At 39.0% G+C, this 142,896-nt stretch overlaps 12 protein-coding genes and 4 pseudogenes across 16 annotated transcripts; 7 read left to right on the forward strand and 9 right to left on the reverse strand.

The window, feature by feature from the left end:
- The first annotated feature begins 1,592 nt into the window (after window positions 1–1,592).
- On the forward strand, window positions 1,593–11,646 carry LOC112164150 (annotated as a pseudogene).
- A 20,997-nt stretch (window positions 11,647–32,643) lies between these two features.
- On the forward strand, window positions 32,644–36,155 carry LOC112164151. Its single transcript, XM_024300386.2, has 4 exons — window positions 32,644–32,779; window positions 33,561–34,707; window positions 34,857–35,084; window positions 35,429–36,155. The coding sequence occupies exons 2-4, from the start codon at window positions 33,565–33,567 to the stop codon at window positions 36,149–36,151; spliced, it is 2,094 nt and encodes a 697-aa protein (XP_024156154.2). The 5' UTR covers window positions 32,644–32,779; window positions 33,561–33,564; the 3' UTR covers window positions 36,152–36,155.
- LOC112202522 lies at window positions 36,155–38,009 on the forward strand. The gene is made up of 6 exons (XM_024343532.2): window positions 36,155–36,413; window positions 36,491–36,581; window positions 36,731–36,814; window positions 36,917–37,213; window positions 37,304–37,554; window positions 37,717–38,009. Exons 1-6 carry the CDS (start codon window positions 36,397–36,399, stop codon window positions 37,901–37,903), a joined length of 927 nt encoding a protein of 308 aa, XP_024199300.1. The 5' UTR covers window positions 36,155–36,396; the 3' UTR covers window positions 37,904–38,009.
- A 450-nt stretch (window positions 38,010–38,459) lies between these two features.
- Window positions 38,460–41,847, reverse strand: LOC112164152. Its single transcript, XM_024300387.2, has 2 exons — window positions 39,896–41,847; window positions 38,460–39,564 (listed from the first exon to the last, which is right to left on the reverse strand). The coding sequence occupies exons 1-2, from the start codon at window positions 40,971–40,973 to the stop codon at window positions 38,510–38,512; spliced, it is 2,133 nt and encodes a 710-aa protein (XP_024156155.1). The 5' UTR covers window positions 40,974–41,847; the 3' UTR covers window positions 38,460–38,509.
- A 769-nt stretch (window positions 41,848–42,616) lies between these two features.
- LOC112168413 (nardilysin-like) lies at window positions 42,617–46,918 on the reverse strand. Of its 4 annotated transcripts, none has more exons than XR_005799652.1 (7): window positions 44,799–45,082; window positions 44,126–44,201; window positions 43,890–44,033; window positions 43,685–43,773; window positions 43,393–43,543; window positions 42,882–42,985; window positions 42,617–42,755 (listed from the first exon to the last, which is right to left on the reverse strand). XR_005799652.1 is itself a non-coding variant. In XM_040506150.1 (6 exons), the coding sequence occupies exons 3-6, from the start codon at window positions 43,989–43,991 to the stop codon at window positions 42,744–42,746; spliced, it is 354 nt and encodes a 117-aa protein (XP_040362084.1). In that variant the 5' UTR covers window positions 43,992–44,033; window positions 44,126–44,201; window positions 44,799–45,082; the 3' UTR covers window positions 42,628–42,743. The 4 variants fall into 4 exon arrangements, 1 of the variants encoding a protein (XP_040362084.1); XR_005799651.1 differs by having other exon boundaries at window positions 42,620–42,755; window positions 42,850–42,985; XM_040506150.1 differs by lacking the exon at window positions 42,882–42,985 and having other exon boundaries at window positions 42,628–42,755.
- A 1,748-nt stretch (window positions 46,919–48,666) lies between these two features.
- On the reverse strand, window positions 48,667–54,231 carry LOC112164153 (annotated as a pseudogene).
- Window positions 49,858–52,147, reverse strand: LOC112168414 (nardilysin-like). The gene is made up of 4 exons (XM_024305539.2): window positions 51,692–52,147; window positions 51,344–51,494; window positions 50,812–50,933; window positions 49,858–50,704 (listed from the first exon to the last, which is right to left on the reverse strand). The coding sequence occupies exons 2-4, from the start codon at window positions 51,365–51,367 to the stop codon at window positions 50,458–50,460; spliced, it is 393 nt and encodes a 130-aa protein (XP_024161307.1). The 5' UTR covers window positions 51,368–51,494; window positions 51,692–52,147; the 3' UTR covers window positions 49,858–50,457.
- A 2,280-nt stretch (window positions 54,232–56,511) lies between the features above and the next one.
- Window positions 56,512–58,391, reverse strand: LOC121049345 (annotated as a pseudogene).
- A 14-nt stretch (window positions 58,392–58,405) lies between these two features.
- On the reverse strand, window positions 58,406–59,815 carry LOC112164154 (putative pentatricopeptide repeat-containing protein At1g12700, mitochondrial). The gene has a single exon (XM_040505997.1). The coding sequence runs from the start codon at window positions 59,813–59,815 to the stop codon at window positions 58,406–58,408; it is 1,410 nt and encodes a 469-aa protein (XP_040361931.1).
- Window positions 59,816–60,406: 591 nt separating this feature from the next.
- LOC112168412 (nardilysin-like) lies at window positions 60,407–68,768 on the reverse strand. Of its 2 annotated transcripts, none has more exons than XM_024305534.2 (19): window positions 68,428–68,768; window positions 67,769–67,844; window positions 67,622–67,668; window positions 67,051–67,163; window positions 66,493–66,566; window positions 66,255–66,350; window positions 66,048–66,167; window positions 64,976–65,209; window positions 64,557–64,690; window positions 64,186–64,342; window positions 63,934–64,086; window positions 63,338–63,711; window positions 62,762–62,911; window positions 62,459–62,641; window positions 62,068–62,271; window positions 61,861–61,967; window positions 61,567–61,720; window positions 61,030–61,151; window positions 60,407–60,910 (listed from the first exon to the last, which is right to left on the reverse strand). In XM_024305534.2, exons 1-19 carry the CDS (start codon window positions 68,635–68,637, stop codon window positions 60,664–60,666), a joined length of 2,955 nt encoding a protein of 984 aa, XP_024161302.1. In that variant the 5' UTR covers window positions 68,638–68,768; the 3' UTR covers window positions 60,407–60,663. The 2 variants fall into 2 exon arrangements, with proteins under 2 accessions (XP_024161302.1, XP_040362083.1); XM_040506149.1 differs by having other exon boundaries at window positions 67,051–67,155; window positions 68,428–68,694.
- An 8,104-nt stretch (window positions 68,769–76,872) lies between these two features.
- Window positions 76,873–88,574, reverse strand: LOC112164155 (annotated as a pseudogene).
- A 23,065-nt stretch (window positions 88,575–111,639) lies between these two features.
- Window positions 111,640–114,120, forward strand: LOC121049286. Its single transcript, XM_040505998.1, has one exon. The coding sequence runs from the start codon at window positions 111,640–111,642 to the stop codon at window positions 114,118–114,120; it is 2,481 nt and encodes an 826-aa protein (XP_040361932.1).
- Window positions 114,121–114,599: 479 nt separating this feature from the next.
- Window positions 114,600–118,186, forward strand: LOC112164156. Its single transcript, XM_040505999.1, has 9 exons — window positions 114,600–115,052; window positions 115,289–115,873; window positions 116,010–116,222; window positions 116,338–116,430; window positions 116,522–116,635; window positions 116,730–116,828; window positions 116,892–117,362; window positions 117,488–117,784; window positions 117,872–118,186. Exons 1-9 carry the CDS (start codon window positions 114,600–114,602, stop codon window positions 118,184–118,186), a joined length of 2,640 nt encoding a protein of 879 aa, XP_040361933.1.
- Window positions 118,187–118,201: 15 nt separating this feature from the next.
- LOC121049287 lies at window positions 118,202–122,806 on the forward strand. Its single transcript, XM_040506000.1, has 5 exons — window positions 118,202–118,422; window positions 118,522–118,629; window positions 118,765–118,834; window positions 118,943–119,041; window positions 122,627–122,806. Exons 1-5 carry the CDS (start codon window positions 118,280–118,282, stop codon window positions 122,804–122,806), a joined length of 600 nt encoding a protein of 199 aa, XP_040361934.1. The 5' UTR covers window positions 118,202–118,279.
- A 3,254-nt stretch (window positions 122,807–126,060) lies between these two features.
- LOC112164157 (receptor-like protein 2) lies at window positions 126,061–128,310 on the reverse strand. The gene has a single exon (XM_024300390.1). It carries the CDS (start codon window positions 128,308–128,310, stop codon window positions 126,061–126,063), a length of 2,250 nt encoding a protein of 749 aa, XP_024156158.1.
- An 11,774-nt stretch (window positions 128,311–140,084) lies between these two features.
- LOC112164158 lies at window positions 140,085–140,825 on the forward strand. The gene is made up of 2 exons (XM_024300391.1): window positions 140,085–140,525; window positions 140,568–140,825. Exons 1-2 carry the CDS (start codon window positions 140,085–140,087, stop codon window positions 140,823–140,825), a joined length of 699 nt encoding a protein of 232 aa, XP_024156159.1.
- The last annotated feature ends 2,071 nt before the right edge of the window (window positions 140,826–142,896 follow it).

A 142,896-nucleotide genomic window follows, 5' to 3' on the forward strand; every position in this document is an offset into this window, starting at 1 on the left:
CTTCGCAGTGAACTTGTTAGCTAGACATAGCTCTGCGCCAACACGCCGCCATTGGATTGGTGTAAAGACAATCTTTCGATACCTAAGAGGTACGATTGATATGGGCCTATTCTATCCCTACAGAGAGAAAACAAATGACAAAATTTCGGGATCAGACCCCAAAAGGCAAAAAGTCACCGTCCAAGAGTTGACCGCCGGCCATGTTGCCGCCGCTGTCCATGGTGGCCGGCGTCTCCCTACTCCCCTCCATCAAAACAACAATGATGTTTTGATGGGTTTTGCTGATGCAGGGTACCTCTCTGAACCTCACAAAGGTCGCTCCCAAAAGGGTTATGTGTTTACCATGGGAAGCACTGCGATATCCTGGAGGTCTACAAAACAGACTCTTGTTGCTACTTCTTCAAATCATGCAGAGATTATTGCTCTACATGAAGCCGTGCGTGAATGTATATGGCTAAGGTCTGTAATTAGACATATTCGAGGAAGTTGTGGTTTGAAGTCTACTACAGATGAACCTACATGCATTTATGAGGATAATGCAGCTTGTATTGAGCAAATGAAGTTAGGTTTCATCAAAGGCAAAAACACCAAGCATATATCGACTAAGTTCTTCTATAATCGGCAACAACAATCACAATCACTTTCTAAAAATCGACTTAGTGTGCCTTATCAAACTAGGAGTAGTAATAGGAGAGAAGGTTCTAGAATTCCTAGTCCTACTCAGATTAGTATTTTTTGTAACATTAGAACATGTACTTTGTAATCCCTATATATAGGGCTCATATTCTCAATAATATGATAACAATTCTCTCTACAATCTCTCTCGAATTCTCTTTTACTTAAACACGTTATCAGCACGAGTTCTAGCCACAAAACAGAAAACTCATTCATATCGCAGCCCCTAGCCTGAGCTAGCCGAGCCTTCGCTGCAGCCTGCCCTGGCGCGCCTCGCGCTACGCACTCCTTCGCTGCAGCTTGAGCGCCCCCGCGTCAGCAGCTGCCTGCTTGCGTGCCCGTGTACCTGCAACCTTGCACCGTAGCCCCTGCTGCCCACCTGTGCGCCTGTGCGCCTGCGGCCCTGCAACGCTGCCTTGCTGCTGCCCCTGCATCCTTGTAGCACCTCTCGGCCCAGCTTCCTCTTTCACTACTGCCCCTGCAGCATTACCGCAGCCCCTGTTGCACGTCCCTACTAGAAATATGCTAATAGACATCACATCATTTAAATCGGTTCAGATTTCACGCGATGTAAAAAATTATTTTAACATCGGTTTCTGAAAAACCGATTTCTATTTATATAATTAACATCAGTTTTTACTGTTGACTGATGTTTAAAATTTGGTTTGAAAAATTTTAAAAACGCGGAAAGCCTAAGTTAAAAGTTTTCGTGCAAGCGGGAACAAAATTAGATTCGGTCCGTTTCCCACTTTACCTTACTCACTAGCGACCCATTTGCTCTGCTTTCCGAAACTCTATGGCTCTATCCCTCTCCGACTCCTCTCTCTCTCTCTCTCTCTCTCTCTCTCTCTCTCCTCTCTCTCTCTCCCTGCGTCCTGATCACAAAACTCTAGAAAATGATTCTCTCTCTCTCACTCTCTCCCCGTCCTAATCGACCCAAACCACAAAACCCTAGAAAATAAATAGATTTCTTTGTGGTCAGCTTGGAGGTGGACTGGACAGAGCTGTGTGGCCATGCTTCTAGTCGTGGCAGGAGGACGTGTAGCCTAGCATTGACTCGTCGGAGGTAGGCAAAGAAGATGGTGGCTCCGGTGAGTCTACCCCGATGGTCGGAGATCGGTGACAGAAGAAACAGAGTCCTCCAGATCCACTTTCTCTCTCCTCCTTCTCTTTCTCGTCTGTGCTTTTCTCTGGTCCATTACTGTGGTCCTCTTCAGAGCTCTAGCTGTAATTGAGGTAAAAATTTCTGCTAATTCATTGATCCAGTACTCTGGTCCAGTGATCGGGAGTTAAAAATTATTCTAGATACTATAGTGGAGGGTCATCTTGGTTTTGGTTTTAAAGAGTTGAATTTGGCTTTCATTATGTTAGATAAGCAATTAGTTGTGGGAGAGTTCGAACATGGAGAGGCCCATGTGGAAGGTTAGCTAAAGAAACTTTATCTCTGCTTTCTAATTGAAGAAAGTTTGGTTTTTTATCTGGGTTTTGAGGGTGAAGTCTTCTGGGATTTGATAATGGTTTGCGTTTATGTTTTTCATGATAAAGTTTGAATCTTTTAACTGGGTTTTGAGTTTAAAATTATGGGTATTTGGGTTTGAAATGTGTAGTTTTTGTTATCTGTGATTGCTGAACTGTAAGCATCTGGCTGCAATTATTTAGTTTTAGACAAGCCACAAAGGTAGTATCCTTTTCCTTGACTAATGACTAGATTGGATATACCCCTGCTATCTACCACGACACAAAACTGATCAATTCCATTTCAGCATGAAAAATGTAGGCCACAAAAGTCAAATTGTTTGCTCCCCCGAGATATATACATGGTAATATGGTTCTGAACTTCTGATCTGTAAGGTATGATTTATTATCATTGTGTTCGGATCTACCTCTGTTGTGTCTTTTACATTTATGAGGAAGAATCAATGATTTTGTTGTCAATTCTTCTCATTGTTATAAAATTTCCCTGTAGTCCTAAACGTTGTACTGCTGTTGGCAATTCCTTGGGACCTATTGTTTTAATAAATGTTTGTGTGAGTCATAGTTCCCTATTAGGAATAGAGTAACAAGAGAATATATTGTTGTAACTACTTACCTTATATATGTTGTGTAGTACAGTAGTACACAATAGTTGTAGTACATTGTAGTACGATTGTAATCTGTTTATATACACCATAGAATGGGTGTAATAATATATCAGAAAATTCATTCTCAATCTTGTTCTATTTGATTTAGTATCAGAGCAAAGATCCGAAAGGACTTTGTCTCTTATTTTCTAATTCTTTAATTTGAGGAATTAATTCAAAAAACCCCATTGTTAGGGTTATTGAATCTCTTAACGGCGTTATTGGGATTCTGTCGTCATTATCTTCCTAGCACCACCGTCCGTCCAAGAACGATCAGTGCATCTTCTTCTTGGACATCTTTCAGACTGGTCTCGTCTCCCCAGACTGCCTTCGTCTTCCTCCGACGCTGAAGATCAACCTGTCCAGCCAGCCGTGCCCCGAGACCCGTTCATATCACACCAGATCGTGTATCGATCGATTCTCGGTGTCGCCGCCATCTGCGTCACGTTGCTGCCCTACCCAGACCGACGTCGCTCCTCGTCGTTGATCCCAAACTGCCGTCGATCCTCATTGTTGATCGGGTTCTTCAGTTCGCAGCTCGTCGCAGCTCTGCCCAGAACGTCGTCGCTCTCTTCGTCGTCGATCCGGTTCTTCAATTCGTAGCCTATCGCAGCTCTACCCAGACCGCCATCGCTCCTCATCGCTCTCCAAAGATCGACCAAATTCTGCACTTCATCGCCTCCCACAGATCGACCAGACCTCAACTCGATCTCTCAGTCAACTCGCCTCAACTCGGTCCACTTCAGTTAGTCTCACTCGATCAACCCGTTCAGACCAGTCAACTCCATAGTTTAAAAAAAAAAAAAAAAGGAGGGAGGAATTTGGAGGCGCCTGTTCTTCTTATTTCCGTTGCGTATCTTGAGATTTATGTGTTTTTTCCTCTATTGTATTATTGGTAGTGATGACAGTAAAGGTCAGAGTTCCAAGGTCAATGATGTCCAGAAGGTTGAGGTGTCTGTGCGAAGTTCAGATGGAGGTTCTTTTGGGGATTGTGGTAAGATTGGTATGGCTTTAAAGGTTTCTAACTTTGTTGGTTCTGATACATGGATTATTGATTTTGGTGCCTCCGATCATATGACTTATGATAAATCATATTTTATTGACTTGTCTTCTCCACCAGTGTCCTATGTCACCAATGCCAATGGTGAGGCTTTTCCTGTGTTAGGGTCCGGGTCAGTGCGTATTACTCCCACTTTAGGGCTTCATTATGTGTTATATGTACCAGACTTGTCTCATCACTTGATATCTGTTCCACAATTGAATACTGAGTCTCAATGTTCTGTAACCTTTTATCCTATGTATGTGATTTTTCAGGATCTTCTCACTAGGGAGATAGTGGGTTGGGGGTATTTGAGGGGCAGGTTGTTCCATCTGGATCAGACATACGAGGAGAGAAACCAGGAGCACCGTCCCGAGTCGCTTTGACTTCGAATTCTGATAAGATAAGTGAAGTTTGGTTGTGGCATCGCCGTTTAGGGCATCATTCTTTTAGTCTTATGAAAACAACCATGCCTACTTTGTTTATTGGTGTGAATGAGTCTGCTTTACGTTGTGAAACATGTGTTTTGGCCAAGAGTTACCGTGCTACTTATTCTCCTAGAGTGTCTAATAAAAGTGTTATTCTTTTTTAGTTGATTCATTCTGATGTTTGGGGACCTTCTAGAGAGCTCACTGTATCGGGTATGAGATATTTTGTGTTGTTTATTGATGATTGTACGAGATTGTCATGGGTTGCCCTTCTTAAAACCAAAGATGAAGTCTTTCCATCTTTCCAAACTTTCCGTACTCTTGTTCAAACACAATACCATAGCACCATTAAAGTCCTTCGTTCTGACAATGGGGGGGGAATATGTTAATCATGTTTTCCAAGAGTTTTTTAACACCCATGGGATTGTTCACCAAACCACATGTCCACAAACACCTTAACAAAATGGAGTGTCTGAAAGAAAAAACCGTCATTTACTTGATATGGCTCTAGCCCTTCTCTTTAGTGCCCATATACCTAAGTATCTTTGGGGCGATACTGTATATGCTTCCTCCCATCTTATCAATCGTCTTCCCTCTAGTGTCCTTCAGGGAAAGTGTCCTTCAGGGAAAAATTCCATTTGAGGCTCTTGCCTCTCATGTCTCCTTACCCTTCATTTCATAATCTTCCAGCTCGTGTCTTTGGTTGTGTTGCTTTTGTCCATGTTCCTAAGAACCAGAGGTCTAAATTGGATGCACGGGCACTTAAGTGTGTGTTTGTTGGCTATGGAGGGTATCAGAAAGGGTATAAGTGCTTTCATCCACCTACCAGGAAGTACTATGTTCCTATGGATGTCACTTTCTTTGAGGACATGAGTTATTTTACCTCTTCAGATACAACTCTTCAGGGGGAGAATTCATTTTTTGAAGAGCTGTATCATGGAGAGGGGGAGGAATCAGAAGGAGGAGGAGAAGCAGGTGGTATTTTGACGGATCCAGTTGAGACCATTAGCTCGCCGCCAGAAGCGGAAGCTCCAAACATCCAAGAACCAGTTTCTATGGCTGAAAATGATGTTGAAGATACAACTCCTAACATCCAAGCACCAGTCTCTATGGCCGAAAATGATGTTGAAGACACAACTGTCCCTCCTACCATTGCTTCTACCCCTGACCCACAGCTTCCTGGTACTGAAGATCACTCATTTGAGGTATGTCCTCCCACTAGCACTAGTAGTAATGAGTCTAATGTTGGGCAATATGTGTTACCAAATAGGAACACTCGAGGTCAATCAGTCAAAAGATATGAACCTACCCTTACTGCCAAATCAAAATACCCAGTAGCCAATTATATGTCCACTAGGAGGTTGTCTAAGTCATATGAATCTTTTGTTAATCAAATATTTGCTGTATCAGTACCTAACAAAGTGCAGGATGCATTGGGGGATCCAAAGTGGAGGAAGGCAATGGAGGAAGAGATGGAGGCGTTGCAGAAGAGCAATACTTGGCAACTTGTGCCTCCACCACAAGGCAAGAAGGCTGTAGGTTGTCGTTGGGTGTTTATCGTGAAGCATAATGCAGATGGATCAGTGAATCGGTACAAAGCACGCCTTATAGCAAAGGGATTTACTCAGACGTATGGTATTGACTACGATAAAACGTTTGCTCCTGTTGCCAAGATGAACACTATTCGAGCTCTGCTTTCATTCGCTGCTTGTTTAAACTGGCCACTCCTACAGTTTGATGTCAAGAATGCATTTCTTCATGGAGAGTTAGCCGAGGAAGTGTACATGAGCCTTCCACCTGGGTATGTAGTTGCTTCTCCTGGTGATTTTGTATGCAGATTGAGAAAATCTCTGTATGGTCTTAAACAGTCACCTCGTGCTTGGTTTGGAAGATTTTCACAATTCATGCGGAAGGTTAGTTACAGACAAAGCAACTCAGACCATACCTTGTTCCTTAAGCATCAACAAGGGAAGGTAACAGCTCTAATTATTTATGTGGATGATATGGTAATCACTGGCAATGATACTGTTGAGATAGATAGACTGCAGAGACAGCTAGCCTCTGAGTTTGAGATGAAGGACTTGGGTGAACTTAAGTACTTCTTAGGAATTGAGGTAACCAGGGGGAGAGAAGGAATCTATCTGTGCCAGAGGAAGTACGTTCTTGACTTGCTGACAGAGACAGGTTTGTTGGATTGCAGACCTGTTGATATTCCTATTGAGCAGAACCATTGTTTAGCTGAGTATCCAGATCAGGTACCTACTGATCGAGCTATCTATCAGAGGTTGGTTGGACGCTTAATTTATTTGGCTCATACTAGACCAGATGTTGCATATACAGTGAGTGTGGTGAGTCAGTTCATGCATAACCCGAGTGAGAGTCATATGGATGCTGTTATGCGAATTTTGATGTACTTAAAGTCAGCTCCAGGAAGGGGAGTACTGTTTTCTAAACACAACAACATTCTTGATGTTTGTGGCTTCACAGATGCAGATTGGGCTGGAAACATTACAGACAAGAGGTCAACATTGGGTTACTTTACCTTTGTGGGTGGTAATTTGGTTACATGGAAGAGTAAAAAACAGAAAGTTGTGGCACGATCTAGTGTTGAGGCTGAGTATAGGGGTATGGCTCACGGAGTGTGTGAATTGTTGTGGCTGAGAAATTTGTTACGTGATTTGGGTTTCAAACTCAAGAGTACCATGCAGTTGTATTGTGACAACAAGGCAGCCATTGACATATCACAGAATCCAGTACAACATGATCGTACTAAGCATGTGGAAGTTGATCGTCACTTTATAAAGGAGAAGCTAGATGCCAAAATTATTAGTTTTCCTTTTGTTCAAACTGAAGAGCAACTTGCAGATGTACTTACCAAAAGAGTTTTCAGGAATGCGTTTTATGACTCACTAAGCAAGTTGGGCATGGTTGATGTATATGCACCAACTTGAGGGGGAGTGTTAGTGTGAGTCATAGTTCTCTATTAGGAATAGACTAACAAGAGAATATATTGTTGTAACTACTTGCCTTATATATGTTGTGTAGTACAGTATTACACAATAGTTGTAGTACATTGTAGTATGATTGTAATCTGTTTATAAACACCACATAATAGATGTAATAATATATCAGAAAATTCATTCTCAATCTTATTCTATTTGATTATAAAAACATATGGTTCAAATTTCTATATAGAGTTCTATAAATACAGAACTGGAAGCAACGTCTTAGCAACACAGATCACAGATTCCTTGTATGTATGTCAAGTTTTGCCTCCTTGTAACCAATAGAAAAAAGTAAAATAGAAATTTCAAGTTTTGGGTTTTAACTAGATTGTACAGTCAATACATACATATACACATTTAAATTGTATTGAATCATTCCTGGTCTATTAGCTTCAACATCCAATATGTGCTGATTTTTCATCTTGGTAGGGCAAGATTGCAATATTTAATTTCATCATGCTACATGGTTTGGGGTTGGTTTCAAAGCATAAGATACAGGTCACGATGTTTCTTATGAAAATAATGATGTAAATAGTCCTCTGCTGAACACGAATCATGGTGGAGGAAATTAAGAGGGTTAGCTACTCATAAAATTGCCCCTACTGTTCTTTCAGTCATCAGAGACTTAATAATCACTTTAATATATCTATGAAGTTTTGATTAACAAGTTGGCTACAGTTTCCATGTAAATTCACTTTCTTCTTTAGTTTATTGATTCGTGATCATCAACCTCAGAAGCATATAGGTATGTCCGAGTAACAACTTACAATTCCTGGTTTTGATTGGATCAGCTCTTATCTCTCAGCTGCTCCTTGAATGGTTAACGAACCCTAAGTGAAATGTTATTAATACCTTGGAATTCAATTAGAATTTGGATTTTTATGGGATAAGTATATCATATGTAGGAAGAAGACAGTATTCTTGTTTACAATACTGAATTGGGTTGCCGTTTGTTTCTTCATTTTGATACTTTCTCTGGCCATATATTGTTCATTAGTGGGAAGGTAGTTAAGACTTGTAAATCATTTACATTTGCGTTTTCTTGCAATTTCTCCAAGCAGTATGGCAACTTTTCATTGTCTACGTTGCTTGAAGCATTCCATCTTGGCCGGGCCAAGATAATCTGTACAAAATGGTGGTGGAAGAGACCGACTTGTCCTTGAAAAGGCTAGAAGAACTACATAGGCAGTTGCTTGAATATCAAGATGAGAAGGTTTTGTATACCTTTGAACTTGTTTGCTCCATCTCAAATTTACTTGGTTGTTCTTGCTGGAAAATCCATGCATTTATACTGAAAATAGTTCTGCATTTTGGATTCATTGAAGTATATATCTCGCTTTAAAACCAATGGCTATGATGAGAATAGCATTATTTGAAGAGTAGAACCTGTAAGAGGCATCTTGTACTAAGTTGGGTATAGTTGCAATGTATCCATTTATTTTGAATGTAGTCTCAGATCCTCTTAAATTTGTTTCCCTCCTAATAAGGTTGAAGCTGCTTTACTATTTCTTCTATTCATACCATGTAGAGGAACCGTTTGAAGCTGATAATGGACCACATGAGCATGCTAAACTCCCTGTGCTTGGTTCTTGGTATGGATTTTAAACACACAATTCATGAAATCCACCCCACCTTAGATGATCTTAATGGAGAAAAAGACGTAGCGAACAGCACAATCGAGGGTTTGGCTAATTCGGTTCAAATATTGAGAGAGGTCAAGATACAGAGATGGCAGAGGGTTAGTATGTTTGTAAAGTAGATCTTGTATTTTTTTTCTTGGTGCAAAATTATTAAAATCAACATTTCTTTTTGTTAGCATCTCTAAACTTTGCCTTTGTACCAGCTTCAAACTTTCGCAAGTGCCCTCTTGGAGATGTGGAATCTGATGGATACAACCATGGAGGAGCAAAAGAAATATCAGAATTTAACTAGTCGCATAGCTGCTTCAGAATCTGAAATCACTGAGCCTAACATTCTTTCTGTAGACCTTCTAAATGATGTGAGCATGTTATTTGAGTTCAAAGATCTCGAATAAGGTGATATATGTTATACTTTTTCATTGCATCTGCTCTATAGCAACACTTGGAGCATAAATGTGTTTAATCAAATATATTAACTTTCTTTCTGCAGGTTGAAGCTGAAGTGTCAAAGTTGGAGTAGCGCAAGTCAATTAAGCTCAAAGAGATCCTTCTGTAAAAGAAGTTGGAACTGGAGGAGGTATGCTGACAGTCTCACAAGGTTACAGAAATACTGAGTGCTGCAAAATACTCAAATGAAGCTATAGAGTCTGGTAATTTCTTTCTTTCTTTGTTCTTTTGAGTATTTTGCTATTAGTTTCCGTAATTTCTCAATGTCAACTCGTTAGCATATTTAATATGTTTAGGAGCTGTGGACCCTGCATGCCTGTTGGAACAAATTGAGCTTCAAATCGCAAGGGCAAAAGAGGAAGCTCTAAGTAGGAAAGAAATACTAGAAAAGATTGAAAAGTGGTTGGCTGCTTGTCAAGAAGAATCCTGGCTAGAGGAGTACAATAGAGTTGAGAATTCTATTTTTTTTTTCATTTGTTCTTTTTCACATATTATTGTCCTTTCTGTTTCACTTTGTCAATATTAACCACTTAAAATCTTCAAGGAATAAATCTCACTTCATTGTCCTTCCGTGTTGTGTGCTTTCAGGATGATAATCGCTATACAGCAGGAAGAGGTACTCATATTACTTTGAAACGTGCAGAGAAAGTGCGTGTTTTAGCAAACAAAATTCCCGGTAAAGACTTGGTTAAATGATAAATTATAATTTGCATGGGATCCTTTTATTTATAGCATGCAGAGAAGATGTATATATTTGTGTTCCATGTTATGCCTTTATTTGTTGTAGTGAATCAAACTATCAGTTGTTTCATAGGTATATGACTCATCCACATAGCAATGCACACTTACACACTGAAGATATGACAATTACAGATATGCAGCTCTTAGACTTTATGTACCACTAGTGTATTGAGAAACAGGAAAGCAAGGGTATTAGCAATTTCTTGTATAAACGGGTGTTAGTAACTTATGTTGAACTTAAAATTAGTACCATAGTGAATTTTATATTTCCTCAAGTTCTTTGTTTTAAATGGTTAATGGAGCAGGAATGGTGGAAACATTGACTTCAAAAGCCACAGCTTGGGAAAAAGAAAGAGGTCTAGAATTCTTGTACGATGGTGTAATTAGTACTTTCAAAGTTAGACCAATTGGTAAAAGTTATTCAAATTGTGGTTTAGGGTTGGTCATATTCACATGGTGTGATATCAAACAATTTTATGTCCTATCTGTTGTGCAGAGCCAACTGCTATCAATGCTCATTTTACTATTTATTTACATTCCTCATATATACTACATTGTGTTCCAATTAGGGCTGTCACTCGGTCGGTTCGAATCGGTTAATAGGTATTACCAACTTCAAAACCAAAGCTTTCAATTTCAAAACTGAGCTACCAATTACCAACCAAAATTTTCGGTTTTTAATTATATCTACCAAATTCGGTATTTCGGTTTTCGGTATTACCAACTTTAGAACAACTAATTCTTTATAATATAAATTAGAATGAACATTTGAATTTTATAGTCATAAACTTTGTATTCATCTACTAATTATAGCTTTCTTTTGTATATATGACATCAAGTTTTAGCAATTTGTAATAAAACTAGGTTATTTAACCATCGTTGACTAGGTTACTTAAAATACATGTACTATTAATGTAGTATATGTAGTAATGTTCATACTATTATAAAAGTTTTTATGTTTATTTCTTAATATACATATGTATATGTATTGAAAACTGTAGTATATAAATCTAATATTTAAATAATTGGTAAATTCGGTATTTACCAAAACCAAACAAACTTTTTTGGTAATTTTCGATTTCGGTTTTATCAGTCTCGGTTACCAAAAAATCGGTTTACCAAACCTAAAATATCGGTTGGTATTCGGTCGGTTTGGTAATTACCAAACCAAGTGGCAGCCCTAGTTCCAATACAAGTAAAGGGGTTTCAGTGTAGCAAAAGTTATTAGAATCTTGAAGTAGGTACTACTCTGTTGCTGCATTTGTTACTAGCTAGAACATGATCTGTTTCATCTTTTGTTCTAAACTAGACTTAATCTTTTGTTAATATAATGATCATATCAACTATATTTTCTATGCTTTTGAATATACTCAATGTAGTCCTTAAATCACTTGATTGTCCTTTTTCAGAGCATTACATTATGAGCTTTTGCTATATATGGTTCGTATGAGTACTTAATTTCTGCGTTCTGCTTTGCAGGGCACCAGTGAATTATCTCAATTAAGCGATAAAGAGGCAAATTCATCGAATTTGGAGAAGTCAATTGATTAGATTGATCATCACTGAAAGCAACCAAGACTAGCATGCAAAACCAGTTCCACCACTAATTGTAGAAATAGATGCGGTCGTCATAGATGTAGTAATTGCAGCAACTAGGAACAAAACTGCATGCAGTTATTATAGTAGTGGTATCTTTTGGACTAGCCTTCAAGTAGGTTAGGGTTTATATTGCAAAACTTTTCAAATTATTAACAGCTTTCATGTTGGATGGAAATTAATGCAATTCGCTAATATTTAAATTACATTTGAATTTCATGTTATTTGTGGATAAGCTTTCTAGTATCAAATACTTGTTTTAAAATGACAAAACTGATGTCAGGAAAGAGATATTACACCAGATTAAAAACGAAAACCGATGTCAAGTAAGAGAAAATACATTAGTTACTAAACAAGAACTGATGTCAGAAACGAGAATGTACATCAGTTACTAAATAAAAACTGATGTCAGAAAAGAGAATGTACATCAATTTGAGAACAAAAACTGATGTCAAGGAATAGAAAATACATAAGTTATTAAACAAGAACTGATGTCAACAAAGAAAAAATACATCAGTTCGAAAACAAAAACCGATCTCAATTATTAATATGGACATCGATATCGACCAAGGAACCGATGTCCAACATAGGATTGGACATCGTTCTTCTTTAGGAACCGATGTGTAAAATGTTATCAGACATCGTTTCTAAATCAATAACGATGTTAAAATGGATAATTGTGTTGTTAGACCTATATTTCATTAAGCATCTAATGCCAAAATATGAAGGTTTGACAATAGCTAAACACACCAAAATGGTGATCACATTAAAGTTTTTACATTGATTTTGAACCTTAAACCGATGTCTCGTTGCAAACTAGACATCAGTTATGAACCGATGTCTTAGTTTTGGTGATCTTTAAGATCGCCCACTAAGACATTGGATTTTTTTTTTTTTTTTAACATCAGTTGTGGACTGATGTCTATGAACTTTATCCTAGTAGTGCATATACCTTGCTGCTACACTACCAACCAGCTACACATCAACACCGAGCCACCTAGACTTCACAATCGACATCTACATCAACCCAAGCTTCCAAGTTTTCAAGCTTCAAATTAACCAAGTAAGTATTTACATTAAAGTGTCTGCTTTCCGAATTTAATTCCTCCTTCTTTTCTTCGGGGACTTGAAAACCTCCCTTCTCCTACATCCCACCTTTCTTATAATGTGGGTTTGATCATTGAAAAGCGGAATCGTGGGGATTCAAGCAATTAACGAACTAAGAGCGTTCGTAAGACTTCGGACTAAGAGCGTCCGCAAGCATCGATTGATGACCTTATAAACATCATTGTTTCGGTCTAATCCAATCTTTCTTGGAAATCGATTTCTTGGTAGCATAGCTCAGAAATCTTATTATCTATTAGCTGTCGTGGAAGTTTTTACTCCGAGACTAATATATTTCTTCTTCTTATTTCAGGATGTCAAGGCTTGACTTTCCTATCCTTGACTCAACTGGCTCGGAATATCATAGTTGGGTCATGGATGTTGAGAACCATCTCACTTCAAAAGGGATCCTACCCGTAATTCAGGCACCAAATCCAGATCTCCTATTCAAGTGTACGGCTACGAATAATGCCACCACCCTTATCTTGATAAGGCGCCACATGGATAAATCACTCCGATTGGAGTACATGGAAATCAAGGATGCTAGAGAATTATGGGTTGCGCTAGAAGAGCGTTTTGGTAATGTAAAGGATACCCTCCTCCCTGACTTGAAAGTTCAATGGAGCAATCTACGATTTGCTGACTTCAAGTCTGTAGCTGAATATAATTCAGAAGTTCTACACCTCAAAACTATGTTGGGGTTCTGTGGACAGCCTGTCACAGAGCAAGAGCTAATTGAGAAAACTCTTTCCACCTTCCTCGTCTCAGCAATTTTGCTATCAAAGCAATATCGAACCGAATACAATAATGGATGGCTCACGAGGTTTCATTAGCTAATTAATATTATGTCTGTAGATGAAAAACTTGATAATATCCCTGTGAAGAATTATAATTCAAGGCCTATAGGAACTACGAGCGTTCAAGAGGCGAATTATAATAATGCACCCAAAGGAGGGCGCAAGGAGCGGAACCCTAAAATTAAGGGACACAACAGACGTTTTGGTCCATATAACTGCCCTACAAAGGAAGGAAACAGCCAAAATGGCGCGAGAGCATGTGGCAACAAAGGCCAACGTGGGAGAGGGGGACACAAGGCCGCCGGCCATAGAAGTGGCGCCATTGTCCAACAAGGACGTCAATCTCGTCCTCATGCACAAGATGCATCTCAATTCAAGGGAGGAAATCGTAATGATGCATATGCCATAGATGTGGATCTATTGAACATTGGTTCAAGCAATGCAATGCAAGCAAGCAATTAGCTGCACATTACAAGGCATATAGAGACTTCAGAAAGCATGAAACCCATTTTTCCGAAGAAGAAGAAGACGATGGTGATGATGCCAACGTCAATCTCACCATAGCGGACTTCAAATTTGACAAAGAATTGCATAAAGATGCTGCAGATTTTGATTAGTGTAGTCCTTTATTTTTCAAAGAATTATGTAATGACAATTATGCCTTAGTCAATAAATGACATTTTGTATTAATTCTATCTTATGTACGGTGCATCGAATTAAGTATGATGTCTAGGAAAGTAATTGAGATTAGTGGTACTTAAGAGAGTCTCACTCCACCGACATCTCTCTCTACTTCCCTGGTCATATTTGATTAGAGTTACCAAACGGATAGAGTGACTACGATTTGATTTTTATATTGGATTAGATTTTGGTCAAGAAACTTTGATGTAATCATTGGCTATTATTAATAAAGTCTCGATTTATTTTTATTCAATGTCGTGGACATGTTTTAATTTCGAACTTTATTATTTTTCTGTATGTTTCCCGGAGAGCTAGAATGCCTCGTGGATAGTGCAACTACACATACTATCCTTCGAAATAGGCAGCTATTTCTATGGATGACACCATCTCGATCTTCCGTGACTACAATGGCTGGATCATCTCAATTGATTCATGGTCGAGGACCAGCCTAATTTATGTTGCCAAATGGCACAACATTAAATGTCACCGAAGCTCTTTATGCTCCTAGGGCAGGAATAACCCTATTAAGTTTTAAAGATATAAGAGCCAATGGTTTTCATGTGGAAACACATTGTGAGAATGGACAAGAGTTCCTTTGCATCACCTCTAATGACTACGGACATAAACGAGTATTAGAGAAACTTATGTGTCGCTCTAGTGAGTTGTATGCAACCACTATTTGCATAATTGAATCCAATCATGTTATGAGAGATGATTTATGGGATTATGATACATATAGGCTTTGGCATGACCGTTTGGGACACCCAGGTCGTGATATGATGATCCATATATTAAAGACTTAACACGGACATCCATTTTTTAGAATGAAAAGCAGTAAAACTCTAAATTTGGATCAAGGAGGAGCACCTGGGCCTCACGGCGCCTTCCCCCTTCAAGTCCTGCCACCACAGGCCGGCGCCACCATCCCCCTGTGGCCCAAGGGTGGCTTTGACGCCACCTCTGCTCTCCTGACTCCAATTTCTACTTCTAAAGTCACTTGTGACTTTGTGGCTCAACCAAAATCCTCATTGGTTGTTTCTAAAGCCCATCATTCGTTCTGCAAAGCCTGCTCTTTAGCAAAATTAGGATCGAGACCATCCTATGCAAAGGACACCAAAGAAACTATACCATTCTTACAAATAATCTAAGGTGATATTTGTGGACCTATTCAACCACCATGCGGACCATTTAGATATTTTATGGTGTTGGTTGATGCATCAACACGCTGGTCACATGTCATGCTATTGTCCTCAAGGAACGCTGCATTTGCTAAACTCCTAGCACAAATAATTAAGTTAAGGGCTCACCACCCTGATCATCCTATTAAGTCTATAAGATTAGACAAGGTTGGGGAGTTTACATCAAAGACTTTTGATGATTATTGCATGCCATTGGGATTGATGTTGAACATTCAGTTCCTCATGTTCACACCAAAAATGGTCTCGCAGAAGCCGTCATTAAACGACTACAAATGGTCGCTAGGGCATTGGTAATGCGCACCAATCTCCCTATTTCTGCTTGGGGCTATGCAATATTGCATGCAGCTCTGCTTATTCGTCTGAGGTCCACTGCCACTTAACCCTTTTCTGCGTCCCAGATGGTGACTGGGTATGAGCCTAATGTCTCACACTTACGCATTTTTTGGTGTGAAGTATATGTGCATATTGCGCCGCCACAGCACACCAAAATGGGTCCTCAACGACGATTAGGCATATATGTTGGATATGATTCTCCAACGATTATCCGCTACATAGAACCCTTGACATGCGATCTCTTTACCGCTAGATTTGCGGATTGTCACTTTGATGAGACAGTCTTCCCGTCGTTAGGGGGAGATAAGAACATCAATGTTTAACAGGAACGACAGGAATTGTCGTGGTCTGTCCCCACTCTATCTCATCTTGATCCCCGAACCGCACAGTCCGAAATTGAAGTGCTGAGAATTCTCGATCTTCATAACGTAGCAGAATCGATGCCTGATGCGTTTTCTGATATCGCTAAAGTGACGAGATCACACATACCTGCTGCAAACGTGCCTGCAAGGATTGATGTCCCTAAAACTATAGGGTATGACGCCACCTCAAGAGTACATGAGCATGGCGCCAACGTCCCCTATATGGGTGACGCAGTGGCTAGGCCCATGGCTTCTGCTAGGAAGCGCGGGAGGCCTATAGGTTCGATGGATTCTCGCCCAAGAAAGAAAGCGAGTTTGACACAAAATAATCCATTAATCATCGATGTAAATAATCCATCTCATGAGAATATTCCGGATTATGGTTATGTTCAAGAGACATCATTGGGGGATGCTCCAATGTTAGAACCAACTCCAGAGAATAGAGAGATCTCCATGAATTACACTAGTGTACATGAGATGATGGATAGAAATTCTATGACAATTGATGATGCATTTGCATATCATATTGCAAAAGGAATTATACAATATGATGATATCGAACCTCGCTCTGTTGAAGAATGTCAACGAAGAGCAGATAGGCCTAAATGGAAAGATGCGATCCAGGCTGAATTGGATTTACTAGCAAAAAGACAGATATTTGGGCCTATAATGCAGACACCCCCAGATGTAAAACTTGTTAGCCATAAATGGGTCTTTGTTAGAAAGCGTAATTAGAAAAATGAGGTGGTAAGATATAAAGCCCGCCTTGTGGAGCAAGGTTTCTCACAAGTCCCTGGAATTGAATACGAGGAGACGTATTCTCCCGTAATGGACGTTATAACGTTCCGCTATCTTATCAGTTTGGTAGTTTCCAAAAAACTTGACATGCAGCTTATGGATGTGGTTACAGCATATCTCTATGGGGATCTAGATTCAGAGATATATATGAAGGTTCCAAATGGACTTCAATTACCCAAATCAAATGGCTCTAAACCACGGAACGCGTTTTCAATAAGATTAAAATGCTCACTATATGGATTAAAAAAATTCGGACGGATGTGGTATAACCGTCTAAGTGACTACTTGATTGGGAAGAGATATATTAATAATGAAATATGCCCATGTGTGTTCATTAAAAGAACAAGTTTCGGATTTGCAATAGTAGCAGTCTATGTCGATGACATGAACCTAATTGGAACTCTAGATGAGTTGAAGGAAACTGCTAAATACTTGAAATCCGAATTTAAGATGAAAGATCTTGGGAAAACACGGTTTTGTCTTGGTTTAGAACTCAAGCACCGTAGTGATGGGATTTTGATCCATCAGTCTGCATATACTCAGAAAATTCTAAGGCGCTTTCATAAAGATAAAGCAAAGACTGTGAGTACTCCCATGATTGGTCGTAGTCTTGAGCCTGGAAAAGATCCGTTTCGTCCAAAGGATGAGGACAAAGAACCATTAGAGGCCGAAGTGCCCTATTTAAGTGCAATAGGCGCATTATTGTACTTAGCTCAATGCACAAGACCAGGCATCTCCTTCGCAGTGAACATGTTAGCTCAACACAGCTTTGCGCCAACACACTGCCATTGGATTAGTGTAAAGACAATCATTCGATACCTAAGAGATACGATTAATATGGGCCTATTCTATCCCTACAGAGAGAAAAGGAATGACGGAAATTTGGGATCGGACCCCTAGAGGCAAAGAGCCACCCTCCAAGGAGCAACCGCTAGCCGTGTTGCTGCCGCCAGCGCCATCGCAGTCCATGGTGGCTGGCCTCACCCTACTCCACTCCATCAAAACGACAATAATGTTTTGATGGGTTTTGTTGATGCAGGGTACCTCTCTGACCCTCACAAAGGTCGCTCCAAAACGGGTTATGTCTTTACCATGGGAAGCACTACGATATCTTGGAGGTTTACAAAGTAGACCCTTGTTGCTACTTCCTCAAATCATGCAGAGATTATTGCTCTACATGAAGCCGTGCATGAATGTATATGGCTAAGGTCTGTAATTAGACATATTCAAGGAAGTTGTGGTTTGAAGTTTACCACAGATGAACCTATATGCATTTATGAGGATAATGCAGTTTGTATTGAACAAATGAAGTTAGGTTTCATCAAGGGCGACAACACCAAGCACATATCGCCTAAGTTCTTTTATAATCAGCAACAACAATCACTTCTAAAGATTGAAGTGAATCAAATCTGATTAGAAGATAATGTAGCGGACTTATTCACTAAGTCGTTACCTAAATCTACCTTCGAGAAACATGTGAAGAGCATCGGATTGAGAAAATTATCCGTACTCCCACGATTGTAGCAATCAGGGGGAGATATCTACATCAGGGGGAGTTATGATGTCTACATGTTCGATCTCGAAGAGTGAAGGACGTGTTGTGCTCTTTTTGTCATTTGACCAGGATTATTTTTGTCCCACATGGTTGTTACATGGTAAGGTTTTTAACGAGGCAACGGATGAAGCGTCACCACCAAGTTTAAGCGACACAAGGGAGAGTGTTGAAGGAAAATCGACTTAGTGTGCCTTATTAAACTAGGAGTAGTAATAGGAGAGAAGGTTCTAGAATTCCTAATCCTACTCGGATTAGTATTCCTTATAACATTAGAACATGTACTTTGTAATCCCTATATATAGGGCTCTTATTCTTAATAATATGATAACAATTCTCTCTACAATTTCTCTCGAATTCTCTTTTACTTAAATAGGTAAAACCATTTTTTGTCACACGCGGCCCCCACAGTTTAAAATAATATCCATCCATTTGCTAAGAAAGAGGAAAAAAATAAAAATAAGAAATCATTTTCTTAAGGGATTGCACGTTTGATGAATTGATGTATTCCTCCATGTGATGATCCAGGTGGGGATTGGATCTCAGTTGTACTCGTCCTTCAAATTCCCAATTTTATGGTTCCAATCGCAAACTTTCGAAAAGGGGTTATACTCTGTCAATTTCTTGAACCTTCGAGAAAGGTTAATTTTGAAGAAGAGGGTTTAGGCCAGGTCAGCTTTCATTTGTAGATGTTAGCTGATTGATTTACAACTAGGGGTTAAGCCCGTTTACCCAAAATCATGAAGTATTTTTCCCAATCAATCAACCAAGTTGGTATTTTGCCAAAGTACACAAACTTTAGGAGAAAAGACTCATAAGGGTAGTCTTTTCTAGGGTAGTGCCAAATATATCATATGCTGACTTTTGGGTCCAAAATTCACTTTTTCTTAGAAAAACCTGTTCAAACTTCTGAAAAAAACAAAACTAGCCTTCAACATGCCAACGTTTTTCACCTAACGCCTCTCTGCCTAACGGTTACTTTAACAGGCGGAATCACTGCTACTTGTTTCTATCCTAAGTTGAGGCAAATTTCCATAAGAAACAGAAAATCTGAACTTACAAGTAATATAGGATAACGGCCGAACATGATAATTAACAATATATAACTTACAAATTCTATAAAAGACGTGATAAAGTGGATGAGCACACTGAAAATATTTATTTAAACATAATTACAAGCTAAGAATTCAAAGCCTCATTCTCAGGTAAACAGCTAAAAAGCTGTTTAGCTATCTATGAGAATGATTACTGTACTTACTTGTAATGAAAGCACACTTCACACTAGACAGGAAAGAAAGACCACACTGCTACTATGGCATTCCTCTTTCTTGAGAGAAGACTCTTCTGCTAAAGTTTTCTAACTATTATTTTGGGTGGTGGAAGTTTTTTATCTGAGGAGGATTTTCGATGTCTTTACAAATGAAACTTAAAGCTCCTTATATAGGGAGCGGAACTCAAACTAGAATTCAAAACATAAAAATATACAGAACAACTCCGTGATTCTTCTGCTTCGTGAGTGCTCCTGATGATGGAGGTCGGATGGCGAAAAACAGATTCTTTTAGGTGAAATGTTTTTCACCCGCTTCTTTTTGAAAAGCAAAAGCAGCTTTTGGGAAAAGTCCAAAAATGCTTTCGGTGCTTTCTACACCTGCTGCTTCACATGTTCTCGTCCGTTTCTGAGTTGTGGTCGAGGACAAAGGAGTTGTTGTCCATCCTCGCCATTCTGGCAGTAATTGCATTTTCCTCGACATCTGTATCTATGTACATCTTGTAGTAGTTGTCATTTTCAAGCTTTTCAACCCACTGTAAGCATGCGAGTATCGAGTCTATCTCTTTTCTGGTGAGAGATATGAAGAGGTCACTGCTGATTGCTTCTGGATGATCGTAAGCAGTGATTTTTGTTTTTTCTCCTGCTTGCCAGGAAAGTATTTCTTGTATCTTCTTGGATGATCTTCTTGATGTATTCGAGAGACATGGCTTTCATCCATGGAATACTTGAATTTGGCTGACCATTGTATCCAACATAGGCAGGCTGAAGATATCTTTTTTTGAATAATTCTTACATAATGATAGGGAGAAATGTATTCAACTTCACCATTTGTTTTGTGAATCCATTTTGGAGGAGTAGATCTGAACTTCAGTCGAAGAGTATAGTAATTTTTTCTGACATTTTTGACTGTTGACGATGATAGGGGGTAGGCCTTTGAGATCATCATTTGTTTTGGTCCATAGATTATGGACAAAACCATTTTCAACAAGCCGCAGCTTGTGTTCTTGAGGATGTTCACTTTGAACATTAACTTCGTATCTTCCAACATAGGGTCCTGCCACAATGAAGAGGGTTGGAGGAATACAGTCTTCAAAATTATGGCTTCCAATTAGACTATGGAATTCAAACCAATCTAATTCTTTTAGTGCTATGATGGGAACTCTAGCACTTTCTGGGTCTTCAAGATAGTGATTTTTTTCACTTCTAATAGCACTCTGCTGTATATGAGCTTCTTCATGCTATGGTCTAGCATTTTCATGGAGTTCTTCAGCTAAAGCGAACAGAGCTGGGAACATAATACCACTATTTCTCTCTTGAAAGGCAAATAAGAGATTATCCAGGATTGCCTTTTGGTGGTAAGCTAGCCTCCTGCCAGTTCTGAACACAGGATCAGCAAAGGTTCTTAATTCATAATTAAAAACATTTATAACTCCAGTTGGAGTAGGTCTGCTTTTTGGCAAAGCAGCAGCCGTCAACCGTCTTGATGAGCCTTTACCGTTTGCCATTTGAGACGGGCTAGCCAATCCTTTACCCTGGGATTGATCAGTTGTGGCTAGTCCTTTTGGACTTAGCAGAAATCTTTTGAGGATTTTTTCTTTAGGATCCTTAGCATCTTCATGTTCTTTCCTAGTTCTTCTGCTCCTGGGATTGCGACCTTCGTCGTCATCTTTTCGGCTAAACATTGCCATTTCTCTGGTTAGAGCTTCTGGAAGATAATTTTTGTTTCCTGCAATCAATTCAACAATATAATCATATTGGTTAAGAAATAATTGCCAATTTGCTAGTCTTCCTCTATCAGCAGCTTTATCAAGTTTAAAATTTTTAAAGTTCTTTACTCTAGCACAATCGGTGCGGATAGTAAAGGGTTTTCCAAGAAAAGCTGGAGAATTTAAAATCGTTTTCTTGACAGCCAAAATTTCTTTTTCCTCAGTGGGAAAATTTAGTTATGCAGGGCTGAACTTGCCACTACAAAATTTATAGATCTTTTCAATGTTAGTTCTAGGCGTTTTTGCCAGAACAACACCAGACTAGTAATTATCACTCGCATATGTTTGGAGGATAATTTCATCATTTTCCTCTGGTTGTTGTAGAGGAGGGAGGTTTTTGCAGAGATTTTTTATATGCTTCACAATTTTTTCATCATCTTCAGTAAAGTTCCATTTTCTTTTGGAACTTGTCTTAGGAGATAACATTGTTGTTAGTCCTGCGATTTTGGGAATGAAATCTCTCCCATAGTTGATAACTCCTAAGAATCTCTCTAGACTCTTAGCATCAGGAATTCTATCTGGGAATTTCCAGATTTTCTCAAGGATGTGAGGTTGGAGTTTTATTACTCCATTCTTGATGTTTATTCCTAGGAAATCAACTTCATCGAGGATAAAGAAGATCTTTTTTTCGCCTAGGATTATTCCATGTTGAACTATCAGCTTTACAACTTCGTAGAGGTGTTTCATATGTTCTTCTCTGTTTTTGGAGAAGACAAGGATGTCATCAATGTAGACGACGCAGAATTCAGCCACATGTTTAAAGATGTCATCCATCTTTCTCTGGAAGATTGAAGGGGCTTTTTTAAAACCAAATGGCATTACTAACCATTCGTAATGTCCTTATGGTGTTCCGAATGCAGTGAGAGGAACACTCTCAAGATGCATCTTGACTTGCCAAAAACCCGACTTTGCATCGAATTTTGAAAAGACTTCAGCTCCTCTGAGCTGGTTGATCAGTACTTGTACTTGAGCAATTTGATAACCGTCTTTCACGGTCTTCTTATTGACATCTCTGTAGTCAATCACCATTCTAGCTTTTCCTCTTAGGTTTTCTGCATGATTCCTCACGTAGAATGCTGAAGCATGATGAGGGCTAGAGGAAGGTTGAATTAATCTCTTGTTTAGGAGATCTTCAATATCTTTTCTAAATTCTTTTTGATCTTCCTCTTTGTACTGAGGAATTGCCAAACATGACAGATGGCATTCATATCATGTAATCTTAATTCACAGACCACTGGGTCTTTTTCCCAAAACTTCTGAGGATCTACATCGATGTTCTGCTCGAGTAGTTTCTTGATTTTTTCAAGAGTAGAGAGTTTCTGAGACTCAAGCTTATTCTGAAAGTGCTTGAGGTTATGCTCATGGAGAAAACTAGCTTCTTCATCTTCGCTAGTTTCTTCTTCTTCTTCAGAAAATTCTTCAACAAGTAATTCTTCTTGTTGTTTGATTTGGAGTATGGGTTCGAATTTGGGCTTGTAGGAGGTAAGATCACCACTATTCTGTTGCGATTGCTGATATTGAGAAGTAAAATTTGGACCTACTACACTTTTTGCTAGTGTAAGTCGGTCTGCCCAGAACACCCGTTCTCCTTTTCTGAAGCCTATCGCTTCTTCATTCTGGATGAATCTCTGTTGGAGAATAATATCATTTCCCAACAAGAAATCTGATCCTTGGCCTTTAGATTGCCATACGTTGTGGATGATAAATGTTCCTCCACCAATGGTGATATGAACATTTTTTGCTACTTTATTCATTGTAAGATGGCTTCCATCAAACGTGACACCAGTAGCTGTTTTTTTTCTTATCTTCTTTCTAGAGTTCTTCTGGAATTGCAAATCTCTTTGCAACAGTGAATCCTGATCCATTATCTACAAATACATGTAGATGATATTTCTTGTGATCAGGGAATTTTAGTCCAATCTCTATGTAGTTGCTGTATTTACTAGTAGAGACGACCTTTGATTGTTGAAGCTCATTTTCCTGAGCTTGTTCCTGAGGTATGAATGGTTTGCATTCTTCTGGAACAATTGCTGGCGGTTCAACCAGTTCTATATTTTCATCGATTTTTTCTTTATCTACTTCTTCTTCCTTTATTTTTGAGGAAGATGGTTCTATAATTTCTTGGAACAAAACTTCTACCTTTTTCTCTTTTTGTTCAGAGAAATATTCTTCATATTCTTGTTCTACCAATTGGCTGATAAGGCCATTCTTGGTTTTCCTTCTTACTTCAGCTATGAAGCATTCTTTATGATAAGTCTTTTTTGACTTTTCACAGAACATAGGAAGTCCATTCTTTTCTTGACATAAGCAGTAGTCACAGACAAATGTACTAGGGTTCACCTGATAAGAAGATGTTATTGATTCTGTCTTACTTTCTTCCCAGTTTTTTATATGTAGAACATTCATTTGTCTAGATTCCAAGTATTCTACTTCAGAATCTATTTCAAAGTCAGATGATTCTTCATAGTCTGTCCAGGCAGAGTAAACTGACCTATCATCTTCTTCGTCATCAGAATATGCTATTTCGTAGCCTTTCATATTTGCTGACTCTACTATGGGCTCATATTCTTCAAATAGAGTTTTAGTAGATCTTTTACCCTTTTCCGGGCATTCATTGGCATAGTGCCCTTCAGCTTTGCATAACCAACATCTGCAAGCTTTCTTGCTTAGTTGTTTATGGCTGACTTGGTGATTCTTCTTTTTCTTGAAGAATTTCTTTTTAGGATCTTCATCCTGTTGTTTCTTGAAATTGGAACTTTTCTTGAATTTTCAATCTCTTTTCTTATTACTCTTTCTAAATTTTTTCGAGTAATATTTTTCTTTCTTTTTTCTGTGAAACTTGGATTCATGACATCCCCAGTTGGTTGGCATATCCAGTATTCCATAACAGAAATTTTCAACTCATTTGAGTTGCTTCTTAGCCATCTTTTCTCTAAGATTGGCTTTGCATTGCTCTTTTAGTAATTGCCGGATTCTGTCGGCAATTCCTCCAACTGAAAATCTTTCAATTGGTTTTTCAGCTATGCTTTCTCTCACAGCTGTTCTCTTTGGTTCAGGGAGTTTTCTATGCAATAGGTTGACTAGATTAGTATTCTCTATTTCGCCGATTGTACAGTAATATTCTTGAAATTCATTCAAGTATTCTTCAAAATATCTCATGTCACAAATTTTGAGAGCATAGATATTTGATTTGGCTATTTCTTTAGCCTTTTCACTCAGGTTTGAATGATCTCCACAGAACTAATCGTACAAGGGTACTGCAAAATCATACGGAGATTTTGAAGTTTTGATCTCTTCTAGCCAGTCTTTTCCTCTGGCAGTCTCTTTGAAAGAGAAATAGTACTTCTTTGCTACTCCAATGAGAGTAGTTTCATAGTACACCTGAAGATCTGGTGCTTCAAATTTTCAAAGGGTTAGAGCAGAAGCCATCATCAGGCTATCAACCCATTGGTCAAGAGTTTTTCTCTTGTCTAGAGCGTTGTCTAGATTTAGCCAGATACCATGAGAAGAAATTGGTACCCTGGGTATATTGTCTTCTGGGATAAATCTTTGAGAATTTCTTTCTCCATTCTTTCCCGTAGGGGCTTTCTGAATAGGGAGTTTCACCTTTCCCTTTTCTCTAGTGATGAAAGTTTTGGAATTGGAGCTTTCTCCTTCTTCCATTTCAATATCTTCATAAGGGAGGAGTTTTCTTTCCTTTCCTGGTTTGAATTTTTTCATTTCTTCGATTAGTTTTTCTAATCGTTCAGGATTTTCGCAAGATTTTGCTTCATCATAGAGATCATAGAGCTTTTCTGCTCTAAGCATATTGACTGGTCTGTTCAGATCAGCTTCTAATTCTTCTTCAGTGATAGGTTCTATTGGTTCTTCAACAGAGAATTTGGTACCACTAACACTAGCTTCTCTAGTATTGTGATATGCTAAAAGTAAGCGTATAATTTAACCCTGAAAATGTCATCGTTAGTATAGAATAAGTAGGGATCGTTCTAACCGGGGATTGAGGGTACACCAGTAATTGCAAAAAACAACTAAAGAATTAAAATAAGTATAAAGTATTATTTACAAAAATAAAACAAAGAAAAGAGATGTATACACAAATAAGGGGGTTTTAGGATTATAAAATTAAAATTAAAATAAATAAAATAAAGAAAGGTAAAAACATATATACAAGGGTGGAACGCAAGGAACAAAGATCAAATCCACAATCATATGAATGAAATCCAATCACAATTCCTATAGTTGATCTTCTATGTCATGAGAAAGAAGTTGACCATGTGAAACGTTAGAAAGCAAACGATTTCCCATATTTTACTTTCCTTGAATAATTAATCTAAGTGAAAGCACCTAAATCAATCCTATTGAACATGCAATCATAGTCTAGAAAGCTAGCTAATCAAGAACACATTCAATGCATGAAGAACAAAGAAAGGATGTCAACCAAAGTGCACAACCTAGTTATGAATAAGTTCACCTATTTGCAATCCTCCTTAATTGATTTTGACTTTTGTCCAAAGCCTTCACTACTTAAATTAGCTCCAATTACATGCATATATCCTAAGTTGGCCACCAAAGAACATAAACATGAAAAAGTTTTCTATAATCCAAAATCAATCAAGCAATCTCACATAAGCAACATTTAAATCAACATATAAAAATCACAACTTTATTTCAAAACATAAAAATAGGCTTTAAACTTTGCCCTTAATGTTTATGTCAACTAGAAATCAAGTTCATACGAAATCAAAACAAAGAAAACCAAAAAGGTTACAAGGAATAAGATAGAATTACACCATGAAGGATGAATGGTGGAAAGCTTGAGACGTTGGTCTTGGATCTTGAAAGCAAGGCTCCAAAGCTTCACGACACAAGGTGGATGATGGCGGCTAGGAGGCTTCATGGCTTCTTCTTCTCTTTTTCTCTTTGCTTGAAGACGCAGAGACTTGAAACTAGAGGGTGGAGAGAAAGCTTGACGTTATGGAGAGAATTTTCTGAATGAAGAGGTGTGTCTTGTGGTGTAGCATAGGGGGGTTTATATAGGGAAAGGCAAGGCTTCATGAATTTAATTTCTAAGGAATTTTCTTGTTGCACCACACAGCTCCAACCAATGAATTAATGCCACATCAGCTCTGCCATGTCACTCAACCAATCAAAAAGCTCCAAAATAAATCCATAATCTTTCCAAATATATTATTGCTGATTTTCCCAAGATTTAATCTGATTTTATTCACAATTTTCGGCCAAATATCTAGGCATGAACCTAGACAATGTATCCGGACGCATTTTGGACCTTTTCTCCCTTAAATCTCTCAATGGCTTTATCCTTAATGTCCTCCCCTTGATTTCTCTTGATTTTCACATTAAAATTGCAGATTTTATTCTCTAATTTCAGCCAACATATCTTGAGGGAATTAAGGAATGAATCTGGACTTGTTTTGAGTCTTTTCTTGTTGCACAATACCATGAAACTCTCCCTTGATTTTCTCAACGTAATCTCCTTGATTTCCCATGCAAAAATCAGATTTAATCTCCCATAATATCTTCAATCCATGTGATCTCCTAATGCCTTCAGGTTTCCTAGCCTCATCAGGATTCCTGCGTTGACTGGGATTCCTAGTCGGACCAGGAAAACTCCATTTCTTCATTTAAGCTCATTTCAGCTCCATTTTTTCCATGGTACCTAGAAAATAGAAACTTTTATTAAAATTACTAAAAATAGAAACTTTCTAAAGATGGAAACTTTCCTAAACAAGAAGGATTTATTTAAGGAAATAACTAAGTAAATATGAGGAAATAACAATTAAAACGTTGCATTAAAATGCTCCTATCATGTTATAGCTTCTTCTAAGAAGATTGTTGTTTATCCTGATATTTTCAGGACAGACGTCACTTCTTCTGTGATTGTCAAATTTGAGACTGATATCTCCAGTCTTTCTGCTTTCATAGATTGCCGCTTTGGCATTTTCTGCTGGTTTTTTCGGACCATATAATTTCCATTCAATAGGAAAAGTTACTTCATTCCAAGTAACCTTGTGAATCTGTTGTGAATGGTTCTTCTGAATGGTGAGGAACCCAGTAGTAAGACCTGGAATATTTGATATCCTTGTCTTTGGTTCTATTGTGGTACTCATCAGTTTATAGTATATTCTGTATACTATTTGTTGAGAGAAAATTGCACACAGTGAGCGAAAATGTCACCCAACATAATTTCACTCGTATTCATTTAGTGAACAGAGTTTTAATTATTTTGGGTTCGACCCATTCAAGACAAAATGTGTCTCTTAATTACAATCCCTTGTTATAGGAAAACACCATTTGATTCCATTTATGAAGAAACCAATTGTGGATGTGTGTTTGTTTATTTGTTTTTGCGGCTGCACCAGGATATTTGAATGGGTTGCCTACGTACCCTTGGGGGTGGGATCAAGCCACTCGTAGTTCAAGAATTCCAATGGGTAAATAACCCATTGGAGGGTATTGCTTTTGGAATGTGAATAGTATTTGGACGAATTTGGTGTAAGTGAACCAGGGATTCGATTTGTTTGGAAAGGTTGTGACGTTTCCTTGTGTTTGGCGCAATTTGACTTATGAGATCAGGGATTCGGATTGGATGAACCAGGGAGTCATGGATTTTATTTGGAAAAGGCTTGCGATGTTTCCTGGTGTTTGACATAATTTGACTGATGAGGTCAGGGATTCGGGTTGGATGAACTAGGGAGTCAGAGATTTTGTTTGGACTTGCGGTTGCATCTAGTGGGTCGCTAGATTACCTACATACCCTCGAGGAGGGATCAAACCGTTGTAGTTCTTGAGTTTGTATTTCTGGTGTTGGCAGAATTTGACTGGAGTTAGTGATTCAATTTAGGACTGGCTGAATTTTGACTGGTGGAGTCAGGAATTTTGACTGGTGTTGCTAGATTGCCTACATACCCTGTAAAGGGATCAAACTGTTATAATTCAGAAGAATCTGTATTTCTGGTTTTGTACCGACTTTTGTGTTTGACGGATGTATAAATATTTTTTGAACCCGTCAAATGTATTTCTTTTGGACACCTAATTAACAGAGTGTCCGCTAATTTGATTTGGGCACCCGCGTGTCGAGCTTTGTATTTGGGCCCTGAGACTTGAGATGGACTTTGCACTGCGTCATTTGGCTCTGAAGTTGTCAGCGAGTAATTTGGTGAGGCCCAAAACTTGCATTGAAGGTGTCTTACTTGGTGATGGATTTTTGATTTAGACACCATCGAGATGAATAATTGAATCTGTGCTCAGAGTTCGAAGTGGACTGGATCTTTGATGCAGGGACTTTGATGTAGAGACCGAGATGTGAGACCGGCTTGATTGATCACAATAGCTTAATCTGGTCTTTGTACAAATATATCCCCATTTGCAATCATTCCCTTGTGTCACGGTTAAAAAACAATCAAGCCAATTTTAATTAGTTTGGCTTGCAAGCTTGGAACACTATCACCACTACATGCACAGACCATTCATCTTAATTTGTGACCCACATCTTTAATTGCATTTTGGCTAAACAACTGCAATTCTTTGTAATCAACATAAAGACAATCTTTGCTTTGCTTTACACCAATTCGCTGTGCTTCAATAAGTACTTTAGTTGTGGGTTGTCTTCTTGTTTATCAAATACACCACCGCTTCAATTAAACGTAGCATGTTCAAGTTTGAATATTTGTCCAATTAAACAATTCAGCTTGGCCTCCATTTTTTTTGTTTTCTTATTGATAAAACCACCGTCAATTAAGCAAGGCTTGTTTGTCTTCTTGCTGATCAGACCACCGCTTTAAGAGACAAAGCAAAGTGAGATTGCTCTTTCTTTTGCGTCTGGGCCTTTGGAACTTGTCTTGCCTTCATACTCTGACAATAGCAATATACTAATATCAGAGCTTCTGTATGTAGGCTTTGATTGTTCTCCACCGCAAAGTTCCAATTACTTTTCTTATATGTGTCGCTTGGAGCAGAAACAACTTAACTGCAGATTTCTTCTCTTTGTGGCGCTATCATCAGCAACAACTTAAGTAATGATCAACTGAAAGAGTTGGTCGATCATGGAGAAAACTTTGGAGGGGGCTTTAGCACTTTAACGGCTGTTCATGAACAACCATTTCTATGCATAGCAGCACCATTTTGGAGGAGTTTTGGGCACGAAACTTGGCTGTTCATGAACAACCACTTTGTTTCGATGCTTTAAGCTTTAGAGAGCAGCAAAGACATTATCTTGGAAGGCCTGGAAAGGCTCTAATGGTTGTGGTCGTTGCATGAACGGCCTATTAGAGTCTTTTAACACCATATGAAAGTTGCACCATGGAGGAAGGCAGAGTTCTTCTCCCTGTCATAAGCATCATCGGTAAAATCTTATGTAGGAAAGAATAACCATGGAATACCTGCAGCTTTTCTTCTTTCCCCGATAGCAAATTTCGTAGTTGGACCTTTCTTTTCTGCCTCTCTGTGCTGCGTATCCTCTTCCACTCTCTGTATTTCTGCTCTGTAGCCTTTTTTCTCCTCTACTACGTGTATCTTTTGTATTTCTCTCCCCCTGTAGTGTTTTTTTGTCCTCCTCCAATTGTTGTAAAGAGTTTCTTTATATAGGCAACGTATAGAGATAAGAGATATCTTGTTGACCTCAATTTGATTAATTTGAATTCTTCAAATGACGATAAGCACTCCCACATTCAAGCTTGTAGCCGTGAGAATTATCTACAACTTCCAATATATGATTTGAATTTGAAAGCTTGATATAAGGCTAGCCATCTGATTGCTACTTGGAAGAAAAGTCCACAAGTTCAAATGATAACAAGTCATGGCTTTATATGATTACACCACCTATAATTAAGCCATCTGCTACCGTACGTATCGTTTCTCTTCTAGAGATAATAACAAAGACCACATTCAAGAGGTGGGCTGGACTTATCATTCTTGTGTTTTTTTGAAAAGTCAAACGAATTTGTTTTGTTGATTTGGTGGCCAAGTCAAACTCTACCAGTATATTTGATGCAATGGGTTCCCACTTTTCTGATTTATTTTGAAAGACCATCACCATGTAGTTTTTTGAATGTAGCCCCGTTGTGAATTTTTTGGTTTCAACGCGAGTTCTTGCATATCTTTTTTCATAGATATGTCATCTGTCTTGACTCTCAGTTTGAGACAGTGAGCTGCATCTTTCAAGCTGGTTGAGAAGTTTGGGAAACAGTTGAAATACGCCACTTGATTGCATAGGGATGCTTCAAGGGTTCCCAACAGGCTAGCTTGAAAATCTGTTAGTATATTGTCTTGTAAGACACATAGGACTGAACAGTTTATGCCTTCTCGGGCAAGAAGTTTTATGCCTACTTGGACTGCTCCAATATGCATAAATTGATAATTTTTTGTTCTTGCTCTGGCAACTTCTGCAGGAGTGATCATCAGTAGATCTGTTTCTCCTGTCGTTGAGGGGGTTGTAAATTCCAATAATTTGAAGTGATGGCTATCCATCAGATCAAACGTTCCTCTTTTCTCTTTCTTTCTTCAATTCTTTGCTAGTATTTCTACAGATGACTTTTAACTGAAGTCTGTCAACGATCGAAATTATGAATAGTAAAGCTTAACTGTTTACCGTTGAATATAGAGGATGAAATTTAGCTGCAATTATAATTTAGACAAATAAATTCAAGATGGGCCCACCACGTTTCATCAAAAGTAAAGTAAAAGGAAACAAATTAATAGTAAAAGTAAGAATTGGAGAGAGAGAGAAGGATACTAATGATATAAACATTAGGTGAAAAGAATAGTTGGGAGGAAAAAAGAAAATTTTTGTGTGAATGAGGTTGAAAATAAGTTGGTGGAGTGTATGGGGTGTATTTTGGTATTCTATGGGTAAGTGGTCATTATCCCTTACAACTACTCGGTACTTTAGGATTCTATTGGGTGCTTTTGCGATGCTAAATTGGGGTTTTCTTTTATTCTAATCGTTGATTTGTAATTACCGAAAAGAAGTCTTATTTTGATGCTCAAGTTTTTTCTCTTGTGTGTTGTTGTGAAGGTAGGCTGATTGAAAATTGATTTTTTTCCATATTGGGCTATCCTGATGTTGCGTCTTTGAGGTTTCAGGGTAAGATAATAAAGATGATAAAGATTAATGATGTCATGGCTCTATTGTTAGCATAAGTTGGGATGCCTCTACAAAAGGAGAGGGATAAATGTGCTCTAAATTTCTTACATAAGGCCTAAACTTATCTTTTCCTTTGATCAATTTCTTGGCCAACATAATGATAATGTTATACTCAGTATTTTTTAGGTGCTGATTTAGTTTACTTTGATCTCAGATTCTTCTACATTCATGTACTTTTCTCTTAGGTCTTCTGTTCTGTCTCATTATCTGAATTATTCATAGGAACTAACAAATGTGGCTAAGAATGGGATTTGCTTTTGGTATATGGAAGTTGTAATCATAGCTTTTGAGATCCAGTGTTAGATATCTGGAAGTTGTAAAGAGTGCAAGAACTCCTAGCATGGAGTTGATATGTAATGGAATGGGAATGAGCTCTAATTCAGTTTATCCTGTTCCAGCTGCGTTGGAATTATTTCTGTTTGCAGATGTGTTCGAATTTATGCAAATTACAAAGCCATTTGATTTGAACTATTAAAACTGGGTATGTTAGAGAATTTCATCTCTGCAAGAATTACCAGGAATCAATTTTGTTACCATAAAACAACTCTGGATGGGTCCATGGGTAAAAATTTGTAGAAAACCAGAATTGGAAATTTTATTTTTTGGGTATTTTGGTACCAACTGGCGTCAAACGACATGAGAGTCGTAGCAAACTAGCAATTAAGCAAAGAAACCAAGCGCGTGAGGAGCTGAGTAGGCAATATTATATACAAAGAAGGGTCCATGACCATCAGCCCCAAAATTGGGAAATTTTGGCCCAGTTGCCCCAGAAAGAAAAAACTGTTCCCATTAACCCAAACGTGAGTGAAAAAGACAATTTTACCCACCTTCAACTCCTTTATGGCGGTTCGTTTTCCACCATTTTTCAGTTTCAAAAAAAAAAAATAACGCGCTCTCTCTCTCGCACTCGCTCTCGCTCTCGATCTCTCTCTCACTCTCGATTCGCAGTTTCTCCACCAACTCTGCTATCTAGACCAACTCCGGCGGCGATTCAACGTTCTCCGGCGGCGATTCAACGTTCTCCGGCGTCGATTCAACGTTCTCCGGCTTCGGTATTATAGAAAGTGAGTGGAAATCTCTGTTCCGTTTCAGATTCTTTACCTTTATGTGAGATTGAACTTGTTCATAGCCTAGGTTTGGTTAATCGAGTGGGCAAATGAGAAAAATAGTATTTTCCTGTTTCAAAATTAGAAAAATCTAGGATTTCGGTTTCAAATCTATTACAAATTCATGTTTTATGTTAACCGGGGACACAAAAATTGAAAAATATGAAAATGAACATGTATTGTGAGCTTATTTCAGGGCAATAGATGTCTATTGCCCCAAAACAGAAGCTTCTATTGGGGACCAATAGACGTCCATAAAGCCAAAACAGAAGCCTGTATTGGGGGCCAATAGACATCTATTGGGCAATAGACGTCTATTTCCCTGCAATATAGGCTTTTTTTGTTGGCCAATAGATGTATATTGCCCCGAAAGAACCTTCTGTTTTTGGATAATAGATGTCTATTGGGGCAATAGACGTCTATTGGTCCCCAATACAGGCTTCTGTTGTTGGCCAATAGATGTATATTGCCCCGAAAGAACCTTCTGTTTCGGGACAATAGATGTCTACTAGGGCTATAGACGTCTATTATGCCAAAACAGATGCTGCTATTGGGGGCCAATAGACATCTATTGGCCCCAATAGAAGCTTCTGTTGGAGATTATATATCTCTATTGGGGACCAATACATGTCTATTGGTCCCCAATAGAGGCTATTGTTTTGGGATAATAGATGTTTAATGGGGTTCAGTAATTGAATGTGGATGTGCAATAATGAATTGTTCTTCTTTCCTTTATTAGCAGAATGCCAAGAACCAAACGACCACAATTCAGCTGCATCTTTGAAGAAAATATGGACGAAACACAAAGATCAGAAGAACAAACACTTCGGCAAAGGATGGAAGTGATAAAGTCTAGGAAGTCATCACGAAGAAAAGAAGAAACTTCTAGTAATGACGAAGAAGTAGAAGAAGAAGGAGAAGAAACAGAGGAGGAAGAAGAAGTACAAGAAGAAGGAGAAGAAACAGAGGAACAAGAAGAAGAAGAAGAAGAAGAAGAAGAGAAGGAGGAAGAGGAGGAGGAGGATGATGATCGAGAAACAACACAAAGGTTTTATGTGCAGACAAGGAGTCTAAGGAGCAAAAAGAAACAAGAGTATGATGAAGACGAGGCCGAACAGCCAACGAAAAAGAAGATCAAACGGGAAAAGTCTAACACGAAAGAGGAAAAGACAAAGAAAGGGGAAAGGAGGAACACAAAGACAACAGAAAAGGCAAAGATCCAGTGGAAGCAACAGAAATGCACTCTAAGTGCTTTCTGGAGATTGATTGACACATATAGAGAGAAAATACCTAAAGGGGCTTGGGATATTTTGAGTACTACTGTATTTTGGGGGATGATCAGACCATTCTATGAGAAGAAGCTTACAGAAACTCAGCTCCACAAACATGAGGCAGACTTGGAGATTATACTGAAGTACTTTGATGTTAAAAAAGCCAAGTTTGTGTTTGGGGAGACAGAAATGGAAATAACATTGCAGGACATAAATGAATTGTTTGACCTGCCAACAACTGGTATTGAATGGGACCTGAGCAAGAAGGTGCTCAAGGAGGAACGGAAGGCATCTTCGATATTTGACGTCAACATGAGGAAAGAAACAGTAATAAAACCTGATCTGGAAAACAAACTCAGCAAGGAGCTCGGCAAGAAGAAGAACGCTGATCCTAAGATAATTGCGGCACTGCTTATCATGTACCTCTTCAATGCATTCTTCTTCAGCAGGACATCAACAACCTTGACATGGGACCTCATCAACGCTTGTGAAGACATAGATAACATAAACAGTTTCAATTGGGCCAAGATGGTACTAGATTTTCTGCTGGATGGCCTTCAGAGGTACCGAAAAGATCATCCAACGACTCTTTCTGGCTGCATCATTCTCATATATGTAAGTACAATACTAATTTTCTGGTCTATTGCCCCCAATACATGTCTACTGCCCCCCAATACAGGGGTTAATACGTGTCTATTGGGGGGCAATAGACACGTATTGGTTGTCTGTTATTCATTTACTGACAAATATAATTTTGGTAACAGTACTGGTTCTTGGAGAAGACCAAGATCAGAAACTGGATTCCAGGAATGGAGGATGAGAAACCGAGATTTGTGAGGTGGTCGATAAAGGAGCTGTTCAACCTGCAGAAGCTCCATCAGAATCCAGACTGGCCAGAGGAGTTGATAAAAGATGGGCCTTGGTTAGAACATTGCTACATCAACTTGTCGGATACGGAGGAGGAGCAAGAAACACCAAGTTTCAACAACTGGGTAAGTTAGCAATTATAGTGGAATTGAACAAATGGTCTATTGGGGGGCAATAGACATCTATTGGCCCCCATTACTGGGTTCATAAGGTGTCTATTGGGGGGCAATAGACATCTATTGGCCCCCAATACTGGGTTCAGAAGGTGTCTATTGGGGGCAATAGACATCTATTGGCCCCCAATACTGGGTTCAGAAGGTGTCTATTGGGGGGCAATAGACATCTATTGGCCCCCATTACTGGGTTCATAAGGTCGCTATTGGGGGCCAATATACATCTATTGCCCCCCAATAGACATTAGTGGTTTTTTCTTATTTTTTTGATTCAAGTGTTGTTTTATTGGTTACAGGTTCCCCAAGCGAGCCAAGACGAGGAAGAGGAGACCATAAGGCTTACTGGTAACATGAAAGTTCTGCTAAAAGAAATGGATAGAGTGATTGAAGACAATGGTGAAAAACAGGAAATGGAGAAGCAAATGAAGAAACTATTGGAAGCAAATGAGGGGCTTGCAAACCATATTAGGGAGCTTTGGAAAAAGGTTACTGTTGCTGATGAGAAAATTGAGAGTATGGAGAAAAAAATGACTGAGGTGATGCAGGAAAACAGATCGCACCAGAACCACATAAAAGCTCTGAAGAAATGTTTGGCGAAAGGAACCAGCAGGAACCCTGACCTGAAAAGCAGTGAGCAACAAAATAATCAACAACAGATGGTGCAGGTGTCGACCGAGAAAGATCACAGGAGGGAATCTACGGGGAACTTTGCAGAATATGACACTCAAACACCAGTCAACGAAGAACCAAGGGCAGCAGATCCAATTGATGCATCTCCAATATCTTACAAGAGTCCAGAACGGGAAGTGTTTGAGGATACACATTTGGTCACACTAAATGAGATGGAATCAGAAAAAATAGATCAACTTGTGTCGAAAATACTGGAAGCAGCTGAGACGGTTGAAATGCCTGAGGCAGGAACAGAAATGGCAGTACCATCGGTCCCCAGGGAGAAGAAAACGGTTGACATGCATTCAATCGAGAGGAATGTGAAAGTAAAAAGAGAAAGGCAGCTGTGAAGGACAAGGACGATGACTTTGAGTATGACACACCAGAGATCCTGAAGACTTATGAAAAGAAAAGAAAGACTGCTGCACAGGAACAGCCAAAGCAGAAAAAGAAAGCACAACCGAAGCCGCCAACAAAAATTCAGAAAGGAAAAGAAGTGCAGCACCAAATACAAATAAAAGAGGTGAATTGTGAGAAGTACACATGGAAAACATTAAAGCCTGAACTAGCAAGACACTACCAGCAATTCTTTGAGATGGTGGATGACAATACGTGAGTGCATAGCATAACTTTCAAACCATGAATACTTCACAAACCCATATTAACTACATATTTTTCTGTTTACGCAGATATGTCTACTGGAGCAGTGAAAATGGAATACTAGGGGTAACCAGGGGAGACATGAAGATTATCGTAGAAGAGAAAGATCTGGATGTTAATGTAAGAAGCTTAACCTGTGGTGACCCAAATAGACGTATATTGCCCCCCAATAGACGTCTATTGGCCCCCAATATGGATATTTTGGGGGGCAATAGGTAATGTTCTTCACATATATAATACTAACTGAAAATCAAATTGAACAATTGCAGGTGGTCAAGGCTTACACTGAAATGTTGCAGAAGGAAATGAAAGAAACGAACACTCAGATTGGATTACTAAACATCGAAGCAGCGGTAAGCAACGAAACAAAACTAGTAGCTCGCGCTGCACCACATCCGAAAAACATATTTAAGTAAACAATTCAATGCTTTCATATGTGTTTCCTCTTTGTGCAGTTTTACGCAGTTCAACACGAAAAGAAACTAGCGGATTTCAAAAAAGAAGGCAAGAACATTCTCAAAGACGACTTCAAAGGCCATGATATTGAAATAGAGTTATTCCTGATCGAAGAACTGTGGAGTAAGTTCAGCTACCCCAAGGTGATTATCCCAATACACCATTACTACAGCCAGCACTACACACTGCTTGTCATCGACAATGAGAAAAAGCAGTTTGTTCACATGAACTCTATGCTGCCACCAAAGAAGGAATGGACAAAAGATAACCAATATTACAACAACGCAAACTGGGTGGTAAGTAACTTTATCAAAAAAAAATGTTTATTTTTCAAATGGTGGAATTTGGAAAGTTTGTTGATGCTTTATATATCTGCATTTAAACAGGTTAAGCACATAAGGAGGTTCATACACGACGTGAAGGTGACAGGGACAATATTTCCAGATGACAGCCAGGATCAAGAGAACACAAGAGAGAAGTGCAAAGGTGAGGACAGTAAAGGAGAACTTGTCACTGAGGTTGAAGAAATGACACCAAGAGAGAAAGAGGTCAGAAGGTGGATCTTGGATAATCAAATCGGGGAAAATGACTATGAGCTTGTAGAAGACTTGAACTGCCCTCAGCAGAAATCCTGTTCGTAAGTGCCTCAAAATCCTTTACTCTTTATTTTTGATATAAAAGAAGACAGTTTAATTGATAAATTTGTGCAAATTGTTTGTCTATTGCCCCCAATAGGTGTCTATTGGGGGGCAATAGGAACTCTCTTTATGGATCTGTCCCTGAAATTCTTGCTTTACAGGGATGACTGTGGGCCGTTTATGATCCATTTCATGGAAAGCATAGTTCACGGAGTGCAACCCAGCAAGAAGAAAGGCAATGACATGAGGAAAACAATTCTTGAGAGGTTTGCAAAGGAGGAAAGTGCTTGGAGCGTCGAAAAATACCTTGCTGAAACTGCAGATGCTGTAGGAGAGCCAAAAAAATAGAAAATGAATATTTTAAGTAGTTACTTTCTGTTGAACTTACTTTGATTTGGAATAATTTCGGATGATTTGACATCTTTTCAATTTAATTTCTGTCAACTTGAAAGAATTTATCTTCATTTACTATGGTTGCGCATAGGACACAGGTTGATATTCAAATTACAGGCCCCTATTACAAACCTGATGCCTTGACTCCTTAGAAACCAAGTTGTATTGGGGGTCAATAGAGGTCTATTGGCCCCCAATAGAGCTTGGTTAGAGGGTCAGAAGTAACACAAATAGAATATCAAACTACATTTGAATGTGCAAGTGTTAAAAATTTCACAACTGTGAAACAACAACCCTCAAACATTCAGGTTCTATTGTGTGCCGAAAAGCTATATTGCACCCAAATAGACATTTAATGTAGGGTCACATCACAGTGGAAAAAATGAATCAATTTATCAGTCAGCAACAAAACTGAAGTACCAATCAATGTCAATAATCTTTGACACCAAAAAATGTTAAACTGACCCTGGATAAAATCATCTATTGCCCCCAATAGCCTATTACTGCCCCCCAATACAGCCAGTCAGAATGCTAAAACAATTGACAGCTTTACATTCAAATTCAAATAGGTTCAGTGCAGGTCTTCTTGTTATGCTGTCCCATTTTGCCACATCGGCCGCAACGAATGAGCTTCTTTTCACACTCTCCTCTAGACTTGAACCTCTTGAGCCTAGGCCTCCCGGGAGGCCTTTTTGCATTTGGAGGAAGTATGTAGTCATTACTTGCAGATTCCGAAGAAGCCATATCAACATTAGATATTGGATAAATTGGAAAATCATAACACTTCTTGTAATAATCAACATAAAAATACTTATCCATAAAAGCATAAACATCCAATGAGGCAGCTTGAATTGCAGCAAGACCGTGGCAGCAAGGGAAGCAGTTAATCTCCCATTTTTTACATGAGCACGAAGGAGTTCCAAGGTCCACAACATAAGAATACTTTGATCTAACCTCATAAACATTTGTATGGGAGTAATGCACATTGAAACGGCAAGCTTTCTCCATACCTTCTTTCAAACGACCCTCCATAACAGGAGTAAGTTGCGAGGTCCAAAGCTGTGCCTCGTCTCTCCTCTCACCCATCATCTGCATCACCCTAATCCGAGTCTGATCAAGCATAGTGTACACTGGCATCTCCCGTTCAACAGCAAACCAAGCATTAAAAGATTCAGCTATACTATTAGCCATAATTCCATAACGGCATCCAGGGAAAAATGCACGGCACCAATTTTGAACAGGCAGATCAGCAAGAAACGGATCTATAATATCAGCACCACCAGCTTCTCTCAACTCTCTCAAATGAAAACGATATTCCTTTTCAGTGCATGAATATGCCAACTCAAAAAACTTCTTTTTAACATCATCTTTCAAAACAGAAGAGCCTTTACCGTTGTATTTAGTCATAAGGTTATGCACCAAGTGCTTGTAACAGAAAAGATGAGGATTACCAGGAAATATCTTGTCGAAAGCACTCAACAGTCCAACACCACGATCACTAATAAAAGTGATCTTTCTACCTTGAGGTTCCAGCAAGTTCTTCAAGTGTTGGAAGAAAAAGGACCAATTAGCATCAGTCTCAGAATCACAGACACACATTGCAAGAGGAAAGAAACCTACAGAAAACAGGAAAAAAAAGTGAGTATATTGGGGGTCAATAGACGTCTATTGGGGGACAATACACGATTGCAGCGTGCCGCTGCACCGCCAGAGGGAGCGTGCCGCAACACATTTTCAACAAAAAAGAATTAAAAAAACAACAATAAACATAATAGAAACAAAAAGGGGAGAGAAATCAGAAGAAAATGAACGTGTATTGGGGGGCAATATATGTCTATTGGGGGTCCAAACATGATTGCAGCGTGCCGCTGCAACGCCAGAGGGAGCGTGCCGCAACACATTTTCAACAAAAATACCAATAAAAAATCATAGACATGAGAAAAATACCATGATTTCCATTCTTTCCGGTTGCACAAAGTATCTGCCCCTTGTAGACACTCTTCCCAAAAGTCCCATCGACATACAAGATGGGAAGACAGAATTCAAAGCCACGAACACAGCCCGCATAAGCTAGGAAAAGCCTCTGGAACCGATTACTCGATGAATCAACTTCCAAAACAAAAGAAGATCCCGGGTTCGTCTCAAATACAGCTTCCCTATACCATGTTAACATGTTAAACGAATCAGCCTCAGAACCATAAATCATTTCCCTAGCCTTCTGCTTTGCTTTCCAAGCAACCTTGTATGATATATCAAACCCATAAGCTGACTTGAACTTGCTGATAATTTCCCTTGGCTTCAATGACAAGTTATAGCTAATGTCCTCTTCAATACATGACTTGACAATTTTCGATCCCAAAAGCTCATGTTTTTGTTTTCGAAGAACACCTTTGCAAGAGTGGACATTGTCCAACTCACCAATAATAAAGCAACCATTTGCAGGCAAAACATAACCATGGACATTCCACTCACATCCTTCGGTTCCCCAATTCGAACAAACTGCATGAATTCTGTCCCAGTCATTTCTAATAAATACAAAGCTGAACCCAACTTCAATAGCATACTTTCTGAGCTTGTCTCGAAACTCGGGGGAACCGCCACGAAATTTCTGCCCTACACATTGAATGTAACTAGCCCACTCATTTGACAAGTAAGACTTTTGAACTTCAGTCCTAAATGCCTCAGTGAGGTAATCATCTTCATCCACAATACCAGAGCAGCTATCTTCAAATGAAACAGAAGCTTTTTTGCTGCAAATTACACTATTCTTCAACACCATAATATCAACACAATCCAACTTGTAAATCTTGGCACCGCTAAACAGCATCTTGAAATCATCATCATTGCGAAGAAAAAAAATAGCGCATCCAGGAAGCGAATAATGAAGCTCAATATCATCAGTTGCAGAAAACTTGAACCGTTCACAAATGTATTCAAACAAATGAGCATAGCTCATATATTGATTAATACAAAACATGAAACTTTGTCCAGAATGAGTGCACTTAACAGCTAAGGAAGCATCCATAGTCCTGTATATAAAAAAACAAAAATAATAAATAAAAAAAATAAAAAATCAAATCACTATTGCCCCCCAATAGACACATACTGACCCCCAATAGATGGGACTCAGATAAAATGTCTTTTCAAAACCGAAACAAGTTACTAAACACGTACTACTGAACTTCAGTAACAACTAAGAGTATCAAAAAAGAAGAAAAGCAGCTTTTTCAATCCTCTATTGACCCCCAATATGGGTCTACTGGGGGGCAATATACGGTTCACAAAGACCAAAATCATGTCAGAAGCTACCAAATCACATCATTATCAACACCGTGAACAACAATTCATCCAAAAAAAAGAAGAAAAGCAGCTATGTAAACCAATATTGACTGGCAATAGACGATTAACAAATACCAGAATACATTGAACCGTTTCAAAACAGAATCACAACAAACTTACCACACCGAAACAGATTAAAACTTAGCACAACAAACTTATAAGCATGAAAAATAGCAAATCGAACCAAAACAAAGATGAAATTCACGAAACACAGACCAAAATTAACGCAATAAGTCGGAAATAAAAAAAGTACAGGAAAACAAAACTCATATTCAAAAAATCAGCCTCAGACTCAATCGAGATGAATAGCAAACAAGGATACAAAAAAAAAAAAAAAAAATCGAAGAAACGGAATTGAAATCGTTTCAAACCGAGCTGCAGCGACATTGTTGAAATCCAAAGCGACATTGCTTCTTTCTCTCTCCATTGCGAGCTTCTCTCTCTATCGCACCAGAACCAGAGCTTCTCTCTCTAAGCAGAAGTTCTCTCTATTCGTTACCTCGGGATTTCAAACTGGGGCTGAAAGACTAGGTCGTTAACAGAAGGGTAAAAAGGTGAACAAAAATATATTAAAATAGAAATGTTGTGTAAAAAGAAATAGATCCTTAGAGTGTTTAGGGTAGAAGGGAATTAAAAAAGTTGCTGGGGTAAGTGGGAACATTGACTATAAAATTAGGGTAAATGGACAAAAACCCTACAAAGAATACATGGAGTATTGTTGGCCAGGAAAAGTCCAAAGCGCGTGAAATTATTTTTGGCTGGTCACTCGCAGAGTTGCAGTGCAAGTCCTCAAGAGCCTTGCCTCGGCCTAAGCAGTCTTCATCCTTGTTCAGCAAGCAAGGCTAGCTAGATTCAGTACCCGGAAGCCCAGCTACCATTTCTATTCGGAGAACACAACTTCTCCATCCCAGAATTTCCAGTGATTTTTGTCCATCATATTTCTCTTCCACCAAAATATCGCAAACAACTGTATGTTGCATTTCGTACAAAGATGGTGTGAAGTTCGAAACAATTTGCCACATAAATTGCTGTGCAACTTTGATCAAAATTTCCTTGCAGGTGTTACTAAAAGCATCTTTTCTCTCCAATCACTTACTTTCTTTCAGATTTTCTTCTTTTAACAACTGAAAATTTTGAACTTAGGCCTTCATAACTTCATTGCTTCTATTAATGGTTCAATTTCTACTAAATACTTAGAATTCAGAAACAATCCATAGTTTTTCAACAACCGTTAGGATAGAACACAGATGACATCTTAAAGGCTTCAAGGTCTTCAATGATCTGCAGAGACTCCCGTCGCAATTCTGCAGCTTCTTTCAAGTCAGTTTTGCAACCCCAAACACGAATGGCAAGTCTCTGATGCTTGGGAGATGATTGTTGCAAGTACGTCTTGTAAAAGTTGACAACATCCTCCTTCTGTAGACTGCTGAGCTCTTCTGCCACCCTCTTTGCATAGTCAAATGTATACCTGTAGAAGATCAGCATTTATTAGACAGAGAGTTGAAGCACAAGCATTAAAGTAGTACTTCTTGCTACTCTAGACTCTAGACCAAGCACAGTACCAGGCAGAGAGGATATACACAGTGCCTTTTACCCGGATAATCTGATTCCAATCGATCGGTTTCATTTATAAAGAATGAATTTTTCGCCAATAGCTTTGCCATTAGCCCACCTCTATAATTCATCATCCAATCCTTGCTACAAATGCCAACGTACAGCTTTCAATAAAAGATATCCAATGCAGAAACAATAATCATGACATATTATTGTGAGAATGCACAAGTAAGAAAACAAAACTACTTAAACCACAGCAGTTGAACTCGACAAGATCAGATCCAAAATAATTGTCCCACAAACTAGAACTGCCTTGTATATCTTGCATTATGGAACCTCAAATTGCAAGACCAAAAGATTATCATCTTGGTTAAAAAAAAGAAGAATAATTAGTAGAGCATAAGAATTACAACGCTTATGAAATGTTGATTAAAAAATTTGATAAAAAAATCTTAACTAGTATTAAGCCTATCATTATCATATTGTTGTTGCTATCTAGCTATTAAGGCACTACTCACCAGCAGTATTTGAAAGGAACATCGAATGCTTACCAATATGTCTTCCAGACCATTCATAAAGTTGTCAACTCTCCGCTGCAAGTAGATTGGGTTGTACTCCGATGACTGAACTATGAAATAAAAGCCAAAAACACCGGATATCAACTTCCAGTCACACTGAACATATCCCAGCTGCTCCTTCGTCCTATTTCCAGAAATACATCAACAATTTTAAGAGTATAAGTCTCAATATACATCATCCACCCCCTAAAAGACTATATTATCAAACTCAGGTTTTCTAGCAAGTCAATATTTTAGTAACACTTTCAGCTTCTAAAAAAATTACCTTAGTTGATCATAAAATGGTTTTTCTATAATTTCATCAAAAAGATCTATTAATGCTCTCAATCTGATGGACTCAATCCCCTCTGCCGGCTAAATTTGAAAATATAGCAATAATGTGAAATAAAAAAGAAAGGAAATCCACATATAAGACAAAGAATGTACACATATATGGATACACAAAAAAGAAACTAATCCCTTTTTATTACCTCAATAACAGAGTTTATTTCAGTCTTATTCTTCACACTGACATCTCTAATGAGGTTAGCATCAGGAGAAGAGCACGTGTACTCGATGAAAGCATACCTCATTTTTTACTGGAAACTTTGTACTCCCCATGAAGAGCATATGTTCTGCAAAACATTTAAACATTCAATTTCAGTAACGTCTGCGTAACGACATTTAGTCACCTATAAAGAAAAGTATGCGCATGTGTGCCACAAACCAAGAAAGTGTGCAAGCCCTTGTGCTCCCATAGGGTCAGAAAAGCTGCCTATTCCAACGCAAATTGCTGCTGCTGCCTGCAAAGACAATCAAGCATGCATCGTTATATAGCCAAATTAATCAATGCATGTAGCCAAGTTGAGTTGATAATCTAATCACATTCTGCCTATTGAGTTGTCATAGTGGAACCTCTCAATGATGGGACAAACTAATACTATTTTGTTTTACCAGATAAGCTATTTACATCAATGTGATGCTGGTTTTATCAAGTTACCCCAACTGGGTTTTCAATACAGAAACCAGAATTTGCAAAAACAACCCAAAAGTTTGACCCTGTAAACACATATGACCAACTTTTTTGATGTTCTTCGAAACACAACCACTCAGAGGGTGCTGTTTGATCATTACACAAAGGGTACATGTCTAACCAGAAATCTTTCCTTTATCACTTTATGTGATAACCCAGGGGTAAATATCTCTAAAGTTTCCAACTTTGCCTACAAAAGAACTTCAAAACCCAGATGGGCATGGCAGAGTTTCAGTCTAGATGATACACTAACCATCTTAGTCCAAAAAGCACCACCCTTTTCCTTATTTGGGCTATTTTTTTTTTTTAATATCAAATATAGATATGAGCATTGCAGGTATTGAAATTTAGATCATAGTGGACCAACCTTCTTAGTCTCAGAGGCACCATCTCCACCTTTAGCTGCTGCTTAATCTTCTTCACTGGGTTCAAGACTCTTATACCCACATATACCCTTGTGAGTATATCTCAGGGTCATGAATGAGCAATGCAGTGAGGCCATTCTCAAGCTTGATTAATCTGTACAGTTTGTTATCATTTTGAGACTTTATTACAATATCGTCCGAGGAGAAAGTGGACCGACCCATCAGACCCAAAAAGACCAGGGTTTTGGGTTGATTAGTCTCACAGATATTAAAGCCTAACTTCAGACTGAATCTTTAAGCAATGCTAATAAACCAGGATCTACCGTATCCTTCGACAATAAATCAACAATCAATTCCATAGTTGATGCATCTGCAGAGAAACCCCTCTCAAGCATTTCTTGAATAAGTCTCGTAGCCCTTGATGTCTCATTGTTATTGATAAAACCTCGGATAATGGTGTTATAGGTCCAACCATTTGGAGAACATCCTTTCCCTCCCATTTCTCTCAGCAACTTTTCTGCTTCAACTATGAAGCCATGATGACAAAGCCCATGAATCATTACAGTGTGTGTTCTGACATTAGGCTGAACTCCTTTTGATGACAAACCACAGAAGAGGTCTCTTGCGGATTCAATTTCTCCAGCTTTGCACAAACCTTCAATTACAATATTGTAAATTACAATATCGAGTTCCAGTTCTCTGGCTTCCATCTCTGTGAGCAATTCTACTGCCGTAGAAAGTTGATGATTGTTACACAGGCCATAAAGTATCACAGCATAAGTTTGAACATTTGGAAGCTGGCCACAACCCTGCATCTCAGAGAACAACTCTTCTGCTTCTTGAATTCTCCCCACTTTGCAAAGACCATCAATAAGAGTGGTATAAGTAACGGTATCAGGAACAAGTTCCATACGAGGCATTTCCTTGAAAATCTTGTAAGCCTTATCGAGCATTTTACCCTTGCAATATCCATGTATCAATATGCTACAGCTCTGAACATCAACCATGGAGCCCTTGCTAATCATAACATCAAAAACTTGTCTTGCCTTGTCCGTTCCTCCTCGCAAACAGTAACCGTCCATAAGTGAGTTGTATGTAATCGTATCAGGCTGAATATGTCTTTGAATCATCTTTTGAATCACACTTTTGGCTTCCATGACCATCCCTTCCTTACAGAAAGTATCAACCAAGACATTGAAGGTGCAAACATCTGGAAAGATACATGTACTCAACATTTCATCAAGCAACCTCGTAGCTTGTTTCCACTGGCCTAGTTTGCAAACTCCGTGAATCAAAGACGTGTAAGTAACAACGTCTGGAGTAATACCTCTACTGATCATTTCTGCGAAGAGGTTGAATGCTTCATCAATTAGTGTGTCCTTGCAAAGACTGTCAATGATGGTGCTATAGGAAACTACGTTAGGCTCGCATCCTCTTTCTTCTTCCATCTTCCCAAGTAATTGAATTGCAGCAGTGTTGTCTCCCCTCATGCAAAAGCCCTTCATTAGCGTGTTGAACGTAACCACATTGGGCTTACAATGACCTGTCTCCAGCATTTTGGTGAAAATTCGTGCAGCCTCAGGCACTTGATTGTGGAGAACAAAGCCGTTGATTAGAGTGGTGAAGGTGACGACGTCTGGTTGAAGACCCAATTTGAAGAATGTTCCCAAGACAGATAAGCCAAACCCCATTTGATTCAAATGGCAATAGCACTTAATGATAATGTTTAGAGTATAGTCATCAGAAGCGATTCCAGAGAGAAGCATCTGTCTATTCAAAGAGATGACGGCAGAATAGTGTTTCAATTTGACAAGTTGACCCAATAACTGAGTGAAACGAACAACACAAGGCAGGGGACGGCTGTGAAGCATTTCACGGAACAACTTCAAGGCATCCTCCTCAACTTTGGGCTTTGAGGCTGGTTTTCTCTCTACATGGGTTTGTCTCGAATGAAACAAAGCCATGATGAAATTGTTGACGGAGAGAGAAAAAAGCATACCTCTTGTTGAGCTGCCGCTGCTGCGCATCATCTTCAGATTCAACAATTGCTTTGAGTTTCTTCTCCCAGCTTTGGGTTTGGTAGGATTTCTCGGAACTCAGATCTTGAGCTTTCCTTCTTGTATTTTGGTTATATACCAATTTTGCTCGCATGAATTATAATTTGCAATATATATATATATATATATATATATATATATATATATACTTTTTTTTTTTTTTTCTGAAATTCTGTTTAGTTTTTTATTTTTTTATTTTTTTAATATTTGATTAATGAAGAAACGCAATAAACACGGCAAGTCTGTTTACAAATGAGGATTGAGCCTCATTTGAGATGGTTGTTTGAATCTCAAGTTGGACGATGGTTGTTGATGCATCCATAGCTGATGCATCTGCAGAGTAGAGATTATATTTCTAGGTTAGACTTCCAAACCTGCTATGGGTTCTAGATTAGAATTCTCCACTCACCTATCCTTTATGTTATGGCAGATTTGGATTTGGAAACACCCATGTCATGTTATGAGTTCAGCCTAGTTCCTTTCCTCAGCAGTCCCCTTTCTTTCAAGAAATAAAGGAATAAGCAAAAGTCAACTACCTTGGAACAGAAGTACTTTTCTCATTCTACCATGAGCAGCGTTCAATATTGTTGAAGTACTTACATTTCACTAAACTGGTGCAGGATTAAGTAAAAGTCTAAACAAAAAGATCAGTTAATAGAAATGCTACTCAACCGTTCGCAGGAATTGGCGTAACTTAATGCACAAGCTGCACTGAAATAAGGCCACCTTGTAGTTATCATGCTCTGGACAATAAAGAGGGCACTTATGTAACAAGTTATGATACAGATTTATATATATATACACTTCTTGTTCTAGTCCTCTCCTGAAGAGAATATTTGAGTTGGCTTTCGGTCTTTTATTTAGTTTAATTTAGGGTAGAATGCAGGAGCAATCTTTAATGGAGATTGCTCAATGATCCTGATTCTAAAACCATATTTTTCCAGATTAATTGTCTTAGGATCTTGATTCTCAAAGCCTTCATGCATTTTTACCTATGATAACATGCTTTAGTATTTGGTAAATCTATTGGATTTTTTGATTTTTCATTACAGCCCTCCTGTATATATCATACTAATCTGCTCTTTTACTGGGGAAAGAACTACACCAACACCACACATGGCTGAACCTTAATTAGCTGAGTAACACCAATATTAATACCCCACAGAAGGAATCTAGGAGAAAGGAACAATTTGAACCATACAATACAGGCTTTTCTTTCTTTTTGTGCCAAAATTTCAATGCTATTAAAATTTTTGGGAAAATGTTGGGTGGGAACAGAACTTGTGGCCTTGGAGACTGGATTAGTGTTATGATTCTATCTTTTTACATGGGCTATCGTTGTTGTACTATGGGCCTATTTGGGTCTTATGTTTCATGAGTCCACTACTTCTAGATATTTTCTTTGCTTAAATAGCCACTAGAACTTGTAACAGATCATCGAAGAAAACAAAGAAGCTGCTAAAGAGCATTATTAAAACAAGCAAGAAAAAAAGGTGGCTAGCTACCATGGCACGCCAAAAGACTCAAATGGAAATCATCATTTAAAGCCCCAAATAAGTGCAAGGTACAAGCTTTCTCTTCTGAAAAGCATATACTTAACTGCACAGTGGCAGCCTTGATTTAAGACCATTAAAAGAAATCTAATGTCATAACTCATAACTGTAGTTGCAGTACTATGGCCAAGAGTTTATTAGTAAGCAAGTGGAAGGAGAAAATCCTACTCTAGTATCACAGAGAGTATAAATAATTCTGAATCTAATTAATGAAATAAAAAACGGCAACTGAAATTAAAAACTTTGGAGCAGTGAAGAAATTGACATACCTGAGCATAATAGAGTTCAAATCAACTTTATCGTGAATCTTTTAACAGCTGCAACAAAGCCGGATCTACTATATCCTTCGACAATAAATCAATCAATTCCATAGTTGATCCATCTGCAGAGAAACCCCTCTCAAGCATTTCTTGAATTAGTTTCATAGCCCATGATATCTCACTGTTATTTAACAACCCTCGGATAATGGTGTTATAGGTCCAACCATCTGGAGAACATCCTTGCCCTCCCATCTCTCTCAGTAACTTTTCTGATTCAATTATTAAGCCATGATGACAAAGTCCATGAATCATTATACTGTATGTTCTCACATTAGGCTGAACTCCTTTTGATGACAAACCACAGAAAGGTCTCTTGCGGATTCAATTTTTCCAGCTTTGCACAAAGCTTCAATAACAAGATTGTAAACTACAATATCAAGTTCCACTTTGCTGACTTCCATCTCTTTAAGCAATTCTATTGCCGAAGAAAGTTGCTGATTGTTACACAAGCCATCAAGTAAAACAGCGTAAGTTTGAACATTTGGAAGCTGGCCACAACCTAGCATCTCAGAGAACAACTTTTCTGCTTCTTGTAGTCTCCCCGCTTTGCAAAAACCATCAATAAGAGTGGTATAAGTAATGGTATTGGGAACTAGTTCCAGACGATGCATTTCCTTGAAAACCTTGTAAACCTTATCGACCTTTTTACCCTTGCAATATCCGTTAATCAATATGTTACAACTCCGAACATCAACCATGGAGCCCTTGCTAATCATAAGATCAAAAACTTGTCTTGCCTCGTCCATTTCTCCCCGCAAACAGTAACCGTCCATAAGTGAGTTGTATGTAATCGTATCAGGCTCAATATGTCTTTGAATCATTTTTTGAACCACACTTTTGGCTTCCACAACCATGTCTTCCTTGCAAAGTGTATCAACCAAAACATTGAAGGTGACTACATTTGGAAGGATACGTTTACTCACCATTTCGTCAAGCAACCTCACAAACGTGCTTCCTTTTTCATTTGGTACACTGGCTACACGTCTCCTAAGTATGCTATGCAGGGAATTTTTTTTCTTTCTGAAAAATCGAATATTTTTAGTTTTGGAGTGTTGATGCTTGAAATCATAAGTGGTAGGAAAAACAACAGCTTCCACACTGCTCATCGTGCGCCCAATTTAGTAGGATATGTATGTCATGCAATTCTCTCAGTTATACTTGTATTGATTTTTGTTTTTTTATTTTTCATGTGAATGTAAATAAATTATGTATCCTAATGATACAATCTTGTTTCAGGCATGGGAGTTATTGCAAGAAGATGCAGGACTAGAATTGATGGACGCAACTCTAAGTGATTCGTGTGTTGAAAATCAATTTTTAAGATGCATCCATGTTGGTCTGCTATGCGTCGAAGAAGATGCAGAACTTCGGCAAACCATGTCAGATGCTATATCTATGCTGACAAATGAAAGCTTACCAACAAGGCCAGCATCTTTTCCAGTAAGGAATTCGGCTGGAGTAAATATAAGAGGAAACGAATCAGAAAAGACATCAGAAAATGGCTTGTCCAACTCCCTTATTGTAGGACGGTGAAGGCGCTCAATGTGCTGTGGAAGAAGGTGGCTAGCCAGCTAATATGTCCTGGTTGAGTTGGATCAACTTGAGTTAGCTGAGGGATTCTTTGTGCTTTGTGTTCTCTTTTTAAAGAACTGAAAAATTTGAACTTGGGCCTTCATTGTTTCTATTAATGGTTCGGTTTCTATTAAATACTCCGTAACAATCCACAGCTTTTCAACAACCGTTAGGATAGAACTCAGACGACATCTTAAAGGCTTCAAGGTCTTCAATGACCTGCACAGACTCCGGTCGCGATTCTGCAGCTTCTTCCAAGTCAGTGTTGCAACCCCAAACACGAATGGCAAGTCTCCAACGCTTGGGAGATGATTGTTGCAAGTACGACTTGTAAAAGTTGACATCATCCTCCTTCTGTAGACTGCTAAGCTCTTCTGCCACCCTCTTTGCATAGTTAAATGTATACCTGTAGAAGATCAGCATTTATTAGACAGTACCTGTAAAAGCAGTACTACTTGCTAGTCTAGACTCTAGATCAAGCACAGTACCAGGCAGAGAGGATATACACAGTACCTTTTACATGGATAATCTGATTCCAATCTATTGGTTTCATTTATGAAGGATGAATTTTTCGCCAAAAGCTTTGCCATTAGCCAACCTCTGTAATTCTCAAAGGAATCAACATCCAGTCCTTGCTACAGATGCCAACGTACAGCTTTCAATAAAAGATATCCAATGCAGAAACAATAATCATGACATATTATTGTGAGAATCCACAAGTAAGAAAACAAAACAACTTAAATAGAAGTAGAACTCGACAAGATCAGATCCAAAATATTTGTCCCACAAACTAGAAATGCCTTGTATATCTTGCATTATGGAACCTCAAATTGCAAGACCATAGGATTATTATCTTGGTTTAAAAAAAGAAGAAGAAGAATAATTAGTAGAACATAAGAATTACAATGCTTATGAAATGTTGATTAAAAGATTTGATCAAAAAACCTTAGCTAGTATTAAGCCTATTGTTATCATATTATTGTTGCTATCTAGCTACTAAGGCACTACTCACTAGCAGTATTTAAAAGGAACACCGAATGCTTACCAATATGTCTTCCAGACCATTCATAAAGTTGTCAACTCTCCGCTGCAAGTACACTGGGTTGTACTCCGACGACTGAACAATGAAATAAAAGCCAAAAACACCGAATATCTCCTTCCAGTCACACTGAACATATCCCAGCTGCTCCTTCGTCCTATTTCCAGAAATACATCAACAATTTTAAGATTATAAGTCTCAATATACATCATCCACCCCCTAAAAGACTATATTATCAAACTCAGGTTCAATTTCGTTCAACCGGAAATTTTGTACTCCTCATGAAGAGCATATGTTCTGCAAAACATTTAAACATTCAATTTCAGTAATGTCTGCGTAACAACATTTAGTCACCTATAAAGAACGGTATGCGCATGTGTGCCACAAACCAAGAAAGTTTGCAAGCCCCTGTGATTCCATAGGGTCAGAAAAGCTGCCTATTCCAACGCACATTGCTGCTGCTGCCCGCGAAGAGGATCAAACATGCATCATTATATATCCAATTTAATCAATGCATGTAGCCAAGTTGAGTTGATAATCTAATCAAGTTCTGCCTATTGAGTTGTCATCCTGGAACCTCTCAATGATGGGACAAACTAATACGAAGACTCTTATACCCACTTATACCTCGGGGTCATGAATGAGCAATGCAGTGAGGCCGTTCTCAAGCTTGATTAATCTGTACAGTTTCTTATCATTTGGAGACTTTATTACAATATCGTCCGAGGAGAAAGTGGGCCGACCCATCAGACCCAAAAGACCAGGGTTTTGGGTTAATTAGTCTCACAGATATTAAAGCCTAACATCAGACTGAATCTTTAAGCCATGCTAATAAACTAGGATCTACCGTATCCTTCGACAATAAATCAACAATCAATTCCATAGTTGATGCATCTGCAGAGAAACCCCTCTGACGCATTTCTTGAATAAGTCTCGTAGCCCTTGGTGTCTCATTGTTATTGATAAAACCTCGGATAATGGTGTTATAGGTCCAACAAGCTGGAGAACAGCCTTTCCCACCCATTTCTCTCAGCAACTTTTCTGCCTCAATTATTAAGCCATGATCACAAAGTCCATGAATCATTATATTGTATGTCCACACATCAGGCTGAAGTCCTTTTGATGATAAACCACAGAAGAGATCTTTTGCAGACTGAATTTCTCCAGCTTTGCACAAACCTTCAATAACAACACTGTAAACTACAATATTCAGTTGCAATTTGTTGGCTTCCATCTCTTTAAGCAATTCTATTGCTGTAGAAAGTTTCTGCTTGTTACACAGGCCATCAAGTATCACAGTGTAAGTTCGAATATTTGGAAGCTGACCACAACCTTGCATCTCAGAGAACAACTCTTCTGCTTCTTGAATTCTTCCTGCTTTGCAAAGACCATCAATAAGAGTGTTATATGTAACGGTATCTGGAACTAGTTCCATATGATGCATTTCCTTGAAAATCTCATTAGCCTTATCGACCTTCTTACCCTTGCAATATCCGTTAATCAATATGTTACAACTTTGAACATCAACCATGGAGCCGTTGCTAATCATGAGATCAAAAACTTCTCTTGCCTTGTCCATTTCTCCCCGCAAACAGTAACCGTCCATAAGTGAGTTGTATGTAATCGTATCAGGCTCAATATGTCTTTGAATCATCATGTCAACCACAATTTTGGCTTCCACGACCATCCCCTCCTTACAAAGAGCATCAACCAAGATATTGAAGGTGTGTACATTTGGAAAGATACCTTTACTCACCATTTCATTCATCAACCTCGTAGCTTGTTTCCACTGGCCTAAATTGCAAACTCCTTGAATCAAAGAGGTGTAAGTAACAACGTCCGGAGCAATACCTCTGGTAATCATTTCTGAGAAGAGGTTCCTTGCTTCATCAATTAGTGTATCCTTACAGAGACTGTTAATGATGGTGCTATAGGAAACTATGTTAGGCTTACAACCGTCTTCTTCCATCTTCCTAAGTAAAGTAATTGCAGCATTGTTGTTTCCAATCATGCAAAAGCCCTTTATCAGTGTGTTGAAAGTAAGCACATCCGGCTTACAATGACCTCCCTCCACCATTTTGCTGAAAAGTCGTGCTGCCTCAGCCACTCGATTCTCGAGAACAAAGCCGTGGATTAGAGTGGTGAAGGTGAAGACATTAGGTTGAAGACCCAATTTAAAGAATTTTCCCAAGACAGATAAGCTATACCCCATTTGGTTCAAATGACAGTAGCAATTGATGATAATGGTTAGAGTATAAACATTAGAAGCGATTCCGATCAGACCCATTTTTCTATTCAAAGATATGACTGCAGAATAATGTTTCAGTTTAGCAAGTTGAGCCAAGATCTGAGTGAAACGGACAACACAAGGCAGAGGACGCCTGTGAAGCATTTCATCGAACACCTTCAAGGCATCCTCAAGATTAGACACTTTGGTATTTGAGAATCGATTTCGATGGGTTTGTCTCGAATGAAATAAAGCCATGAAATTGGTTGAGGATGGGTGAGGGTGGGATTCTGTAGGTATGGTGGCCTTTGATTGAGAATGAAATAGAGCAGCAGCAACCACAACAAGAGGAGTACAGTGAAGAAATGGCATACCTCTTCTGCCATTGCTGCTGCAATAATGAGAATTAGAAGAAGGAGAACAAGCTTTTCCCATCATTTTCAGCATCTCCAGTTTCGAATGGGTATGTGTTTTCTTGAGAAAGATCGAGTCTTGGAGTCCCTCTAAACTAGATCCTCAGTCTCAAAATAAAATGTGCTTGCTTTGCTAGTTGCTACTGGTCTTTGATACTTCTGTACTATCTTTTGGTTATTTTTTTTTTCTTTCTTATTCTGTAAAAGGGTGAAATGGAGCCTGAAAAACCCGGCATGAAAGAAGCCAACATGGCTATTACAAAATGTCCCTAGGCCTTCAATATCATCAACGATGGCTCGAGTGAACAAAAGACTTTCACATAAAGGTCCTAGGAAAAGCTAGCTATAACCTTTGCATCTTTGAAATGGGTCAGGATCAATGGACACACTTTTTGACGCTTCATTTGAGCTCTCAGATATAAAGACATTTAATGGTCATGATTAATTATGGCAGATGACTTGGCATAAAATTTATTCTTGACAAAAAATAAAATAAAATAAAAGGTTTAACAAAAAATGATTAAGAACTGATAATACAGTAAAAAAGAACAAAGAAAAAAAGAAGCAAGAACAACATAACACGATCTTAGATTCTTGTTAAGTGAAAGATTGATAGACCAATTGTTCAATACATCAAAAGAAAATAAAGAATAACCCAGAAACATTCATGGAGGAATCATTGAACATAAAGACAAGAAAACCACAATAAGTAGAGAGGGAGAAAGAAGATGATTGATCACTACAATTTTGATTCTCAGTTATAGGTTAGAGAACAATTAGAAAACCATATCCATCAAAATTATGGTTGTAGGTTTCTCTTTATTGCATGATTCAAGTTTTGAAATTGGGGTTAATTGTTTTTAGACTTTGTGAATTGTAAATAATCAGAGAACACATACACACAGATATAAACACACATCTAGGAGATGATCAACAAACCAATTTTGTAATGGAAAGATTAAAATTTCTTGTACCAAAATATGGATTGTCAAAAGAATTCTTATAAAAAAGAAAAATTGTGAAGAACTTGTGTTCGCAATATTTAGGAAATTCCCATTTGTTTCATCTTTTTTTTTTTTGAGTTGAATGGTGTTAGACTTTATTGATAACTGATAAAAAGATTAAGGTGTACATTTTTCAGAATCAATTACATCTTGAATGATGGAGTATTAGACCAAAAGAACACTTGGTCAGACTCAGCAGCAAACGCTGCCAGCATATGTGCAGCTGTATTAGCTAGCCTCCCTTCTAGCATGAACAATCTGAACTTGATGCCCTGCATCTAAATCTAGTCTGAGATCCTCATATAACCTTCCAAGATACGAAGAATTCTGCAGCTCCTCTTGACACAATTGTTGTTTCACCACCAAACAATCAGTCTCCAACAATATAGGAAAAAGCCCATGTTCTAACACATAATCCATTGCCTCCCTACAAGCAATGAGTTCAACATGTTCAGCAGATTGAACACAAGTCACCATCTTCCCAACTGCTCCCAAAAACATCCCCTGAGAATCTCTAATCAAGAATCCAATAGCGGCCTTGCCAGACACAGGATTGTAAGCTCCGTCAATATTCACCTTCAACCAACCTAGAGGAGGACATTTCCACTTCAAAATTTTTCTAGCCCCATGAGAACTTTGTGGCTTCGTATTGTGAAAAATGAAATTACTCAGTCTGATAGATGCCATGAGAGCGATATCACAAGCTGAAGTGATTTTATTTTCCCACACTCTATCATTCCTTTCTTTCCAAATTCCCCAAAGAAAAAACAACAACTGATCAAACACTGTCTGTGATAGTTTCCCAGAACAAAGATTCAACCAACTGATAGCATCCAAGTGATCAGAATCCCCACTAAGACAATTACTTTGCCAAAGAATGGAAAATGGCATTCTTATTCATAAAATGAGTTCTTGCTCTTTTGATCTTTTTTTTTTTTTTGAACGTGTTTTTTTGTTTTCTAATATCTTGTTAGACTTATTATTTTATTTTAGAAAAGAATTTTTAACAAATTTTATGTTTTTGTTGTGAGGAAATTTAATACCATGTCATTTTCCATAACTAATCTTGACCATTGAATGTGTTAATATCTAAGGGTTAACATAACGTGTAAAAAATTGTGTCAAATAGTGTGTTCATTGATCCTGACCCCTTTGAAATTGTGGTATAAGAAAACCGAAAATGTGCAAACATGTGATTTCTTGCTTTGAGATAACGTCAACTATGACATTTCTATCTTTTGCTGAAATGAAACTAAGGGATCTGCAAACTTAGCTTTTCCAAAGCCGAAGCAGAGTTCGGTGAATGTGAAGGGCCACTATAAGAAGTTACGAACTTTGAGTTCACTACTGCTCCAAATTAGTGAATCGAGATTAGCACAACTGGGTATTTGTAATATCTTGTTCAATGAGGCTGTCTTTCATATCATCAACTTGAATTAAGGCCATCTTATACTAAACCAAATATCATCACATCGAACACAAAGCCATATAAATTACAAAGATCAATTAAAATGGTAATTTTATTGCTCTTCAAAGTTCCAGCTACATTATAAATAAACCCAATAATTTCAAAGTCCCACACAAGCGCTTCTTATTGCATTTTTGAAACATAGAAACTGAAAGGTACTTTTATTGCTTCAACTGACCTTGGGCCAAATGCAGTTATCATAAGAAAATGAGATCTCTGGGAACCATATGCCCAGAAAATGATGAACTACTACAACAAATAAGAGCTACATAGAGATTAGAGAGCCAGGACAACCCAGCAGTCCTGAAACAAACTACATTGGATAAATGAAGCATATCCCAATCTAAATCTCCTCTGAGTTAAACAAAGGCGACACCCTCCTTCGAACAATCTCCTGAATCTGCTCTGATGCAGCATTATCCACAAATGACTGGTATTTGATTACCTTCCCTGTCAAACCAAAAAGAGATTATCATATTTTTCCAGTACGACTGCCACTACTTTTAGATTTGGTATACCAAGATAAAGAACTAGATGGCAGTAATCAGACACAAGAAAAAAGCAATACAATATTCAGATACCACACCAGCTACAGATTAAATTTTGAAACAAAACTTTCCTTATTCTCCCATTTTCAGAAATACATCCATGCAACCATGAACATCCACAACAAGAACATTAATGAATAGGGTCAGGGTGAACAAAGAAAAATCTGTAAAACAAGTCATTAAAGCTATACTTGAAATACCAGATCAAGGAATCATATAGGTTCAGATTTTCGCTTGTGGTTTAGCTTTCGGAAACATCAACAATCAGGAAAAACTGTTACCTTTAGGAAGTAACTATCAAACACTACTGAACTAGAAAGGAAGAATAATCATCATCAGTAAAGAAAATTGGGATATCCCAAAATTCTCAAGTTGGAATCTAGGGCTTAATTGAATAAAGAGTTTTCCCATATTCTTTTTACAAAATGATGTAGATGTCATAGGCACTGAACATACTTTACAATCAAACAAGAATGGAAAATCACAATTGCCTTTAGGACATAAATATTAAACACAAATGAACTAGGAAAGAAGACTACTTACACTGTCAATTTTCGTTTGTCTACCAGTTGAATGAGAAATAGTTCTTCAGATATACTTGTTGCCAGCAACTAAATATTATATCGTGTGTGTGTATATATATTTATGTATTTTTTTTTTTTAGAAGAAACAAAATCCCTTCAAAATTATCCATAAGCATTCACTTGAACAAAAATCACAGTGCGTGTTGTAGTTTAGGCTAGGAATTTAAACTAAAGTAAACAAAAAGGAATATAGTTTTGCCACTGCTCTTCTTCCACATGAAAGCCTCTGCTGAAACGTAAGAACTTAGTAGATTCGGATAGCATTCCCCATGGTACTTTTTATGTTCAATGATCTCACATTCTGCCAATTCTTCTTCAACAGAGAAACCAGGAAATTGACACTGAGTTGCACATTCTGGAATATCTGTTTCTCAACAGCAACACCCATACAAAGAACCTTCTTGAGTTGGAACTTCACCATGGCCTTTGTTTCATTAAGCTTTGCCCCAGAGATTCCTGATGACTCACCAGAGTTTGAAACTTACCTGCCTTGTTAAGACCAGGGCCCAAAAGACGAGTAATTTGCTTGATGACAGATTCAGAAGCCAAAAATGCATGATATTTCTTTGCAAGCTTCTTGACCAGCTTCTTGTCCTTGTTAAGCTTTTTCAGCGATTCCACATCCACGTAGGCCAATCCCATCTTCTCTGCCTCTTCAACATGCTGAGCATCTCCAAGCATGCCAACCCTCATCTTAGGACGAGGAATGTGGGGAAACCTCACAGAACCACTGAAGCACTTGTCCATTTGTGAGTCATAGTTCTTCAACCCAATTAGCAACTCCACGGTTTCAGCGAACTTCCTCTTCTTCGTTTCAAATAACTTCAGACTGAATCTTTAAGCCATGCTAATAAACCAGGATCTACTGTATCCTTCGACAATAAATCAACAATCAATTCCATAGTTGATGCATCTGCAGAGAAACCCCTCTCACGCATTTCTTGAATAAGTCTCGTAGCCCTTGATGTCTCATTGTTATTGATAAAACCTCGGATAATGGTGTTATAGGTGCAACCATTTGGAGAACATCCTTTCCCTCCCATTTCTCTCAGCAACTTTTCTGCTTCAATTATGAAGCCATGATGACAAAGTCCATGAATCATTACAGTGTATGTCCGCACATTAGGCTGAAGTCCTTTTGATGACAAACCACAGAAGAGATCTCTTGCGGATTCAATTTTTCCAGCTTTGCACAAACCTTCAATAACAAGAGTGTAAACTACAATATTAAGTTCTACTTTGTTGGCTTCCATTTGTGTAAGCAATTCTATTGCCGTAGAAAGTTGCTGGTTGTTACACAGGCCATCAAGTATCACAGCATAAGTTTGAACATTTGGAAGCTGGCCACAACCTTGCATCTGAGAGAACAACTCTTCTGCTTCTTGAACTCTCCCCACTTTGCAAAGACCATCAATAAGAGTGGTATAAGTAACGACATCAGGAACAAGTTCCATACGAGGCATTTCCTTGAAAATCTTGTAAGCCTTATCGAGCATTTTACCCTTGCAATATCCATTTATCAATATGCTACAACTCTGAACATCAACCATGGAGCCCCTGCTAATCATAAGATCAAAAACTTGTCTTGCCTCGTTCATTTCTCCTCGCAAACAGTAACCGTCCATAAGTGAGTTGTATATAACCGTATCAGGCTCAATATGTCTTTGAATCATCATTTGAACCACACTTTTGGCTTCCACAACCATCCCTTCCTTACAAAATGTATCAACCAAGACACTGAAAGTGAGGAGATTTGGAAAGATACCTTTACTCGACATTTCATCCAACAGCCTTGCAGCTTGTTTCCACTGGCCTAGTTTGCAGACTCCGTCAATCAAGGTGTTGTAAGTAACAACGTTTGGAGCAATACCTCCACTAGTCATTTCCGAGAAGAGGTTCATTGCTTCATCAATAAGAGTATCCTTGCAAAGGCTGTCGATGATGGTGCTATAGGAAACAATGTCAGGCTGGCATCCTGTTTCTTCCATGTTCCTAAGTAATTGAATTGCAGCTCTGCTGTTGTTTCCTCTCATGCAAAAGCCCTTTATAAGTGTGTTGCAAGTAACCACATTGGGCTTACAACGACCTTCCTCCAGCATTTTGGTGAAAATTCGTGCAGCCTCAGGCACTTGATTGTGGAGAACAAAGCCGTTGATTAGGGTGTTGAAGGTAATAACATTTGGTTGAAGACCCAGTTTGAAGAATAGTCCCAAGACAGACAAGCTAAACCCCATTTGATTCAAATGGGAATAGCAGTTGATGATAATAGACAGAGTATATTGATCAGGAACAATTCCACGGAGAAGCATCTGTCTATTCAAAGTGATGACTGTTGAATAGTGTTTCAATTTGACAAGTCGAGTCGAGATTTGATTGAAAGGGATAACAGAAGAAGGCGGAGGACGCGAGCGAAGCATTTCATGGAACACCTCCTCAACAAGCTGGGTTTCTCTACATTTGCTTGGCTTTGAGTGTTGAGATTGAGAATGAAATAAAGCAACAAGAGGATCAGTAGAGTGAAGGAAAGGCATACCACCTCTGCTGCTGCTGCAGCAATGAGTACAAGAAGAAGAAGAGAAACCCCCAACTGATTTGCGCATCTGGAGACTCAAATCGATAATACAATAGTTGGGGCAGCTTTGAGTTGTTTCAACACTTCCCTTTTAATAGAACCGTCTCCCACAATTTCGCTCGTCATTCAACTCTTGCACTTGGTTTCCTTGATCATGGGCTCTCTTTATCCTTTTTGGTAGCTTTGCCTAGTTTTACTATTTTCTTTTTCTTTTAAAAATATTTTTCTCCTTTTAAAAACATGAAGTGTGAAGTTGTGAACAACCTGTACGTTGCATTTCGTACAAAGATGAAGTGTGAAGTTCGAAACAATTCGTTACATAACTTGCTTTGCAACTTCGATCAAAATTTCCTTGTCGGTGTTGGTGTTACCAAGCATCTTTTCTCTCCAACACTTGACTTTCTTTCAGATTGTCTCCTTTCAAGAACTGAAAAATTTGAACTTGGGCCTTCATTGTTTCCTATTAATGGTTCAGTTTCTATTAAATTCTCACTAACAATCCATGATTTTTCAACAACCGTGAGGATAGAACTCAGATGACATCTTAAAGGCTTCAAGGTCTTCAATGACCTGCACAGACTCCGGTCGCGATTCTTCAGCTTCTTTCAAGTCAGTGTTGCAACCCCAAACACGAATGCCAAGTCTCCGACGCTTGGGAGATGATTGTTGCAAGTAGGTCTTGTAAAAGTTGACAACATCCTCCTTCTGTAGACTGCTGAGCTCTTCTGCCACCCTCTTTGCATAGTCAAATGTATACCTGTAGAAGATCAGCATTTATTAGACACAGAGTTAAAGCAGAAGCATTAATGTAGTACTTCTTGCTAGTCTAGACTCTAGACCAAGCACAGTATCAGGCAGAGAAGATTTACACCGTACCTTTTATGAATAATCTGATTCCAAAATCTATTGGTTTCATGTATAAGGGATGAATTTTTCACCAATAGCTTTGCCATTAGCCCACCTCTGTAATTCTCAAAGGAATCATCATCCAGTCCTTGCTACAAATGCCAACGTACAGCTTTCAATAAAATATATCCAACGCAGAAACAATAATCATGACATATTATTGTGAGAATGCACAAGTAAGAAAACAATACAACTTAAACCATAGAAGTAGAACTCGACAAGATCAGATCCAAAACAATTGTCCCACAAACTAGAAATGCCTTGTATATCTTGCATTATGGAAACTCAAATTGCAAGACCATAGGATTATCATCTTGGTCAAAAAAAGAAGGAGAATTAGTAGAGCATAAGAATTACAATGCTTATGAAATGTTGATTCAAAAATTTTGATCAAAAAAGCTTAACTAGTATTAAGCCTATCATTATCATATTATTGTTGCTATCTAGCTATTAAGGCACTAGTGCACTACTCACTAGCAGTATATGAAAGGAACCTCGAATGCTTACCAAAATGTCTTCCAGACCATTGATAAAGTTGTCAACTCTCCGCTGCAAGTAGATTGGGTTGTACTCCGACGACTGGACTATGAAATAAAAGCCAAAAACACCAAATATCACCTCCCAGTCACACTGAACAACATATCCCAGCTGCTCCTTCGTCCTATATCCAGAAATACATAAACAATTTTAAGAGTATAAATCTAAATATACATCATCCAACCCCTAAAAGACTATATTATCAAATTCAGGTTTTCTAGCAAGTCAGTGTTTAAATAACACTTTCAGCCTCTAAAAAATTACCTCAGTTGATCGTAAAGTGGTTCGTCTATAATTTCATCAAAAAGATCTATTAATGCTCTCAATCTGGTGGAGTCAATCCCCACTGCCCGCTCAATTTGAAAACATAGCTACAATGTGACATAAAAAAGAAAAGAAATCCACATATAAGGCAAAGAATGTACAGTTATATATGGATACACAAAAAAGAAACAAATCCGTTTTTATTACCTGAATCACAGAGTTTGTTTCAGTCTTATACTTCACACTGACATCTCTAATGAGGTTAGCATCAGGAGTGAGACAAATACATTTGTTCTTAAGCATCAGTTCGGTAGGAAGTGGTTGTCCAGAAAAAATTGTTTTCACCATATTCAAAAGGCTAATTGCTTCTTCTTCTAACAGATTTCCATGACCAAGGCCTTCAATGTAAAGCTGCACATATAGAGATGACAGTAAGTTGAAAATAGTTCTACATTTTCAACCAAAAAACTCCAAAATACAATAACGTAATTTCTCATTTGACAGCTATGTACTCTCTGATTCTTTCACTATTTAATAATTCCGACATGAAAGTTGAAGAAAAGGAAGTGAATAAGTTTTCACTATATGTGAAGTATACCTGGGACCAAAGCTCTGGAATAAATGACTTCACATCAGAAACAGACAATCCATTTAAAACATGCAACTGGTCATCTACATCGTAGAATCTCTGGTACAAAACTTGCAGTTTCAAGTATTCAGCATGACTCAGAGGATTCATATTAGTGTTCTTTATCAGACGCTCCATATTTTCTTTAATAACCTGTTACGTGTGAATTCATCATAAACAAGCCAGAAACCAGCAAGGTACTTCCTTTTGACATGAATAATCAAACTTAAACCAAAACACACTAGAGTGCAGACAATGGCTATGCCAGCATACCTTGAAACGATCATAAGTTGGCAGGAATTTTTTGGTTGTTGTCAGAATTGTTGACAATACAGCTGGAAGCTTATCATTGAAGCCCCACAGCTTCAGTTCCAGATAGCAATTATTCACATACAAAGAAGTATCCAGCAGGGCAAAACTGGCCTGAACACAGAGAATACAGGTTACTGTCATGTATAGATACAGATTGACCATTTCTACTTTCCAGGGAAAACAACATTTGATCCACAAATTACTTAATGTTGTGGAACACTGCTAGTAGAAATTGTATATCACAACTGAATTAATAAATGTTGAGATGACGGAGTGTGTTAAGAATGGAAATAGAAGAGAACAGCCTAGAAAGATTTGAATAAAGAAACACAAATTTTCAAGACAAAAACTAATGGTAGATTTCATTACAACCCACTATAGCATCCGAGTCCCTGTAGTGACACACTTGGATCCAGACTATATAGGGATTCAAAATTGATCCAAGTGCAAACAGGCATTCCCAAAAACATCATTTAATATCAGACTTCTAAACTGAACCACAAAGTAACTAGTAATTATAAGAGAGGAGACATTGACCTGATATAAAATCTCATTCAGCTCATCTCTAAGAAGGTCGATATATAGTACAGTCAACAGAGAACTCTTCAAGTCATCAAATCCACCCTTTAGACTGATTCGAAAGTATATATTTGCCCGTGGAACTTTAAAAGTACGATCAAGCTTGTACCAGAACTTAAGCAAAGGTTCATCAAGTATACATCTCGGAGAAGATGTATATGTAGTATCAAGACCATCAGAACGAATGGAAAAATCAGAAGGAATAAACTCATTCTTTTCTCGGAAATGCAACGAAACATTAACCTCTGGAGGATCCTTCCACAAATCCATCAAAAACGGAGATACATCTTCCTCAATATAATGTGAACCAAACCAAGGCTCGCACTGAAAATCTGAAATAAGTTTAAGTAAGTAAAGAAATCATTTTCACATCCAATCTTGGTTAGAAATAATAAGAATATAAGAATAGCACCAAAATACTGGCTAGAGATACTTCTTACAACAAGTTCAGTACCAAAAAAAAAAAAAAAAAGTTCGACAACAACAAAACACTTTGGATGGACTAGCATGGACAAGAAGCATTCTTTCTTTGGCATAAAAGGGCAGACAATTACCTTTGGACATAGTTGAAAACTTTGATATCACATCCATCCTCATGTTGTCTGGTCTGAAGAAACTAAGAACATATTCAATCAATTCCTCATCCCAAATCTCATACACACATTGCGCAGAAATAACATGCTCTGCAGGATAAAGTAGTAAATTTCCTACAAGACAGAAAATTTGTTTCTTGTTAAAATATATTTTATGAGCACCGATACTTGCAGACAGGTAAGAAAGACGTGCACTTTCACTAACAAAGAAACCTGCAAGTTCTGAAGCATAGTCATCCTGGGGCTGCTCCTCTACAAATCTAAAGCATATGTTCTGAATATCCTGGAGTTCTTGAAATATCCATTTTTGTGGTGACACTTGACGCAATAGTTTAATGTATTGATACACAAACCCAATAATTTCAAAAATCTGCAAGATAAGCATCCCATATAGAAAATGAGAAGTGATAAAGATGGAGCGAATTTCACTTCATTGAATATGTTCAACAGTAAATGATGCTTTCCAGCAATGCATGCAGAGTGGGATTAAGGGGAGCATCTTTATGTTCTCCTAAGTTTTCTAGGAAAGAGAATTATAAACTAAGATTTGTTCATCTGATGAAAGATCAACTTAGAAGTACTACCTTCTCCAATCCAGAGTCGGTGAGGTAAATATTCATGCCAAAGACATAAGCCACAGAATAGCTCTCCACCCAAGCACTTAGAGATACTGCCCACCCTCTAGTTTTGAGGTAGAACTGCAAACCTCCCCTGCTCTCTGAAAACCAAAAACATAGTCCTCAGAATTAGGGCTCCATTGAGCATAGTGTAGCCCGCCAAAAAACTTAGATGGACTAAACCCATAGTAAAATTTAATATACAAGACATGCAAAAGATCGAAACTATGTCAACTACAAAGGTTATGAGCAGAGGCCACTCAAAGGAAAACAACCATTCAAACAAAAAGTGAAAGGATAGTAGCATGCAAGCTCCCTTTTGTCCAATATAACAGTTTGTGCTCTGATTGCAGTGACATAAAGCTACATAATAATAATCATCTCACCATGCGCAAGGAGATGCCATAAATAATATTCTGGGCTCTTCAAATAGTGTTGAGTAAGACATGGAAGCGTCCATGCCAAGTTGAGCATAGGAACATCATTAACAGCCTCTAGCCTGTAAAGCTTTCCAACGTTCCAAATAGAACCTTCTGCCTTGAACTCAAGATTTACTTGGGGACCGTTTCTGATGTCTCCAAACAACTTCAGAACCCACTGCTCAAGTACATTGAGAGATTCTGCATTAATAATAACCACTTCATATTAGATAGATTTTACTCATCAGCACCATTTCATTTAATGCAGAAGTTATATGTCGACAGTACTCAGACTACAAGCTATTAACAATGGCACGCTACAACACTATAACATTCAATTTCTAATAGCATCCAACATTTCATCTTCAGTGCGCTACTGAATTATTTTCACCAATAACTAATGCCAAAAGAGTTAATATCAGAATCACAAGAGCATAACATCAATTCTGTGTAATTTTGTACTCCAATATAAACCCCTACCAATTCACTGAATCCAATATTATCAAGAAACCAGAAACCCCAAGCAGATAACTAATAATTTTATCCTTCTAAGCTGTACATTGATTTATATCAACTAAAACAAATTGAAATTCTTTCATTTCTTGCATTCAAGCAAACCCAATGAAAATTTCATCTCCATTGTTACTGAATTATTTTCACCAATAACTATTGCCAAAAACTTATTAACACAAACACAAAGCCACTACTGACGGAAATTTAATGTCCTTTGTGCCCCAATATAAACCACTACCTATTTACTAATCCAATATTTATCAAGAAAAGAAAACCTCCGTATAGATAAGTTTATCCTTCTAAGTTGTAAATTGATTTGGAATTAACTAAGAGAAATTGAAATTCTTTCATTTATTGCATTCAAGCATACCCTATATATGTGGTAGAGGATGCAACTATAACATAATCTTATTTTCATGGCCACTGAATCAGTCAGTTAACCTCCAAAAAGTGATGGTAAAAAGTAAAAACACAAGAAGAAAAAGAGAGAAAAACAAAAACAAAGAGAAGGAAATGAAACTTTCACCTCCACCAATAACAACTAGCTTCATTAATCCACCATGGTAATAGTCTCTGTACAATTTTAATATCTGTTCCTGCAAGTTTATCCCTTTTTCCTTTGCACCATCCAAGCTCTTCTTATTTCCTTCCATGTCATACATAAATAAAATGAAGTTTTATACAAAATAAATTATTTCGTTAAAAAAAATGAAAAAATGGTTTCATGTTTTACCCCAAGAGAATTTATTAAATGGGTGACCAGGTGAGGATGTATGGTCTCGAAGTTGTTGAAGGCGCCACAAATCGCTATGCAGAACCCTGTTAAACTCTGCATTCCAAATTTGTATAAGAATATTGAATACCATTCAACAATAAGGAATTCCTTATTGTTTCTGTAAGCAAAAGTTGGGACAGTTTAAAATAAATGAAGGAAAGACGGAAGGAATAAAATTAGAATGACTGGCATGTACCTGAATCTATAGACTGTACCTCTCGCTCCATGGCTTCACTTCTCATTAGAGGTGAAACAAAAAACTGAGAAAATCTGATAAATCAAAGAGCCCAAATAAATATAAACCAAGTTGCCGGAATAGAAATCTATATTGGGTTTAAAAATGTAAAATGAGAAAAATAAGATGCTAGTACTGGCCAAATATATACATTTGTATATGAACATATGCAGACTATAGCATTCTATTCTCTGTAGTAAACTGAAAGCAGTGCATACATCACATTATACTCTAATGAAATAATTATGATTAGCACGAAGCTGAGGATGTAGGTATGATACCTCACTTCAATCCCATAATTTTCTGATACAGTTGGTGTCACACCAATAAATAATATGCTTAATGTATGCAACTTAAATATAAAGAAAGTAACATACATTCTTTTAACTACAATTCCTATAACAATGAGTGTAAGCCAGACAAGATTCAATCTCAATGCAGGAAGCATTACAAAAGACTTCAATACAGAAGACTTCAGTTATAACAATTAAACGCATGAAGAGCTAGCTCAATACTTACCTTTTCAAGGCACCTTTAAGAAAATCTCGTTTCACGTCAAAATGGTAGCAAGTGTGCTCTTCCTTTGTGTAAGCATTTGATGAGCCCCCATGCTTGGACAAGTAACTGTTATACTAGCAAAGAGAAGAATAAACAAAGTGAGAACATAGCAGTGAGCATACAGTCGTCTCCCAATTAGCTTGCAAACACAAGAATTCGCACAAAGTCAAAGAAAATCACTTTTTATCTTGTCAGGGGATAATAAATTGAATAAACTGCGAGTTATTTCCTTTTCATGTACTGAAGTTAGAATTGCATGAATCCCCCTTTTTTGAGCTCTAAAAACTAAAATGTGCAGCCTGATACAACTTCGAACAGGTTGGCAGCAAAAGAACAAGCAAGTCCTCCAAACAGCCTGATCATCTTTTTGTGGTAAGAAGAATATGTGCTATTGCCATGAACATATTCTCAGTAAACCTTATTATAATTCATGATGAAGAACACAAACAACATGTGCATTTCCTAATGGCTGGTGCATCAAAACAAACTCAACTGGAAGAAGTAAAAAAAAAAGTACTCGATGCAAGCATACCTCATTTTCAACCGGAAACTTTGTACTCCCCATGAAGAGCATATGTTCTGCAAAACATTTAAACATTCAAATTCAGTAATGTCTGCATAACAACATTTAGTCACCTATAAAGAACGGTATGCGCATGTGTGCCAGTGTGCCACAAACCAAGAAAGTGCGCAAGCCCCTGTGCTTCCATAGGGTCAGAGAAGCTGCCCATTCCAACGCACATTGCCGCTGCTGCCTGCAAAGACGATCAAACATCATTATATATCCAATTTAATCAATGCATGTAGCCAAGTTGAGTTGATAATCTAATCAAATTCTGCCTATTGAGTTGTCATAGTGGAACCTGTCAATGATGGGACAAAGTAACACTATTTTGTCCTACCAGATAAGCTATCTACATCAATGTAATGCTGATTTTATCAAGTTACCCCAACTGGGTTTTCAATACAGAAACCAAAATTTGCAAAAACAACCCAAAAGTCTTTAAACACATATGACCAACTTTTTGATGTTCTTCAAAACACAACCACTCAGAGGGAGCTGTTTGATCATTACACAAAGGGTACATGTCTAACCAGAAATCTTTCCTTTATGCGATAACTCAGGGGTAAATGTCTCTAAAGATTCCAACTTTGCCTACAAAAGAACTTCAAAACCCAGATGGGCATGACAGAGTTTCAGTCTAGATGATACACTAACCATCTTAGTCTAAAAAGCACCACCCTTTTTCTTATTTTGGGCTATTTATATTTTTTATTCCTCATCAGATATAGATATGAGCATTGCAGGTATTGAAATTTAGATCATAGTGGACAAACCTTCTTAGTCTCTGAGGCACCATCTCCACCTTTAGCTGCTGCTTCATCTTCTTCACTGGGTTCAAGGCTCTTGGATCCTTGTGGGTATATCTCAGGGTCATGAATGAGCAATGCAGTGAGGCCATTCTCAAGCTTAATTAGTCTGTACAGTTTCTTATCATTCGGAGACTTTATTACAATATCGTCCGAGGAGAAAGTGCAGCGACCCATCAGACCCAAAAGACCAGGGTTTTTTAGCTTGTTTAGACCCAAAAGACCAGGGTCTCTGTTTTTCTCAGACTCTAATGCAGACTATGAGGGTCTGTTGCTCACAACAATTTCATGTGTCCTCTAGATAACATAAAGATTTACTCCTCTACCCGATCATTTGGCATTTTACGCCCACAGAATCACACACAAAATGTCGCTATCCACAACTCCTTTGATCATATTTAGCGAGCACAAGTTTTATATTTTCCTAGTCATATGGCATCTTTTTTTTTTTTTTTTTCTAATGAGCTTTGGGTTTCTATTGATTCAACTCATTACCCTTAAATTTTGATGTAGAACGAATGACAGCCCGATTTGAAGAACAATTCGATTGTGTAAGAGGAGGAAAAGGAAAACGAAAGTTACTATTGCAACTTTCGCATTTGGTGTCCAATTCGATCGTGCCATATCTTTCCGGAAAGGGAATCGTGCCAGGAAGAAAACACGTGGCATAGTGTGGGTTTTTTCGGGCTTTCGGAGTCGTTTAGGGCCTCAAAAATGCAATTTACTGTTTTTCAGAATTTTCGGTTTCCTAGTTCGTTTTTGGTTTGTTTTATTTTTACCCGTGGGCTTTAGGATTTCATTGTTAGTCGCCCTAGGGTTTCTTTTCTCATATATAAGCAACCTTAAATGGCTGCAGAATTATCTTTCATCTTATTATCAATCAAATAGAGAATTTTCTCTTTTATCTCTGGTGGATTCCATAACCTTGTTTAGGTTTATCGCTTGTAAACCTAAGTTACTGTTCCAACTGCGTCATATTTTCTTAGTCATATAGTAGAAGTTACGTTGTTTTTATTGTTACTATTCTTTTGAAATTCTGGAGTCAGAAATAGCTTGTCACGTGCTTCTCATTGAAACCCTCATGTATCTATTGCGTTTTAGATAGTGGTTTTGACTTTCAATCCAAAATTGACTATTTTACAAACCACAAGAATGAGACCTCTCTGCTCATATTAGACATTTTGAAACTACAATGACAATATTCTAAACCACATAGATCATTTCGGAGCAGATCACTTGTTCCGAATGAGCCTGTGCCCTGTCCCACAAACATAATTTTGACACTTATTCATTCTCTATTTTAATTTATGTTATTCTAAAAAAAAAAAAAGTTATTTAAAATTAAAAGACCAGATTATCCCTCAAAATGGATCAACCCTAAGACTCCGTTGGAATCAACAACGACGTGTACGGTGACCGGACCCACCCGACCTCGACACCGAGGACCAGGCCAAGCCCAAACCACCTTCTTCAACCACGACCAACTCCGCGGCCGCAAAAGACGCGACGTCGCCAAAGGCACCCTTCCGTCCGGCAACAGTTGCCTTCCTTCAACCGTCTATAATGAACGAAGCGACAGGCGAAAGGGTACATACACAATCAGTTTGCATGCATGCATTCCTAACCAGCCAAACGTTGTAACCCTACACCAAAAGATACCATGAACATTATATATGCACCATCGTCCATCCACGGGGTTCCTCATTCCTTCCTTGGAAACTCAAATTTAACACACATACATTGTCTGAAAGCTTGGAGTTAATTGAAGGATACATGGACAGCCAAATTGAATGGGAATGCGGCTCAATGGCGATGTTGCTGTTTCTGGTTATTGCTGCTTCAGTTTTCATTCTGCCAACGCTCATGGGTCCTTTGCACCCTCCTTCTTTTACTGTTCTGCTAATCATTCCAGTTGTGCTGCTGCTAGCCTTCATCTATCTCCACCAAGCCTCAAAGTGACATGGTCACTTTTATGTATCTGAATCAATTCACCAATAAGTATTCAATAAAATTATAATTACTATTGCTATTACTACATTTATCCACTTTTGTTTGTTTACTTGATCTTAGTTACAAAGTGATGTGTTTTCTCTACTCATATTGTGGTGCTGGCCATCTATGAATGATCATGGCTGAGAATGAGTTGCATCTTATTTTAGTTATTTTCTTTTACCATTTTAGGTTGTGATACATTATTCACTTCTACGAACTTAAATTTCATTTCCTTGCTGCTACATGTACACCAACAAACTAAATCGACGTCTTGTTTACATATTTTCGATCACCGTGTTTAGAGACATCGACACCATCCAGAGAGCAATTCTCTGCTTTCCTGTTTTAACCAAACAAGTGTAGAATAGCTGTAAATCTTATGTAATTATGATTCTTATTTATTTAGGTTATCATGTAATTATAGGAATGATTGTTTCCTATTAGGGTTAGACTACTCCTCTTGTCCTTGTATATATACCCCTTTGTGGGATGAATAGTATTATTATTGAAAACCCTAAAATCAAAGTATTCTTTTCTACTTGGTATCAGAGCAGGTTCAATCCTTTGAACTTGCCTGCATCCTTTGAATCCTGAATCCTGAATCCTGAATCCTGAATCCTGAATCCCAAAGCACACCACAAACCGCTGCGTACCACCACCATTAAAATCAAGCCATCCCTGAATTTTTGAAACCCTAGAAAAACCAAACCTGAAAAAACACAAACAAACCCCAAATTCCTCAATGGCCGGACCTGCAATTGAAGGCGAACAGTCAAATCCCGAGAAGACAATGGTGTCATCCTCACCAATCATCCATCACCACTACACCACCCAACAAGACAACTCTGCTTTCCCCACAAGTGTTGTCTTGAATGAATCCAACTACACCATATGGGCTCCTCTTATGAGAATGCGCATTGGAGCACGAGGGAAGGTTGGTTATCTGACCGGAGTAAAGGTTGAACCCGCCATGAATTCTGCAGAGTATGAAGCTTGGGCCACGGACAATGAAAAGGTGAAAAGTTGGCTAATTGACTCCATGGAATCCTCTCTCATGAACCGGTATATTCGTCTCCCTACTGCGAAAGATATTTGGGAAGCTGTAGAGAAAACCTTTTATGATGATTCTGATGAAACCCGAATCTTTGAGTTGAATAAAAAGTGTTTTGAAGTAAAGCAGAATGGAAGGCCCATTCCGACCTACTACAATGAGTTAGTGGCAATGTTCCAGGAGATTGATCAAAGGGTGGCCTCTCAACATGATAATGTTGCAGCTGTCGTTCAAGAAACTTCAGCAATGTCCCGGATGCGTGTTCACTTATTTTTGAGTGGACTTGACCCAGAGTATGATCAGGTGCGTGGAGAAATCCTACGCAAGGAGCCTAAATTCTCCTTGGAGCAGAGCTATGCTTACATTCGCAAGGTGCAATCAGAGAAACAAGCTATGGGGCGTTCGGTACCTACCGAATCTTCTGTTATGGCCGTTCAACGCCTACCAGGTCCTCCTCCAGGCTTCTCAGGTCCTTCTCCACGCCGTCCTCATGACAAACCAAACCCATACGCAAACAAAAAATGTGTTGTCTGTGGGGAAGTAGGTCATACCAAGGAGCGGTGCTATGAAGTGATTGGCTACCCTGATTGGTGGGACTTCACCAGGAAACAGCGAAAGAATCCGGGCAAGGCGGCTATTGCTACTACAGAGGAAGAGCATCTCGACAATGCCTCCGCTAATGTAGCGCAGTCAGGTATGAAGGGTAAGGCTACTTAATTTGAATAATACATGGATAATTGATACAGGTGCATCTGATCATATGACCAATGACCCTAGTCTTGTGAAAAACCTTAGACGTTCCTCTCAAAATATTGTCTCTACTGCTGATGGTACTCCAACTCCGGTCACCGGAGAAGGTTCTATTGTTGTATCTGATACCTTAACCCTTGAATCTGTCCTAGTTGTTCCCTCACTAGCTTATAATCTCCTATCTGTTGGTCAGATTATTTTAGCACTTGCATGTATTGTGACCTTCTATCCATCTTTCTGTGTGTTTCAGGACATTCTGACTCGGCGGATTCTTGGTTATGGTGTTAGAAGGGGAAAATTATACTACCTGGATCTGACAGAGACTGGAGAAAACCAGAAGCATCTTTTGGGGCAAGCTAATCAGATTAATGGGGTAGAGAATGCAAAGGAAGCAGTATGGTTATGGCATCGCCGTTTAGGTCATCTATCTTTTAGTTATCTTAAGAAGCTGCAACCTCATTTGTTTTCGGTTGTCAGTGATTTGGATTTCCATTGTGACATTTGTGAACTGGCCAAGAGCCACCGTATTTCATATTCACCAAGTCTTAATAAAAGTCCTGTTCCTTTTATGAAAATTCACTCTGATGTCTGGGGTCCTGCAAAGATTCCTTCTCTTTCTGGAGCTCGGTATTTTGTAACATTTATTGATGATTGCACTCGCATGACATGGGTGTCATTACTGAAGAATAAGAGTGATGTATTTGGAATGTTTATCGAATTTCACAAAATGGTGGCAACTCAGTATCAACAATCCATCAGAGTGTTTCAGTCTGACAATGGTGGAGAGTTTGTGAATGGCCCTATGATTGAGTTTTGCCGGTCACATGGAATTCGTCATCAAACCTCCAATTCTTATACTCCTCAACAGAATGGGTTAGCAGAACGGAAGAACAGGCAGTTGATGGAAGTTGTTCGTGCTTCCTTATTTGGCATGAATGTACCTCGGTCCTATTGGGGAGAAGCCGTAAAATCTGCAGCATATCTTATCAACCGTACTCCTTCACGGGTGATTGAGTTTCAGAATCCTCATCAGAAGCTTCATACATTTTTGACCATCCCTTCTATGCCTAATTTGGAGCCCCAGGTGTTTGGGTGCACAGCCTATGTTCATATTCCCAAGCCTCAACGCAACAAGCTTGATCCCCGTGCCCGTAAGTGTATCTTTGTTGGTTATGCTGACTTCCAGAAGGGTTATCGATGTTATGATCCCCTTACTGGCACTTTACATGTCTCTCTTGATGTTGCTTTTCGTGAATCCGAGCCTTATTACTCAGGGGGAGCTTCTCAGTCTTCCCTTCAGGGGGAGAGAGGTTGTGAAGGGAGTTCTATTATTGATTTTGATGTCTTTGAAGACTTGGAAAATTTGGAGGATACATTTGAGGGTAGAAAAAATTTGGAAACAGAAAATGCAGTTGCCGAACAGAGCATTGTGAATTCCGAAATAGACAATGCGACTGCCGAACGAAGTGTTGCGAATTCCGAAACAGAAAATGCGACTGCCGAACAGAGTGTTGTGAATTCCGAAACAGAAAATGTAACTGCCGAACAGAGTGTTGTGAATTCCGAGACAGAAGAGACGACTTTTCTGGATAGTTTGAATCAAAATCAAGACGTATTTGAAGCTCACACACAAGATATTCCCCTTCTACATCACCAACTGAAGATCCCGGTCAGAATGATCCTCCTCAGGTACCCCTAAACTTTAATGAATCTTCTGGGTTAGAAAGTGTCGAACCTAGGAAATCACAAAGGGTTACGAAGGGAATTCCTAAGAAACAATATGAACCAGATATCAAAGCCAAAGCTAAATACCCTATAGCTAATTTTATGTCTAACCATAGGATTTCTGGGTCACATGCACTTGTTATTGATCAATTATCTACTGTATCTATTCCTAGTAACGTGCAGGATGCATTGACGGATCCAAAATGGACAAAGGCGATGAATGAAGAATTGGAAGCTCTTCAAAAGAATGCAACATGGGAACTAGTACCTATGCCGGTTGGAAAGAAGACTGTAGGGTGTCGTTGGGTATTTACTGTGAAGCTTAATGCAGATGGAACTATTAATAGATACAAGGCGAGGTTGGTTGCCAAAGGATACACACAACGTTATGGGATTGATTATGAGGAGACTTTTGCACCTGTGGCAAAGATCAATACTGTTCGGATTCTAATCTCACTTGCAGCAAACAAAGATTGGCCCTTACACCAGTTTGATGTGAAGAATGCGTTTCTTAATGGGAATTTGGAAGAAGAAGTGTACATGGATGTGCCCCCAGGTGTTAAGAATTACCCAAGTGAAGTTGGCAAGGTGTGTAAATTGAAGAAGTCTTTGTATGGCCTGAAGCAATCTCCAAGAGCCTGGTTTGGGAGATTTTCAAAGTCCATGAGAGCCTTTGGGTACAGACAGAGCAATTCTGACCATACCTTGTTTATCAAGCGCAAGAATGGTAAGATTACAGCTCTTATTGTGTATGTTGATGACATGATTGTTACAGGGGATGATCCGAAAGAGATGAATGAGTTACAAAAGTATCTGTCAAAGGAGTTTGAAATGAAGGATCTGGGGCAACTGAAGTATTTTCTGGGTATTGAAGTTGCGAGGTCTAAGAAGGGAATTTCACTGTCACAGAGGAAGTATGTTCTTGACTTACTTACTGAAACGGGGATGCTGGACTGCAGTCCAATTGAGACACCCATTGAGATGAATCACAGACTTGCCATTTATCCTGATCAAATTCCAACTGATAAAGGAAGGTATCAACGTCTTGTAGGAAGATTGATTTATCTTTCACATACTAGACCTGATATTGCTTATGCTGTGAGTGTTGTCAGTCAGTTTATGCATTGTCCTAGTGAAGATCATATGGATGCAGTTTTTAGGATTTTGAGGTATTTGAAGATGGCGCCAGGTAAAGGATTACTGTTTGAGAAAAAGGATGAATTGGAAGTTGGGGGATACACAGATGCAGATTGGGCTGGTGATAAAACTGACAGGCGTTCTACATCTGGGTACTTCACTTTTGTAGGAGGGAACCTTGTCACTTGGCGTAGCAAGAAACAGAAAGTTGTGGCCAGATCAAGTGCAGAAGCTGAATTTCGAGGTATGGCACATGGAGTCTGTGAAATGTTATGGATTCGTAATGTCCTGAAAGATCTAGGTTACAAGCTTAGACAACCTATGGATTTGCATTGTGATAATAAAGCTGCAATTGAGATTGCACATAATCCAGTTCAGCATGATAGGACAAAGCATGTGGAGGTTGACCGTCATTTTATTAAAGAAAATCTTGACAGAAAGGTTATTCGTTTTCCATTTGTAAACTCAGAAGAGCAGTTAGCTGATGTTCTTACTAAAAGAGTGTCCAGGAAGATATTTGACAGCTCAGTTGACAAGTTGGGCATGATAGACATCTATGCACCAACTTGAGGGGGAGTGTAGAATAGCTGTAAATCTTATGTAATTATGATTCTTATTTATTTAGGTTATCATGTAATTATAGGAATGATTGTTTCCTATTAGGGTTAGACTACTCCTCTTGTCCTTGTATATATACCCCTTTGTGGGATGAATAGTATTATTATTGAAAACCCTAAAATCAAAGTATTCTTTTCTACTACAAGATACAGAAGAGAGCAATGCAAGCATTAGAAGTAGAACTTTCCAGGAATCAACTTTTCCTTGCCACAGTGGTACACTTCATACTGATAAACTCAATTTTTCCCAGCCTGAGAACATTGTTTTGTTTTTATGAGTAAAGAAAATGTCAACACTGAACACTAATATCCATTAATAAGCCATTAAAGAGCAGGAGAAACAACTATATATTCTCGTTCTCTCTGCGGCTTCATTTGAAATTAACACGTACGGATGGAATTGTAGCACAAGTTAGAAGACTAGTGTCAACGTTGCTGAGCGCGCACCGTATGTTGGGACTCGTTTTCACTCTTGGTCTCCTTCTGATTGCTTGTGGCACTAAAGCCATTCCCCAGAAAGGAGAAGGAGCAAGAGATTGATCGGCTTCAACAATAAAGGCACATTTTCCCCAAATCTGCACACTCTTAGGCAGTGCCTCAGAAGCTCTTTCTTTGAACGCTTTAAATGAAACAAAGGTGCTTTGTATTGAAGGAAATTCATATTTAGTGTGTCTAGCCCAAAACAAGTTTCCTTATCCTAATTGTAATTAGGGTAGATTATTCTAGATATCATAGTCTTAATGGAATACATATCTACTTACTTTTTCCTACAACACTTTGAACAAAGGAAAAAAATAAGTGCTTTGGGTTTCTATTGATTCAACTCATAATAAACCTTATTTCTTGTTGTTATTACTATTCTTTTGAAATTCCACAGTCGAGATATAACTCATTCTAAAAAAAATAAGAAGTTAAGATATAGCTTGTCACATGCTTATCATTGAAAAAGACAAGTTTACCCTCACATATGTGTTGCGCTTTTGATGGGGGTTTTGATTTTCGAGTTTGTTTATTTATTTATTCTTTTTTTTTTTGTGTATTACAAAATTGAATTTTTTATAAATCACAAGAATTAGAGCGACTTTAGTCCTCTCTGCCCAACATTTTGAAACCACAATGACAAAGATTGAACATAAGTTGTTAAAGCAAAACCTACACTAAAATCCAATTTTCCTAGCACATTGGAAGCTTGTTTCTTGGAATCCAAGTTTTCGTTTACCTATTAAAAGCAAATCCATCAAGTTTTGCAAGAAAACAGCTCTGCCCCTAAAGGGATTTAAATACACAGATGATATCATGATACTGTGCCAACTTAGCGGAAACTCTTCTAAGAGCATTATTCTAAAGCTTACACATAATAGGAGGAGCAACTGTCTGACAACTTCCATGACCATAGAACTGAGATGACCTCTTAAAGGCTGCAAGGTCTTCAATGATTTGCTCAGACTCCGTTCGCACTTCTTCAGCTTCTTTCATGTCAGTGTTGCAACCCCAAACACGAGTTACAAGTCTCCGACGCTTGGGAGATGATAGTTGCAAGTAAGTCTTGTAAAAGTTGATAACATCCCCCTTCTGTAGACATCTGAGTTCTTCTGCTATCTTTTCCCATTTGTCAAACTTATACCTGTAGTAGATCAGCATTTATTAGACGGGGAGTTAAAGCACAAGCATTGAAAGCTCAAGGGATTACAATCATTGACGTCTAGACAGAGATGATACAAACAATACCTTTTGCAGATAATATGATCCCAATATCGAGCAGTTTCATCCATAAGGGTTGAATCTTTCTCCAATAGCTTCGCTATTAACCCACCTTGGTAATTCTCAAAGGATTCATCATCCAATCCTAGCTGCAAATGCCAACAATTTTTTATAAATGAGAATTCCAATGCAGATCGATACAACAGTGACGAAATATTCATGGGAGAATGCACGAGTAAGAAAAGCATGCAACTTGAACCATGGGAGTAGACATAACACGTACAATAAAATCAGATCAAAGAGAATTGTCCCACGAACTAGATAGAAATTCCAAATACATATATATACATATCAATGTTTTCAAATGCGAAAGCGAAGGCGAAGGCGACTTGTTAGAGCCTCGCGAGGCGAGTGCCTCAAGGCGTTGAGGCGATCGCCTTTCCCGAAAATATTATAATAATACATTATAATTATAGACAATATAAGAAAATATTTAGGTTAAAACAAAGAAAGAAATCCACAAAAATAATATATTTTCAAATATTCAAGTGGTATCTGCAACTATCATGGTACTACTAGCAATATAAGTTCTATCAGTTCTATTGCTGATGTATAAAAACGTCTATATTGGTTACAAGAAACTTTAGTAAATTAATTCCAACTGACCTTGCTGGCTGAATAATAGAGAATGATTATTAAATAGAAAGAAAAGGACTGGTTATAAAAGACGTCGTTTTGTTTCCTTAATTAATTGCCAAAGACGACGTCGTGTTTAAAGCAGTATACTTGAGCAATTAACTCAAACCCACGTCGTTTTGATGCAAAAGATGAAAGGAAAAAAAAGGGACCCACGACTTCACCTTCTTCCTTGCGCCCAGGCCGCATCACAGCTCGCCTTCTGCAAAAACTGGCGCCCCATAGCTTTTCCGTACGCTTTTCCAGTAGCGCGTCTTAGTTTGGACCGGCAAGGCGATTTACCGTCGCCTCACACCGGAGCACGCCCCGGGCTCGCCTCGGCATCGCCTTTGAAAACACTGATACATATATATATATATATATATATATATATATATAGATATCTCAAGAATATAGGCATGTCACCTTGGTTTATAAGAACAATGTACAAATAGTAGAACACCAGTTAAAGCTTATGAAATGTCAGTCCAAAAATTGGGGAAAACCAGCTTAAACTAATATTAATTATTTTTACTTTCACTTTGTTTTCAAGGCAGAGCCTAGTAATATGTAGAAGGAACCTTGAAAGCTTACCAAAAGCTCTTCCACACCATTGATAAAGTTGTCAACTCTTCTTTGTAAGTAGATTGGATTATAATCAGACGACTGAACTTTAAAATAAAAGTCAAAAACACCGAGTGTTACATTCCAGTTACATTGAACAACATATCCCAGCTGCTCCTTCGTCCTATTTCCAGAAATACATAACAGTTATAAGAGTATACATATCGGTATATGTCATCCACCCCCTAAATAGACTGTATTACCAAACACTAAGTGCTTTTGGTGAGTTGCAAGTAACAATTTCAGCCTTTAAGAAATCACCTTAGCTGATTGTAAAGTGGTTCGTTTACAATTTCACAAAAGAGATCTATCAATGCTCTCAATCTGGTGGACTCAATCCCCACTGCCCACTCAATTTGAAAATACAGCTGCAATGGGATGTCAAAACCAAAGGGACATTCACATTTAAGACAACAAATGAACATTTACATATGGAAAACAACAAGAAAAAAAATGAAGAATAATCAACCCTTTTGATTACCTAGATAACAGAGTTTGTTTGAGACTTATTCTTCACTCTGACATCTCTAATGATGTTAGCATCAGGAGGAAGACAAATACAGTTATTTTTATAACAAATTACATATAAGTTATTGACAAAAGATGACTTAACAAATACATCATCTAAAGATTGAATTAAACATATAAGGACTAAATCTTACAAATAAGGACAATGTGCTCTCCACTTGCCACATGTCATGAGTTAATTTACCTTTTTACCATTAACTACTTCTTTTGACTTCTAATCCCTTTGTAAGGTTAAATATTACAAATAAGGACAATCTGCCCTCCACTTGCCACATGTCATGAATTAATTTACTTTTTTACCATTAACTACTTTTTTGACTTTTTTATTTATTTTTTTACTTCTAATTCCTTTTATGTTACTTTTTTTTATTTTTTAGAATAATCACTTTATATTACTTTTTTTTTTTATGTTACTTTTTTTCATAACTTAGCTTTATCGATATTTTAAACTCTCCAAAATATCTTCAAAACTAGTTTTAGATACGAATATTTACCGGGGGCGGATCTGTGGCATTACAAATTATAGTTAAAATTATACTTCAATTACCAATCATTAGATTAAAAGGTTATCAATGGATGAGATTAGTCATAAAGAATATATCATTACCTATTATTTTTCTTTTCTTTTCTTTTCTTTTCAATTAATTAATCAAATCTATTTATTATGACTTAATAAAAATCAATAATTGCTATTCTGATTTGGAATACAATTAAGGAATCAAATCTTTCAATTGTTTTCCTATTGAAACTCATCTACTGCTCAGAAAAGAAAAAGAAATCAATCAGATGAGGCCTTTGACGAAGCATGATGAAAACTGATTGGTTCTTTCTCACCGTTTCCTCATCAAGATGACAGAGCAAAATCAAGATTCATCATATTTTCATTGCATATCTCCAATAGGTTACCCTTAATTCTTTTCTTTTTCTTTCTGTTTGCTCTAAATATTGTACAGTTCATGCCATTTGTTGATGATAAACATCAGGTCTCATGATATCTAGTTGAGTAGTTGACGTTGTGTAAAATTCTTTCATGTTCATTTAGTTTATTAAAGTTTTCATTTAGTTCGTCAAAGGCCTCATCTGATCGATTTCTTTTTCTTTTTTGAGGAGTAGATGAGTTTCTAATAGGAAAACAATTGAAAGATTTGATTCCTTAATTGTATTCCAAATCAGAATAGCAATTATTGATTTTTATTAAATCATAATAAATAGATTTGATTAATTAATTAAAAAGAAAAGAAAAGAAAAGAAAAATAATAGGTAATGATATATTCTTTATGACTAATCTCATCCATTGATAATCTTTTAATCTAATGGTTGGTAATTGAAGTATAATTTTAACTATAATTTATGATGCCACGGATCCGTCCCCATATTTACCATATATATCAAAACTTCCATCAAATTTTCTAAATTTTAATTTAAGCAAAATATCCATTGAAATTTCCACAATTTTAAAGTACCAAAATTTTCTAAACTTCGTCTCACTAGTACATTTCCCAACACAAATCCCTCTTCCGGTAATGCACTCGTCATCGCGTAATAGCACTTGTACTCGTGTTCTGCTACTGCACTCGTCATCGCCTAATCCTGCTACTGCACTTGTCATCACCTAATCCTGCTACTGCATTTGTACTCGTGTTCTGCTACTGCACTCGTCATCGCCTAATCCTGCTACTGCACTTGTCATCGCCTAATCCTGCTACTGCACTCATACTCGTCCAGTTCTGCTATTGCACTCGTCAAATCCTGCTATTGCACTTATCATTGCCTAATCTTGCTACTGCACTCGCTGCACTTGTACTCGTGTTCTGCTACTGCACTCATCATCGCCTAATCCTGCTACTGCACTCGTCAAATCCTGCTACTGCACTTGTCATCACCTAATCCTGCTACTGCACTCATACTCGTCCAGTTCTGCTACTGCACTTGTATTCGTGTTCTGCTACTGCACTTGTACTCGTGTTTTGCTACTGCACTCGTTATCGCCTATTCCTGCTACTGCACTCGTCATCGCTTAATCCTGCTATTGCACTCGTCATCGCCTAATCCTGCTACTGCACTCATACTCGTCCAGTTCTGCTACTGCACTTATACTCGTGTCGTCCAGTTCTACTGCTGCACTTGTACTCATGTAATTTCACAAGAAAATAAATCTTGGGCACATCTCATTGACAATATATTATTATTACTTTGAAACAATTGCCCCATTCAATTTATAATTACTTATCATTTATCACTATTCTTTTGAATAATGTATCAACCTAAAGTATTGCTAAAGCAATCACAAATTGGATCATTTCAGATTCTTCATACAAAAGATATTCACATGCCACACTCCACTACTTCACCTAATAACTAAGAAAATAACAACATCAAAGGTTCTACAAATCCAAGTCCTATTCTTTGATCTATATCCTGCACTCAAAATTTGAATCCCAAACTTGATCCCAACATATTAACACAACAATTATTGCACATTTCACTACCAATCTCACTAATAATCATCGAAACAACATAGCACAGAGGCAGAAATGACAGAAATGAACCGAAAAAATGAATTACCTGAAGGCAATAGCAATGTCGTTGCCGAATTTCTCAAGCACCTTGTCATGATCTCAAGAAGAGAAGCACTCTCAAGCTCCTTAGCCAATTGCTCATAGTCCTCTGCCTCCACTTTCTCAACATCCTCTGCAAAATTCAACCCAATTTCAATGTCAGTCCAGCCCACCAAAAAAAAAAAAAAAATCAAAAAATCAAAATTCACAGCAAAATCTACAATCTTTACCAGGCGCAACAATCTTGGCCGCAAGCGGCACAATCGAATCTCTCCTCTTTGGCTGAGCATTCACAACCTTCACTGAGCTCCACCTCTGCGAAAACGTCACCGCCTGGTTCGGCACACGAAATGAACCTAGCGGAGCTGCAAAATTCCACAGAAAAAATTCATACTTATATTTACAAGGAGCTTGAAATTCTTGAAAGACTTGGCAATCAGCTCCAAGCTCTCGTCGGTGACGACCATCCTCTTGAGCCTGATCTCCTCGAGCCAAGGATAAGCACCGGCCATGGCGGCGATCCAGGGATACACGTAGCCACCCCAGCCCTCCGACACCAGATTGAAGCAGGCGAAGTGCGGCTTCCCTTTGAGCGTGATGAATCTAACGTCTGGGAACCGACTGATCAAAATCCTAGGGCACGCAGCGTAGCAGTTCCCGACGAATATCCTCCTCCTGCACCACCGCTCGATCTCGTACCACGACTTGCACACCAGCGAGATCGAGTTCCGATCGCCGTCTGACTGCAGAAACGAGAACACGTGCTGCAGCCGCGGTTCCGTCCATTTTGCAAAGGCGAGTCGGGTCGGGGATTCGGTGGGTCTGACTTGGATTAGGATCGAATGGGTAAAACGGCGGAGAGCAAACAGAGAGATTTTGGTCAGTGGCATACGCGTAAATTTTATATCAAACTGAGCATTTTGGTCATTTTCTATTAAAATTGGGAGACAGGCTTGCATCATTTGGCTTTTGGGCCTGGGCTCATGTCCTTATTTGTATAAATCTTTTTGAAAGTGAGTTTTCTGTGTTTACATCTTTGGTCATGTGCTACTATGTAATTTTCTATTATTTTTATGCTTCAGTTCGATAGGATGTGGTTGCACAGAAAAATTTGTCTTCACTATATTTAAAAGGCTGATTGCTTCTTCTTCTAACAGATTTCCATGGCAAAGGCCTTCAATGTAATGCTGCACAAATAAGGGAGACAGTAAGTTGAAGTACCTCTATCATTTTCACACAAAAATGCTCCAAATGACCAAATATAATTATTTGATTTCACATTTGACAGCCACCCTCCAAGTCTTTACTATTTCATGCCAATCTCTTTTCAGCATGTTACACATGAAAGCGGAAGAAGTGTCTATTATACCGGGGACCAAAGCTCGGGAATGAATGACTTCACATCAGAAACAGTCAATCCATTTAAAACATGCAACGTCTCATCTACATCACAGAAATTTTGGTACAAAACTTCATCTCTCAAGTATGTCGAGTGGCTCCAAGGATCCATATTGGTGTTCTTATATGCTCGCTCCATGTCCTCTTTAATAACCTGCTACGTGTGAATTTGTCATATGCAGCCAGAACCAGCAAGGTATTTTCATCTAGATGACATCAAGATTAACCAGAAGAGTGGAGTGCATAAATGAGTGGCTATGCAAGCATACCTTGAAGCATTCGTAAGTTGGCGAGAAATTTTTGGCTGTTGTCATAATTTTTGACAAGAGAGTTGGAATCTTATCATTGAAACCGCTGACCTTCAGCTCCAGATAGTTAGTGTACACAGATACAGAAGTTCCCAGCTGGGCGACACTAGCCTGCACGTGGATGCAACAGACATTTATAGTTCAAATTTACATGATATACAAGAAGCAAGGAGTTACTTTTCTATTATCCGCTATGAACTACTATAGCATCCAAGTCCCTCTAATGAACAATTGGATGCAGACTGCATATATAAGATTCAAAATTGATCTAAATGCAAGCAGGGGGTTTCCCAAAAACAGCAATAATTCAGCTATCCAGAACTGAACAACAAACTTAGTAGTTATAAGAGATGAGACAATTACCTGATATACAACCTCATTCAGCTCATCCCAAAGAAGGTCGCCATATAGTTGAGTCAAGACAGAACTCTTCACACTACCAGATGCTTCCTTTAGACTGATACGAAAGTATATGTTTGCCTGCGGAAGTTTGTAAGTACTATCAAGCTTGTACCATAACTTCACCAATGGCCCATCAAGTATACATCTAGGACAAGATGTATTTGCGGTATCAAGAACATCAGAACAGATGGAAAAATCAGAGGGAATGAATTCATTCTTTTCTGGGAGATGCAATGAACTATCAATTTCTTGAGGATCCTTCCATAAATCTATCAAAGACGGAAATATATCTTCCTCGGTAAAATGTGACCCAAACCAAGGGTCGCACTGGAAATCTGAAACGTTAGTAAATAGATGGAATTGTTAGTGCTAGATCAGATTATAGATGGGGACATAAAGAATCATCTTCAAAAATGTAAGAGACGGCTCCAAAATACCAGCTAGAGAAACTTATTGCAACAGTTTCGTACAAAAAAATAATTGAAAACAAGAAAACCATTAGATGGAGAAGAAAAGATGTCGTTCTTTGGCAAGGGCATAAAATTTACCTTCTGACAACGTGGAGGACTTAGATATCACATCAATCCTCATGTTCTCTGGTCTCAAGAAACCTAGAGTATATTCTATCAATTTCTCATCCCAATTCTCTAGCAAATAGTCCCCATAAATAGCATGCTCTGCGGGATAATGTAGTAAATTTCCTGCAAAACAGAAATTCTGACAATAGTTAACAAGAAACAAATGTAGATATCTTCAAATGCATTTTATGAGCAATGGGAACAGGTACAAAGACATGCACTTTTAAATAGCAAAAGAAACCTCCAAGTCTTAAAGCATAATAATCCTGGGGCTGCTCCTCTAAAAACTTAAGGTAGATGTTCCCAATATCCTGGAGTTCACGAAATATCCATTCTTGGGGCAACACTTGCCGTAAGAACTTAATGTATTGATACACCAACCCAATTATATCGAAAATCTGCAAGATAAGCATCACATATAGCAGATGATAAGTGACAAAGATGGAGCTAATTTTGCTTTATTAGATACGTTAAATGGTAACTTTCCAGAAGCCATGCATGTAGAGTGGAATTAATAAAATTTCTATAGTCATCATGTTCCCCAAACTTTTCCAGGAAAGAAAATTCTAAACAAAAGTTGGTTCCTGCGATGAAAGAGAAACTCCGGAATGGGAATGGGATAATCAAAGTCAATCTTCTGCCAAAAGATTGTCGAAAATTGAACTACTACCTTCTCCAATCCAGAGTCAGTGAGGTATATGATCATGCAGAAGACATCAGCCACAGAATAGTGTTCCACTGGAGCACTTACAAATGTTGCCCAACCTCTAGCTTTGAGGTGGAAATACAAACTTCCCCTGCCCTCTGGAAAACCAAAATTAGTCCTTATCAGTGTTAAGGCTCAATTTAGCACTGTTTAGCCAGAGAAAATACTTCGATGCACTAAAAATTTTGTAAAATTCAATATACAAGACATGCAAAAGAGCAAAGTCACATGCAGAAATTTATGGACAGAGGCCACTCCAAGGAAAATAAACATTTATAAAATTAGTGAAGGAGAGAAGCATTTAAGCTCCCTGTTGTCCAATTTAACAGTTTGTGCTCTGCAGAGGTAATTATCAACATAAAACTACCTTACAATAAATCATCTTACCATGCTCAAGGAGATGACGTAAATAATATGTTGGGCTTTTCAAATAGTGTCGATGAAGACATGGAAGTGTCCATGCTAGGTGGAGTATATGAACATTGTCAACAGCCTCTAGCCTGTAAAGTTTTCCAGATTTCCATATAGGACCTTCTGCCTTGAACTCCAGATTTACTTGGGGACCACTTTTAACATCTCCATACAGTTCTAAAATCCACTCCTCAAGTACATCAAGAGATTCTGCAAAAATTAGAATCATTTTTATTAATCAGCAGCACTGAAAAGAAGTTATATGTTGATAGTATTTAAAACTACAAGCAACAATGGCACTGCTGAAAGATTAAAACATTCAGTTTCTAATAGCATTGAAAATTTCGCCTTCATTGTTATCAAATTATTTTCGTCAATAACTATTGCCAAAAATAATACACGTACAATCACAATAGTGCATGTGTTTTCTATTCCAATATAAACATCTACCAATATACAGAATCCAATTTCTACCAAGAAATCAGAAACAGCAAGTAGAAACATATATCCTTCCAAGCTGTAAATACTAGAATGAACTAACAAATTTAAAATTGTTTCATCTCTAGCATTCCTAAACACTCTACGTGGTACAAGATGCAACTATATGTTAGCCTTAGATTCTTCATCACTGAATCTGTTAATGAACCTCCAAAAAGTAATGTTAAAAATGGAAGAGAGAAGAAGAAACAACTAGCAAACAAAAAAAGAAAAGGATTGAAACTGTCACCTCCACCAATGACAACTAGCTTCATTAATCCACCATGGTAATAGTCACTGTAAAATTTCATTATTTGTTCACGCAAGTCGATCCCTTTTTCTTTTGCATTAACCAAGCTCTTCTTATTTCCTTTCATGTATACAAATAATCAATTGTAGATTTCAGTCAAATAAAATCTTAACCAGAAAAGAAGGAAATAGAAAAATAAAGTACAGATGATTCAAGTTTTACCCCAAGAGAATTTGTTAAATGGGTGACCAGGTGAGGATGTATAGCATTGAAGTTGCTGAAGGAGGCAAAAATCGTTTTGCAGAACCCTGTTAAACTCTGCATTCCAATATTGAATAGAATTCAGCAATAAGAAATTTGTATGCTGCAGGACTTTAAGCCAAATCTAGGACAGTGGAGATACTGGAAGTGATAAGTTCAGAATAACTGGCAAGTACCTAAATCTATAGCCTGTAACTCTCGCTCCATGGCTTCTCTTTTCATTAGAGGTGAAACAAAGAACTGAGAAAATCTGATAAATCAAAGAGCATACATAAATAGATGTTTCATTACTTCTCACATTCACATGCTCATATGAATTAGCTCAACAAAGACAAGATTCAATATCAATGCAGCAAGCATAAACATAAGCTAAAAGCTTACTTCCCCAACCAAGAATGTCTTGAATAAAAGGACTCCAGTTTTTCACATTCGGCTTATAAGATCTTATTATTTACCTTGATAAGGCACCCTTTAGAAACTCTCGTTTTACAACAAAATAGTAGCAAGTCTGCTCTGCTTCTGTGTATGCATTTGACCATCCTCCATTCTTGGACAAGTAACTACCGAACTAGCAAAAAAGAAGCATAAGAAAGGTCATTTAATAAGGTAACTGGCCCTAAAAAATGAAAAAAAGTTGGATGTGTACATACCTCATTTTCAATAGGAAACTTTGTACTCCCCATAAAGAGCATGTGTTCTACAAAACATGCAATTCATATAAGTATTGTGTTCATATCATCATCCAGTCACCTTACAAGAGGTGTGTGCACGTGACACAAACCTAGGAAGTGTGCAAGCCCTTGTGCCTCAACAGGGTCAGACATGCTGCCTATTCCAACGCACATTGCTGCTGCTGCCTGCAGAGAAGATCAAACATCATTATTCGACTTAAAGCTTTCTTCTTGCTACAATCTTTCTTCTCTTACAAAATGAGGAGTTGAGTACATTATCTGATAATGAAGTAGATTATAGATTTTAAATCAGTATCATGGCAAGTAATTCATCTTGGAAATAGAGTTAATAGCTGAAAACAGACAAAGACAAGTAGTCGAGCAGGATGGATGACAGGTTCCACTATGACCATATAAACTAAATAGACATAATTTGTGTGAAAAATCGTACCAAGACAATACAAAATATGCTTCATACCTACAAAAGAAGACGGCAGAATATCAGAGTCATAAAATTTTCCTACCTAATAAGCTATTTTCATCAATGTACTGCTGATCTTCTCAAATTACTCCAACTGGGTTTTCAATACAGAAACATAAAATCTGCAAAAACAACCCAAAAGCCTGACCCTTTAAAGATCACAAAGACCCTTAACTCAAGGGGATATGATCAATGCCTGAAAAGTCACCAAAGACCTTCCCTCTACATCAAATCAGAGCTAAATTTCTTTAAAAGGTCCAACTTTGGGCTATTTCTTTTCTCAAATTTCCCTACAAAAACTTGAATGTGAGTTGAGGATCATAGTAGACCAACCGTCTTAGTCTCAGAGGCACCATCTCCACCTTTGGCTGCTTCATATTCTTCACTGGGTTCAAGGCTTTTGGGCCCTTGTGGGTAAATCTCAGGCATGAATGAGCAATGCAGTGAGGCCATTCTCAAGCTCAATTAGTCTGTACAATTTCTTATCATTCGGAGACTTTATTACAATATCGTCCGAGAAGAAAGTGCAGCGACCCATCAGACCCAAAAGACCAGAAGTTTAGCCTAGTACTTCTGAAGAATATGTAAAATGTGGAGTTTCTTTGTCTCTGTCTTTGTCTCTCTCAGACTGTAATGGTGGTAACCCTAAGCTTAGTCTTAGCCTTAGTCTGTTGGTTTGATCCTCTTCCCAATGACCAGCCATGTCCTTGACACACAATAATATCATGGATCTTGAAAGTACAGAGTAGAGACCCCACGACTCACCACCAAAGTACATACTTCATAAAAGCTTTACCTAACCTTTTCACATTGCTTCCAATCCCAGACATGAAAAGCTTCTCAAAGCCTCTGGTACACCTATACAGCAAGTTCTTTGTTTATATTTTTCTGTTTAATGTATTCCTAAAGGGAAGGGAAAGGGACTTTTCAAACAAGAAGAAATTGGAGAAGTTTTTATTCAGTACTCTGGACTCATGATTCTATGGAATGGCTTTTTCTTACTATGTCATTATTGTATTGTTTGCTGAATTACATATAATGGATGATATTTTCAACAAAAATTTTTTTTTATCTAATCTAACTTAGATTTGTTTAAGGAAAACTGAATTGGAAGAGAATTGAATCGTACTTTCATTGATAATAGGGGCCTCTATATATAGAGGATTACAAGCATAGAGATAAAGTTGTACATGGAAGCATAATCGTACATTGATTAGATATCTCCTAAGATTCTCTGAGAATATCTTTAATATAAACCCTATTTCAACTAGAGCAAGTAACCTCGAGTTTGGGCCAGACACATATTCTGGATTTACTTGAACACTCCCCCTTGTGTCGCCCAAACATGGTGCTCCTCTCGTTGCCTCATTAAAAACCTTGCCGAGTAACAAAAACCCTGTGGGACAAAAATAACCTCGGTCGAAGGGGAAAAAGAGCACAACACACCCTTCACGTTTCGAGACCATACATGTAGACATCTCCCCCTGATGTCTGCATCTCCCCTTGATGACGATAGTCATGGGAGTTTGGATAACTTCTGCAAATGATGCTACCAACATGTTTCTCGAAAGTGGAATTTAGGCAATGACTTAGTGAGCCAGTCTGCCACACTGTCCTCAGATCAAACCTTCACTTTGATCTTGAGGAGAGTCTGTTGTTGTTGATTATGATTGGTGTTGTCGCTTTTGATATAGTCTAGCTTCATTTGTTCAAAACAAGCAGCATTATCCTAAATGCTTGTAGGCTCATCTGTGGTAGACTTCAAACCACAATTGTTCGAACATGCGTAATTATGGATCCAATCCATAGACATTCACAAACCACATCATGAATAGCAATAATCTCTGCATTGTTCGAAGATATAGCGACTAGGGTTTGTTCTGTAGACCTCCAAGGGGGGTGAACACTTAACCATTTTGGGAATGACCTTTGTGTAGGTCAGAGAGATACCCAATATCAGCAAAACCTTCCAAAACACGTGTTGTTTTGGGATGGGGATAGTGGACACAAGTCAGTGTTGGCGGCGTTCCTAGTGTGTGATGTGTCCGAATCCATCATCTCTCTGTAGGGATAGAACAAGCTCATATCAATCGTACATCTCAAGTACAGAAAGATATCTTTTACACCAATTCAATGGCGTCGCGTCTCGCTGGCGCAAAGCTATATCTAGCTAACAAGTTCACAGCATATGAGATGTCCGGTCTTGTGCATTGAGATAAGTACAATAATGCGCCTATTGTACTTAAGTAAGGCACTTCTACGCCTACCACATCTTCGTCATCATCCTTCAGACGAAGAGGACCCTTTTCAGGATCAAGATTACGGACGATCATATGGGTGCTTTAAGGTTTGACCTTGTCAAAATGCCTAAGCATCTATCAACAGGATGCTCAAGTTCCAAACTGAGACATAATCGTGTTCTCCCAAAATCATTCATCTCAAAATCGGATTTCAAGTGTTCAACGGTTTCCCTTAACTCTTTAAGGGCTTCTAATGAAGATCATGTCCAACATGAACCACGATAGAATCCGAAACTTGTTATGGAAACGCGCGGGCATATCCCTTCCCAGTCAAGTAGTCACTTTAGTGAGCGTTTCAACCTCTTTGTAAAATGCGCTCCGTGGTCTAGAGCCACCTGACTTGGGTAAATGAAGTTCACTATGAACCTTCATGTATATTCCGTATCTAGATCCTCATATAGATACGTAGTGACCACATTTGTAAGCTGCATGGTCAGTTATTCGGAAACTACCAAACTGACAGGGTAGTGGAGTGCAATGACATCCATTACGAGAGAATATGTCTCATCGTAGTCGATTCCAAGGCGTTTTGTGAGAAGCCTTGTGCCATAAGGCGAGATTGCCATCTCTTTTTCTCATCACGCTTTCTAACGAAGACCCATTAGTCAATATGTTTTATGTTCGGAGGTGTTAGCATCACTGGCTCAAAAACCTTCATCTTCGTTAGAGAATTCAACTTAACCTGGATCACATATTTCCATATAGGCCAAATTTCTCTAGATTGGCATTTATTCATCAACGGAGTGTGTTTCGATATCATTGGACTCAACAAACTCATGCACAACGAAATGTGCAACTACATCATCAATTATGATGGAGTTTCTATCCCACATCTCATGTACACTAGTGTAATTTTCATAGAGCTCTATATTCTCAGGAATAGGTTCTGATGTTGAGGCGTCCCCCAACGATAACCATAGTCCGGAAGATACTTATGAGACGGATTTTGAGTCTTGATGATCAAAGGATTGGAATGTGACAAAGTATCCTTCGAACCCACAGGCCTCCCATGCATCCTAGTTGGGGCCATGGCCTATAACGCCAGAGTGCCACTCTCTTTGGCGTTAGTACTATGCCTACCTCCGTGTAGGGTGACGCTATGTCCTCTCGTAGGGACGTCCTTCCTTACAAGCATATTTGCAGCAAATGTGTGTGATCTCGTCACTTTAATAGGGATCAAGATGAGACATAGTAGGGACAGACCAAGACAATTCCTGTCGTTCCTGCTGAACATTCGCGTTCTTATCTCCCCCTAACGACGGGAAGATTGTCTCATCAAAGTGACTTCTGCAAATCTAGTGGTAAGGAGATTGCCTAGCAAGGGTATTAAGTGGCGGATGATTGTTGGAGTCTCAAATCCAACGTAGTTGCCCATTCGTCTGTAAGGACCATCGTAGAGCGCTATGGCAGCACAATTGGCACATAAATGGCACACTCAAAGATGCCTAAGTACGATACTTGTACCCAGTCACTAACTGTAACGTAGAGGTAGATTGAGTGGCGGTGGGTCGTAGACGGATTAGCATAGCTGCAAGCAATATTGCATCACCCCAAGCAGATATAAAGAGATTGGTGCGCATTACCAATATTCGAACTACCATCATAGACATTTCCGCGAGACCATCTGGGTTCATGGGAATGTGATGTCCAACATCAGTCCCAATGCAATAACCATCGAAAGTCTTCAATGTAAACTCTCTAGCATCGTCAAGTCCAATTGACAGAATAGGATGATCCGGGGAGTGAGCCAGTTATCATATGATATTTGCTGGGAGTATAGCATAAGCAGCATTACAAGTGGACAATGGCACAACACGTGACTAGCGTGTTTGCGTGTCAACCAACATCATGAGATATTTAAACGTCCGCAAGTTGATTGAACTAGTCCACAAAATCTCCATGGATTCTATGTAAGAACATAATGAGTGTTTTCATATCCTTTGCATAGGACGGTCTCAGTCCGAACTTCCTTAAGCAACGGGCTTTGCAAAATGAGTGAAAGGCCTTAGAATCAACCAATGAGGATTTTGGTTAGGGCTAAGCGTCTGAAACGCTATTTGAAGCAAAGATGGTGTAGATACCTCTACTATCAAGCTAGTTTGCTATCTCACCAAGCATAAGTAACACCCTCTTTGGGACACCCACAAGCCATGGTGAGGCCCAACCGAGACATGCATCCCGTAGCCCTATGTTCAGGCTATGCCACGGTATCTGAAAGAGGCCAAAACCTAGCCGGGAAGCCACCTTTCCGGCCTTGCGAAGTTGCCTTCACAAACATGCTTTTTAGACTAGAAATAGTTGTTACTTGTCCCACATCGGAAAACAAGTGAAGGAGATGGCTTCCTTCACCTATAAAAGGAACTCTCCTCCCACTTAGAAATTCATTCCATATCATCCCATTACATCCTCATGTAATCCCTTTCGGCGGTAAGGCCCAAACACACTAGTTAAGCTTTCAAGTGGACATAGTTTCCCGCTACGGCGGAGACGAACTACTATACTTCTTGTGTCTTCTCTCTCTCTCTCTCTCTCTCTCTCTCTCTCTCTCTATCTCTATCTCTCTAAAGCTAACTAGAGCCTTCGGTTCTAACGTTAACATTGGCGTCGTCTGTGGGAAGCCAACACAAAGGCTTCGTCACGTATCGTGAACTTTTGGTCCTCTAGCGAGTCCGGCGGCGACATATTCCTCTAGCAAGGCTAGCGTGTCCAGCGGCGACATTTTCCGCTAGCGTGTCCGGCGGCGACATGTTCCACTAGCGTGTCCGACGGCGACATTTTCCGCTAGCGAGTCCGGCGGCGACATCTTCCTCTAGCGTGTCCGGCGGCGACATTTTCCGCTAGCGTGTCCGGCGGAGACATTTTCCGCTAGCGAGCGAGTCCTGCGGCGACATCTTCCGCTAGCGTGTCCGGCGAAGACATCTTTCGCTAGCGAATCCGGCGGCAACATATTCCGCTAGCGTGTCCCGCGGCGACATATTCCTCTAGAGAGGCTAGCGTGTCCGGCGGCGACATTTTCCTCTAGCGTATCCGACGGCGACATATCCCGCTAGCGAGTCCTGCGGTGACATCTTCCGCTAGCGTGTCCAGCGGCGACATCTTTCGCTAGCGAGTTCGGCGGCAACATCTTCCGCTAGCATGTCCGGCGGAGACATATTCCTCCAGCCAGGCTAGCGTGTCTCGCGGCGACATCTTTTGCTAGCGAATCCGGCAGCGACATCTTCCGCTAGCGTGACCGGCGGCGACATATTTCTCTAGCAAGGATAGCGTGTCGGGTGGTGACATTTTCCGCTAGCGAGTCCCACGGCGACATATTCTTCCAGCCAAGCTAGCGTGTCCCGTGGCGACATCTTTCACTAGCCAATCTGGCGGCGACATCTTCCGCTAGCGTGTCTGGCGGCTTCATATTCTACTAGCTGGGCTAGCGTGTCCCGCGGTGACATCTTTCGCTAGCGAATCCGGCGGCGACATCTTCCGCTAGCATGTCCGACAGCGACATATTCCGCTAGCGAGGCTAACGTGTCCGGAGGCGACATTTTCCGCTAGCGTATCCGGCGGCGACATATTCCTCCTGCGAGGCTAGCTTGTCCCGCGGCGACATCTTCCACTAGCGAATCCGGCGGTGACATCTTCCTCTAGCGTGTCAGGCGGCGACATATTCTGCTAGCGAGTCCGGTGGAGACATCTTCCGCTAGCTGTCCGGCGGCGACATATTCCACGAGCGAGGCTATTGAGTCAAGCGGCGACATATTCCGCTAGCGAGGCTAGCATGTCGGGTGGCGACATATTCCGTCCGCGAGCACCGCGGCGACATCTTCCGCTAGCCAGGCTAGCGAGTCCGGCGGCGACATATTCCGCTAGGACAACTCCAACATAATTTGGGCACTTACATCAATTCCAACTCCAACTCGCTCCAAATCGGCATAAGATAAGTAACTATATCTTCATTTACGCTCTCTCAATTTGAGCTATTTCCATGCTTTCATAAAATTTTGAGCATGCCTACAACATTATGTAGATTTAGCAACGCCTTCTAGGCCTTACATGCTAGATATGCCATACTTCGTATACCTGTCTCAATGATCCTTAAGCATGTTTACAACATACAAAAATGTTATTAGCAACTTCGCTACAAGCACTTGCTTTACACATCTGCCATGCACTTAGTACTATGTGATATTCACTTAGTACCAGCATGTCTAGCAACTTGTGATACTTATGACTTAATTAAACGTGCTCGGATAAACGACTTTCTTGGGATACGACTCGCTTGGGTACCGAGCATGGCCACGACTTGCTTGGGCCAAGCCTTACATGCTCGCATAGCGCCTATCCACTCAACTACACCCAACTTGCTCGAACGCAACATAACTCGCTCAAACATATCCAACATGTTTTAGTTATGCCTCAAGTTCACAAACGCTTCATACTAGTCACCAGGAGCTACTCCCGAAATTTTATTTGGACACCCATCACACTTACCACTATCTATTGCGCTTGTTACATGGCCATAAGATCCATATAATATTACTTGCTATACTTATTTGTCCATGGAATATTGAATTCTTCTACCATTTGTTGTTCGCAACAAATCGAATTCTTTTCACGTTCCATCAACACAAGCAAAAACACCTTGTACGTTGCCTAATACAACAAGCATTCTACATATGCGTGCTTTTATCTTTGTTGTGAGGGTTAACGAGTCCCTTCTTTCTTAAGGAGTTCGGGGACTTGTAGGGGCTAGGCGCTACCCGGACGTTACTTATGTTTGACGACATCATGTTTATAAACTCCCTAACCAAGAAGCTCCTCTTACTTGGGGACTTCGGGGACTTGTAGATACCTCTACTAGCAAGCTAGTTTGCTATCTCACCAAGCATAAGTAACACCCTCTTTGGGACACCCACAAACCATGGTGAGACCTAACCGAGACATGCATCTCGTAGCTCTATGTTCAGGCTACGCCACGGTATCCGAAAGAGGCCAAGACCTCGCCGAGAAGCCACATTTCCGGCCTTGCGAAGTTCCCTTCACAAACATGCTTTTTAGACTAGAAATAGTTGTTACTTGTCCCACATCGGAAAACAAGTGAAGGAGATGGCTTCCTTCACCTATAAAAGGAACTCTCCTCCCACTTAGAAATTCATTCCATATCATCCCATTACATCCTCATGTAATCCCTTTCGGCGGCAAGACCCAAACACACTAGTTAAGCTTTCAAGTGGATGTAGTTTCCCGCTACGGCGGGAGACGAACCACTATACTTCTTGTGTCTTCTCTCTCTCTCTCTCTCTCTCTCTCTCTAAAGCTAACAAGAACCTTCGGTTCTAACGTTAATAGTTGGTGATTGCAACATCACCTGGGGAGTCATCACCATGATGTATGCTATCCATGACTTCATGGATAAGGACTATGCTAGCCCTAGGCTGGTGGTGGATGGCGGCGGCTCCAGAGACAGCGGCGACGATCACACTTAGTCCGGGAATCAACTTTTGATTCATGCTTCGTTTTGCTCGAAAGAAAGGATGTTCATATGAAGTCTTTAGTAGACGGATCATCATATCAGGACTAAGATGACCTATCCTGTCGTGACAAAGCCAATATGTGTCTAAATCCAAGAGATCTTCTCTCATAAATTTTATTGGATTAATAGCTCGAATAGTGACATAGAGTCCACTAGAGAGACACATAAACTTCTCTAAGATGCGCTTTTATTCCCAATCATTAGAGGCATTGCAAAGGAACTCATTTTCATTCTCTGCATGGGCTTTCGCATGGAATCCGTTGGCTATTCATAGGTGCGATTTTCCCTAGGAGCGTAGAGAGTTTCTGTGACAGTAATCAAGATGCCATTTGGCAAGGGAGAACTTGGGCTATTCCATGTCCTTGAATCAATAATGATGGCCCAGCCATCGTAGTCACAAAGTCATATGCTCATAATCAAAATGGAGTCATAATGAAAAGAACACGAAATTTTATTCATAAGCCAACGGAGTTACATCATTGTCTCTTTGATCAAAGAAAATCTAATCAAAAATGCTAGCTGATGCAAAACAATGGCAGTCGTCTAACTTCTTTCGGTAATTCCAAAATAAATCTGACCAGGTGAGTAGAGAGATGTCGGTGGACAAGGCTCGCCTAAGTACCACTAATCTCAAAACCTTCCTAGACATCACACTTACTTTGGGTGAGCCTACTTTGAAGAAAAACTAAACCATTGGCATTTACTACAAAGTATATGGCAATATATGGCAATTGCCTATTACATCTCTTGGAAAAATAAAGACTTAAACAGAATTGACGATCTATTGATCCCAGCCAGATTTGTAGTCTTCAACCCTTCACTCTAGATCATCTTCATGATCTTCTTGTTTCACATAGTGAGCTTCTCTTGCTTCACAATATGCTTTGTAGGCTGTGACAATTTCTTCAGAGCTCTACAAATGTGTGTCTAATGATCGGATTCTCCACATCAAGAACATACATCTCTTTGCTTAGACTCTATTGATTGAGGCGCTTTGAAAGAGTCATTTAGATGGCTCTTAGTGTTGGTGGCACCACCAACATGGCCAGAGGCGTTGCCTCCCTCTCTCTTTCCACATTGACCTCTTTGGTTCCTTGTTAGCCTATTTTGGTGGTTACCTTCCCAAGTAGAGCGATTATATGGACCAGAATGTCCAGAAGTATCCCTAAGATTAGGGTTTCACTCTTGGCGCCTTCTCTTAGGGGCGCGACTATAATTGGATTCCGGAATATGCTCTGTTTCTTCGGATCTAGAATTATAATTCTTCACAAGGACGTTGTCATGCTTTTCAGCAACATTCATAGCTCCAATGAGCTCATGAAACCTTGTGATCTGTCCTGCAATAACATCGATTTGATAGTTCTTAGCAACCATCAATGCAGAGACAGGGAAGGTAGAGAGAGTCTTCTCAATTAATATCGCATTTGTGATCTCTTTACCACAGAATTTCATTAAGGATTTAATGCGAAGTGCTTCCGAGTTGTAGTCAAGAACTGACTTGAAATCACAGAAGCGGAGGCTATGCCATCTCACTTCTAGGTCAGGAAGCAGGGAGTCACGGACGTTGCCAAATCTTTCTTCGAGTGAGACCCACAGCCTTCTGGGGCCTTCTTCATTCATACACTCGTACTGGAGCGAATCATACATATATATGACGAGTCATTAGGATGATGGCTTTCGCCGTATTTGCCTCTAAGGCTACTCTATTTTCTTCCAAAGCTTGAGCTTGCTCAACAGTTAGCACGTCCTGGCTAGGCTCAAGAATCGTATCCAGGATTCCATTGGCCTTGAGATGCTGGCAGACATCAGGAACCCACCTATGATATCCAGAGCCAGTTGTTCCCAATGGAGCAAAGTTCAATTTGTTCAGGTGTATTTAGTCCATATATATATTTATTTATTTTTGAATCAAGGAAGTAACTTTATAGATAGAAACTCAATAGGGTTGGTTACAATCATATTGTAACACATCCAAATAATATTCCTGGAGTGTTATCAAATTACTATACATTTGTGTTAGCCTAAAGCTAGAGTGGCCATTACATACCATTCCGCTACCATCTACAAACAGAACAAGAAGATGTGGTAGTACCCACAGTGGTACATAGAGATAGGTCCACTCATTTGACATTTCATGCTCCGCCAGTACTGAATAGATTGAATTCTCCTTTAGTACTACTCCAGAAGATTCAATAGTACCAATTATGTCAAGGGAAACATATTTTGTTGGATCAAGATGTACGGGATCCCAAATACGAAACCTTACCAGATTAGAGCTCATTAATTTGGCCCACAAGAGAGCCCAACTCCAGCCAAGATCCCCTAGTTGAGCCCACTTCCAAGACTTCACCCAATTTTGAATTGCATTGGCCCAAACTGATTTGGACACCCAACTTAACATGGGCACCCAACAAGCTTCCGGCGTCCCAACTATTCTGGGCACCAAACTCGTTTTGTGTCTGTCGCCGGCGTCTGTGAGCAATGCCGCCCCAGCAGGAGTTCGGCTGCCTTATCAAGGATCGCAATCAGCATCGCTCTTGAAAAATTGGAGCTAGCCCGCCACAGATCCTGAGGACCAGATCATCGCCGCCTTGTTCCAGGAACAGAAAAGATCTTTCATTCCATCCACCAACCGATAAGAGCCGATCTCAATCAGCCTTGTATGCCCATCGTCAGACTCTTTCAAACGTCCTCTGTGTGGTCGGATCAGTAGAGGAGCCCATCATCGCAAGCATGTATCGGAAGGCTATGCTACCCACCAACAACTCCCAATGCCAGTGGAGTCCGTCACTACAAGCATTCACTCAAGCTTTCACCAAATCGGAGCGCAAATATGTAGTCCCCCATTTGCATTGCATGTCACCTGTTTCTGGATGCAAAGCAGCAGCATCCTTTTAAGATCGGCGCATGAGTTCCTTCCAATGTTTTAAAAAGTGTTCGTCAGGCGCGCCTTAAGGCTTCAAAGGCGTGAGGCGTTAGGGAAATTGCCTATGTTTTGCAGATGAGGTGCAGAGGCGGAGATGAGGGAGCTGAAGGTGGCGAAATCACGCCATAAGGCATCATGAGCGTATGCCTGGGAAATTTTTTATTATTTTTTTTTAACACACCAAAACGATGTCGTTTTGGTGTTTTGAGAATTATAACTCCTTCAGGGCTCGAGCTGAAGTCATTTTCAACTTCCTTCAGCCTCCTCCATCAAAACTTCGACTCTTTCACTTCCAAATCCCAAATCCCAGGCAGCAAATTTGATAAAATCATCAAGAGCCTATGAGTTTTCTCAAGGATTTGGCTCTAAAGGAGGCTCTTTTCGCACTTGGAGCAAGAGATTTTCTCACTCGGAGAGTTGGAATTGGATTTGCAGCAAAGGATTTAAGGTATGAATTTGATTTCCTTGATCTTGCTGATGAATCCGATGCTTTGAATGATGAATATCTTGAATTCGATGCTTTGAATTTGATTTGTATGGTCTGAGTTTTGAAGTAGTTTCGAAATAGTGCCTATATTAACTAGTTCTGTTTCAAATTAATCACTTGTTCTGTTTTAATTGAACAATTAATCACTTTGGTGCAACTGGGAATGTAGGATTATGATAATAGCATAAATGAATGAAAATCATGTATGATAGCAATCGGTGCAGTGCTAGCAATATAATTGATACTAAATGAGGGAAAGAACGTGGGTATTGGCAAGGTTTGCAGAATAGGCAGACCATAGTTTTGGGGATTATCATGTGCTTAATTTGGTCATATTACTCATATATAATAGCAATCTGGGATTATTATGTTGTTTGGTCATGTTACTGATTAAGTGATTAATAATCTGGGATATCATCATGTATATGAGTGCAATTGATAAGATGTTATGTGCAATTGCAATTGAAATTTGGATTTGTAATGCAGTGTTTGATTCACTACCCTGCAGTATACATGTTTTCTATATAAAACTAGTTCTATACATAAATACCGCTAATTTATACGTAACGCTTACGCCTTACGCCTCAAGGCGAACGTCTTGCTGAGGCTCTCCCGAAAACGCCTCGGCTATGTCTCAGCCTTTTAAAACATTCTGCGTGTGAAGGGCGCCAATCCTCGATGCCATTAGGGTAGTACACCTTCTTCCCCTCTCTAGGCAAAGAAGCAGCGCCGATTAGCTGTATGATTAATGCTAGGGAGCACCATTGGAACCCTAGCAAGCGGCGGCTAGGGTAGAGCATTTTCCCCTTAATATTTTTATTTTTCAATATATATACATGTATATTAAGAAATATAAACATAATTATTTTCATAATAGTATTAATATTATTATTAATACTAATCAATACACTAGTACAAAAATTGAATCAGACGACGGCTAAAAACTGTCGTCTGATGCGAAGCTAACTGTCGTATATCTCGCTGCCGTCTGATGAAACATGATTTAAAGAACTGTCGTCTGAAGAACTCGGCATCCATGTCGACAGCATGTCAACAGGCTGTCGATAGCTTGTCGACATCATTAACTGTCGTGTGAACGTCACTCAGACAACGGCCAACTTAAGAACCCGTTGTGTGATGGTGATTCAGAAGTCATTTTTTTTGTTAAAACTGTTGTGTGACTGTTATTCACACAACTAAAACATTGATTGCATCCGTGATCTGTATTACTCTCACACAACAATTTTTATTGTATGGCTGTTGATTGATGGTGCGTACGTACAACAGAAAATGAAATCAAAAATCACCAAATGAATAGTAATTACCAATATATATCTAATATTGTTATAATCCACATAATTGTACTGAAATGTAATAGACAATATTGCCAAAAAGGAGCACTATACTACTCCAACACCAAAATATGGAACACATCTATACTACTCCACTAGCAAAATAAGTGAAGAAATGCACTTTAAATTGTCACTTTGGAGCACAAAAACACATTTCTAGCCTATTTCACTTCACAGCTTCTAAGGCATGAGCAACTGCATACTTTACAGCTTGAGGATGTTCTTCAACACATAACTTGTGAGCTCATTACGCACTTAATCAATTTCACTTGACCAGAAACATGGTTGGCTCTCCTAGCCCACTGTAATGGAATTTTACATAAACAAGGCACAGCTGAGAACATTATTTCCCAACAAGAAAGTTTAATATAAAAACTGAGTGATGACAGAGAATTTATCAAACTGAAGATTGAGCAATGATAACCACTACTCCATGGTATAGCAATTATCATAGGTCTGATAAATTCTATTGAGAATTGAAATGCATTGTAAGCTACTAACATTCTAGTTCTGCTCATTCTGTATACATTGCTTCCTTAATTAATGATATAATGAGATCCCCCAACAGAGAAAAATGGGTACTCGTTTGACTAACTACAATCCCATAGTGAAATAAATTGACAAATAACAAATGTCAAACATGCATGTACTAAAGAATGTCTCTAAAACTACCCGCCCAATGTTCGGACTATGTCTACCCAATTTGTGTAGTTGGACTAAATTCCACCACCATTTGATCCTAGCTTCATTGCATTAATTCATGTATTCTTTTACTGAATAAGACAATAATGTGAAATGCGATGATATATTGTCACCAAAAAGATCCACACCTGCTCCCACAATAAGACTACCTCACAAACATTAAACTTGTACTGTAATGGTTCAAACAACTTTAAACTGCGCATTATACTGCAATACAAGAATGGACTAGACTAGTTAGCAATCAGAGGCTACTTTAACATAAATAAAAAGTACAATTAAAGTAATGGTGACTATGTAAAGAGTAAACGAACCCAGGTCCTGTTAATTCCTTCTGAATACTTGAGAATCAGATTGCAGTGGTAAATAATATCTGCAATAAGAAAAAGGTCATGTCCAGAGTAGTACCTTTAATGTCCTCAAATTTAAGCAGCCAACTCAAACTAAACAAAGTAATAATAATTTAAGTGAAAATGCCACACTACAAAGAGGGCACACATAGTTTAGTAATTCCAATCTTATCAACATTTATATATAGTGCATATGTCAATGTATTTACCAGAATAACTCAGAAACTAAATATATTGCGCCCCACCCACAACTACTCTTGCATATTACGCTTAAAACGATTAGGTGTAGAAGATGGCCCCACTCCCATTCCCTAATAATATGCAGCTGCCTATGATTAAGCTTAATTTCGTGGTTAGCACCAATGCTTACTTTATTCAACAAGCTATTATCAGAAAACTGATTGAAGTAATAATATGTCAATATTCCGTCCAACAACAAAACATGATATGCCAATCAGGTAATACTCATACAAATATGCAATGAACTTAGACTAGCATACCAACACGGAGCTGCATGTATATATTATACATGACAGAGGACATGGAGAATTGAAGAGGATCGCTCTACTATTTAAGTATACTATAGATCATAACATCTATGCACAACACAAGGAGAACAAGTACATTACACTAACTATATAAGAGAAAAGAGTTACAAGTACATTGTCAATTCTGCAGATATGTGTAATCATAACTTGAGTCCGATAAGTAGAAAAGAGCAACAAGAGAGGAAAAAAAAAATCAAAATGTATACAGAAAGAATAAATCTTGAGAGCTCGTTACTCCAGAACAAAAAAATGCCTAAAGAGGGAGATCGAGGAAAGCCTGTCACAATTCATGGTCGGGCCTAGAAGGTATTGCACAAAAACTTCCAAACCATAGGAGCCATTACCTACAAATTGAAAAGGAGAGAAGGATTACCCATTCATGCTGAGCAAATTTTCTTTGCTCTGACATTGGATTTGAGCACCATCATTCGGAAGTCGCCGCCCTCCACCATTGCTCCTGCAAGTCCACGATCGATGATGCTGCGTTGACAACCTACCCACAATCCATCGCCTCGATTAACACAGCCAACACCAAGGCCACCGCCAGTTCTAACAAAGCAGACCACATCTTTGAAAGGAACGCCGCACTGGTGGCCAGGCCACCATGCCCAATCTTTCGGATCCGGAGTCGCCGCTGCCTCTTCATCGCTAGCCCCACCGCCTCTTCATTGCCAGCCCAGAAGATTGAAGAACAGAAAAAATTGAATGAGCCCCAGATGAGGAAATTCAGGAACTTGAATAATCCAGAAGAGAATGGCGACGAAGATTCACAAATAGGAGAGAAGAACACCATGAAAACGTAAACAAGCTGAGAAGCAACTATCTAATTGAGAAAACTTCAAAGCCCAAGCAATCTGAGGTCTCCTATCTCTTATTCAATTTCTTCAATTTTAGGTCTCAGAAACAAAACAAGAAGACAACGAAGAACAGGCTTCGGAAATTGCAAGAGAGAGAGAGAGAGAGAGGAGTGGTTTTTACTGGTGAGATTGTTGGATTTGATGTTGGCTTGAGTGCGGTCGGAGTAGTGCTCGGAGTTGTTGGGGTCGACGACGATGGCCTGGGTGTAGAGGTCAGCGGTGAGCTCGGAGTGGTCGTCGATGATGGCCTTCGCTATTTCCCAGATCGAATAACCCATGTGGTCGGGGCTTGTCGAAGAGAAAGAGCGCTTTGGTGGGGTTTTTCAAGTAAGAGATAGGGTTTGTCGAGGAGAGAGAGAGCTTTGTCGAAGAGAGAGTGAGGGTTTTGGTTTGTGTTGAGAGAGACTGAGGCGCGGGGCGCTGTCGAGAGTGAGGAGTGAGGGTTTTGGATATTGGGTCGATATGTTGTTATTTTTGTTATTTTTTTGGCTTAAGTGTAGGGTCTCAAGCCCTGCCCTATGAATTTGGACAAGCCCTACAAAGACTCACACAACAGAATTTTATAAAAATGTGGTCTGAGTACATGAGTTTTAAATTTGAAATTTGCCTCCTATCAATTTGACTTCCCTCGTTGGGGAGTTGGAGAAAAATGATGGTGGAACATCTCTTCCTTTCTGCCAAACATATTAATCAGACCACAGTTTTATTGTTTCTCGTTGTATGATTAATACATGTTGGGAGAAAATTTGGGGTTTGAGACGAGGTTTGGCACCACAGACATGGTGGGAAACTTGCCGCTCAATTTTTTTAGGGTCACACAACAGTTTTATCTTTAAACGTCTTGTGAACTAGTTCATAATTTCATATCAGACGACGAGTTTTATAAAAACGACGTATAAAAAAATAAAAATCAATCAGACGACGGAAAACTATGATGCGTCGTCTGATTCAATTTTTGTAGTAGTGATAGTACATGTATTTTAAGTAACTTGGTAAAAGTTCCTTAAATATTTGGTTTTATTGAACATGACTAAAACTTGATGTCATATATACATAAGAGAGTTATAATCAAATAAGGGAGATGAATACAAAGTTTTCGACAATATATCAAATTAAAAAATCTACAATTGTTCATTCTAATTTATATTACAAAAGATACTTGTTGTAAAATTGGTAATACCGTACCAAAAATCGAAATACCTAATTTGGTAGTTATGGTTAAATACCAAAAATTTTGGTTTGGTAATTGGTAGATCCATTTTGAAATCGAAAGTTTTAGTTTTGAAATTGGTAAGGCATATAACCGATTCGAACCAACCGAGTGACAACCGTAATTTGGATGTTTTAGCTTGAAGCTTAAACAAGATGAGTTTTATGGTGTTATTTTAAGGGACTAATTTTGAATTGCATTTTTGAGATGCATAATCTATAACAAGACATGTTTAATGCCTGTAGTGTAAAAAATCTTTGAGATGGTACTTGATCCCAAATTTGGAGTGTTTGTATTTCTAAATGAAAAAGTTTCAAGGTTCCAAAAAAAAATAAAAAAGGTTTAACATGAAATGGAATGATGATATCTCGTTAAGTGTTATGGCTAGTGTTGGTATACATACCAACTCAGCATATATATCAGAAGCACAAGACTCACTAGCCACCCAGAATAACGCCAACAACGCCCAGACGTGATCTCGATACCCTACATATGCGGTATCAGAATGCTTCATCGTCCCACATTGGAAACAGTGGGAACCTCACCCCCCAAACTCCTTATAAATAAACATCTCTATCGCCATAGTAAGGTAATTGTCACTAAATCTTCCTAATTGTCAACATCTTATAACGATACTAACTTAGGCATCGGAAAGTCGAAGGCTGACACACTCGGTCTTCCCTCTGACATTTGTTTGTTTTACAGGTTGACAAGATATTGAAGGCGTTAGTGATACATCATCCCGTGATTCTGTTAACCATAACCATCCCGATACTATCGCAGAAACATTTGGTGCTAGGAGTCCCCTCCAATCCTTGCTTGGCATAATACTATAAACTCAAACCAATGGCTACTAGAATTCCCAATCCCAACCCCGACCCCAATACAGATACCAACAATGACAACCAGTCCCGAGAAGACGGGGCACGAGAGGTGCAGCGCACCCTCGACTTCCCTAGCCCCAATGGCAAGACCTCCATTGTGACAAACACTACCGTAGGGGTATCAACCACATATCCTACCGCCAACCTAGAGATCGTCAAGCGCGATCTACTACTTTTCCAAGAGCAGGCAGCAAAGGAGCACACCGCCGCCTTGGAGGCACAAAGGAGAGTCAAGAATATGGAGAACTAGAATCGCATCCTCCGAGACGCACTATAGTGACAGATTGCCAATAACGAAGCGCTTGACAGGGCTAGCTAGCAAACTCCGCTATCCACGTACTCTCAGCGACATCAGTACACCGATCATACTCCTCATAGCTGACGCAAGTACTGGATTCACGGGAACAGTCAACCCCACATCTAGCCAAATGCAGGCATCCTGTGGGCCCCGGAAAATTTATCGAGCTTAAATTGAGATCGTTCAACAAGTTATTTATTTACGATTTCGATAAATGTCAACATGCTTGAGAAAATTTTCAGAAATTTTCATAAAGTGAAATCTTCAATTTAGGAGTTGGATAAGAAGGTTCACGTCACGACGAGCTCGTGGAAATTTTCTAGGAATTTTTCGGATACCGGAGGTAATTATTACAATTTTTCAAAGTTTTGACATTTTGGAAATCATTTAAGAAAATAGAAAATGTCGTGGACCAATCTGGGCCGTCTGTTGACTCCACCGCTTGATCTCCACCGTTGGATTTGAGCTGTTTGGACTATAAATCCCATGGAAGGGACCAGATTGTATCAGAAACATCGAGAGAGATTGAGAGAGGTCGACCCATTCTTGAGACTCGGCGACTCGATCATGTGACCCGACCGGAGTGACGTCGTCCGGCCACCGACCGACGACATCCGACCACCGATGTCTTCCTCTATTCATCGCTGTCACGTCTGCGGTCTTGGATCACCCATGCACTCGGCGAGGAGGGAGAATCGACGGTGAGAAGACTTGACTGCTCCGGTGAATTTCTGCGATTTCCGGCCTCCGTCTGGACCGCATTCGGTATGGAAAATTCCTCTTCTCATCTTCTTCTATCCGTCTGTGCAATTATTTTTTGATTGGGATTAAGTTTTGATGGTTTCGCTCAAGTTTTAATGATGGGTGGTTTTGGGTGTTTTACGGGTTCTGCCGAAACCACAGTGCACGGCGGCTTTTTCTGGGCTCCTTGGTTTAATTTCGACGTTGATGATGAACCTACAGCAGGAACTCGGGCTTGGTCAATCTAAATTTCATCTCTTGAGAAGTAACCCGAGCGTGATCGAAGAGTAGCAAGACTATTAACCTGGAAACTAGAATGCTTCCTGCATGGAGTTTGTGTTCGCAGCAACCCAGACTTAATCACCATGATTCATGCAATTGAGGTAAATCTCAGTTTTTCACCTCAACTCAATGTGTAATGCTGTTGCTTTTGGCAGTAAAGGTATAGCCTCGAATTGGTGATTGAAATTCAAGTCTTGAAGTTGGAATGGAATTGTTGGATTTACAGAAATGTTTCTAGTTGTGTGTGGTGTTGACTAGTCAAGTTATTGAGCCGCAGTGCTACAGTGAAAATTTTCAAATTTGAATTGTTGCTCATGGTTCTTGACTTAGTACGACCACTGTAACTACACTATGCCAAAAAAGCTATCAGACAACAGAGTTCAGACGACAGAATAGTCATTTTCTGTCGTCTGAGTGTTTCAGACTAAACTCAGACGACACATAAATTAAATGTGTTGTCTGAATACAATGAGAAACCATGCTTGTTTCATTTTGAAGATATGGTCAGACTCAGACGACACTTAAGTGTCGTCTGAACAAATAAAAATTTTCTTAGCAAAACGTTTGGATTTCCCTCCAACAAGAATAAGTCTTTTCCCTCCTAAATTCCCAAACCCTATCGATGACCAGTGAATGTAAAACTACTCAGACAACAGAGCTAAGAAATTCTGTTGTTTGAATAAGGTGAGTTTGACTTTTTTTATTTGAAGTCTGTCTTTACATAACACAAAACCTAGCTAGCAGGCTTCGTTTTACCTCTCGCGCCGCTCTGTCTAAACTCTCTTACCAACAGAAACTCGATCTATACCTCTCAAAAATCAGCCTCTTCTGAAACCCAGTCCTCTCTAACCCAGATTTGTCTCCTACTCTCCTTGAAGAATCGATGATCGACGGCGATACATCTCTGCTCGCCCATCGTTGACCTCGCCAACTCGATTAGAGACTTGGAGTTCTCCCGACTCGGCAACCTGCAATAGTGCAACGCTAGAACGAGCAACCCATCTCCGGCCTCCGATCTGGGCCTCCAGCCTTTCAAGCCCCACCGGCCACCGACTCCAGTCTTTCAATCCTCACCAGCAACCCATCTCCGCGGCTCCGCCTCCAGGTATCTCACCATCTCTCTCCCTCTCCGTTTTCTTCTCCTCCTCTGTGACGGCCGAAGGGTCATTTCGATCCTCCTCTAATCTTGTATTCTTGTATATATCATTTTCCAATCAGTAAATAATCGATTTCCATTTGACGGGCAGCGACACATCTCTGCTCCCCCCATCGCTGAACTCGCCAACTCGATTGGAGACTTGGAGTGCTCCCTACTCAGCAACCCATCTCCAGTCTCTGACCTGGGCCTCCAGTCTTTCAATCCCCACCAGCAACTCATCTCCGCGGCTCCGCCTCCAGGTATCTCACCATCTCTCTCCCTCAAAGTTTTCTTCTCCTCCTCTGTGACGGCCGAAGGGTCCTTTCGATCCTCCTCTAATCTTGTATTCTTGTAAATAATCAATTTCCAATCAGTAAATAATCGATTTCCATTTGATCTTGTATTCTTGTTGGTTTTTAACTAAGGTAATACCATAATGGTATAGTTGAAAACTTGAAATGGGTAATGGGTAATGTGTTTGATTTCGGATTTGCATTTGATGTTGATGGTATAATTGCAGACAATCAAATGACTCAAAATGATATAATTGCAATTACGATTTAATGCCGTTTGCAATTAGGATAGGATGCTTGTGTTTTGCTGTCAATCTGATAGCATAATTGATACCAATCTGATAGCATGTTTGTGTTTTAGGCATCCAAATGACCAAATATAAACTGTAGTTGTTCTATTACTGAAACAGGAATTTGATAGATACCTTTCATAAATACCTTTCATAACCTCCTGCAGAAGAATGATAGCAGCTGCAAAAAGAGTAACACACACTATGTTACGAACTCATATATTCAACCTTTTCTCCTATGGACGGGAGCAATGCTCATTTGCAGGTGTCCTTGTGTTGTAATTTTGTGGTTATCTCTAATTTTTATCTTTTCATGAGAAGTATTAAACAGATCCAAAACAGCTGCTTCCTCCACCAAATCAATTTTGAAATAATAAAAGTGAGAAAATCTAAAAGTTCTCTAATGAAGTTTGACTAGTTTCTTTGCCTTCAACTATGTAGTCAGCATGATTATAGAAGTGGAACAGTTGTTAATCCTTTCTCACCAACAAAGTTCTTTTTCTTCTATTATCACAATGTCAAAATTGTTTCATGGTATTACTGTTTGTACCTCAAAAAGAGAAAATGCAGGTGACTGAAGTTCCACCAAAACAGAACATTTGGAGACATTTTATAAATGTGGAGCCTATCACCTTTGGAAGTAATGTACTGATCACAGTGGTTTTTCTTGCAGGGCATTGGATCCAGTTGGTCTACCTACAGAAGCTAGTCAGAGAAGGTCCTCTTGATAATTGTCCTTTAATCATAATTATTCTTTGTTTCCAGAGAACGGGGGAAGAAGGAGGAGAAGAAGAAGAAGAGAGAGATCAGAAACTCTTGCTTGCTTGAGAGAAAACAAGTGGAAGGTATTATTTTAAATCTCAGATTTTCTGATTGAAGTTGTTTATGGGTCCTGTATTTAATGAGTCAAGGATTGGATGCTTCAGGTTGTTGTGTTTTGAGTTGAAAGTTATGATTTTCGATCAGAAGTTTATGTTTAGTTGGTCAAAAATTGAGTTTTTAAGTTGTTTGGGAATATGATAACTGTTATGTTTGCATCCCAACTGGTTTAGTTGGTCAAAGATTGAGTTTTTAAGTTCTTTGGGAATATGGTAGTCTATTTTGTTTGCATCCCAAATCGTTTATGGGGGGAAGTTAGTTGATTTCTGTTTTAAAGATTGATTTTTTGTCAGTTATTTCGATGTGGTTTTATTGGTGTTGGGTTTGTTAGAAGTTAGCAATCAGTTTTTTCAGTGTATGTAGTCTCATCTATTCATTTATGGATGTTTCTGTGGTGGAATTTTGTAGGTTTTCTTGATCTTGGTAGGTCTGGTTTCAATTGTTTCATGAAATAGGTGCATTCTTTTGGAATTACCTAACTAGAAGGACTATATGTACAACATTTCAATATCAGATTTGCTTTAGAAGTTTCGAATCTTGAGGTTGCAGTTTTGAATTGGAATTTGATTGATATAAGTTTAAATCATCAGAAAATAAGTAATATTGAAATTTAGTTCATATTTTGTGTGTTTATTTTGATCTGCAAACATTTATGTATGCTCTAAACCCTCCGATCAATATCCCAGATTTGATGTGAAATTTAGGCTTTTGTAGCTTTAGTCAACAACTCTTCTATTTGGTTTTTTAGTTTCATTCATCTTTGTTGTCATTTAATAAATTGTAACAACTGGTTTGGTCTGCAAACATTTATATATGTTCTAAACCCTGTTTCATCGAGATCCCATATTTGATCTAATATTTGATGTTTTGTACCTTCAGTGAACGACTAGACACTGACCTTTTGACATTAAACCCTGTTTTGTACCTTAAAATGTTCTAAACCCTGTTTCATCGAGATCCCATATTTGATCTTATTAGTATGAGTTTGAGTGTTTTTGAAAATCTAATGGTTTTTATTGTTTTGCAATGATGAATCAGCCTGCAAAGCCAGAGGCAGCGATCTCCGCGTTCATTTTAAGGTACAAAAGAACTTGATATTCAAAACCGGTCGGTTCAAAAGAAGTTGACCAAAATTCTAGATAGTTTTTACTTTAACTTGTGGATATTTGTAAAAAAAAAATTATTATTATTCTTCACCATTACATTTTCTAAAATGATGCCTTTTTTTTCCCCCTCTCAAATTGATCTTTTCCTGTACATTAATCTCAAGAGGAACAAAATCACCAACCCAAAGTTTATCTTCACTTCTTTTAAGTCTTTATTGTAATCTTTTACTTGCATAAAGCAATCATGTAGCTGCAGATAATAAAACAACATGCATTAACTTTAGGCAATGTTCCAGAAGCACTGGCATTATATATAAATGCAGCACAGGCCCTCTTATGTGCCATCTAGGCAGTAGCTTGAGAGAGCCAAAAGACAAAGCATTCTTATTCTTTTGTGCATTCTTACCTCAATTCTATGAATTCAATTTGGATGTCATGTGTTGTTGTTAGTTGTTACTGACCTATTCTTGGAATTATTGATTCAAAGGAGTTCTTAACCTGTACTTGGAATTATTTACTCATTAGGTTGGAGATTGTGGATTATCAAGAATCAATCACAATACTTTGGTATCTGGTGATGTGCGGGGAAAGCTTCCATGGATGACACCAGAATTGTTGAACGGTAGCAATAGCCGGGTTTTTGAAGAAGGTTAGTAGGACTTTATATATTTTTATATCCTATATTACTGCAAAAGGAAAAAGGCATCATTTGCCAATGAAATTAGCATTCTGCTACTATCTTTGACAGGTTTATATTTTTTCATTTGGAATTTCAATGTGGGAGATTTCATTTGTAATATTGTTTGGAATAACTGAATTGGTGTTCTGTCATATTCTTCAATCGTGCTTCTTCTAGTCATTTTGCTATTATCATTCAATTTGGAGAACTTGATTGTTTAATGACTTATTTCTTTAGCTTCTTTAAATCTTATATCTGTTAGAATGTCAACACATGTTAATGTGTTAGTTGTTTTGCATTGCGACATATCTAAAATATATGTGCAAATGTGCATTCCATTAGTCTAAGTGAGAGGGAGATGGGGCATTGTGGGTTGGGGCCGGGGTTGAAGGAACCTGTCTATATTAACTTGATCCAAATACCATAAGATATAATATAGACATGAATTCTTGACCTGAACAAACTTATCAAATTAAACGCTTATCAACAAATTCATTATGGATGTCATTAAATGATTTAATTCTTGTATGAGTATGTTCTGGCATCTCTGGCCGCCTAATGCAATTATTAAACCCTATTATTATTATTATTTCTTTTATCTTTGATAATTACATTGTGTGGCTTATCTAATGTTTTGATACATCTGTACAGGTCGCTGAGATTGTTGCTAACTTCATTGTGAAGGGTTTGGTATTCCAGCAAGGTCGTAGTTCAGGCATATTGTCAGGCAATTACAAGTAAGTTTTTCTTAACATCGTATCTCAATGCATGACTTGCAGCTCTTGTATAGTTTTTTCATTAAATATAGATGATTGAGGATTGATCTTGTACATTTTTCTTTTTTACTTCTATAGTTAGTTTTGAGGGTTTTGGCTCATGTAAGTATGTTTGTAAAGCTTAGAGTTTTATTGAAATGCAATAGTAATGAGTACTGAGCAGTAATGAGTTCTGAGCAGTTTAGCATGTATTGTGTTTGGGATATATAAATGTATGTAAGGTGTTGTACAAATCTTGATTATTGTATTTTTTCTGTGTAAGATGGATAAATCATGGATGAATGCTGATAGAAGGTCACGGAAGTTTGAGGTAGGAGTAGGACAGTTTCTGAAATTTGCCTCTGCTAATGCCAACAACAAAGCAAAAATACGTTGTCCTTGCCTAAAATGCTGCAGTACTGATGGATTTTCCATTGGAGTTGTTAAGGACCATATTTTTTGGAATGGCATTGATAGTAGTTATAAGCATTGGAGGTGGCATGGAGAACATAGTATAGCTGCCATTTCTGGCAATAGAAGAGGGGAATCTGAAACTGTAGATTGGGATGGGGGTAGTAGGATGGGAGAGAATGATGTAGAAGGAGAGAGTGAGGATGAGGAGATTTCAGAAGACTCAAATGAGTTTCTGAAGTATGTGCAGGATGCCGATAAGCCTTTGTACCCTGGTTGTACCAAGACAACCAAGTTAAATGGTCTGATTCAAACATTCAATCTGAAAGCAAAGCATGGAATGACTGATTCCTGCTATTCTGACATGCTGATAATGATCAGGGGTTTGCTTCCTGAAGGAAATGAGGTTCCTGCATCTTTATATGAGGCAAAAAAATCACTTAGTGCATTAGGTATGGAGTACCATAAGATTCATGCTTGTCCAAATGATTGCGTCTTATATAGACAGCAGCATGCAGATGCTATTATCTGCCCCACTTGTGGTGCTTCAAGGTGGAAATTAGGCAAGGATAAAACTGAAAAAGTAGGGATACCTGCCAAGGTTTTATGGTACTTTCCACCAATCCCGAGGTTCAAACGGTTTTACCAATCGGCCATTACAGCTAAGAATCTGACTTGGCATGATTATGGCAGAAAGAAAGATGGAATGATGCAGCATCCAGCTGATTCCCCGACTTGGGATTTAGTTGACAAGAAATGGCCGGAATTTGGTAGTGAGCCTAGGAACCTTCGACTAGCCCTCTCATCTGATGGGTTTAATCCTCATAGTTCTCTAAGTAGCAGGTACTCTTGCTGGCCGGTTATACTTGTGACATATAATCTTCCGCCATGGCTATGTATGAAGAGGAAGTATATGATGTTGACGCTGCTGATCTCCGGACCAAAACAACCTGGTAATGATATTGACGTATATCTACAACCTTTAATAGATGATCTAAAAGTCTTGTGGGATGGGGTTGAGGGAGTATATGATGCCTTCAGAGGGGAATACTTTAAACTAAGAGCTATACTCCTCTGGACCATTAATGATTTTCCCGCTTATGGGAACTTGTCAGGCAGCATTGTGAAAGGATACAATGCTTGTCCGATATGCGTTGATAAGAGTGGACCATATAGGTTGAAGAAAGGTAATAAAATGTCATTCATGAGGCATCGTCGATACCTACCTAGACATCATCCCTATCGAAAACAGCGTGCTGCTTTCGACAATACAGTAGAGGAGGAGCTTGCTCCTGTACCATTAACCGGAGAGGAGGTGTTTGCTAGAGTAGAGGGTATGAACTGTGCATTTGGCAAAAAGTGTCGTCCTGCAAAGAGTGTTGAAGACCAAAGCAGGCCTTGTTGGAAGAAGAAGTCAATTTTCTTTGAACTAGAGTATTGGAGATATATTCCTGTACGACACAATCTCGATGTAATGCACATTGAGAAGAACTGTTGTGATGCTATCATTCGTACATTGCTAAACATTCCCGGGAAGACAAAGGATGGGGTTGCTGCTCGTTTAGACATGGTCGAAATGGGCATTAGGACTGGTTTGAATCCCAAAATTGGTGCCAAAAGAGACAAGTTACCTTTAGCTAGTTGGAATTTGCTGCTAAATGAAAAGAAAATAGTTTGCAACTCTTTTTTCAATATGACAGTGCCTGTGCGGTTTTCCTCAAATGTTAGGAGCCTTGTCTCTATGGATGATTTAAGACTTGTTGGTCTTAAATCGCATGATTGTCACACTATCATGCAAATTCTGCTCCCTGTTGCTTTACGATCTGTTCTTGAGAAGCCTGTTAGGTATGCAATCATTCGCTTCTGCCTATTCTTCAAGGCTATATGTGCCAAAGTGATTGATGTTTCCAAGCTACAAAAAATGCAAGCAGACCTAGTTATTACAGTTTGCTTGCTTGAGAAGTACTTCCCACCATCCTTTTTCGACATCATGATTCATTTGACTGTGCATCTTGTCCGAGATGTAGAGCTTTGTGGTCCAGTATTTTTTCGATGGATGTATCCATTTGAGAGATACATGAAAGTGTTCAAAGGATGGGTGAGATGTCGTAGGCACCCTGAAGGGTGCATAGCAGAGTGTTATATTGTCGAAGAGGCTGTTGAGTTTTGTGCTGAACGTATGCTTGATGATGCTGGTACTGCTGGAATCCCAGAAAGTAGCAAAGCAGAATTTCGGAATGCATCCAAACCGCTATCAGGTGCTTCCATGATTTCTGTTTATGGAAAAGAAATGCATCAAGCACATCTTTGTGTATTGCAGAATACGGAGGATGCGTTGCCATATTTTCTGTAAGTCATTACTTCATTTTTCCTTTTTTTTTTTAGTAATTACATTGCTAAACATTTCCCTTCATTTTTTTCTATTTCTTGCTAAGTGTTTTGTTTTTCTCCTCCATCCAGTGAACATTTGGAGTTATTAAAGTTGCTTTATCCTAAGTTCTCCAAAAATGAAACGTGGTTGAAGAATAAACAGAATCAAACCTTTTCGAACTGGTTAAAAGAGAGGGTAAGTTCTTCATTGTTGATACATTTGCAACAATAAAATATTATGTTTTGATGGTTATGTAATGTATGTACTCTTTGCAGGTTTCAAATGAACTCATGTTTGCTGACAATAATGTTTCACAAACAATGAGATGGATGGCAGGTGGACCAAAGAATGAAGTGCCAACATTTAGTGGATACCAGGTTAATGGTGTTGATTTCAACACCAAGGAGCGTGACAATCTTCGATCTGTTCAAAACAGTGGGGTATTTTTGCTTGCTGATGCAATGCAGATTTCTAATGCAAGGGATAAAAACCCTAGAACAGATGATATGCACTTTTACGGTGTGATTAAGCATATATGGGAGTTGGACTACTACAAGTTTAGGGTACCATTATTCAAATGTGATTGGGTAGAGAATGTTAGGGGCATCAAAGTAGACGAACTTGGGTTTACTTTGGTGAATTTGAATAGGATAGGGCACTTAAATGATGCTTTTGTCTTAGCTACGCATGTTAAGCAAATATTTTACATACAAGACCCCCTTGATGTGCAATGGTCAGTGGTAGTAAGGTGTCCAGATAAAGACTACCAAGAGGCTAATGATGATGAGGAGCTACAAGATATTGAAGTCGAACAGCAGCCATTTAATGCCACATTGCCATCTGTTGAGACTTTTGATGATATAGTTGGTGATGATCACATCAATTATATGCGACCTGGAGATGAAGCCATATGGGTTGAGAATGAAAATAGTCATCGTCGCTTATAGGATTAGATAATAGGGTTGTTTCCTTGCACTTTTGTTTGCTTCACCCGTCTTTGTACTGTGTGATTATTGATGAAATATATGAACCTTTTTAATATGTTAGTTGTTTTGTTAGTACTAGGTTCAATTTAGCTGCTAATGTCTTGTGTACTTTTGTGTACTGCGATGTGATATTTGTTTTCAACCATATTACTTGTTTCTTTTAGGTCATGGCTCCCCGGTCTAACAACACAGCCAAAGCTAGAGCTATAGCACTAAGGATAAAGGCATTGCAAATGAAAAGAGGTAAAAAGATCGTGTCAAAACCAGCTGTTGAAGAGATTGATGTACCACTCCAATCTACCTTTGCTCAGCAAGATGCAGCCCCTAATAAAGCTGCAACCCCCAAGAAAGCTCAAGCGACATCAAAAAAAACAAGGTTCAGACTTGCTCACTCTAACAAATCTGCATCCCCAAAGAGAAGTGTATCCAAGCAAGCTGGTAAGTCCAAGAAGGCAGCATATGCACGTAATGTTGGAAAGAGCAAGGCCCCTGATGAAGAGGACAACGTAACCGGTGGACTACAGTTACTTAAGCGTGGGATGGTAACGATGAATCGCATTTCAAGGCGACTTATTCGTGGAAAGAGGCTGAAAGTTGAGTGTAATGCTCAAGGGGAACCAATTGGAAAGGCAGCTAAAGAGATGCAGTCCTATATTGGGGTATTGGCACGTACAAGGATCCCAATATCTATAAAGGATTGGAGAGGAGTGAAATTAGATGAGAAAGACAAAATCTGGGAAAGTATTGAGGTAATTAATCTGACTATATGTTTAATTGTATGATAATGTTGTTATTATAGCTGTGTTACTTGTATTCTACTTATTTTCATTAACATTGAGCAAATATTAAAGAAAGGTTCCCGCTTATGGTTTTGAACATATGCAGGAAGCATTTGTGGTGCCTAAGGAGTGGAAGAAATTGGTTATTACATCAGCCGCCAATAAATGGAGAGAATTCAAGAGCAAGTTGACAAACTGGTACATTATGCCATATTTGGATAACCCTGAACTGTTGGAGTTCCCTCCCGATGATTATCGATCCATTGACCAACATGACTGGGATAAGTTTGTTGCTGATAGGACTACCACAAAATTTAAGGTTTGGCAACTACTGAATTTTAGTCCAATTGCATATAATGCATTTCTTCTATGTCTATCGGTTAAAATCTTCAAGACGCTCTAATATTGTGGACACTTCTGCATACTCTTTGAAGGAACTTCGCGAGGCACAAATAAAAAAGCGAAAGGAGAATAAGTACCCTCATCGAATGGCGCGAAAAGGATATGCTAATCTTCAAGAAGAACTGGTTAGTATAGCCTTTTCTAGAGTACTTTACTGTATAATTGTTCTTCCTTGGATTTAGGACAGAGTAATGATCATTAAACCCTTTCATATAGTCTGAAACAATACCGATCGAAGAACTTGATCGTGCGACAATGTGGGTAAAGGCACGACAAGACAAGACCGGCAACTTCAACGGGCCGGCAGTCAAGAAGACAGTTGAAAAAATTGTAAGTTCAATTACAAGTGTAATTATTTTGTTCTGAATTTTTATAATTAATTTGCATCAGTCATGCATCCATTGCTTCTATTTTATGTTTACAGGACAAACTAAGGCAAAAATTGTGTGAAGGTGAAGTGAATTCTTCTGGATCAGATGATATTCTAACATTGGCATTGGGAAACCCTGAGGCCCCTGGCAGGGTATGAGGTGTTGGTGGCTTTGTCAAGCTGGCTGCTTACTTTAATATACCAAAACGCCGAAAGGAATCTGTAGAAGACACCTTGAGGGTGAGTGTGAAGAGGATATTAGCTGAAGAGAAAGAAACTATCATTGCCAATGAAAGAGCTAAATGGGAGCTGGAGATGGAACATCACATTGCCAAGGAAAGAGCTGCTTGGGAGGATAGGTTTAAGAAGTTGGAAGAAAAGGTTGTGAGGAAAGAGGTTGACAATGATTCATTGAAAACATTGACACCGTTGAATGATATTGGTTCTGGACAAGGCAGTTGTTCCCGGCAAAATGACAAGGGTATGAAGCTTGGTCAAACTGAACTTGCTAGAAATGTCAAGAAGAAGTTAATCTTGAACAATGCTGCACAAGTGGATGTTGAAGAGGAGACTGCTATGCCGTTTCTGGATAGTAAATTGAGCAGCAAATTTGCATCGGTTATTGAGGATGATGTTGGGATAGTTGGTAGACCTCTCATGAAGACTAAATTCTGGGAAGAACTTCCGGTAAACTGCACCCTATGACCTTACCTTCCTTCCTTTACATTCTGTTACCCTTATGGTTAGATTGATAGATCACACTTATTGATGCATGTCGATTTCTGAAATCTGATTTATGCTAACTGTTTCAGAAATCTCAGGTTATGACCAATACGGTCAAGTTGGAGTCTAAGCTAGCAATAAATTCATTGGATAATGTAGTTGCTCTTGGAACCATCGTTGAAGTTGATATTGAGGCTACCAAACAAACAATCCATGGTGTTCCAATGGGAGAGGAAAATGTGCGCGTGTCAGTCACCAAAGCTATTGTTGAAGATGCTTTGCTACCATTTCCTATCAAAGATGAGATTGTCAAAATACGCGATGCAATTGGCACATGCGTTGCTTGGCCTAAAAACTTGATTATACCCCCCACAGTTGAGCAAAAGGTAATTTCATTTGTTCATTAGTACATTTTCAGAAACCCTAAACTATTTTTATCTAATAATGATGCATATTATTGTTTATAAATATAGGAAGGAGTAAAGCGTAAAATTGTGAAGAAGAGAAATAGAGACATATATGATGATGATGATCATGATGACCTTCAAAACCTGCCAGCCAAGTTGCCTTTACCCCTAAAGATGTTGTGCCAATGGGCCAACACATTCTTAAAGGATGGGTTCACCATCCACACCACTTTGGGAGAAGATCTTTTCGGCCATCCAAAGAAGGTAGCTATCTTTAGGAGGGATGTGTATGCGATGACCAATATGAAGGAGATATCGAACGGCTCATTAGTGATGTATATGAGGTTTGTAGTGCACATTAAATCTGTTAAATTGTATTAGGTTGTATGGTGGCCATCTTCAGTGTTGTAATTGCTGTTAAACTAAATCTGCTGTTTTTGTAGCTACCTCTATCAGGTTTTGAAGAAAACAAAGATGCTGGAAATGATCGCCTTCATAGACCCTGATCACACTGGTGCACTTGCGTGTGGAAATCCAACAGAACGAGCTCGTTCTCTAGCTGTTCGGTATGGAAATGGGAAGCCTGGCCAGGTTTTTCTAGTTCCCTATAACTCAGGGTAAGCAATTTTGATTTAGAGCTTACCTCCTAATACCTACAGTATAAATGCATGTTATCTTCATTAATTTGGGTATTGAGTTGAACATTTTAATGTTAGTTGTCATTGGATGTTGACGGTTGTGAACCCCGGTGAAGAAGTGGTGCACTTCATGGATCCATTAAAGAGGCGACTCATCACCGGTGAATGGAAAACTATTGTGGACGAGTAAGAGGATATTAGTTTGGTTCAATGTTAAATTGGTTGTTATACTTGCATTTTGCTGGAATTATTTCTATCTAAATGTTACTTTGTAAGTTGTTCAGTTTCTGGCTGATTGTTGTTCTCATCATGTTGTTTCAGTTCCATCAGAATATACAATGCACAGAAAAATAGGAAAGGCAGAAAAATAGTTCAATGGAAAAATTGTGCGGTACGAGTTGCAAACCAGCTAACTATATGCTAGTTGATTTTACTTCAACAAATGTTCTTTTTATTCCATAGCATCAGCCAAGTATTCAATAATTTTATGATGTTTCAGGGCATTCCGGAGCAATTGGGCGATAAAACTTGTGGACTGTGGATTATGCATTACATGAAAGACATAGCGGAGGACAAAAATCAACATTGGAGTGCTAAGGTATGTATATATATATATCAACTCCTTCCAATTCTGATCAATGTTGTGAAACATATCCATTCACATTTAACTTGTATTTTTTTTTTTATACTTGCAGTGGGAAAGGAAAGCAAATCACTTCTACACACAAAAAGACATTGATCAGGTCCGGGCCGAGTGGGCAAAGTATGTCAGCCAATTTCAACAAAGCTAGTGTGTCGAGAAGATTCTAATTTTGGACATGCATCATCTATAACCCATATTAACTAGTTATGCAGTTGGTTTAAGTATCTATTTTTGGCCTACAAGTACAGTTTAATTATGATCAGTAGGTAGTATGAGATATCAGTGGTTTTTGGGTCACATTTGTTGATCATGCCAACTGCTATGGGTTATTGAACTGATGTTTATTAAGTTTAGCTCCATGGTGGATGTATGTATATATAGCTGCAGGAACAAATTGATCAAATATTGGTACTTTTGTGAATGGATTTCATATTTGATGAATGCGTTGTGTTGTTTCCAGATTTATATGATTATGGCACAACAGGGATGCGTGTGTATGACATCTGGAATAGAAAGCAACAACAAAATGATGTTGTTGGACGCATCAAAGAACAACAGAAACAAGAAAAAATGTGTTCATATTTGGACACTTAAACAACAGAAAATTGTCATCTAAAATAGAAAGTAACAACAGAATGAAATTCAAGTATGTTGTTTTATATGCACTCAAAAAACAGATAATTGTTGTCTTCATGTCAAAACAAAGACAGAGTCGAACAAAATTTGTTGACTAAAAACTAAAACAACCACAAAATTCTATGGTTACAAACAAAATGAAACGACATTTAACTGTTGCTCAAATTAGCTTCAAGCAACAAATAATTGTCCTGTCTATGCTCTTCAACCTTTACTTAACTGTTGTAGAGTATAAACCACAACAATAGATAAATGTAACCTTAACAACTTTCAAACCACACTTAATTGTAATTCCAAGTTATATGCCACAACAGATAACTATTACTATAAGTTAATAAAAACCACAGACAACTGTTATTTGTATTCCCTTTAAACGTCATTTAACTGTCATCTGTGACAAACTCAAACGGTAAATAAATATGGTATGAACTAAGTTCAATGCACACTTATCTGTGACTATAATGCATATAACACAACATATAAGTGTTATCTTAGGTGACTATAGACGATAGATAATTGTATTCTAAATTGAATACAAATGACAGTTAACTGTTATTGAACTGGAATAAAACAACACTTAACTGTTATTATAAGTCCATTCAGACCACAGAAATTATAAAGAACTGTTATTTGTTTCTAGTTCATACCACATTTATCTGTCGTTTGAATTCACTAGCTCATGTCTCGATTTCATCAGACAACAGAAGACCTAACAAATTTCTGTCGTCTGATAAATAAGACGACAGAGGAAATCTGTCGTCTGATGCCCCAAGAGACGGCACCGTACTAGACAACAGAAATTTTTTTAATCAGACGACAGATCTCCTCTGTCGTCTGATTGCTTTTCTGGCATAGTGCTATTATATTGGTTAGAATGGGGTTAAGAATGGAAGTAAATATGCGTGGTTGAATTGGATGTGGTAGTCTCCTTTTTGTTTGGTTACTAATCATTGAAATTAACTAAGGTATGCTATGATATATTGGACAGAGGTGAAATGGACATGGCATAATTATGGTCTATTTATTTTGGCCTATCTGCATGTTGAACGTTCCACTTTTGAGACTTTGGTAATTAAATAAAAAGTTAGTCATGGTTTATGTTATAAGGTTGAGTGCCCTTACTAATTTCGGGTGCACCTAATGTGAAATGAAACTAATCCGATTTTGGTGGGATTACTCCAATATAGTTCGTAATTTGCCAAAAAGGGTTATTTGTAGTGATTGGTCAAACAATGGTCAAACCAGGAAAGGTTGGTTGGACGATTTATTAATCGTCGATATTTCATATAATTGTTCAATGGGTTATTAACTGTCGAAGTGTCGGAATCTAGGACTCCAGTTATCCGAGGAACGGAAGGTTCGCGACTCTCGGAGTACGTGAGAGAAAGCGTCGGAATCCAGGTAGGGATTCAGGACTCTCTTCGGTTGGTGATTTTCTTTTATATTTTATTAATGTGATGCATGATAAGTGGTATGGGTTGGTTATGTAAAATGCCATGCATACTAACCAATCCGTGAGAAAATGTGTGATGGCTTGAGAGCGAAGGGTGGCTCTGACTTCCTTGGGTTCGATCCCCTTAACCTCCGAAGGGTTAGTTACGCCGGTCGTCCGGGTATTCCGATCGTAATAGCGGGCCCGGTACGTGTGTGTAGCTAGGTAGTGGACGCTCTCGCTATGCTTACCTGGTGATAAATTAATTTGAGGTAAGGTCGTGTAGTGGGTCTATGGGACCGGCCATCAGGTAATACTTGGTTTTGGCGCCGTATTTATTTAAGCATCATGCATCGGTTTTCAAGTTGAAAAACATTAAAGTTTGTCGTTCTTTTAAATATTTGGTTTAAATATGTTTTCATACTGGGCAACCCAAATATTTGTTTATTGGTTTTGAGTCTAGTTGAGGTAGAGTTCCTGTTGAGCAGCGAGGACGAAAGCTCACCCCTACAATAGTGTGGATGCAGGTACTGTGCACTGGTGACGGGACAATAGCGGACGGAGCTGGGTGTGCGGAACAAGTTCGGTAAATTTTGTCATTTAGACCTTGTTCTAAATTCTATTTCTCGAACTTCGTATTTCGAGACTTGTTGATAGTTAGCCTTGTGTCAATTTTGGTTGAGTTCTCGTTTCCTTGAAGTTCGTACCTTGTGTGTGAGAATTCATTTCAAGTTCTCGATGAATGAAATAAATTTTAGCAACTCAAGGATTTTTCACCTCAAAATATTTGTAGCTCCCGCTGTGTTTCTACGAAAAGTTTTCAAACAAAATGCCTAGCGGTTCTCTAGAATGTAAATCGAGCGTTCAGTTTATGTTTTAGAGACTCGCGGCACTGTAACGTGCTTAAGCCGGTGAGGTGAAGCTTGGGCGTTACACAGCCTCTGACCCACCCAGCGGAGCGTCCATCCCCAACGTAAATGGCACCACACAAATCATCTACATAAGTTCAACCCTGTTCCCAAACTCACTCAACATGACACCATTCCCACCGCCTCCTTAATTCATCCTTAATGCAGCAGGCACCTCAGTAGCGACAGCTACCACAACCACACTACCTCCCTCACCACAGGATCTCAACATAAGATTATTGCTACAAATGAACGAAACCATAACCGCTCTACAAGCAAGGATTGAGGCAGCCGAGAATAGAACTACTTGGCAACTAGTATCGGCGGGATTCGAGGGTAAGCTGGGACCATTTGCACCCCGAGTTCAAGTAGATAAACAGCCCCAAGAGGCAAAACCCTTTAAGATTAAGAAGTACAATAGCATCATTTTAATTCTAACTTGAAAAAACAAACTGAGGGACTCTGCGATGGTCGACGAGATTAATCAGTTTCCGGCCTCACTCAACTGATCATCATTTGACACACATCTTCCTCAGTCATCACTCATCAGGGTTTAGGGTGCAGGCTCCCCCGGCGAAGCTTCATGATCCTCGACCGGGCGAACTCGAGGAGATTATCATCGCTACTGAAAGGAAGGAAGGAACTGTAAGAGTGTTACGCGTCATGCCAAACCAACAGCCAATCTGCCCGTGGAGATTTCTGAATTCGGGTGATGCCGAGTGCCTAGGTCATATGCATCTATGATAGCGAAGCCCGTGGTTCCGATCTCTATCCTCCCACCGCCAGTGGTTCAGGATGGAAAAACAACTGTCACCATCTCTGAAGAAGGGTATCAATCTGGTCTTGAAAAGTGCAAGCACATGCTGTTGGGTAGGATTCATCTGGCTCTCGGGGACAAACCCTACTCTCCTAGTGAGTTGTAGAAGAAGCTTGGACTTGTCTGGGGGGGAGATTGGTCATTGGAATCTTATTCCAATGGGAAGAGGCTATTTTACTTTCAGCCTTTCCTCTGAAGCTGCTCTTTCAATGGTTTGGTCAAAAGGATCGATCGCACTGAAGCCTGGAATGTTGAGGTTTATGCGTTGGGTCCCAAACTTTTCCCCTGCTAACCAACGCAATACAAATGCGCAAGTGTGGGTTCGATTTTGGGACCTCGACCTTGAATTTTGGGAGCCAGTCTCCCTGTTTGAAATTGCGAATGGAATTGGTGTGCCTGTTAAGATTGATTCCAATACATTGGGTAGGAGTTTTGGTTTATTTGCTAGGATTTTGGTGGATATTTACTTGTCCACTGACCCTCCATTGGAATTGGTTGTAAGACGAAAGAATGGTGAAACTCTGATAGTGGAGGTCGAATATGAGAGACTTCCTTCTCTTTGCTCTCATTGTGGCAATGTCGGACACAACGTTGCTTCTTGCAAACTTGTACGCAGATCTGAACATGCTAAGTCGGCTTCTGCGAATGATACTGATGTTGTTCAGGGTAGTTCACGTAAGCCTAGACTGCGCCGTCATCTTGTGAAACAGGTCTATGTTGAGAAGAAACGTTAGTCGAATCCTCTTTTACTTGGTATCACACTATCACTCCATCTATGATCTAATTCTTGAGGCCAATGCTCATATGGTTGGTTCAGGTTTAGAAGGAAAGTTATCAGCCCCATTTTTACCCTCCAAAAGGTAAAAAGGTTATCGGCCCCATCTCGTGCCCTGTCTAGGAAGTTTAGGTGATTAGTGAAATCATATTTGGTGTGTTGTTATGCTCTTTGTACTATTGGTCATTGTTTCCCTGAATTAATTGTTCATTTAGTAAAGAATGAAATTGCAACGTCCTTTGTCCTTTTTAAGCAAGATATAGTGGAGCAGATATTCTTATAAAAAAAAAATGAAGCCAATAGTTTTTTGAAATTGTTATTTTGTCATTGATCCTTTAATAAACACTGAGCAGACAATTCTGAGTTAATAAACTTTGGCAGCATGCATAATCAGCAAATTCTTAAGGGAACATATTCATATGTAGATACGATTGCGTTTGAAGTGAAACCAAGACCAAATTTGCAAGGGAAAAATTCACCAACGGTGTCTGGACATTTAGGGGACTTTTAGAATGATACATGTACTTACAAAGTTATCAATGTGATACCTAGACTCATTTTTTCGTATCTACGTTGTACCTATGACCAATTTCCGTCATAGAACCTAAATTTTGCACGTGAGTCACTTAATGAAGACAAAAGGACCGATTTACCCTCAAAAGTTTTTTTTTCCTTTTCTTTTCTTTCTTTCTTTCTTTCTTCTTCTTCTTCTTCTTCTTCTTCTTCTTCTTTTTCGGCTTCTTTATTCTCTCCTTCTCTCCTTGCCAACACCAACGCAACCAACACCAGACCACACCGGTCGATTAGTTCAACCAACACCACCGCCGTGCCCATCGAGCCCATTTTCTTTCTCGATCTCCAGCGAAACCCTCTTTCTTCCTCATGGTCCTCTTCTTCTTCATCCTCGTCCTCTTCAGCAATGGGCAACCTAACCCTCTGCATCCTCGTTTTTCGGACCTCCGTTGGCATCGTCGGCCTCTGCCTTCACTTTCAATTCTTTGGCCTACAATTTCCTCTGATCGAAGTTGGGCTAGAGGCCGAAGTTGTCGGCTAGACCAATGAAGTTGCAGGTGAGGATGGTGTAGAGGTGGTGTTGCATGTCGGGAACGACGGAGAGGATGGCGGGGTGGGATTGGAGCGGTGATTTGAGAATGGAGGGCTGGCGGGGTCTGAGTTTTTGATCAATGGTGTATAAAAGGGGGTCGGAGGAGAGAACGAGAGTGGTGATGGCTAAGTCGTCGGCGGCGGTGGCAGGGATGAACTCGGAGTGAGCGGCGAAGCCTCAGTGCACAATTTCAATTTGCTGTAGGATTTGAAGTGAGGGGAACCAGAAACATCTGCGGTGCATGAAGGTGGATTGAGACGCAGATGCGGTGTTTGATCGGCGATCGGCGGTGGGAATCGGACAAGCAAGATGATTTTGAATCTTGATGATTCAAATCAAGGGAAGATCGAAGAAACCAAAAAAGAAGAAGAAGAAAGAAAGAAAGAAGAAGAATAAAGAAAGAAAGAAAGAAAAGAAAAGAAAAAAAAACTTTTGAGGGTAAATCGGTCTTTTTGTCTTCATTAAGTGACTCACGTGCGATGCACATGCAAAATTTAACAGCTCCGTGATGGAAATTGGTCGTAGGTACGACGTTGATACGAAAAAATGAGTCCAGGTATCACATTGATAACTTTGTAAGTTCAAGTATCATTCTGAAAGTCCCCTAAGTGTCCAGACACCGTTGGTGAATTTTTCTCAATTTGCAATTCCTAAGATCTAAACCTTCTATATCGTGTTGCTGTTTGCTGTGAGTAGAAGGCTCTTGCATGAACATCCAACTTCTTAGCCGAGTTTTTCTGTTTGAAGAAAATTCTTTAACCCAAATTTACACTGGAGAATATGTTCCCATTTAAAAGTTAAAAGTGCTTTCTTTTGGCTCCTATCATCTTCCTTTGTCTGATTAGGCTTGAATGAATCACTCCATTGGAGAATCTATCAGTCTGTTGTATGCTAGACCTTATTTAAGTGTCAGTCAAGATTATGCTAATCTTTGGTGGACTAATGTAGCTTCCTTAATAGTGTTGCAGGTAGAAAGAACATTGGAATTGGAAGAAGGATAACGTGTGCATATGTTTCTGTCTGTTGCAAGAATTTTATGCTTGTTACTCTCAAGTTCTCTCCACACTAGTGGCCTACTGAAGCAAATATATGTGCATATGAATTTCTTGTTAGTTGCCACAAAAAGAAATAATGCATGTATTCTTATTTCCTCTGTTTGCCAACTACAGGCACATCTACACCGTATGAAGTATAAGTAAATATATGTGAAAATTTTATGCTTGTCAATGGAAATTTGTGGGAATGGTTTATTATGATTATTACAAGAAGAGTAGTAGAGTACTATGTCTACTATCTAACTTCTAAACAAACTTTCTCCTCATGCTTGCCATACACTTTGCTATCATCACATGGAAACTGTCTTGTACATTGTCCAGGAAATGATAATATGCATACCTCCACTTTCTCATAAGCACCAAGGGACCACAGACTCCCCAAAATCCTGTAATGAACCCAAGTGCAACAGAAACATAAAACCATGGAATTTGATGCTCCTTGGTGTCTGCATCTTGGGTGCTCATATAAGGTGCATCAGCACCCTTTGTTGTCCGACACTTATTTGGAAGTGGGGCACCACAAAGTTTCAGATTCCCCTCAAATGCTGAAGCATTGAAACCTTGGAGTTGAGTGCTTGATGGTATTGGTCCTCCAAGATTATTGTACGAGACATTGAATCTTGATAAGAAATTAAGACCTGTGAATGATGTCGGGATTTTTCCAGAGAATTGGTTCATGGAGAGATCCAGTATCTCCATGTTCTTTAGGTTAGATATCTGGTCTGGAATGTTGCCGGAGAAGTTGTTGTTGCTAAGATCCAGCAGTTGGAGAAGCTGCAATTGGCCAATCTCAATAGGTATATTCCCACTAAGGTAATTGTGACTTAGGTATATAAATGGGACATAAAATATATAATTGTACTGTAAAAGTGTTGCATCAACACTAGGACTGTAGTAGATAGGCAATTCAATAGAAGTACGATCTACTTGAGCTGCAGTTTGTTCAGATACTAACATAGGTAGCGTGCACAATTCCTTTGGAAATTCTCCAGAAAGTTGGTTGAATTCCATGTGCATAGCATACAGCCTTGGAAGAGTCCCCAGCCAATTTGGAATTGAGCCAGTGATTCTGTTGTGACTCAGATCCAAGACCTGTAACTTTTTGAGCTTCGATAGCCATGAAGGAACTTTACCACCAAGGTTACATGAACTCAAATCTAAAACTCGAAGATTTTGAAATCCATTCAAATCCGCCATTTCAACATCGTTCGGCATTTCCTCACCTAAAAAACTAGATGCCAAGGATAGGACCACGAGACTTTTGCAACCCATCAGTATCTTCATTGCCACTTTCACATTGGTCAGACGTTTGTTCCAACCAAGTGAGAGGAAGGACAAGCATTTCAAGGAAAGAAGTTCAGGGTGTATTTGAACCTCTAGATTATTATAGCTCAATCGAATTGCTTTCAAGGACTTGCATGAGTATAGACTTATTGGCAAGATACCAGAAAAGTTATTTTTCCGCATGTCAAGTTTACCAAGTTGACCAAGCCTGGAGAAATTAAGCATGGAAATATCGCCTTCCAAGTTGTTGGATCCCAGACGGAGTTCTACGAGGTTCGTGCAATTCATCAAAGATAAGGGAAATGAACCTTCCAGATAGTTGAAATCAAGGAGTATGTGTTTCAACTTGGAGAGCTTCCCAAGATGGAGAGGGAGCACACCACTCAATTGGTTATAGGAGAGGTCAAGGGTGGTAAGGTTGGTGAGGTTGGAAATTCTATCACTCACTACTCCATACAATGAATTTACAGGTAGTGAAATCTCTTCAAGTGTGGTAGAATTAAAGATATCTTCTGGAAGCGATCCTGACAGGTAATTGTAACCAGCACGGAAGACTCGCAGTTTGGAACACATCCCCAATCCAGAAGATATACTACCATTGAAATTATTGAAGGAAAAATCAAGGTGTCGTAACGAGGAAGAAGGAGGACGACAAATAGAGGATGGGATAGGACCTGAAAAGGTGTTGTTACGGACATTGAAACTAGTCAAATTCCAAGCTTGTTGGAAAAAAGAAGATGGAACTGCACCATGTAAGCGATTGCTGGAAAGATCCACCATCCGAATAATTCTGGATGGTAGAGAAGATGGTAACACTCCAAACAGAAGGTTATAGCTCAAATCTAGGATTTCGAGATCATTCAAGGACAAGAAGAGTTCAGTTTGATCTAGAGAACCATAAAGTGAATTGTGGGAGAGATTCAAGTGGGTGAGATGTGTGAGATTTCCAAGTGATGATGATAGAAAAATACCTTCTTTGAGTTTAAGTCCTTTGGAAGGTAACTGCAAATGGGTGATCCAACCACCCTGATTACATGTGATGCCCTCCCAATTGCAACAATCAGCGGAAGTCCAATTCAACTGAGGAGAAGACAGAGTAAGAGCTAAGAACAGCAGAGAGCTGCGTTCGCTTTGGTTACAAGCATGGATGTTTTCAAATATGATGTTGGAAGAGAATATCAAGAGCAAGAAGAAAAGGAATGCATTAGCCATTTGGTGATAAAGCTGCACTAGCAAGTCTGTTCGTTGTTTAGAGATCAGATTTCACTCATGTTTGTATTTATATTGAAGTAAAATGAGGTCGATCAGCATTGCCAAATTAATTGATGACCACATGCACACGTTCCCAGAAGAATCAGCAAGTCCATAACCCAGTATGACCGGCATTAAGAAAGATATTAGTACCAATTAAGTTTGTCGTGGAACATATTTTGGCCCATATTTTGTCATGGAAGCTATAGCCAAGTTTTGTGAGAGACTTTCTTTTCCTGTTTTTGTGTGAAATTGCATATGTCAGCTTGTCTTCCTTTGCTCATATAATTATCTACTGGTCACTGTTAACTTAGAGAGTACATAGCCTCAAAATTGAAAAAGAAAAAAAAATAAAGAAAAGAACTAAAAAAAAAAAGGTATAATGAGAACGAACTGTGCCTTGATCAGTTGAACCCATGTTATGTTCACTTTGATCGGTTGGTGTACTACGCAAGAACATTAAAGGGAAGCTAAGTTTCGGTTCTGTTTCCGATGTGTCAGGGATTCAAGCCAAGAATCTAGTTCTTTGGGTTTCCACGACGGGGATGCATATAGAACAAGGGTCTGATTCAGTTTAGTTTTACGTTGGGGTTCTTTCTGAGAAATTGCCTACCAAACAGTATGAGGATATTCCTGGATGTAAGAGCAAGGCTTACCGAGGAGCTAGTGTTGAGTCAATGTGACGTAAATTCGGATGCAACACTTATGGAAGATGTGACTTAGTCAATGTGACGTAAATTCGGGTATCATTTTCATATAGACAAATTATGGAAGATATTTTGGCCCATATTTTGTCATGGAAGCTATGGCGCCAAGTTTTGTGACAGACTTTCTTTTCCTGTTTTTGTGTAAAATTGTATATGTCAGCTTGTCTTCCTTTGCTCATATAATTATCTACTGGTCACTGTTAACTTAGAGAGTACATAGCCTCAAAATTCGGGTCTGATTCAGTTTAGTTTTACGTTGGGGCTCTTTCTGAGAAATTGCCTACCAAACAGCATGAGGATATTCCTGGATGTGAAAGCAAGGCTTGCCGAGGAGCTAGTGTTGAGTCAATGTGACATAAATTCGGATGCAACTTATGGAAAATGTGACATTGACTATGTGACGTAAATTCGGGTATCATTTTCATATAGACAAATTATAGAAGATATTTTGGCTCATATTTTGTCATGGAAGCTATAGCCAAATTTTGTGACAGACTTTCTTTTCCCGTTTTTGATGCAATTTTGCATATGTCAGCTTGTCTTCCTTTGCTCATATAATTATCTACTGGTCACTGTTAACTTAGAGAGTACATAGCCTCAAAATTGAAAAAGAAAAAAAAAAAAAAGAACTAAAAAAAAAAAAGGTATAATGAGAACGAACTGTGCCTTGATCAATTGAACCCATGTTATGTTCACTTTGATCAGTTGGTGTACTACGCAAGAACATTAAAGGGAAGCTAAGTTTCGGTTCTGTTTCCGATGTGTCAGGGATTCAAGCCAAGAATCTATTTCTTTGGGCTTCCATGACGAAGGAGTTATTTCGTCAATGCCCTCACCATGGTTTTTAAGATTACCAGAAGGTTGAATACTTTTACAGAGGACTAAATCCTTAGACCAGGGGAATGGTCGACGCCACAGTTGGTGGAAGTTTGATGAATAAAACTCCAGAGGAATCTATTCAGGCTTTTGATGAGACTATTTGTGAGAACTCTCAGCATTGGGATTACAGTGTAAGAGATCCTAGGGCATCGAATTCTTCATCAACAAAACGAGGAGGCATGTATGAAGTTCAAACAAGGTCAGGTTTGGAGGAACAAGTAGCAGCATTAACTAAGTTATTGACACCATTGGTGAGTAAGGTAGCAAGACAAGCCTGTGCTCTGTGTTCTAGTGATGCCCATGAGACTGAGATTTGCCCAGCAAATCCTATGATAGATGAGGTGCAGCAAGTTAATTAATGCATTTAATGGGAAACTCGGAATGAACCCTATTCAAATACTTACAATCCGGGTTGGAAACAACACCCAAACTTCTCATGGAGCAATAATCAAGGAGCTGGAATCTCTCAACCTCAACAAAGATAATATCACCAAGCTTACCAACCACCCCATGTGCAACAAGAAGACCCTTCCATTAAAGATATGTTGACTCAAATATTGAAGAGAACAGAAAAGTATGATTATGAAGTTGCAACGTTGAAACAAAGCCAATCAACCTTGGAAAAGAGTCAGCAAAAGCTTGAAGTTTAGGTGGGACATAGATGGGACAGATAGCTATTGTTTTGAATAGAATGGAGAGAGGACAAGGTCAATTTCCAAGTCAAGCAGAAGTTAATCCAAGAAGTCAAGAGCATGCCAAGTCTATTACGATATTGAGAAGTGAAAAAGCACAAGAAACTAATGTTTTTGCATCTACAAAGGCTAAAAAGACCTTAGAGGGGCCAGCCCCTAAGGAGAACGTTTTCCAACCTTCTTTACCTTTCCCACAGCGTGCAAGACAAGAGAAAAGAGATAAATATATGGGAGAAATTCTGGAGCAGTTCAAGAAGGTGCAGATTAACATTCCGCTGCTAGACGCCATTAAATAAATTCCTTCTTATGCGAAATTTTTAAAAGAGCTCTGTACCAATAAAAGGAGGTTTGAAAAAGATGAAAAAGTGATGTTATCAGGAGAAGTGAGTGCTGTGCTTCAAAGGAAATTGCCACCAAAGCTTAAGGATCCTGGCAGCTTTACAATCCCATGTACCATTGGAGAGAAAATTTTTGAGAAAGTCTTACTTGTTGAAGGATATCGACATTGAGTGTGCCTCTTCAAACTAAGGTTTAGTTCTAGAGTTGTAATAGGAGAGAAGGTCCTAGATTTCCTAATTATATTCGGATTCTATTTCCTTGTATGACAAGATTATGTACTTTGTAAATCCTTATATAAATGGCTCATATTATCAATAATAGAACACACACAATTCTCCCATCTATTCTCTCTGCAATTCCATTTTCACTACAACACGTTATCAGCACGAGCCCTAACCCTAGCCCTAAAAACCAAAAAGCTGCCTCAAACCCTAACACTCGAAATTTCTTTCACCAAAAGCTGTCGTAAGCTCCTAACCCTTGCTAGCCATACCGTGCGCTGCTCCTGCAGCCCTTGCGCACCCGTGTGCCACCTACTGCCCCTGCAGCATCGTCTCACACCTGTTGCCCCTGCAACATAGCAGCACGCTTGTTCCTGTGCAGATCAGACTGTTTGCAAGCCTCGAAAATTCTTGATCGGGACCTCAGATCAAAATTCTTCCCCATCAAAGTTGTTCGTCTCGGTCTCTTCTATCTGACCTCCAAATTTCAACCCCATTGGAGTCATTTTGAGACTTGTACACCATTCGAAGTGGGAGCTGTTCAGAAGCGAATCTGCTCTGAATTTCAACAAGTAAGTTTTAAAGATTAAAGTTCCTGCTTTCTTGTCTTTTAAATTTCTTTATTTGTTGCAGGATTTGCCATATACGAACATGGGTTCGATTATTTAATAAGCAGAATTGTGGGGATTCACGCTAAACGACGAACTAAGAGCGTTCGTAATCAATGAACTAAGAGTGTTCATAATATTCAAACTAAGAGCGTTCGTAATCAATGAACTAAGACTGTTCATAATCTTCGGACTAAGAGCTTCCGCAAGTATCTATTTTTGACCATATTAAACATATTGTTTCGGTCTAATCCAAATTTCTTAGAAATCGATTTCTTGGTAGCATTAAGGCTCGGAAATCTTAATATTAGTTTTCGTGGAAGCATTGACTCCGAAACTAATCCGTTCTTGTTTCTCCTTTTTGGATATCAAACTTGAACGAGCTCGATTTTACTCCATTGGATTCTACGGGCATGGGATAATTATTGCCTACAATCCAAGAGCCCTATTCTAAAGGAACCCTCAAGACTCACAAACTGAGATAAATAATTCCAGGGCACTTTCCCTGATGAAACGCCACATGGAGATGGCACTCCAGTTTGAGTACATGAATGAGGATAGTGCTGGAAACCTTTGGGTAGCGCTTCGTGAATGTTTTAACAACATTCACAATTTTCCGAACTTAGAAGCATGATGGAATTATCTCTGCTTCCCTAACTTTGACCAAGTTATGGAATATTGTTCGGAAACTCTCCACATCAGACATTGATGCATGCCTGTGAAAAACTTTCACATAAGAACAATTGATTGAGAAAACCCTCAATACCTTCACTGTCTATGCTATGAGGTCCTCTGATTTATTTCAGACTCATGTAAACGCAAGACGGATCACAAATTTCCATCAGCTAATTGGAGCTATGGCATGTGTTGAAAGGCACAGCCACAAACTTTGTGAATGGAAAATATGGTAGGCCTCAAGATGGCTACCATGAGCACTGTTCAATGGCTAGAAGATGTCGCCATATATGGATGATATGATCAACATGCTCATGAAGGTCATCGCCAAAGTTGGTAAATACATGACCAAAGGAGTCATGACGTTGAGGGTTGGGGGTTGGACACCATGGCGCCACTTTTGGCCATGGTAACACTATTCCAACGCCAATGGTCCTAGGGACCATTTATATTGCGTCAATACTCCTCAATCAAGAGAGCATCCTCTACATTATGTTTTATGGAGTACTACTTGATCAATGGTGATCAAGACATCGAGTTCAAAAAGACTTTAAATCTGGCGATGAAGACAAAATGCCGCAGATTTTTATTTCGAATAGTCTTTTATTTTTCCAAGAATTATGTAATGGCAATTATGCCTTAATCAATAAATGACAATTTAGTCTTAACTCTTTCTCAAGTAGCGCATCCAATGAAGTATGATGTCTAGGAAAGTGATTGAGATTAGTGGTACTTAAGAGAGGCTCGCTCCACCGACATCTCTCTCTACTTCCCTGGTCATATTTGATTGGAGTTACCAAACAGATTGAGTAACTACGATTTGTCTATGTTTGATTTTTATTTTGGATTAGACTTTGGTTAAGAAACTTTGATGTAATCATTGGCTATTAATAAAGTGTCGATTCTTTTACTTAATGTCTTGGACATACCTTAATTCGAACTTTATTTGAAAGATATAAAAGTCAATGGTTTTCATGTGGAAACACATTGTGAGAATGGACAAGAGTTCCTTTGCATCACCTCTAATGACTACGGACATAAACGAGTATTAAAGAAACTTTTGTGTCACTCTAGTGGGTTGTATGTAACCACTATTCGAGTCATTGAATCCAACCATGTCATGAGAGATGACTTATGGGATTCTGACACATATAGGCTTTGGCACGACCGTTTGGGACACCCAGGTCATGATATGATGATCCGTGATACTAAAGACTCCACATGGACATCTCTTCTTCAGAACAAAGAGAAGTGAAAATCAAAAGTCGATTCAAAGAGAGCATTGCACCGCCGCTGCGCCTTGGGCGCCGCCGCCATGCACCACCTGTCGGCCAACGCCGGCGCCATGATCCCCCTGTGGCAAAATCATGGCTTTGACGCCATGTCTGGAGACTTGGCTCATCTCTCTACTTCTCAAAGTAAATTGTGACATTGTGGCTCAACCAAAACCTTCATTGGTTGCTTATAAGGCCAATCTTTCGTTCTTTAAATCCTTTTTTTTTTTAGGATCAAGACCATCCTATGCAAAGAACACTAAAAAAATAATTCCATTCTTACATAGAATCCAAGGGGATTTTGTGGATCGATTCAACTAACTTGCGGACTGCTTAGATGTTTTATGGTGTTGGTTAATGTGCGGACACGCTGGTCACGTGTCGCGCTATCATCCACTCATAATGCTGCTTATGATGAACTCCCAGCCCAGAACATATGGCTACGGGCTCACTACCCAGATCATCCCATTCAGTCAATTTGACTTGATAATGCTAGAGAGTTTACATAGAAATTTTTTGATGACTATTGCATATCATTGGGTATTGATATCAAGTATCATATTCCCATGAACACACCCAATTGGTCTCGCGGAAAAGCCACCATTAAAAGACTACGATGGTAGCCCGAACTTTGGTAATGCGCACACATATTTCCGCTTGGGTTATGCAATATCGCATGCAGCTATGCTAATTGGTCTATGACTCATAGCAGCCACTCAACATTTATATGCGTTACAGCTAGTGACTGGGTTTGAGTCTAATATCTCGTACTTATGCATATTTGAGTGTGCGGTTTATGTGCCAATTGAGCCGCCACAGTGCATCAACATGAGTCATTGCAACGAATGCATATATATATTTGTGTTGGACATAAGTCTCCAACCATAAGTCCGCTATGTAAAACCCATGATAGGCGATCTCTTTTTTGCCAGATTTGCGAATTGTCACTTTGATGAGATAGTCTTCCCGTTGTTAGGGGGAGATAAGAACGTCAATGTTCAACAGGAACGACAGGAATTGTCGTGGTCTGTCCCTACTATGTCTCATCTTGATCCCCTAAAAGTGACGAGATCACATATACCTGCTGCAAACATGTTTGCAATGATTGATGTCCCCACAAGAGGACATGGTGCCACCGAGAGGAGATGGGAATGGCACCACTACCATAGATGGTGGTATGGTGACGCCACAAAGGTGGCATAATGGCGTCATAGGCCATGGGTTCCGCTAGAGAGTGTAGGAGACCCATAGGTTCAATGGATTCTAGCCCTAAGAAGAGAGCGAGTTTGGCACAACTTGATCCATTGATCATTGATACTCAAAATCCGTCTCATGAGAATATTCTGGATTGTGGTTATGTCCAAGAGACTTCGTTGGGGGACGCCTCAATGTTAGAACCAATTCCTGAGAATATAGAGATCTCTACGAATTACACTAGTGTACATGAAGACGTGGAATCATTGAGACCAATGACATCAAACCTTACTCCGTTGAAGAATGCCAACGTAGAGAAAATTGGCCTAAATGGAAAGATGCGATTCAAGTTGAATTGGATTCACTAACGAAGAGGAAGGATTTCAGGCCTGAGATGCTAACACCTCCTAACATAAAACCTGTTGACATTAATAGGTCTTCGTTAGATAGCGTGATGAGAAAAAAAAATGGTAATCTAGCCTTATGGTGCAAGGCTTCTCACAAAACGCCCTGGAATCAACTACGAGAAGACATATTCTCTCGTAATGGATATCATTGCACTCCACTACCTTGTCAGTTTGGTAGTTTCCGAATAACTGAACATGCAGCTTACGAATGTGGTCACTACGTATCTTTATGGGGATCTAGATACGGAATATAATGAAGGTTCTTGTGAACTTCATTTACTCAAGTCAAGTGGCTCTATACCATGGAGCGCATTTGCAACGAGGTTGAAACGCTCACTAAAGTGACAGCTTGATTGGGAAGGGATATGATGAACTATGTCCACACGTTTCCATGACAAGTTTCAGATTTGCAATTGTCGCGGTTTATGTTGGAACCCACGAGTGTTAAGGGAAACCGCTGAACACCTGAAATCCGAGTTTGAGAGGAAGGACCTTGGGAGAACACGGTCTTGTCTAGATTCAGAACTTGTATACCGTGTTAATAAATGCTGAGGCATTTTGATAAAGTCAAAGATGCACTCCCATGGTCGTCCGTAGTCTTAGCCCTAAGAGGGATCCGTAATTTCGTCCCAGGGATGATGAAGAAAACATGTTAATAGCAAAAATGCTTACCTGAGTACAATATGCGCATTATTGAACTTATCACAATACAAGACTAGACACCTCAATTGTTACGAACTTGTTGGCTAGATATAGCCCTGCGCTAATGCAACGTCATTGGACTGGTATAAAGACAATCTTTTGTTACTTAAAATGTTCGTAGATATGGGTTTGTTCTATCCCTACAGAGCGAAAAGAATGACGGAAGAATGAGAACGGATCTCATTAGCCCAAGAGGCACCGTCCAAGACGCCATGACCCGTAAAGCTGCCACCGCCAAGGGTGGCCGGCGTCATCCTCTACCCTTAAACCAAAACGATGGTGATGTTTGCTGATGCAGGGTATCTCTCTGACCCTCACAAATGTCGCTCCTAATGTCTTTACCATGGGAATCACTGCGATATCTTGGAGGTCTACAATGTTGCTACTTCCTCGAATCATGCAGAGACTATTGCTCTACATGAAGCTGTGCGTGAATGCATATGGCTAAGGTTCGTAATTAGACATATTCGAGGAACTTGTGGTTTGAAGTCTGCCACAGATGAACCTACATGCATTTATGAGGATAATGCAGCTTGTATTGAGCAAATGAAGTTAGGTTTCATCAAGGGCGACAACACCAAGCATATATCGCCTAAGATCTTTTACAATAAGCAACAACAATCACTTCTAAAGATTGAAGTGAATCAAATCCGATCAGCGGATAATGTACGTAGCGGACTTATTCACTAAGTCGTTACCTAAATCCACCTTCGAGAAACATGTGAAGAGCCTCGGATTGAGAAAATTATCTGAACTCCCATGATTGTAGCTATCAGGGGGAGATGTCGACATCAGGGGGAGGAATGATGTCTACATGATCGATCTCGAAGAGTGAAGGACGTGTTGTGCTCTTTTGTCCTTCGACCAGGGTTATTTTTGTCCCAAAGGGTTTTTGTTACCTGGCAAGATTTTTAACGAGGCAATGATCAAAGCGTCATCACCAAGTTTGAGAGGCACAAGGGAGAGTGTTGAAGGATATCGACATTGAGTGTGCCTCTTCAAACTAGGGTTTAGTTCTAGAGTTGTAATAGGAGAGAAGGTCCTAGATTTCCTAATTATATTCGGATTCAATTTCCTTCTATGACAAGATTATGTACTTTGTAAATCCTTATATAAAGGGCTCCTATTATCAATAATAGAAGACACACAATTCTCCCGTCTATTCTCTCTGCAATTCCATTTTCACTACAACATTACTTGATCTTGGGCCAGTGTAAATCTAGTGCCTTATTCGGTTTGCAAAACTCTTGGTATTGGACCCTTGTAGAACATAAATATCTCCCTACAATTTGCATATCGTTCTGTGAAGTATCCAAGAGGCATAGTAGAGGACGTGCTAGTCAAAGTTGAAGATTTTATTCTACCAGCAGATTTTATTGTTTTAGACATGGAAGATACAGAGATCAGAGGCAAATCTCTTCCCCTCATTATGGAGCGTCCCTTCATAGCTACTGCAGGTACAAAAATTGACGTTAAAGAAGGGTTATTGACTATGACAGTGCATGATATTACAATTTCTTGGAGAATATTTGAAGCCTTGAAGAAACCTGCAGATCCTTATGATTGTTTTATTGTGGATATGGTGCAACACCTTGTGAAGCAATCTTTCATTGAAACAAGCTCTACATATCCTCTTGAAGTGTGTATTTCTCAACAAGGAATGCAATTTGAAAATAATAAAGTGTTGGAGGCACAAGAAACATTAAATGCTGCTGGTACATATGGACCTTGATGGTCTCCAAAATTTGAACGTTTGCAACACTCTGTGACCAAACTTGTCCCTTCTATTGTCAAGCTTCCTACACTCGAATTGAAACCTCTTCTAGAGACTTTGAAGTATGCATATCTTGGTGATTCAGAGACTCTTCCAGTGATTATTGCTTCAAACTTGAGTAGTTCAGAGGAGGAGAAATTACTTAGAATTTTGAGGGAGCATAAAACAGCTTTGGGATCGATGGACAATTACAGACATTAAGGGGTTAAGTCCTTCTATATGCATGCATAGAATACTCTTAGAAGATGCAGCTAAACCTACTAGAGATCCTCAAATACGCATTAACCTGCACATGAAAGAAGTGGTTGTGCAGAGGTCTTGAAATTGCTTGATGTTGGAGTTATTTATCCTATTTCGAACAGCGAATGGGTGAGTCTAGTGCAAGTGGTGCCTAAAAAGTCCAGAATTATAGTGATAAAAAATGAAGAGAATGAGCTCATACCTCAAAGGACAGTCACAGGTTGGAGGGTGTGTATTGACTACAGGAAGTTAAATAGTGCAACCCGAAAAGATCACTTTCCTCTACCTTTCATTGATCAGATGTTGGAGCGACTTGCAGGCCATAGTCACTACTGTTTCTTGGATGGGTATTCAGGTTATAATCAAATTCCAATAGCTCCAGAAGATCAGGAAAAGACTACATTTACATGTCATTTTGGAACCTTTGCGTATCGCCGAATGCCTTTCGGATTATGCAACGCTCCAGCAACCTTCCAAAGATGCATGATGAGTGTCTTCTCCGACATGGTGGAAAGAATAATAGAGGTATTTATGGATGATTTCTCAGTCTTTGGTTCATCTTTTGATGAATGTCTCTACCATCGTTCTTTAGTGCTTCAACGGTGTCAAGAAACCAATTTAGTTTTAAATTGGGAAAAATGCCACTTCATGGTGAAGAAGGGTATTGTCCTTGGGCATATAATATCAGCAGAGGGTATTGAAGTTGATAGAGCTAAGGTGGAATTAATTTTGAAGCTTCCTCCTCCATCTACAGTTAAAGAAGTTCGGTCTTTTTTAGGGCATGTTAGCTTTTACAGGAGATTCATCCCTAATTTCTCAAAAATCACTAAACCATTATGTGATTTGTTGGCTAAACACGCTGTGTTTGAGTTCAATGAAGAGTGCTTGAAGGCTTTTGAAACTCTCAAAAAGGAATTAACACATGCACCTATCATTCGGGCACCGGATTGGGATCTTCCGTTCGAAATTATGTGTGATACTTCTGACTATGCTTTGGGAGCTGTTTTGGGGCAGCGAGTTAATAATCTTCCTTATGTTATATACTATGCAAGTAGGACTTGAACAATACTCAGTTAAACTACTCTACAACAGAGAAAGAATTGCTTGCGGTGGTTTTTGCATTGGAGAAGTTTAGGAGCTATTTGATTGGCTCTAAGGTGACAATATTCTCTGATCATGCAGCCCTTAGATACTTAATGACAAAAAAAATATGCAAAACCAAGATTGATAAGATGGATCCTACTCTTGCAAGAATTTGATCTTGAGATTAAGGACAAAAAAGGGGCCGAAAATGTAGTTGCTGATCACCTTTCTAGATTGATCAAGGAAGATGTTGGCGATGATGTGACTCCAATTAATGAATATTTTCCTGATGAGCAGCTCTTCGTTGTTGACAACCTTCCTTGGTATGCTGACATAGTAAATTACTTGGTGAGCAGGTTTCTATCGGCAGATTTAAACAAGCAACAAAAGAAGCGTTTTCTACAGTGAAGCACTACTTTTGGGATGATCCATACCTGTTTAAGTACTGCTCTAATCAAATAATTCGCAGGTGTCTCCCTCATGAAGAAACTCAAAGTATTCTCACCTTTTGTCATACATATGCATGTGGAGGACATTTTGGAGCCAAGAAAACTGCTCTCAAGGTATTGCAAAGTGGATTTTATTGGCCATCACTTTTCAAGGATGCATATACCTTTGTTACAACCTGTGATAGGTGCCACAGGATGGGGAATATTTCCTCAAAGTCGCAGATGCCATTGACAAATATTTTGGAGGTCGAATTATTCGACGTTTGGGGAATTGACTTCATGGGTCCATTCCCTATGTCTCATGGCTTTCTCTACATTATTGTTGCTGTGGATTACGTCTCTAAATGGGTAGAGGCACTGCCTACAAGGACCAATGATCATAAGGTGGTTCTAAGTTTCTTAAAGGAGCACATTTTCACCGTTTTGGCACACCGCGATCTATTATCAACGATGGAGGTTCACACTTCATTAACAAGTCTTTTGCAGCTCTCATGAAGAAGTATAACATTACTCATAAAGTCTCTACTCCCTACCATCCCCAAACAAATGGGCAAGTCAAAGTTTCGAATAGGGAGATTAAACATATTCTTGAGAAAACGGTGAGTCAAAAACGTAAAGATTGGTCTTTAAAGGTGAGTGATACCTGTTGGGCATATAGGACAGCCCTTAAAACTCCATTAGGCATGTCTCCTTATAGACTTGTCTTTAGAAAGGCTTGTCATCTTCTGGTGGAGTTGGAGCACCAAGCCTATTGGGCATTAAAGAAGTTGAATTTTGACATTCATGAAACAGGGACTTTAAGGAAGCTTCAGTTGAATGAGTTGGATGAATTGAGGAATGAAGCTTATGAAAATGCAAGAATTTATAAGGAGAAGACAAAGATAGCTCATGACAAAGCTCTGATGCCAAAGCACTTTGAGCCAAACCAAAAGGTCTTATTGTTTAACTCAAGACTATGATTATTTCCTGGCAAGCTGCGTTCAAGGTGGTCTGGACCTTTTCTTGTTGTTAAGGCATACCCTCATGGTGCTGTGGAGATAAAAAATTTGAAAGAAGGGACTATTTTTAAGGTGAATGGGCATCGATTAAAACCTTACTTGGAATTACCTGAGGCCATGAATGAGGATGAGAAATCTACAGAGCTATCTACAAGGGCAGAAGAAGTTTCTGCTGTGACACTTCAAGCAAAACACTTTGAGGTTATGTACCTCATGGACCCTATGTACAAGTGAGAGTTGCTCAGTCTGGCTGAAGACTTAAAACTTAGTACTTCTGGGAGGCAACCCATGTTTTTGGAAGACGAAGTGGTGATGCAGAGCATCTCAGCGAAGGAGAGTACTGAACCAGCTAACTTGCAGCAGAAGTGTCCGTTTTTGACGTGTGATATGTCGATTTTATGTGATTCGACAAGAGCTACAGAACTCATTGCCTTGTAATGAGCCCTGATAAATTTTGGGCAAATACCTCTGTCTTCAGTGTCCGATCCGCGATCTAAGTTTCAACAACTATGGAGCTTTCTACTTGGAGCATGTCTTGATCTTTCTTCTTCTTGTTCTACATCCAGGGAGCTCTAAACTTTTTCTTTTCTTTTCTCTACTTTTTGTGCTTCTTCCCTTACTTGTTTGATGCATTACTGCTAGCTAATATTTTCAACATTGAGGACAATGTCTCACTTAAGTTTGGGGGGAGGAATTTAGATTCTTGTTTTTATATTTTTAGCTTCACATGTGGTAGAATAGCTTAGTAGAAAATACTGGAAATAAAAAACAAATATAGTTCTGCTTCGTTGTTATTCTATGTGTCTTTTGCTTTAGTTTCTTCCAACACCTAGGATGAGAACTTGTGAATTTAATCTTTTGTTAGAGCTGATGAATATGATAGGCATCGATTTAGGTCTAGACATCAATCTTTTGTTAATATTCTCTTATGATGATCATGCTTGAAACACAACAGCCATTGTTGATATGAAAATTTGTGATCTAGAGAAGCATGTGACTGTTAGTGTAGACTTGTATAACCCATGTGAGTTTTGAGCCTAGCGCCTATTCTTGAGAGTGTTATACACTAGTTCTATAATCTTTCTTGTTAGATAGGTTGCATGATCTCATTATTTTGTCCTAGAACTTGCTTCAATGACTCTCGAGACTTTATATTGATTCACATGATTTTTGGGAAGGGATTAAGGCAATTAGGATCACCACCACCATGGCCAAATAGCCTCCATATATTCCTGATTACATTATCCCTTAGATAGCCCTTTGAGCCAAAATAAGCCTTTTCTTTCATCAAACACATATTCCCAACCCTTCACCCTTAAACACATATCCTACCTATGTTCTGAGAAATTGATGGAGCACTATGAAGATGCATATGAGGAATTTTGGAGTAAAGAATGTGTACTGACAAAAACAAGTTTGGGGGTTGTGATGTGTACTTGAAGGCAAAGTGGAATTTGCAGGTCATACATCTGAATTTCAATTGATTTGCCATTGTCAAAGTAGTTGTGAATGCAAGGTGTGTCTGAATAGTGACAACAAGAAAAAAAAAGTTGGACACACCTTGGCCTTTTGAATGGCACCGAAGTTAAGAAGGGAAGTCTGCCTTGGTTATTGTTTCGAAGGAAATTGCTATTGTCTAAAGCATGAACTTGTAGTAGCAGCTTGGATATGGGATATTTTATTGCAAAGCAGAACTGAAAAAAAAAAAAAAGGGGAAAACAATTTTGACGTTACAATGGAAGAGCTCTGAAAGAAGGTTTCCAAGCTTGGCATGTGAAAGCAATAATGAAAGCTGTTTTGGGAAAGTGACAGAAAGAGCTGAAAAAAGAGAGAGAAAAGAATGAGGCTATGTGTTAGAAACAGAGGAGTAAGTTGACGTGCTACCAACTACTAAGAAGAAAGAATTGAAACTTGGAGCTTATATGCACTACACCAAATACCTTAACACACAACACTTTTTGCACAACAAAAAAAAAAAGTGTTGTGTGATGAAGGAAAGTGAATCAGACAACATGTTTACTAAACTTACATTGTATAAGGTGGTTAAAATTCTGAAGTTTTTATCTAGAAGGTCATTGCACAACGGTTACAAGAATAATCTGTTGTGTGAATCACAAAAAAATTGCGGCAGATTTCCCTCCTAGATGGACTCAAATTTGGCTCCAAATTGTACCCTAGATGCCACTAAATTGTACAACAGTTTAGTTATTTGTGTTGTAGGAGTGTACTTGCAAATCGTCATACAATGGTTTTTAATGTGCCGTTGTGCAAGTAAGTGGCAGAATTTGGAGAAGTCTCCAAAATG

The sequence above is a fragment of the Rosa chinensis genome, chromosome 5 (assembly GCF_002994745.2).
Source record: "Rosa chinensis cultivar Old Blush chromosome 5, RchiOBHm-V2, whole genome shotgun sequence".
Lineage (NCBI taxonomy): Eukaryota > Viridiplantae > Streptophyta > Magnoliopsida > Rosales > Rosaceae > Rosa > Rosa chinensis.

Excerpts from the sequence above, each read along its gene's own strand:
- LOC112164151 (XM_024300386.2), top strand. The coding sequence starts at position 33,565 with ATGCCAAGAACCAAACGACCACAATTCAGCTGCATCTTTGAAGAAAAT. Across the intron at positions 34,708-34,856 it reads GCTGCATCATTCTCATATAT|TACTGGTTCTTGGAGAAGAC; the intron begins GTAAGTACAATA and ends TTTTGGTAACAG. Across the intron at positions 35,085-35,428 it reads CACCAAGTTTCAACAACTGG|GTTCCCCAAGCGAGCCAAGA; the intron begins GTAAGTTAGCAA and ends TATTGGTTACAG.
- LOC112202522 (XM_024343532.2), top strand. Across the intron at positions 36,815-36,916 it reads TACTAAACATCGAAGCAGCG|TTTTACGCAGTTCAACACGA; the intron begins GTAAGCAACGAA and ends CTCTTTGTGCAG. Across the intron at positions 37,214-37,303 it reads ACAACAACGCAAACTGGGTG|GTTAAGCACATAAGGAGGTT; the intron begins GTAAGTAACTTT and ends GCATTTAAACAG.
- LOC112164152 (XM_024300387.2), bottom strand. The coding sequence starts at position 40,973 with ATGGATGCTTCCTTAGCTGTTAAGTGCACTCATTCTGGACAAAGTTTC. Across the intron at positions 39,565-39,895 it reads CGGAAAGAATGGAAATCATG|GTTTCTTTCCTCTTGCAATG; the intron begins GTATTTTTCTCA and ends TGTTTTCTGTAG.
- LOC112168413 (XM_040506150.1), bottom strand. The coding sequence starts at position 43,991 with ATGAGGTATGCTTTCATCGAGTACACGTGCTCTTCTCCTGATGCTAAC. Across the intron at positions 43,774-43,889 it reads AAATAAACTCTGTTATTGAG|CCGGCAGAGGGGATTGAGTC; the intron begins GTAATAAAAAGG and ends TTTCAAATTTAG. Across the intron at positions 43,544-43,684 it reads CCATTTTATGATCAACTAAG|GACGAAGGAGCAGCTGGGAT; the intron begins GTAATTTTTTTA and ends TTCTGGAAATAG.
- LOC112168414 (XM_024305539.2), bottom strand. The coding sequence starts at position 51,367 with ATGAATGGTCTGGAAGACATATTG. Across the intron at positions 50,934-51,343 it reads ATGGTCTGGAAGACATATTG|CAAGGACTGGATGTTGATTC; the intron begins GTAAGCATTCGG and ends TGGCATCTGTAG. Across the intron at positions 50,705-50,811 it reads TCAGATTATCCATGTAAAAG|GTATACATTTAACTATGCAA; the intron begins GTACTGTGTATA and ends GATCTTCTACAG.
- LOC112164154 (XM_040505997.1), bottom strand. The coding sequence starts at position 59,815 with ATGGGGTTTAGCTTGTCTGTCTTGGGACTATTCTTCAAACTGGGTCTT.
- LOC112168412 (XM_024305534.2), bottom strand. The coding sequence starts at position 68,637 with ATGGGTCGCTGCACTTTCTCCTCGGACGATATTGTAATAAAGTCTCCG. Across the intron at positions 65,210-66,047 it reads GCTAGTTGTTATTGGTGGAG|AATCTCTCAATGTACTTGAG; the intron begins GTGAAAGTTTCA and ends TTATTAATGCAG. Across the intron at positions 61,968-62,067 it reads AAACAAACTCTGTGATTCAG|CTATGTTTTCAAATTGAGCG; the intron begins GTAATAAAAACG and ends GTCACATTGTAG.
- LOC121049286 (XM_040505998.1), top strand. The coding sequence starts at position 111,640 with ATGGATAAATCATGGATGAATGCTGATAGAAGGTCACGGAAGTTTGAG.
- LOC112164156 (XM_040505999.1), top strand. The coding sequence starts at position 114,600 with ATGCAGATTTCTAATGCAAGGGATAAAAACCCTAGAACAGATGATATG. Across the intron at positions 115,874-116,009 it reads AAATCTGGGAAAGTATTGAG|GAAGCATTTGTGGTGCCTAA; the intron begins GTAATTAATCTG and ends GAACATATGCAG. Across the intron at positions 117,785-117,871 it reads CCCCCACAGTTGAGCAAAAG|GAAGGAGTAAAGCGTAAAAT; the intron begins GTAATTTCATTT and ends TTATAAATATAG.
- LOC121049287 (XM_040506000.1), top strand. The coding sequence starts at position 118,280 with ATGCTGGAAATGATCGCCTTCATAGACCCTGATCACACTGGTGCACTT. Across the intron at positions 118,835-118,942 it reads TTCAATGGAAAAATTGTGCG|GGCATTCCGGAGCAATTGGG; the intron begins GTACGAGTTGCA and ends ATGATGTTTCAG. Across the intron at positions 119,042-122,626 it reads ATCAACATTGGAGTGCTAAG|GCTCCCCCGGCGAAGCTTCA; the intron begins GTATGTATATAT and ends TTTAGGGTGCAG.
- LOC112164157 (XM_024300390.1), bottom strand. The coding sequence starts at position 128,310 with ATGGCTAATGCATTCCTTTTCTTCTTGCTCTTGATATTCTCTTCCAAC.
- LOC112164158 (XM_024300391.1), top strand. The coding sequence starts at position 140,085 with ATGAAGAAGTATAACATTACTCATAAAGTCTCTACTCCCTACCATCCC. Across the intron at positions 140,526-140,567 it reads ACTTTGAGCCAAACCAAAAG|CTGCGTTCAAGGTGGTCTGG; the intron begins GTCTTATTGTTT and ends TTTCCTGGCAAG.